At 42.5% G+C, this 111,152-nt stretch overlaps 1 protein-coding gene across 3 annotated transcripts; it reads right to left on the reverse strand.

Annotated features, from left to right (window-relative positions):
- Positions 1–466: 466 nt before the first annotated feature.
- Positions 467–109,751, reverse strand: ankrd27 (ankyrin repeat domain 27 (VPS9 domain)). Of its 3 annotated transcripts, none has more exons than XM_047389885.1 (28): positions 109,295–109,751; positions 103,043–103,165; positions 101,203–101,313; positions 78,613–78,921; positions 78,383–78,442; positions 61,908–61,961; positions 61,654–61,719; positions 60,185–60,261; positions 59,573–59,694; positions 57,623–57,701; positions 49,683–49,815; positions 49,500–49,592; positions 35,689–35,810; positions 27,387–27,469; positions 27,176–27,291; positions 15,942–16,034; positions 15,120–15,317; positions 14,202–14,255; positions 13,348–13,464; positions 13,120–13,164; positions 12,927–13,037; positions 12,648–12,842; positions 8,711–8,830; positions 8,458–8,631; positions 6,630–6,723; positions 6,433–6,511; positions 6,280–6,343; positions 467–1,604 (listed from the first exon to the last, which is right to left on the reverse strand). In XM_047389885.1, the coding sequence occupies exons 2-28, from the start codon at positions 103,142–103,144 to the stop codon at positions 1,425–1,427; spliced, it is 3,051 nt and encodes a 1,016-aa protein (XP_047245841.1). In that variant the 5' UTR covers positions 103,145–103,165; positions 109,295–109,751; the 3' UTR covers positions 467–1,424. The 3 variants fall into 3 exon arrangements, with proteins under 3 accessions (XP_047245841.1, XP_047245832.1, XP_047245850.1); XM_047389876.1 differs by having other exon boundaries at positions 59,567–59,694; XM_047389894.1 differs by lacking the exon at positions 101,203–101,313 and having other exon boundaries at positions 59,567–59,694.
- Positions 109,752–111,152: the final 1,401 nt, after the last annotated feature.

Consider the following 111,152-nt stretch of genomic DNA (forward strand, 5'->3'; position numbering starts at 1 on the left):
GTCTTTAGACAAAAGGTCTGTTTTTGTGTGGTTTCCTAAAAGGGAAAAACACACATGAGTGGGACTAAGGAACAAACACCTGATAATAACTTTATTCTGAGTTTGGCTGCAGAGCTCAACATTAGACAGAAAACAGAAAGTGATTCATACAGTACTCCAGCATAATGTATAATGGCGGCATACAGCTAAGGATAAAGATGGTTTACATGTGAAAACAGATCCTTCCAATACAGAGCTGCTGGATCCCTTAAATAACTCCACCACTATAATCCACCTGCAGACAAACATTTTGTTCAGATCAGCACGTTGGTCACCAGCACTGGCAGCACACGCCTACCAGTCAGAGGCTTCATCTGAACAGGAAATAGTGATTCCCAGCATTCCCAGCAGCGGATATCAACATGTGTGTTTCTGATGTGGGTGGGGGGGGGGTCAATGGAGTGCAACACAAAGTCAAATAATAATATACAATTGAAATAAATTATATTCAAACTTTTGAGCATTTTTCTAACCATTTCTCTCAATCCTGAAAACAAACTAAGAGAAAACTTAATTCGCTGTGGTTTAAGTACATCGAGGTAGGAAGGGATGAAAAGGTGGAATTGGCAAAATGGCCAACGCTACAAGGCTGTTGGATTTCATTCAGCTACACTTTCAGACATTTGAGTGAATCCACAAAAACAGCTGGACATCCTGGATTATTTCATGTTTCATGACAATAAGGTAAAGTGAACAAAGCAGTTCCTGAAATGAACTAGAAACATTCTGTTTCCACAGACAAAGTTACGTCAAGCTGCATATACAAAGTAAACTGAGAGAGGATCAGGCTTGTTAAAGTAGGATGAATTCTACAGTTTGTCTTGAAATTTTCTATATTTCTGTTCCAGTAGCTTTTCTGTATTGATGCAGTAAATAACAGGATCCGAATGGAAACAGGATGAATAATATCGTGTTTGTGGGCAGAACCAGCCTCTGTATCTCCAAGTCTGAAATCTACTGACTGCAGCAGATTAGTATTTGGAGAGTATTACATGTGTGTAAAAAGAAGAATCAGCAAAAGATAGTTATCTAAAAACTGGGACAAATAAAACCAGCTTACATGCTGTGATGTCAGAAATCAATTTCTTTCTCTTCCTGCAGTGTGATGAATATTTAGGCTGTCCAAAGTCTGGTCATGACTGTTTCTAGGCTAGAAAAAAATCCCGGTGGACTCCCACATGGCTCCCTTCAGAGAACAGACGGGACGAATTAGCTGGGGGATTCAGATAAGCAGTGGGGCTGCAGTGAACTATGTAAAGGGGGGGGGGGGGTGCAACAAAGTCTCTGCATGGCCTGGAGTTAGACACATTACATAATGTGTTTTCACATCACCTGGTTGCACAGCACCATCAACCGTTATCAAAATAGAGATGTGTGCTGGGTGGTCAGTCAGTTTCAGAGTGGGGTGGGGGCTCAGCTTGCTTTGGCAAGTGCACCCCACAGTCCAGGGTGTGACCACGAACCAGGGGCCGCTCCTTCTGACGAGACCGAAGACCAAGGCTTCCTAAGTAGCTGTTGATTTCCAAGGTCTCCCCTCGCCTCAGTCTCCTCCGCTCTGGGTTCACCTGAAAAAAATCCACATCCTGTCAAACAAAGAGACTATGGTGTCTCACTTCTTAATCTCAGTGGACAACCTAGAAATAAATAAATAACACATACAAGTTAGATATCTTTGGTAAAGAGGCAAATAAAAGCAATCTGAACAACTATTGCACAATAAAGGATATAAATATTTCTAAAATGACTATTTATGATTAATGCTGTCCATGTTTAAGAGCCTAGCAGCAGATGGAATAAATGATCTGGGTATAGGTCTATAAAAGACAACAAAAGATTACCAACAGAAGAAAGAAAACATCGAAAGATTTTCTTCAAAAGACTAAACACATCTAAACAGCATTGGAGCATTAAAGGAATTCTTTATTGGATCATTTTGATGACTCAGATTTGGATTAATATCAAACCTGAGAATCAAACACAGAGCCAAGGTATCATTGGAAGAATCTCCAAATGCTTTAGTTATAACTTTCACTTTCGGCATGCTCTTATTTCAATCAGTTATTGACTTTGTCTTTGATACATTAGGATCCAGAAAGTTGTCATTATCCTACTCAGCCTCGAAGGAGGAACAGAAGGGCTTAGGCAGCAAAACACAGAGCATCCTTGGGCATACTGGAACTATGTGTTAATTGTTAACAGCAGGGCTGTCATTGATTTTTCCTTGGTTTTTACACCAACTCACTGGATTCAGTTAAAATGACCTAAAAGCATCAAGAAAAGCTGCTCATGTCATTTAAAATAAGATCCAAGGCAGTGAATTCAAATTTGAGCCTGTATCTGGTTCTATAAAAGATCCACTTGGCCCTTTCTTTCAGTGTTTAACCCTTTCTCTCTCCTAGACATAGCTACTGACTGAGCTTCTACTGTGACTAACTCTATGTGCTCTCTTTCATCGTCTAGACTTGAAAACTGGTTCAGAGTTCATCTGCTTAGCTGCCTTTCTCTCCTAGATGGCCTCTAAAAGAGCTACAACCATTAATATTTTACTTTTCTTTCCCATAGAAAGTACTCCTGGATCAGTGTTTTTGTGTTCTTTTTGTGTCTCTGCTCTGTTCTCTTCAACTCCCAGTTTCCTTGGATAGAAAAAACTTTGAATCTGAATAATAAACAATCTGAATGCACTGTTTAATAACTAGGATCAACTGGAATGTATGTGCTTGACTTGAAATCTGTATAATTCGATTGAATTACCTTTATAAAGTACTTTGAGATGAGAATCGGTGCTATATACAGATCGAAGATGGCGCTGACAATGGCAGCCTCGGAGCTTCGCTCTCTCTTTCTTTGTGTATTTTGATATTATGTTTTTCGAGCCACAGTACTGTGGTTTCATTCAGCATAGAGGAACTTCTCAACATCAGAGAGTCCTCTCTTGGGATTTTTTCACCATCATTCATCGATCCGAGGTTCACCGAACTTCTGGCGAGCGGAACTGCGGCACTCTATTGGATATTGCAGCGAAAGCTTCGGAGGGGAAATCATGCTGGTAAAGCTCCGTCAAAGAGGACTTTGCACACCACTGCTTTCAATCCATCTGGCAAATGTCCGCTCTCTAAGTAACAAGATGGACGAGCTGCTTCTTCTCACCTGTAAAAACGGATCAGCGGTTCTCTGCTTTACCGAAACATGGCTGAGTGAAAACATGCTGGACCGAACACTGCTGATGCCGGGCTTCCAGCTGATCAGAACGGATCGCAACGCGGAGCTATAGGGGAAGAAGCGAGGAGGCGGAATCTGCTTTTATATAAATGAAGGTTGGTGCAGAGACATAAAATGCTGGGGAAACATGTAGTCCTGATCTGGAGTCCTTTTCCATAAACTGTAAACCGTTTTATTCACCGAGAGTTTTCTTTGTTTATAATAATTGGCTCATATTTGCCACCGCATGGCTGCACTTCTGCCGCTAAAAAACATCTTGCTGAGCTGATTACAGACGTGGAGAAAAAATACACTGACTTTTTCATCATAATACTGGGAGATTTTAACAGTTCCAACCTCTCCAATGAACTCCCCAAATACAGACAGTATATTAAGTGTCCCACCAGAGACAAAAACACACTGGACCATTGTTACACAGCTTTAAAGGACTCATATCATGCTGTTACCAGGGCTGCTCTGGGTTTTTCAGATCATTATCTAATCCACCTCATCCCGACCTACAGGCAGAGACTAAGAACTTCCAAATCCACGCCTGGCCAACCGTCTGAATGGCTTCTACTGCAGACATGACAGGAAGCCGTTCACTCCTCAATCCATCCCCTCTACATCCCATTCAGGAACAAATTCCTCCCATAAAGCAACCAACCCCCCACCATCAGATCCTCTGCCTGCACTAAAGATCTCAGAGGAAGATGTAAATAGGCTCTTTCAGCGCATGAAAACAAAGAAAGCTGGAGGACCTGATAACGTCTCCCCATCATGCCTGAAAGCCTGTGCAAATTAACTTGCTCTGATCTTCACCCGGATCTTCAACAAATCTCTGGAGAAGTGTGAGGTCCCCTCCTGCTTCAAACGATCCACCATCATCCCGGTGAACAAGAAACCCACCATCCTAGGGTTAAATGAATACAGGCCTGTAACCCTGACGTCTGTGGTCATGAAATCCTTTTAGCGGCTGGTGTTGAAGCACCTGAAAGACATCACAGGCCTCCTGCTGGACCCCCTGCAATTTGCTTACCGAGCAAACAGGTCGGCAGATGATGCTGTTAACTTAGGTCTACACTTCATCCTGCAACACCTCGACCACCCAGGGACGTACGCCAGGATCCTGTTTATAGACTTCAGCTCGGCCTTCAACACCATCAGACCAGACATCCTCCACCAGAAGCTCACCCAGCTCAACGTCCCAGCCTCCACCTGTCAGTGGATCAACAGCTTCCTGACGGACCGACAGCAGCAGGTGAGACTGGGGAGCATCTTCTCCCGATCCAGATCAATAAGTACTGGTGCCCCCCAGGGGTGTGTTCTATCCCCACTCCTCTTCTCTCTGTACACAAATGACTGCACCTCATCGGACTCGTCCGTGAAACTCCTTAAGTTTGCAGACGACACCATTGTCATTGGACTGATCCAGGACGGTGATGAGTCTGCACACAGACAGCAGGTGGATCGGCTGGTACACTGGTGCGGTCAGAACTACCTTGAACTGAACCCACTCAAGACTGAGGAAATGGTGGTGGACTGTCGGAGAACACCACCCTCACCATCCTCAACAACACTGTATCGGCCGTGGACCACTCTGAGGACCTGAGATGGTCTTCACACATAGACACTGTTCAAAAGAAGGCCCAGCAGAGACTGTACTTCCTGAGGCAACTCAAGAAGTTCAACCTTCCACAGGAGCTGCTGGTCATCTTCTACACTGCCATCATCCATCTCAGTGTGGTTCGGCTCATCCACAAAACAGGACAGGTCCAGACTGCAACGAATAATCAGGACTGCAGAGAGAATAATCAGAGCTGACCTTCCCTCCATCCAGGACTTATACAAGTCTAGGGTCAAGAAAAGAGCTGCTAAAATCTCTGCCGACCCCACACACCCTGCACATAAACTGTTTAGAGTTTTACCTTCAGGTGGCGCTACAGAGCACTGTTTACTAAAACCAGCCGCCACAGAGACAGTTTCTTCCCCCAGGCTGTTTCTCTGATGAACATTTAATAGAGAACCAAACAACCTCATACTGAAGTCGCAAATCCACCTTTGTATATATGTATATTTAAGGACATAAAGATATATGCAGAAATATATCTTATAACGCATAAAAAAACCAAATAAAACAAACAAAAAAAAACACCAGAGAGCAAAGTGTACCGGAGTCAAATTCCTTGTTGTATGTACGAACTTGGCAATAAAGCTGATTCTGATGTAAATAAACTCAAATGAACTGAATCTGGTTATCATTTTCTAAATGACACTAACTTTCATTGTTTGCCCTCATGTTTGAGGTGATAGGTGCCTTTTTTTTAAAAACTATGTTAGGTTGCACAAAGACATCATCTCTGTCCAGCAGCTGTTTTCCTGGAACTTAGCTATGGCCCTTCTCATTTCACTGAACACCTCTTTTCTCTTGAACATCTTCTGTAACACAAAGCTGCTTCTTTTTAATTAAGGACAGGTATCAGCACACAGGTCCGCTTGTATTATATATTTGTGTTACCAAAACAACTGCAGGAAATATGCTTTAAAACATATTTTCCTGCCCAGTGTTAGATTTTCATGACTAAAACAAATGCAAAACTAATAGCTACTAAGAAAATGACTGATGGTTGTTGCGTCTAAAAAGGTGAATATTTGCAGCCACGACGCAGAGTGACACTCATGTTTTACACTCCAAAACAAAAAGAAAAAACATTTCTATAACCCTGCTGGCATTAAAACACACAATAGTATCTACAACAGAAGATCAGGTCATACTACAAAGTCCAATAAAGAGCAGCATTAAACAGCCACAGCTAAAAGTTGACATGAATATATTTAGGGAGGTTAAAGGAGTAGAGCATAAAGTAGTCAAGATGTTTTAATATGGTTTAAATTCTCATGTTGGCCTGCTGGAAGTCTAATTTAGCTGTTTCTTTGGTTTACATCTTCAGTTTACTGCCTTATTCTATGAAATAGTACATTAAGTTATTTTATGTTGATCGGTCAACGTAAAGGCTTCTTAAAAGGTGAGTTAGAGTGTACCTGGTTAAGGAATGGTGGACTCCTGGGAGGGGAGCCAAAAGAATGTTTTCTCATGTGCTGCATCCTAAAGCAAAAAGTAAACAGAAACTCTCATGTTTATCCTTGTTGATTTTATTGAACAGTTTAAGGAAAAAGGATGTGTTGGTAGCCCACCTCCCAATAGATTGAGCCAGTTTGTCTTTCCTGCAATTGGAGTTATCCGGCAGCTTCAGGCGCTGTACCAATGAATGAGCTGCAACACAAAGGTGAAAATCTGATCAGGATGAGCAATCCAGAGCTGTAGCAGAATGCTAACAAATCTGAAACTGTGAAATAAACGATCTCAGCAGTCAACAAGTTAATGACGTTACCCAGAGCTCCTTTGGGCACAGAGAGGAGTTTGATTGGTTCAGCCTCAGGGGAAAGTCCAGAAGCTTTCTGCAGAGCTCTCAAGGTTTCAGTGTTCTGTTCAAGAAGAAAACATGAAAGCATGACGGTACTGCTCCTCTATTACTGTTACTGATGTGATGGGAATACACATTTCTAAATGATGGTATTCAGTTATTATTGAAGGAATGAGAGTTAAAATTACAGCAAAGTATTCTGCAACCAAATTTGATATTTACACAGTCACATCTTGACAAGATGATCAAAGATTTTCAATACATTGTTTATGGACCGAATCAATAATTAGACATAACATTTTGGATTACGATTAATTTACAGCAATTTTGACCTTGATTTACTGGAATGTTGTGGCATTGCTTTCATGCCGTAGTTCATCCAACCATACAGGTCCAGATGCAGTTATATTCTAGATAACATATAGCAAAATAAAAACTGCTGCTTTAGACTTTATCCTCTTCTAAAACATGCCGCCATGTTTGGAAACAAAAAACGGGATTTCAGTCAATTAGTTCTATATTCAGAAGTGTTCTCTGTGTCACTTTTTAGGGTCCTGCATTTTAGTGGAAATGCGATTTTCATCTACATGGAGAGATTTTTTCTTAATACCTCACCCTCCAGGCTGAAACAACCATCTGTGAAGTTTATTCTTAAAAGCACTGTTAATCGTACTTTTACTGTTGTTTTCCAGCGTCGTTTGATGACATCACCTGCTCATTCAATATCACGGAGCTTTGCATACCAAAATCTGCACCAGATCCACTCTGCTCTACAATCCACTTATTAGCATTGTGTGCTTAGCAGAACAATAGCTTTGCAGTGCGTTTAGCAAACTGCAAGTGGAGCACTACTCCTATCTCATGTGGAGGTGGGCACAGCATCATGGAGCTTGCACTCCGACAAACATCGTTTTGGTGTTCAAGCCCTATGCCACTGCCTTCAGCTGTTTTCACTTGCTCCCTGCCACCGGCATAACAAACGGGGAAGAGGGAGCGCTACATAGCTTGCAGATCATTATGTGGTGCATTCCCTTGCACAGGGACATCTGATATGAACTCATTTAAACATTAGCTCAGATTGCATATGCATTTACATTCTATGTTCCCATTTTTAATGCTTTTTTTTATTCTGCACGTTAAAGTCACAGCCCTATAAAACAATAAAAACTGTCACAGTTACCTTGATTTTTTGACCATTTTGTATGTTGCATTTCTTCTCATAATATTGTAAGAAACTTTGGCATCTAGGACTTAAACCATTAAGAGTCTCGGGTGCTAATTTGTCTCATTCTTCCTGCATTCTTGTTTAAATGTCCAACAGTACAGGGTAGTTAACTCCAATGTTCTTTGTTAGGGATGGGATAAGGACTGCAGGCAGGGCAGTCCAGTAGTTGTACCCTGTTGATCCTTTGGCATGCCTTTGGAATGTCTGCAGAATGTGGTTTTTCCTTGCCTTGGTAAAAACTGAGCAAAACTCCTTGGAAAAGTTGTGGTCTTAAAGGCAGCAAAATCTACTCGAAACTCAGGTGGTTTCTGTTCTGCATTGATGAAGCCATCACAGAGCCTGGGCTTTGGAACTTTCTGCCAACATCATCCCGGATGCTCTTGTGTTTATTGATTTGGAATCATGATTATCTAAAATGTATCAAAAAATAAATAAATCACCATTCATATGGACCTTAAGAACTTTGTAGCTACTGTAGCTAGTAACTCCATTTCCGTATAATTTATGTGAGGACCTTGAGGGCGTAAAAGTCACCAAAGTGTGTCTTTGTGTGTCTGTGTGAGGTACTACCTTGCCACCAAGCTCATAGGCACAATCCAGCGGCGTCCTCTGCCTCTTGTTTCTGAGGCTGGGCGAGGCGCCAGCCCTCAGCAGCAGTTCAACTAGAGCCTGGTGTCCTCCTCGCACCGCCTCATGGAGAGCCGTATTGCCCTGCAGGTTTACTACATTCACCAATGCTTTACTCTGCACACACATTCATTTTTCATTAGAACTGTGGTGAATGATTTTTTAAGACAGCCTTTCTGTGAGTATGAGAATCTACCTGCAGCAGAGTGCTGGCCATCTCCAAGTTACCACGGAGACACACAAGGATAAGAGGGGTATTTCCATAGTGATCCTTCTTGTTTAGCTTGGCATTACACTCCAGCAACAACATCACAACCTAAAAAAGAAGGTTACTATATTTGACTGAAAATAATCTCAACAGCACTTTTCAAAACAGACAAGCATTAAAACAATGAAACGATAATTCAAAAACAACAAGTGATCACAAAGAGTCAAGTAAAATCAGAAGGGCCCTCAAGTGACACCAGAAGCCTAAAAGTTAAAAATACTTGCATGGATTTCCTACTAAAGGATGGTGCATCCTTAAATATAGAAAACTGCATTCACACAAATTCAGAGGTTATGAAACAGTGTGTGCACTTTTTCTTTGTACATCCTAAAAAATGTGGAATTAAGCACAAATAACAGAACATCAGACACCTCCCCTGACATGCCTTGATTTTTTTGTGCATATGCTATGCATGTGTTATTTCTGTCTCTTGAAACAAAAGAAAAGAAGCTCCATGGAGATGAGCAAAAACACAAACTAAACAAGCAGCTTTATGATAAGAGCAAAATCAGAATTGCATTCATTATTATTACATGAAACGTACCTGGATTATTCACTGTGTTCCTGCAAATGAATGCAGAATTGCACAAGAGAAAAGGTGAGGCTGACGTATTTCAGACATTCTGTACCGGTTTATAGACATGACTACTGTCAACCAAAAGGAACTTAGGGGCTAGAAGAACACTCACAAACCTGCAAATATCAAGGGGCCACTCACTTCAAGCACTAATTGTTAAGGGTGCTGTGAAGGCTGGGTGATTGTTACACATAACATCCATGTGCATCAGGGAATTAATATCAGGACAATTCATTTATTCCCCAGGAAGCCACTCGTTTCTCACCTTGCCAGCTTCTAGTCTGTTCCCAAACCTGCTGCTGATAGGAATAAATTACTTGTACATTGTCCTGCTCACTTTATCACAATGCTGGTTACCCTATCAGTGACCGACAGTCTTCTGACATCACGTTTTCAGCACGGTTGGAACTGCATCCAACCCGATACTAAAAATAGTAAAGGTTCCACGTAACTGATACTAACGGAAAAGCCTAAAAAGCGAGTAGAGCCCGGCTGAATCGCGCTGAGAAGAGACTAGCAGAAAAGGAGCATAAGACATAACACATTTCCATGGTCAGTTTACAACTGACATATGAGTACAAAGTCACATTCTTGTGAGCATACACCATTTTGTATCTGAGGCTCCTCTTTTAAACATATTTAAACATTTTGTAAACATGCTGCCAGGTGTAGTTTACAGCTAAAGCTTGGAAAATGAAAATCTCTTCAGCCTAACAAAAAAAAAAAAGAGTACATAGTGGGGGACAGTGGAGGACTGAGAACATTTCCAGGATTAAAGGACTTATGTTCCAGCATGATCTGGAAAAAATCATTCATATGTTTAATCTTTGTGAATTGATCACTGCAACAGTGTCTTCACAGGTCTGGATAAAAGGTCAGACAAGTTCAGCTGATCCAGAACACTGCTGCCTGGGTTCTCACTAAAACTAAGAAAGTTGAGCACATCACCCAAGTTCCTACCCTGGCTCCCTGTATCTCAGACTTTAAAATACTTTTATTTATAAGTCACTAAATGGCTTAGTGATTTGGGCAATGGGGCAATGCATTTTGTGGTTATGTGCCATGCCCAGGGGCACATCAACGTGTGGCAGAAGGAACCTAGAATCGAGCCCACAATGTTTGGATTGGAAAACAACCACTCTACCCACTGAACCACGTGAATTCCGACTGTCCTCTGAAAAGTAAATGAGGGGATTTGAAAAAAACATTAGAATCTATTTTTCCTGATGCCTATTCAGTAAATAGGGCAAAAACACTCCTCTGCGAGCTCCTAATGTTGAGTCAGTGGAAAGATGAAAGATGGAGAGACACCATGACGGATTGACCAACCGAGACACAGAACAAAGAACCTTTGACCAATTAGGATAACAGTCAAGCTTGATTTAGTTGTTTAAAATTGATAAACACTGTGAGCCAATGCTGACAAACTTTACAGCCAAGAGAACAGACGCAAACTGAAGCAGAGGGTCAACTGGTTCCCAGAAATTCCTCTCTTCTTCTTCCAAATTTTCCAAATTTTCAAGGTTAAGATAAGTAAGATTTTAAAAAATAAGATGATGAGTCAAAAAACTGTAGGTTTACTTTTTTAGAAAAAGAGGGAGGGACAATTCCATCCATCTGTTGTCTTCAGTTTATGTGAGATTGGGTTGCAGGTTGAGGAGGGAAACCCAGACATAGTAGCCACCTTTTGCTTTGATTACTGCTCCGCACACTCTTGGCATTCTGTTGATGAGCTTCAAGAGGTAGTCACCTGAAATGGTTTTCACTTCACAGGTGTGCCCTGTCAGGTTTAATAAGTGGGATTTCAAGCCTTATAAATGGGGTTGGGACCATCAGTTGTGTTGTGCAGGAGGTGGATACAGTACACAGCTGATAGTCCTACTGAATAGACTGTTAGAATTTGTATTATGGCAAGAAAAAAGCAGCTAAATAAAGAAAAACGAGTGGCCATCATTACTTTAAGAAATGAAGGTCAGTCAGTCCGAACAATTGGGAAAACTTTGAAAGTGTCCCCAAGTGCAGTCACAAAAACCATCAAGTGCTACAAAGAAACTGGCTCACATGAGGACCGCCCCAGGAAAGGAAGACCAAGAGTCACCTCTGCTGCGGACGATAAGTTCATCCGAGTCACCAGCCTCAGAAATTGCAGGTTAACAGCAGCTCAGATTAGAGAACAGGTCAATGCCACACAGAGTTCTAGCAGCAGACACATCTCTAGAACAACTGTTAAGAGGAGACTGTGTGAATCAGGCCTTCATGGTAAAATAGCTGCTAGGAAACCACTGCTGAGGACAAGCAACAAGCAGAAGAGACTTGTTTGGGCTAAAGAACACAAGGAATGGACATTAGACCAGTGGAAATCTGTGCTTTGGTCTGATGAGTCCAAGTTTGAGATCTTTGGTTCCAACCACCGTGTCTTTGTGCGGCACAGAAGAGGTGAACGGATGGACTCTACATGCCTGGTTCCCACCGTGAAGCATGGAGGAGGCGGTGTGATGGTGTGGGGGTGCTTTGCTGGTGACACTGTTGGGGATTTACTAAGAATTGAAGGCATACTGAACCAGCATGGCTACCACAGCATCTTGCAGCGGCATGCTATTCCATCCGGTTTGCGTTTAGTTGGACCATCATTTATTTTTCAACAGGATAATGACCTCAAACACACCTCCAGGCTGTGTAAGGGCTATTTGACCAAGAAGGAGAGTGATGGGGTACTGCGCCAGATGACCTGGCCTCCACAGTCACCGGACCTGAACCCAATCGAGATGGTTTGGGGTGAGCTGGACCGCAGAGTGAAGGCAAAAGGGCCAACAAGTGCTAAGCATCTTTGGGAACTCCTTCAAGACTGTTGGAAAACCATTTCAGGTGACTACCTCTTGAAGCTCATCAACAGAATGCCAAGAGTGTGTGGAGCAGTAATCAAAGCAAAAGGTGGCTACTTTGAAGAACCTAGAATATAAGACATATTTTCAGTTGGTTCAGTATATAATTCCACATGTGTTAATTCATAGTTTTGATGCCTTCAGTGTGAAGCTACAATATTCATAGTCATGAAAATAAAGAAAACTCTTTGAATGAGAAGGTGTGTCCAAACTTTTGGTCTTTACTGTACATGTATAAATAGGTAGTCAATTACTACACTTAACCATCCACTGTTTTGAGGCCTATCACTTGATGCTACTAACCATACATTGTGTTTGAGCTGTAGACAAGGCTTCATATCTTATCCATAATCCTTTTCCATTCAGCACATGTGTAAAGGACACGCCCAGCTCCTTCTCTCCCTACCTGAAGATGGCTGTTTTGGCTGGCCAGGTGAAGCGGGGTGGCGTTCTGGCTGGTGCGGACGTTGACATTGGCACCGTGGCGAATCAGCAGTGCTGCAAGAGATGAGTGGCCATGCAGGGCAGCCACATGGAGTGGTGTGAAGCCGTCTTTGTCGCAGCTGTTAACACTGAGTGCTCCAGCCTGCTGCACAGGTAGCTGCAGGACCCCAGAGATGTAATTAAAGAACTTTCTTTCTTCTGACTGGAGAAAAAAACTTAATTTTAACAAAAACTGGCAGACCTTCTGAGTAGGAGCACAGTTTGGACACTGACAGAGCGGATGACAGAGGTGTGACTCAGATCTCAGCTCTCCATCCTCCTCTTCGTCTGTCCACTCCAACAGGTAGCGCATCTGAAACATACGGATGCAACGGTTCACAAACCAACCTTAACAAGAGGAGCCCAGGTGAGCTCATGTTGTTCAACCAACTCACCATCTCCACATCACCATCAGCTACAGCTCGCAGCAATTTCTCTACCTGGCAAACAAGCACACACCAGAAGACAACAAGGATGAAGGTTAAAGTTCACACTGTAGCTCCTACTACTATTACAACTGCCCCTGTGCCAATTAGCACTGCTGCTACCCAGCTGTTAGGATCCCTAAGTTCTGCTTCTGTTCAAACTTTCCAAAAAGGGTTTGGCTGTCTCTGTATGTTCACCTCTCGGTGTTGAACCCGCTCCACCTCATGTTTGGCCACAGAGCTCATAGAAGATGTGCTGGAGACGGAGGAGCGGCGGCTGCTGCAGTCTGAGGCCAGAGGGGAGCAACTCGGAGACTGAGGGGAGAAATGAAGCAATGCAAATAGATTTTGAAGCATATGTGACAAATTCAAAACCTGCCTCAATTAGCCAAAAAAAGTCTGCTTTTGTACCAGATAAAACTTGTGGCACATTTTCTGCTAAGCTTAAGTAACAATGTTGCAAATGAAGAAGAAATGTGAATATAAAAAAGCAATCGATGAAGAAATCTGAAATGGGCTAATGGTTTATCAAACTAATGCTCATATCCTGTGTTTCAAAGATCAACAAATAATTTGCTGTGACAAAATCAATCATGAGAACAACAAGACTGCATGAGCCAATTTATTTGTGTGAAGCTGATTTTGATAATTGTTAACAAATGATGAACACTGAAAAAGGTTTTGAATCAGTTGAATCATGACAATCTTTGTTTTTCTGTTACATTTTATGTGAACACACCTAACAGTTTATCTGTTTTACAAATAAAGTGCAATCATGAAGAAGAGACACTAGTGCAAGTATGAAGCCGAGAAAGGTGAAACAATTATGGTGTTAATAATACTAAGATTGTAGTCATACAGTAAGTCTAACTATAGGTTTTTCATTACTGCTATTAATAAGGTTTTCCAAACCACAGAGGAAAAACAGCTGAACAAGATAACATTCTCTGGAGCGTCTCGAAATTGAAATCTTTACCTGCTTAATTATTAAGGTTGCATTTATTTAAGAACTACTTTTATTAGGGCAAAATGTGAAAATAGTATAGACTCACGTCATTTCTTCTGTGGTGATGGCTGTTTTGTGTCGACTTTAACACCATCAGGATCTGCAGGGAAATAATATGATAACTTATACTAACTAAACTGGGCAAAAAAAACCCAAGCACATATCTAGTTATATTATCCCAGTTAAATAACAAATAGTTTAAATTGATCTATTTTGTTACCTTTTAATAGCCCATTTATATACAACAAACCATAAAAGCTCTAGGATCAAAGAATTTTAGAAGAATATTTATTAGAAAACCAGGTCAGTTTCTGGGCAAAGGCTTTAACAAAGACCGCAATAATCAGAAAACAGGTTGAGAGCATTAAAACAGCTGTAACTGTGAAGAAGTGGGTCATTGAGTTCAGATTAACACCCCACAGATTCCAGATAGATTCCTGGGTAGGCCGTCTGCTTCCATGACCCGGTCATTACAGCATATGCCGGACGCTGGGTCAGTCAAGCCTACAGCTGCTAATGGAAACAGCACCTCTGTCTTCTGTTAAGGCATTATCGTCACACAGTCGCCATGGTTCAGAATAAATAAAAACATTTTTCAATCTAATAAAACTAAAAAAGGAACTCTGCTGTTGTTTTTGGTCCCATGGTGCATTTCCACACACTTTAAATCAATCAGGACTATAATTTCACTGACTCACATATTTGTTTTAAAAAGCCCTCCTAATCGTTAGAACTTACCAATTTGTTATGTTGGTCTCATTCATTTTGTTTTTTTTTTTTTTCTATTTTAGAGAGACAAAGTGTTGTTGCCAACTTCGGAGCTCCTGCACTTGTTTAAAATCTAAGTGATACCTTCAATGTTAAGAATAGTGCATAGTGTTCTCCTCCTACAGTCAAATGTTTCATATGTTCCTCATATTCAGGATGAACAACTGCAGAAAATCAGATTGAGTCTGTGGCTCACCTTAGAGTTGAGTGCACACTGCAGTGGGGACTCTTTGTTCTTGTTCAGGATATGTGTGCTCGCTTCGTTTTCCAGGAGCACCTGGATGATCCCCTCGTATCCCCAGCGGGCTGCTATGTGCAATGCAGTGTCACCTTTATCGTTCTGCAGGTCCAGATGACATGTTTGGACGTCATAGTACACCAAGGCCTTCACACACTGATGCAAAGCAGAGGAAGAACACCTCAGGAAAATCTGTTTCTCTTAAAACTCTCATCAGGTTTACAGCTGCCTATATTTTTAATAAAGTATAAATTCTGGTTTACTGCATGCAGAGAACCTATCTGAAGCCATAGTAGAATTGCAGGGTCTCAGATTTAACCTCATGTTGCATTCACTGTACTTCCAAAAAAATTGGGCTATTTTACATTTATCTTAATTGGCAATTCATCGTACAAATTATAGAGTTCACATAGCAAACTGATGGGCTGATAACGTTATATAAAACAAAGACATGATTTGTTATTCTTATCTTCATAAAATGGGAAATTATTAAAATGTGCTGATAAACCTGTTACAAAGTTTGTGCAGGACTTCTAAACATTTTTGTACATAAGGAGTGTTATTTACAGTCACACTTGGTATTTAATCCACCATGATTAGCTACAGACTAGACCAAAAGTATCCATAACCTGGGTGTTCTGTTTGTATAAGCAGTACAGTGTCTTTTTAAAATTTGATGCAGTTTGTTGCCATGGTGATGGTGAAACTGCCCCTGAAAGAAAACTACATTTCTAAACTGGACGTAAAAATCTTAGGGTAGAAGTCTAATGATTGACATACGTCCTCATGTCCGTACATGCAGGCGAGGTGTAGCGGTGTGTTGCCGTTATTGTCCTGAGCCTCTGTGTTGGCTTTGTAGTGCAGCAGCAGAAGCTAGAAGAGAGATGGACAGCAGACATGGAGAGAGGCACAAAGATGCACACTTGGCACTTAAAAACATGCTCAATGCCACACAAATGAATCTCCTACTTTATTAAAGCCACTCATTCTTTTTCTCATTTAAAATCTGATAGATACTCAATAAGGTTTCTGGAAACTAACCCTAAACAAGTAAATGTTTTATATGAATTCCTAAATCATTGGTAAATAATCACAGAGGTGGGTAGTAACTAGCTACACATTTACTCAGTAACATTAGAAAATAATGAACTTCTAGGAATAGTTTTACTGCATCGTTTTTATTTTATTTTGTTTTTGTGGCACTGCTGGCCGTTAATTTGTAAGTTGACTGACAGGATATGGGGTGGAGAGCAAGAGGGGAAGACATGGAGCAAAGGTCAACCAGCTACAACTCAAACCTGGGACGGCTGCATCAAGGACTGTAGCCTCCATACATGGGTCGCACACTTTACCACTGCGCCACCGCCAGCTTACTTTTTACTTATACTTACACTAATACGAATTTGAAGTAACACTACCTTTACAATTTCTGGATACTCTACCCACCTTCAGTTACTTCACAAAACAAGAAACAAGCACATTTTAACCATCAGACAGTTTATGTTACAGTGAGACTTCTAGGTTTACAAACTTCACTGTTCTTCTGTTATTCTCTGTCTGCTGAGCCTGTTCTGCTATTTGGAGGTCGAGTGAATATCGGTAAATAGTCTATATTGGCATGGAAGTATTTTGAAGTAAAATGAATATTTAACCTACAGTGTGCATTGGCTTCGTCTTGACTATGAGAAGTAATCTACAAATGAAGTTTGAAACTTTATGTTGTAAAAACAAACTGATCTAGAAATGTTTGTTTCCTCTTCCTGAGTTGGTTATTTCGTGATGATGTTAATTACTTGTACAAATTTTTTACTTAATCTTTAAAATACCAGAATTTGGACAGAAGTTTAGCTTTATTTATAAAGTAAATGGACTGAATTTATATAGCGCTTTTCCAGTCATGAAGACCACTCAAAGCGCTTTACACTAGAGCCACATTCACCCAATCGCTCTCACTAACGCTCACACATTCATACACCAATATGCAGATCAGTAGGCAACTTGAGGTTAAGTGCCTTGCCCAGGGGCACATTGACATATGGCAGGAGGAAGCTGGAATCGAACCCACAACCTTCTGATTGCAAGACAACTACTCTTCCTACTGAGCCACAGTCACCTAAAGTTTGTGACACAAAAGAAATAGAAAAACTGTTTTGTTTTTTCAAAAAGATTTCTTTACAGCACTAGTGGCCTTAATTTCTTTTGTTATTTTCTAAAAGCAAGCAGACCAGAAGCGTGGTGGACAGATGGGGTCACTGGGGCTGGGCCTCACAGCCGGGACAGCTACGTCGAGAACTAAAGCCTCTGTATTCGGGCTGCACGCTCAACTGCTACACCAAAGTAAACAGTTTTTAAAAATAAAAAACTGTTTTCACAAAAGTGGAAGACGAGGTTGAATTAGTGCAAACATAAATGGTATCGATTTGGGAACTCTGTTAAATGTTCAACAGTGAGAAGGTTTGGAAGAAGAAACTGTCTCTGTGGCGGCTGGTTTTGCAAACAGAGCTCTGTAGCGTTGACCTGAAGGTAGAAGTCTAAATAGTTTGTCTCCAGGGTGTGTGGGGTCTTAAGAGATGTTAGCTGCCCTTTTCCTGACACTAGACCCGTATAAGGCCTAGACAGAGGAAAAGTCAGCCCCCAATGATTCTCTCTGCAGACCTGATTGTTCATTAGGACTTGTCCTGCTTTGTTTATGAGCCAAAGCACACACTGATGGATAAGCACAAGACAGACTGACTAATGGCAGTGTAGAAGATGACGAGCAGCTCCTGTCCAAGGTTGTACTTCTAGAGTTATCCCAGGAAGTACAGTCTCTGTTGGGCCTTCTTTTAAATAGTGTTTTTGTGTTGACAAAAGGTGGTTTATAAGAACCAGAAGTGATTCACAGTAGGCAAAGTGCTGTTGAGGATGATGAAGGGAGCTAGTGTGGGGGTTGTTCTCCAGAAGTCCACTGTCATCTCCACAGTATGGAGTGGGTGGAGCTCCAGGTTGCTCTGACCGCACCAGTGGACTTCTTACAAACAGACATTCTCACCACAGAAAAAATTCAAATAACATATTATTAAAATGCATTATATTTTTTTAAAAATTTAATTCTTCCAGTTTTCAAGTAATGTTTTTTGCAATTCTTAAAACTGCAAGGATATGGCATCTATATGTTTCCAAATCTTTCCAATCTACTTTTGTGATGTCACCAAAAAGGCAATATGAGGGGCAGATTGGAACTGCATACTCTATGCATAATGATAGGTCAGAGAGCATGTAGATAGTCATCAGGTAAATCTCCCATGCAGTTTAGGCATGTGCTGGCAAGTAAAAAACAAAAACAAAAAAACATTACAAATATCCTTTTTTCTGTGTACTGTGTTCAATAAAGGATTTTGTATTGTATCAGCTGAAGGTTGTCAATTACGGTCATTCTAAAAACATTTATGCATTTTTTTTCTCCAAGAGTTAATATCTATTCCATCATACCTGTGGATAAATCAGCATCCTATTTACTGATAGGAAGAAAGATTGTTATATCTACTTCTAAATGCTTTCTGTAGGTTTTAGAGATTAACTTTGTTTTTTGAAGTTTAAGGAAGCTAGTTATAACTAGAGGACATTTTGTTGTTCATTTATTTAATCTAAAATTTGGATTGGATAATATGTAATAGTTTGTAATATTCAAAGAATTTATTTTTATCAATTTCATATTAATCTTCTAAAACATGAAAGAGTATGCAATCGTTTCTGGCCAAATTGGTCCTCTCCATGATTTAGACCTTTACAGTTTTGTGTTAAAAAGTTAAGAGTCATTTTATTTAGCAGGATGTTTGGGTTGCTCCAAATGGGGGTTCGTCTGCAAAGAAAAATGAAAGACCTTTTCATTTTCAGATATTGCCACCAGGCTATCAGATTTTCTGATGTTGATGCTTTTAAAACAGCCGTGCTGCTCAGTTAAAGGTCTGATAGATGGAGTATCTGAGACTCAGATTTCCTTACATAGCTTTTGTTCAATTTCTATCCATAGACTGATGGATTTTCAAAATCCATTTTAAGATTGATTATAATCTATGTGCCAGGTGATATTTATAAAGATTTGGGCGTTCCAATTCCTCACAGAACCGGGTGAAAATCATCTTTAAGTAAAAATGTGTTAAACCTTTAAAGTTTAACAGATGGTCTTAATGTTTTTTCCATTACCATCATAGATACTAGAGCATGGTCGCTTAAAGGGGACATATCACCCTTTTAAAATTTTCCTTGATACTGAGGCACTTCACACCCCGCCCCCCTCCAGTTCAAAGCGTGTTCCACTCCACTCGGCCATTTTTGTGGTCTGATACCATAGATACATTTATCTAGTGGCGCAGAAACAATACAAAATCAGCAAAACAATGCAAAACTGTTTATGTAATAATACTATTCAAAACACGCTGTATGGATATGTTCTTAAAAAGCTAAATGCAAGCACACAGCACTAACATGAGCAGAAGGCAAAATGCTACTGCTATCAAAACAATGACCAGGATGTCATATCAACATACAATAAATGTATGTCTAAAATAAGTTCATCATCATTTTAGCGTTTTTTGCAGCTTACCGCTTTGCTCTGTCCGTCGTTTCCACAGACAGAAGGAACTGAACTCTTAATCAGATGAAGTCTTTTTGCAAATCCTTCATACTGGCAGAGGTTGCTCAAGAACACATCTTTGAAGTGCTTCAGGCAGACAAAGATGGATTTCCCCACTGATGTGGGAACATTTACATGAAAATAAAATTTAACCGGGCACACGAAGAGGTTTTGATGCTGGGGGATGGTGTAATGAATTGTGTAGGTTAATACATCCAACAACTCAAAGTACAAAACAAAAAGTATTTAAGGGCTAAAAAGTGCATGATATGTCCCTTTTAAGGAAACAGGATGAATTTGTGCCTCATATACATGCTTCATAACAGAGTGGTGTTGCTTAGTTAAATGGGCAGAAGAGAGACTGTGATAAAAGTTGGAGTCATCCAGATTTGGACTATATACATTAGTAAAACAGCTGTCTTTAGGGTTCCAAGCCAGCGGGAGCGAGTGAAGGCCATGCGACTGTGGCTCAGTGAGTTGTCTTGCAATCCGAGGGTTGTGGGTTCGATTCCTGCTTCCTCCTGCCACATGTAGATGTGCCCCTGGGCAAGGTACTTAACCTCAAATTGCCTACCAATCTGCGTATCGTGTATGAATGTGTGCGCATTAGTGAATGCGTCTGGGTGAATGTGAATGTGGCTCTAGAGTAAATGGCTTTGAGTGGTCAGTATGACTGGATAAGTTAAGTCCATTTACCATGTACCACGCCTACTTCTGCCAAACTAGATTTTTTGCTCATGGCGACATAGGCAAAATCAATTTTCAATTAAAACTGCAAGCATCATTGAAGACCCACGCACCTCAGCACAACTCGGCCAGTGCAGCAACCGCGGGAGCCTGGCATCGCCGGGAGCCTGGCACCTACGAGGCCGCCATTCAATTCCAAATGTCGCCTCTAGATGATGCTGTGAGCGTCATGTCATGATCTTCACTCATGCAGAATTCTGGTCTGGCGAGAAGTATTTAAAATTTGGGGGAAATCTGACCTTCCAGATGGAAGCTGCATTCATTTGTTTATTAGTGGGTAGGGCTGAAATTATATCATAAACAGACTGTGGCAACATGTTCAGCATTGATCCCTGATGATGTATACTACATTTGAAGTGGATCCGATGATGTATGAGGGAGATAGAGCACTTGAAATGTCCTAAGGGGCGCTGTTGATCCAAATTCCAATGTAATCCAATAGAGCTGTTTGGGGGCTGACAAAGATCAACCATATTTATTTTAGAGTGTATCGGACCATGCATGTGTAATTTAGAGCCAAACGTATGGCCATGGCATGACATCAGAATTCGCCACGCCATCATAGCCACACCCTCCAGCTAAAGCAGTCAGTAATGGCAACTGTCTTAGACCATCATGTTATCTGTTACTTGGGACAGTTTCACATTGATTAGGTGAAGAACATCAAAAATTGACTCTCTAAAGGAAAACCTGACGCTTCCTGTTCTCAGGGGGCAGGGCTTCGATGATGTCAGCATCTGATCAGTGAATATTGTTCAGGGCCAGAGGCAGATCAATCTCAGAAGGTTTCAGGTCTCTGTTACTTTCCTTGTAGGAGCTATATCAATTTCGTCTTTTATAGCGAGAAGTCATATTTTGAGGCGTGGGCACGCCCACATGCTTTCATGTATCAAAAAGCTTTTGATAACTTTTGATCCCCAGTTCCTTAAGAGTATACTGAGTGATTTTCAAGTCTCTAAGTCAAAAGCTGTAGGAGGAGTTCGCTCAGATATGCGGGCTAGAAAGGGCAAAACCGGGGTCAAAATGGCAACTTCAATCCAAAATGGCCAAATTACTGTGGGGTTTGGACCAACGCTCCGGAGACTTTTTTGTAGGTCCTGAGAAGTTATATATGTGTACAAAATTTCATATTCCTCAGTCAAAGCATGGCTTGGGGCTAATATTTTTTTATTTTCTAAGGGGCGCTGAGGAGAAATTAGGCCACGCCCACCAAATATTTCATCAGATCTCTGTTGGGGACTGGACTAGGATCAATCACATTGAATTTGGTGCAGATCAGATGATGTATGTGGAAATTAGAGCCAAACATATGGCCATGGCGTGACGTCTGACTTCGCAGCGCCGCCATGGCCACGCCATTTTATGAACAGTCAATGTGCTTCAAATGAAGTTAGACCCACTAGTTATCTGTCTTCTGACACAGTTTCAAGTTGATTGGATCAAGAGGGTCAGAGAGGCACCTTTCTAAGTGAAAAAAGTGACTTCCTGTTCTCAGGGAGCTTGGCTTTGATGATTTCATCATTTGACCAGATAGGATTGTTGGTGACCTGAGAGGGATCAATTATACCAGGTTTGATGTATTTCAGCCAATTTATGTGAAAGTTATTGCCGTTCGAAATTTGGGGCGAGAAGGCTAACTTTGAGGCCTGGTCCCGCCCTTTCATCATGCTCAAAAAAAAAAATCACAATTTTGATAACTTTTAATCCCCAATGCCTTAACTACATACTGACCACATTTGAAGCCGAGTTCGTTAAAGTTCTACATGTATGAAAATTGAAAAATGTCCAAAAATGACCCTTTGACCCAAAATGGCCGACTTCCTGTTGGTTTTGGGGCAGACCCCCAAGAGATTTTTTTTCATGATTTGGGGAGATCTCTATGTACCAAATTTCAACTCTCTAGGACTTACCAGTTGGCCTATCTCACTTTAGGGGGCGCTGTAGAGCCGTTTGGCTACGCCCATTTTCAAATCCATTAGAATACAAAAATTTCCAATTGGGGATAACTTTCTGTGAAGTTTGGTGAGTTTTTGAATATGTTAAGGCCTCCAAAAAGCCAATTCATTTCCCAGATGAATAATAATAAACATTTGCATTACAATAGGCCTTCGCAGCGCTTAGCTGCTCGGGCCTAATAAGTCCTCCTACATTTTAAGCTCAGTCAGGGTGAAACTCTGTACATACTATCTACAGAGTCAGCGGGACAAAATGGTATAAAATCATTCTCAAATGTTCAAATGTTGTTAAAGCTACATGCGGACAAAGCTTAATCACGAGCTATCACAGAAGTTGACTATTTCTCTACCACATTTCAAGATGAGAGAATAAGGTGTTGTGCCTATGCATTTAGTTTGATGCACATTCAATCATAGGGGGCGATATAGGCACCAAAAGTTTATATCTCCAGTTCTGTTAAGCCAAACAGCCTGGACTTTTGCACATTACTTAGGCAGACAGTGCATATAATCCCCAATAAATATTGTTTAATTTGGACTGCTTACTTCTGTACAATTAATTTATAAAGATGTATACTAATCAATAATAGCCATTATAAATTCATTTGGATGAAAAAATTGAAGTGTAGTGGCCATTTTTCTATGCCACTCTTTATATTAAAGATGTTCTTGGTGAATATTTGGAGATTTTTCTGACAAATGATGCATTTCATGTGAATTTTTCAATTTTGGCAATTATTACTACCTTAACAGGATAGCCATACAACATTCTACCTCTGATCTTCCCATTAGGTTGGTTGGCATGACTTGGGTGGTCCAATGGTTGAGAGCTTACCTTGTGGTTTGAGTGTTTGGCGGTATGCATCTCCACATTGACTGTTTTTTTATATTTTGTGATTTCCTCACACAAATGCTGAGTTCTAACACTATATTGTGTATTACGTTTTAAAAGTTGCTTCAGCATTAATCCACACACGTTTCAAGTTCAAACCTGCCTCTATAGAAAATTGGTCTGTTTCAAATGGTTGTCCTATGCTGGGTTGGCGGGGCGTCTGAAAAAGATATATGCTAATCAATAATGACAATTGTAAACTAATTTGGATTAAACAAATTCATGTGTGGTGGCTAAGAAACCTTTGGTTGATTCTTCATATTAAAGATGTTCTTGGTAATTATTAGAGATTTTTCTGACAAAATATGCATTTTACGTGAATTTTTAAATTCTGGTCATTTTTACTAATATTATTGAAATGATAGTTAACAATTCTTTAAAAAAATTATAAAAAGTTTTCAATTTAGCTATGGAAATGAACGATTTTGGCTTGAAAAGGTAATTAATTCAGGCACGTGTATAAACACTCAAATTGTTCCTTCTACAATCACAGTCATCTCAGAATATTTTGGGAATTTTATTATGAAATATGGATTTTTGAATTTGAATTCTTAATTCGGGTCATTGTATCCTTGTTTTCAATAAACAACTATTTATTATACATTTATTGAAAAATCGTTACATCCAAGGACATTACAAACAATGCACATTATTGTCAATATAAATGTGGTTAATTGAAAATATTTTGGTAATTTTATAACAATGTATTTTTAAAGGATTTCTTTTTTTTTATTGACCAACTACTGTAGAAACGATGGTTAACCGTTTTTTGGTGGATAAAGCACAACATCCAGGAACTGGAATAAACACTCAAATTGTTCCTTCTACTGTCATGGTCATCTGGGAATATTTTGGGAATTTTATGATGAAACACTGATTTTTAATGAATATTTAAATTTGGGTCTTTATAGGCTTGTATTGTATAAACAATATTTTTCAGCGTTTTTTTTTGTTAGGGGCATTCTAAACAATGCATGTTATTGCAGATATAAATTATGTTAATTTAGAATATGTTGGTAATTTTATGAAATGTTTTTAAGGAATTTATTAAAAATGGCCAAGTACTGTAGAAATGATTCAACCACTCTTGGTGGATAAGGCACTAAATCCAGGGACTTGAATAAACAATCCTATTGTTCCTTCTACAGCCAATTCTTTGCAGGGCTTCAAAGGTGGTCTGGTAGTGCAACATTATTTGTTTTGCAGTCAATTTCATTGAGGTCTTATCTTATTTCATGTACATCAGAATTGCTGGCCTGCAACACCGATTATCCTGTTTGTAAGTGTGTGTGTGTGTGTTTGGGGGGGGGTCTGGCAGGGACACAGCTCAGAATTGACAGTTTTTTTTTTTGTTTTGTGATTTTTAATCACACAATACTGAATTGTAAGACTATTTTGCGGATTACGTTTTAAAGGTTGCTTCAGTATTAATCCACAATCATTGGAGAGGTTTGCACTGTTTAAATCCCCAAGAAAAACAAAAGAGTTTGGATGTTTTTTCTCCATGACTGTTATCAGATCAGTGAGCATTTCTTTAGTCTCTGATGTGCAGGCTGGTGGATGGATGTATACACCAGCAAAAACAAACAAAAAAAACCTTGTTGAATGAAAAGGTTTAGCTTTTGAAAAATGATTCAAAGTGAGGGCTACAGGTCTTCTGTACAATGTGACATCAGTACACCAACCTTCTTTTGTGTAAAAGCAGATTCCACCTCTCCTCTTTAGCTTCCAGAGAGATCCACACTGCAGTCTGCTCAAGACAGCTGAAATACTGGCCGCTGTAGTGAAGTTTAGATGAAACGGATGGCAGCAATTCCATGAGCGTCCAAGTTTTTAGGGTTAGCAATTCATCCATTTTGTTAGCCAGGAAGCGGACTTTAGCCAGGTGGATTGATTGCAAGGGTGTGTGGAGTTCCTGTTGCTAAAGCTGCATGAGTGTGGCTTCCCAATTACCTTGTCTGCGTCTCCGGTAAATCTCATATAGAGCAGCTGTGCCACCAATTAAGATCTCAGTAAACTTGGGGTCTATGAAAAATGGAGAAAACAAATGCCTAGAGAAGACTGTCTAATATTTAGAAGTTCCTCTCAAGTGATAGTGACCAAAGAATGGTGGCAGAGTGCAGAAAAAACACATAGAAACAAGCAAAGTAAAAGAGAGTGAAGCATCAATCCGCCATCTATGATGTCTTTATATGGCTGTCAGTCTGATTACATCATTTTTACAAACTAAATTAGATATTCTAAGCAAAGAGTTACTCGGTATTTGGGTAGACTTTACTTTTTTACCAAACACTTTTTTACTATTACTTGAGTAAAATATTTTGAAACAATGCTACTCTTACTTAACTCCAATTTTTGGCTACTCTTCCCACCACTGAATAATCCTAATAATCTCTTAATGAGGGAGAAAATACAAGGCTAGATACTGAGATTGCCAAAGACTGTAGCTGTATGTGTTGAGTCAGATGTTTAGAAACAAATAATTTCTGGCACATTTTAGGTAACATGTAGTTGAAACAATAGAGAAGAGAGCGTGGTCCATATTGACATGACAGCATCACAGATACTGCAGATTTGTCGGCTGCACATCCATGATGCAAATCTCCTGTTCCACCACATCCCAAAGGTGCTCTATTGGATTGAGATCTGGTGACTGTGGAGGCCATCTGAATACAGTGAAATTGTCATGTTCAAGAAACCAGTCTGAGATGATTCGTGCTTTATGACATGTTGCGTTATCCTGCTGGAAGTAACCATCAGAAGATAGGTACACTGTGGTCATAAAGGGATGGATATGGTCAGCAACAATACTCAGGTAGGTTGTGGCGTTGACACAATGTTCAATTGGTACTAAGGGGCCCAAAGTGGGCCAAGAAAACATCCTCCCACACCATAACACCACCACCAGCAGCCTGAACTTAACTTAAGGCAGGATGGATCCATGGTTCACGTTGACACCAAATTCTGACCCTACCATCCGAATGTCGCAGCAGAAATCGAGACTCATCAGACCAGGCAACATTTTTCCAATCTTCTATAGTCCAATTTTGGTGAGCCTGTACAAATTGTAGCCTCAGTTTCCTGTTCTTAGCTGACAGGAGCAGCACCCGGTGTGGTCTTCTGCTGCTGTAGCAAATCCGCCTCAAGGTTCGACCTGTTGTGTGTTCAGAGATGCTCTTCTGCATGCCTTGGTTGTAACAAGTGTTTGAGTTACTGTTGCCTTTCTATCAGCTCGAACCAGTCTGGCCATTCGCCTGTGACCTCTGGCATCAACAAGGCATTTGCGACCACAGAAGATGGGTACACTGTGTAAACTGGATATTTTCTCTTTTTCGGACCATTCTCTGTAAACCCTAGAGATGGTAGTGCGTGAAAATCCCAGTAGATCAGCAGTTTCTGAAACACTCAGACAGGCCTGTCTGCCACCAACAACCATGCCACGTTCAAAGTCACTTAAATCACCTTTCTTCCCCACTCTGATGCTCGGTTTGAACTGCAGCAGATCTTGACCATGTCTACATGCCTAAATGCATTGAGTTGCTGCCATGTGTTTGGCTAGTTAGAAAGTTGCGTTAACGAGCAGTTGGACAGGTGTACCTAATAAACTGGCCGGTTAGTGTAAAAAAGAGAATGCTTTCTTCAGGAGCCTGGCTTCAGGCTACTGATGCTGACAGCATTTAGGGCATGCGTGTTCTAATGGACATACAGCAGCTGAGAATTATTGTTGAAAACCCCACTGTTATCAACTCCCTGGACAGATCAAAGCAGCACATTTGTGCATATTTGTGTGTGTGTATACACTAACTGAGACCCCTTGGAATCCACGCTGACAGGCAAGGTGCAGCGGTGTGAGAGCATGGTAGTCTGTGGCATTAACTGAAGCTCCTTTATTCACCAGCAGGTCAATCAACTGGGCCTGACCTGAAACATCAAAAACACATATACACATTCACAGGCTGATTTAAAAAAAAAAATTGTTTTAGGTTTGAATGGTCTGTGTTTTAGCAAAGGCTCACCACAGATTGCAGCAGCGTGCAGTGGAGAGTAACCTCTGTCATCTCTGGAGAACGGTGTCACAATGGATAGATCATGCAGACGTCTGAAACACAATGTCACCACTCGGCTAAGTTTAACTCCCTTCACTGTCGACCACATACAAGGCTAAATCTTTACATAGTACCATGACCAGATTACAAATGCAAAATCAAATCACATTTAAAGACATTCTAAGAAAACCCTCTGCTGTGACCACCTATTTAGTCCTCATCAGATACAAAGATTTCAATAGATTATACACATGAAAGAGGTCTTGATCAGAAAGGGTTAATGATGGGGATGTCTCAAGTTTTAGACTGACATCAGATAAGCATTCGTTACGATGAGACCATCAGGGAACTACAATGTCCTGAAGAAAGCATCACACAGCAAAGGAAACCCTTTGTGCACAACATGGGAGATGTCAGATTCTCTCTTAAATTTTATGGATGGCTGCCCGCATGTGTGTCGCTTTCCTAAAGAACACTTGAGATGATTGAGGCAAAGCTCTGATGGTAAACCTTTGGTTATAACATCCATGTACAGACCATATACACCCTTTAATAGATACAGTATTCCCCGGTGGTTGGTACAAAGTTCTGTTTACAAAGCAACAGTGATTTAGGACTCGTTGACCAGCAGTTGTCCAGAGTTTGTGTAGACCTGGATACCTGCGGAGCAACTGTGAAGATTGTGGTCTATGACTTCTCAAGACCCTTCAATACCAACAAGTATGAGCTGCATCAAGAGAAGATGAAGTTGGATCAAGGAATGGTCTCCTGTGTCTTAGACTGTTTCACACAAACCACAGTAGGTTCACCTGCAGAACTAGATCTATAGAAAGATCTTCGGCAGCCCCACAAGAAATGGTCCTGTCCCTGTCATGTTCATGCTCTACACTTTCGACTACCAATAAAATCCAGCCAGCTGATTTGTTCAGAAACTTTTTGAATATTCAGCAGTTGTTGGTTGTATGCAACGAAGATGTAAAACAGATCACTGGAACACCATCAGAAACGTTGTGGACTGGTGCAGCCATTTGCACTTTAAAACCACAAAGACCAGGTAGATGGTTATAGACTTTAACAGGAGGACGTCCATGTCAACCTTCGTGTCATATGATGGAGATGATGTGGAGATTGCCTCTACTCCAGGTACCTGGGAATACAAATGGGCAGTAAAGTCGACTGGACCACTCATGTGGAGATGTCGTACAAGAGTCATAGCTGTGTACTTTCTAAGACGTCTCACATCCCTTAACATTTGTGCACTACAGCTTTGCACAAATGCACCACATCATTTGATGCACCACATCAAACTGTGGTGGCTAGTGCCCTGTTTTTTGGTGTGGTTTACTGGTCGGTGGCAGCCAGCACAACAGAAAAGAACAAGATATTTAAACTGATCGGGGAGGCAAGCTCCATATGCGGGCACCACCAGACAATAGGTGAGACTGCCCTGTAAACTGAACTCTATCATCAATAAGACCTCCCACCTAGGGCTGCATAAAACTAGGAAAAAAAGCAATAATATTTGGGAATGTTGTCTTAATGATATGACTAGCAATAAACAGACACATATTCAAAAAGTATTAATATGTACATGGGTATTCATACATTCTGTTTTGGGTTAATACATAGAAGCTATATTTTAAAAAGTCTATCCAGCTACTGGGAAAATAAAAGTATATGCATTCCAACATCATGTTTAAAATGAAAAAAGTTGCTTCTGTCCTACATATGAAGTGATTTCATTGACAAAACTTATTTGTATTTTCTTAATGACTTCAGAAGTTTGTGGTTTATATTGTGCAGCCCTACTTCCACCCACTTGATGGTTTGATCATATTACAGAGAAGTACCTTCAAGATCACAGGCTGATCCCTCCAAGGTGAAGGACAAAACACTACTGGAACTCATTCCTGCTAGCAGCCATTAGACTCCTCAAAAACAATAATAAGCTGGATATCCCATTCCCTCATTCATCTTTATATATAGTATTACATACTATACTGTGCATAAACAATTGATGGAGCGCATGTCCTCCTTGCACAGCATGTATTATTGTTTCCATATTGTACATGATATTGTTTATTATTATTTTCCGAATGATTATTTCATTCTAAATATCTCTGCTGCTGCTGCTGTAATACAACAGCTTCCTGCATGGATTTAATAAAGTACTTATTTCTGTTTAGTGTCAGAAATATTTCCAGGAGAATGGAGACATAAATCCCATCCTCTGATGTTCCTCTGTGTTGTAATAAAGTCACAAAAAATTAAACATGGGACACATTCAAGAATAACTTATCTGTATTGTTAAACAGAGTTTTCTTTCAACATTTGTTTCAGTATCTCACTACAGGACACCTCCCCAGTGCCTGTCCCCCAGAAGTGGCAGTCTTGACTGGCATACAGAAGTGACTTCTGCTCCTGGAGGAGGGCCTTCCTGCCAGTATAAATGGCCAAAAAAACAGGCAGGTGATCTTCAACACCTACTCTCTATCCCACGAGCATCTCTCAGACAGCTAGTACAGGAATGATAAAGCTAACTTAAATGTTCACAGAGCGAGCTACCAACTTGGTCGCTGGATGCTTCTCAATTACTGTACTGGTCCTTCTCAAAATATTAGCATATTGTGATAAAGTTCATTATTTTCCATAATGTCATGATGAAAATTTAACATTCATATATTTTAGATTCATTGCACACTAACTGAAATATTTCAGGTCTTTTATTGTCTTAATACGGATGATTTTGGCATACAGCTCATAAAAACCCAAAATTCCTATCTCACAAAATTAGCATATCATTAAAAGGGTCTCTAAACGAGCTATGAACCTAATCATCTGAATCAATGAGTTAACTCTAAACACCTGCAAAAGATTCCTGAGGCCTTTAAAACTCCCAGCCTAGTTCATCACTCAAAACCCCAATCATGGGTAAGACTGCCGACCTGACTGCTGTCCAGAAGGCCACTATTGACACCCTCAAGCAAGAGGGTAAGACACAGAAAGAAATTTCTGAACGAATAGGCTGTTCCCAGAGTGCTGTATCAAGGCACCTCAGTGGGAAGTCTGTGGGAAGGAAAAAGTGTGGCAGAAAACGCTGCACAACGAGAAGAGGTGACCAGACCCTGAGGAAGATTGTGGAGAAGGGCCGATTCAGGACCTTGGGTGACCTGCGGAAGCAGTGGACTGAGTCTGGAGTAGAAACATCCAGAGCCACCGTGCACAGGCGTGTGCAGGAAATGGGCTACAGGTGCCGCATTCCCCAGGTCAAGCCACTTTTGAACCAAAAACAGCGGCAGAAGCGCCTGACCTGGGCTACAGAGAAGCAGCACTGGACTGTTGCTCAGTGGTCCAAAGTACTTTTTTCGGATGAAAGCAAATTCTGCATGTCATTCGGAAATCAAGGTGCCAGAGTCTGGAGGAAGACTGGGGAGAAGGAAATGCCAAAATGCCAGAAGTCCAGTGTCGAGTACCCACAGTCAGTGATGGTCTGGGTTGCCGTGTCAGCTGCTGGTGTTGGTCCACTGTGTTTTATCAAGGGCAGTGTCAATGCAGCTAGCTATCAGGAGATTTTGGAGCACTTCATGCTTCAATCTGCTGAAAAGCTTTATGGAGATGAATATTTCATTTTTCAGCACGACCTGGCACCTGCTCACAGTGCCAAAACCACTGGTAAATGGTTTACTGACCATGGTATCACTGTGCTCAATTGGCCTGCCAACTCTCCTGACCTGAACCCCATAGAGAATCTGTGGGATATTGTGAAGAGAACGTTGAGAGACTCAAGACCCAACACTCTGGATGAACTAAAGGCCGCTATCGAAGCATCCTGGGCCTCCATAAGACCTCAGCAGTGCCACAGGCTGATTGCCTCCATGCCGCGCCGCATTGAAGCAGTCATTTCTGCAAAAGGATTCCCAACCAAGTATTGAGTGCATAACTGTACATGATTATTTGAAGGTTGACGTTTTTTGTATTAAAAACACTTTTCTTTTATTGGTCGGATGAAATATGCTAATTCTGTGAGATAGGAATTTTGGGTTTTCATGAGCTGTATGCCAAAATCATCCGTATTAAGACAATAAAAGACCTGAAATATTTCAGTTAGTGTGCAATGAATCTAAAATATATGAATGATAAATTTTCATCATGACATTATGGAAAATAATGAACTTTATCACAATATGCTAATATTTTGAGAAGGACCTGTACTTGACTGTTTTAAGTTTCTCTACCACTGGTCTGTCACCAAACAGCTGCTTTTGCTTTATACTCTTAATGGAGGTTATGAAGTTGTGAAGCTTGGCCTCATACTCACCATTGTTGGAGTCATCCATTTTGGCCACACAGTTTGACATGCGTAGCTCAACAGACATCTCAGCTCTGACGTCACTCGGGATTATAAAACCAGCGGAAAATAAAGTTTCGTTGCCATTTCCCACATGTGTCACGGGACGACGCAACGGAGGCGCATATCTGGAGAGACAAAAGCTCGCAGGCGAACTTTTGATCCACAAGGCCATTCCCGGAAGAGCTTGAAAGCTGGAAATTTGTCTGATACAAGAAGGTCAGAAGATTCATAACCGATCGAAGACCAAGCTGATACTCGCTGCAGGTGAAAAAGCCACAGAGGTTTTATTTCCAAGGAGATGAGTTTCCTCCTTGTTGATTCAGTCGACTAAACGCGGCTCTTCATGTTTTCCCCTTTTGGGAGGATAAGAGGTTTACAGTTTTTTTTTTTTTTCTTGAGTTGATCATGGACGCATGATTCCTACCCCCCCGGTTTTCTTCAGACTTGACCATCCTCAACCAGTGAATAGAAGAAATCAACGTTAGTGTAATTTCATTCGTTTTATAATAAATCGGATAGGTACATTTAGAGGTCTGGGCAGGATAAGGCATAGTTAAGGTGATTTAGAAACACCAGTAGTTAATCCAAGGTATCAACTTGTTGCATGCAATAATGATTGAAGCGTTTTATGCTGAGCTGTGTTTTGATTTGCTGCACAAGCGCTGCTGAATCGTGCGTGTTCATGTTTTGTCCGGCTGATCTCAAATCAGCCAGGGGTTAGAAGTTGGACTTTTAAAAGTTTTTCATTTAAAGCAACTGTGGTCTGTACCTTGTGTTACTGGAGTTTTTCCACTGAGTTCCCACCTCAGAGTTTTATGACTCTTTGTTCGAGATTTGGGGCGATCAGCTGGTAGTGGCTAAAGGGGCGTGGCCCCACCGTTTTATCAGCTGATCACTGCAATCGAGACATCAGCACACCAGGAAGACTTCTCTTTCCATTTAACCCAAATTACACATTTTGTCCATAAAAGATACTCAATGCATATATATTTTTCTTTTATTATCATTGTTAGGTAGTCATTTTTATCCCCTTTGTGTAGAATAGTGCTTGTTAGTTAGGTGAAGGTTTTTGGACCAGAATAATGGTATATCAGAATTATTTGGCTTCAATAAATCTTCATATATTTAATTAAGAGAAGCGTTTGTGTTTATTTCGTGCAAGAGTGAATTATCTGTCAAAACAAGGTCAAAGTTCCCCCACTTTCAGTGAAGCTGTTGAATAACCAGTGACATTTTGTGGTTTTGGTTAATAATTTATCAATTATTAATAATGAATAGCTCATTGTGATTATTAAAGAGCTTTGAGCCCATAATCACAACACCAGAGGACATCTTTGATTTGTATTCGTAAGTAATGATTTTGGTAAAGAAATATTTTCCTGAATTATGATTTTTAATTATAATTTTTGATAAATATTAATTCATGAATAATCATAATACTTACACCATGGACAAGCCTCTGACTAGTACCTGCACATGTGGCAACCTCATAGCTGGGGCAGATACTAATTCTGTCAGTTCTTCATGTCTGAGGTGGAAAATTGCCCAGGAAGTGTTAGCATCACCAGCGAGCTGTGAACACTGTGCATGGCTCTTTCTTAAATCTCGTTGGTGCGGGCCAGTGTGGAAAGCTAAGCTCTTGGAGGTTGATTCTGTGATGGGGTAGCCATTCCCCCGCCACCAGTGCTCACTGGAACCAATAATAATAATAATAATAATAATAATATAATAATACTACATTTAATTTAAAACAGGGAGAATATACAGGGACAATGAGGGAAAGCCCTCTTTAGCTGGGACCGTTTGGGATGGCAACTCGACACTGTCGCGCCATTAACTGACCTGGAGGAAGATTAGGCCATACTCCCAGATTCAGTTAGTTCGGTAGTGCAGAACTTCTACAACATGATGTCTTTGGAAGGGCAGCTGGAAAGTTAGGCATTGAGTGGCCGGAAACCCTCATGGACACAACCACATCTCAGTATGAGAGGAAAAGGCTTCTAAAAGCCAAGTCTTCCACCAGACAGCTGCAGCCGTTTTCTTTCCAGATGGCCTCGTTTTGGAGCAAGAACCCCCGTCCTGGGAGGATCGGGACTGGACTGGACTGGACTGGGATGGCTTTTCATGTGTGCCTCCTATGGTATGTCTGCTGGCAGCTGTGCCCACAATTCATTTCAAAGCTAATTTTTTTCAGTTTGCACTGAACAAAAAAAGATACAAGAAAGAGACAAGAACCAACTCCTCGACACCCATGTGGACCTGAGGGGCTTATTAAGCTCTACCATGGCAGCCATGCAAAAATGCTGCAAGGAGAAAAAGAGAGAAGGTGAAGCTTCAAACTATGTTTGGCCAGAAGAGCGCAGCCTCCTCCCCTTGCGGCATCTTGTTAAACATTAGCTCAGGCAGCGGCTCAATAGTCTACCGCATGCCTAAGAACCAGCCTCAGCCACGATCAGCTAACTGTGACTGTGGTAAACAGAACAAGCTCAAGGTGCATGGGGAAAAAAGCCCTTGGCTCCTAGAGCAAAACCGGGAAACCATGCGAAAAGATGGAGCTGTCCTCGGGGTGAGACAGCAGGCACTGCCAGACATCTGCACCTTCCCAACTGGGAAACCTTCTTTCCCAGTTTGAGTTCTTGAAGCCACATTCATGGCAGCTCAAATGGCCTGCAGAGCCAACGTTTAGAGCCAACTGAAGAGGAGGAAGATCAAACACAAAGAGAACACCGTGGAGCCACAGCTGGGGTCAGAAAGCACAAACCAGTTCTCTAAAATACGATTTTCCCCATTCACAACAAACTCAATAAACTTGTTCTCAGGTGCGCAACCAGGCTGAGCTCCGAGGGTGCTTCCACAACAAGAAAAAACATGAAAAATGTATTTAAAATAACACTCTGCCCTTGAGGTCTGCACATGAGGTCTCAAGTGGAGCTCTCGCTTTACCTTTGGCACAGCTGGCCCTTTCTGTAGAAGAGGAAGCAGGCCAAAAGCTGCCACAGCTGAAAGCTGCAGCAACAAACCAGCTCACTGCCAGTGCGATACAGTGTTTGCACAGAAGCACCTTCCGGCCCACTAGCAAGCAAAAGCCAGCTCTGGTGAAGTGCTTTCATCAGGTTACACACATATAGATTGTATTCCAGGGGATACAGGTTCCAATTTGCAACAGCTCCGCCTCATTTCAAAGGCATAGCGCAGTCATATGCCGGGGAGAAACACACAAGCATCTTGCTGGCAGAAATAATTTCTCTGCAAAACAAAAAAGCCATTAAGCTGGGCCTGCTGGAGCAAAGCAGTCAATTTGAGCCCAATACTCCTTGCTCACCACAAAGTCATAGTTTCTCTGACATGTGCACACACTGGGTATGTGGAAACGCCCCACATTCCCTAACATTAGCACATGGGAACCATCCAAAGGAGGAAGGTTACCCTATGCATCTTGTTAACAGGTTGGGGAGCCACAAACGACAGCATGATTGTAAGGGGCATGTGGACCTCACAAACTGTCAAGCTTCTAGTCATGACACTGGGTCTAAGACATTTTCTGCCCTTTATGAGAGCGCACCATGTTTTGGTCAGAACAGACAACACCGCGGTGGTTGTATATATCAACAGGCAGGGGAGTCTGCTCTTACATCATTTACAAAAGCTGGCACACAGACTGATAATCTGGACCAGTTCGCATATGCTGTTACTGAAAGCCCAAGAACAGCATTTTCCACCATGGGGACCAGGCTTTGGTCCCCACAAGGAGCAGTGGGCCCTCACATCCTAGTACATTTTCAGAAAATTGGCCTCTCCATACAACTACAAAATTAAATATAAATAGAGACGCGCACACACACACACACACACACACACACACACACACACACACACACACACACACACACACACACACACACACACACACAGGATACTGACCCCGACAGGTGGCCATGACAGAGGTCACAGGAACAAAGAGGATGACACATCCTGACATCTTCATCACCTTCACCTTCACTCAGCAGATGTTCCACTTTGGCTTCGTTTCCATTTGCTATGTGCTAAAATACATACAGAAAACATGATCAAACTGAGCCACAAATCCTATGGAGAGCAATGTCCAGAAGATCAGAAGAAATGCATTTATAACAGAACTGTTTTGGTAGAAGGAATACTAACTACAGCACAATAAAACAATTAAAATTCTGGTTTTTCATGGACTTTAGGCTCCTTCACTTCTTTGCTGGAACTGTAACCATACCTTTTAAACTGCAACCACATTTACGGTACGTAAGATTACAGCAAGTTTAGTTATATAGATAAAACATCACACCGTTAAACCCAACCTTATTCATACTCCTGGCAAATTTGGATTAAATACCAGAAACTTTGTTTCTGGTAGGAAATGAGACAGGCATATCTCAAAAGACAACAAAACAAATTCATAAGAAGTGTCAGTCTTGAAAAATATTTTTTTTATCTTTATTGCATTAAACAAATGGCATGTCAAAAATGATCTATACACTTTTCAACAATCAGTGGAAAAATCCTTATAAGCATTACAGAACCCAAATCATTCTTATAAACACTGAAAGGCTTTTTTACATGTTTCAACTGGTATTTTAATAATTCATCTCTGATGAGTCTTTAAGGTTGGAAGCCTTTTTGCCATCACACTAATCTTAGTGCTAAGCTAGCAGCTTCTTTGTTAGCTTAACTGCTAACAGCTAAGGACATGTACTTGTTGCTAAATAATATTTACCCAGAAAGGTTTAGTTTTCAATCCAGTAAATAATGTGTCCCTAACATAATTTTACTAACTTTGATAACTAAGTAAACACCATTAAACCCCATTTCTCCAGAAAGATTTGGCTCTTTCCAAAATATTCTCTTAATAATATTTCTTCAAATATTATTTTAATAAATAAAGGCAGCTAATGAGACACCGTTGAGAAATGGTCATCCAGAAGGTTGGTTTTATTCAGCAGATCATTATTTAAAACATTTGATTAAAATAATATTTTATCTGATCTTGCATTGTGAATGGTTGTCTAAACGTTTGCTGATTATTGCCTAAGTTGGTTCCAAGACTAACTTAACTTCATTTCCAGATTCTTCAAGATAATCCTTGGTTCTCAAACATAAAAAAACATTATGTTGCATCACTCTTTTGGTCATGGTTCTCAATCATCTTTGATCAACTTGTTTATATTGTACATAGCCCATTAGTCTTCCCTATTCTTTAATTCTGCTTGGTAGTTAGTTGGATTGTTTTAGCATAGTAAAGAGTTTGTTGATTGAAATATGTTTGACTTTGAGTTGACTTATTTTTGTTAATAAATTCTTGTATTTTAAGAAATTGTGTGAATTCATTCCATGTGTGTGCAGAGTTTTGCTGTTCAATAATGTCAGAGCTCGTCTCACACCTTTCTATTTTGTCCTAATACCATCGCCTTACTGGGCTGGTATTCACAGGACAACCCTTAACAGACCGAAATATTATTTGATAAAATATTAAAATATTAAAATTAAATAATATTCTCAGATTCATAACCCCAACATTGGCATCCATGGGTGGGCATTATCATGAACAGCTTGCACTGTACATAAATGCGAAGGAATAAACCACAACTGCACATTATTGATGCACCAAGTGATTAGCTTAAAACCAGCTGTCACTGGTCACAATAGGACTCAAAACATCAGAGTTCTAACATCAGATGTCACTGATTATATTTAAGAGAGCATTATAACTCGTGACATTCCAAGAGTTAACAAATTTAGACTTTCGTCAAAATTAATAACTCCAATATCTCCGTGCTAGTAACAATCAACTCTGCTAAATAGGCAAAATTTGAGATGTTCTGACTCAGTCTGGTTTCTTCTGTGTAAGCAATAATTTGAGACTTGGTTTAACTTGTTGCTGCACATCTGTATCTAGAGGCTGTGTTTTGTGTAAGACCACAATCTGAAAGTGAATTAACTTTGCAGTTAATTTTAGTATCTGACCTAATTTTGATGCATGTATCCATTCAGGAACTTTATAGTTTGTTTTATGTTTTGAAAGAACAGGATTTATTGCCAGATTAAATCCCATATTTAATCTAATCACCCTGCCTGCCATAAAGGGGGTTGAACCAAAAGCCAAATTGCAATTATTACCCTTAGGAGGTGTAGCAATTTTCTTTTTCCTTTGCATTTTTAAACAAAATTCCCTTAAAGGTTAAGAATAGTGTCTAATCACTAGTTCTCCCAAAGAAAGGTAAAAAAATTAATGCTAAAATCACAAATATCCCTAAAGAAATGAATAGCATTGTAACTCTTAGAGCATAGTGTTGTCATAAGTCACAGGTTGAATGATCAACTTCTGTGCCCGTTTTACACTCATACAAATGTTACCCCCTCCTTGAACCACCACCTTAACGTGGTGGAGGGGTTTGAGTGCTCAAATGATCCTAGAGGCTATGTTGTCTGGGGCCTAAATGCCCCTGGTAGGGTCTCCCATGGAAAACAGGCTCTAGGTGATGGGTCAGACCAAAGAGTGGTTCAAGAATCCCTCATGAAGAATAAAATATCGAGGCACGTGACGTCGCCCGGTACGGCGGAGCCGGGGTCCCACCCTGGAGCCAGGCCTGGGGTCGGGACTCGTCGGAGAGCGCCTGGTGGCCGGGTTGCTCCTCGCGGGACCCGGCCGGGCCCAGCCCGAACGAGAGACGCGAGGCCATCCCCCAGTGGGCCCACCACTTGCAGGGGGAACCGTGAGGGACCGGTGCAAAGAGGATTGGGTGGCGGACGAAGGTGGAGACCTCAGCGGCCCGATCCCCGGATGCTTAGGCTGGCTCTAGGGACGTGGAATGTCACCTCGCTGGGGGGGAAGGAGCCTGAGCTTGTGCGGGAGGTCGAGAGATATCGACTAGAAATAGTCGGGCTCGCCTCCACGCACAGCGTGGGCTCTGGAACCCATCTCCTTGAGAGGGGTTGGACTCTGTTCTACTCTGGAGTGGCCCACGGGGAGAGGCGGCGGGCTGGTGTGGGTTTGCTTGTTGCCCCCCAGCTCAGGCGTCTCGTGTTGGGGTTTACCCCAGTGGATGAGAGGGTCGTATCCCTGCGCCTTCGGGTTGGGGAGAGGTCTCTGACTATCATTTCAGCCTACGGGCCGAGTGGCAGTGCAGAGTACCCGGCCTTCTTGGCGTCCCTGTCGGGGGTGCTGGATAGTGCCCCTCCTGGGGACTCCATTATTCTGCTGGGGGACTTCAACGCCCACGTGGGGAACGACAGTGACACCTGGAGAGGCGTGACCGGGAGGAATGGCCTCCCCGATCTGAATCCGAGTGGTGTTTTGTTATTGGACGTCTGTGCTAGGCACAGATTATCCATAACGAACACCATGTTCAAACATAAGGGCGTCCATCAGTGGACTTGGCACCAGGACACCCTAGGCAGGAGGTCGATGATCGACTTTGTTGTCGTATCATCAGACCTTCGGCCGCATGTTTTGGACACTCGGGTGAAGAGAGGGGCTGAGCTGTCCACTGATCATCACCTGGTGGTGAGTTGGATCCGCTGGAGGAGGAGAAAGTCGGACAGACTTGGCAGGCCCAAGCGTATAGTGAGGGTCTGCTGGGAACGCCTGGCAGAGCCCTCGGCCAGGGATGTATTCAACTTCCACCTCCGGGAGAGCTTCGACCAGATCCAGGGGGATGTTGGAGACATAGAGTCCGAGTGGACCATGTTCTCCGCATCTATTGTCGATGCTGCTGCTTCGCCAACACTGTTTTTTAGTGGGGGCGGGAGACTGCTGACCTCGACTGAGGACATTATCGGGCGGTGGAAGGAGTACTTCGAGGATCTCCTCAATCCTGCCATCACGCATTCCGTGGTGGAAACAGAGGCTGGGGACTCGGGGTTGAACTCTTTCATCACCCAGGCTGAAGTCACTGAGGTGGTTAAAAAGCTCCGCGGTGGCAGGGCTTTGGGGGTGGATGAGATCCGCCCTGAGTACCTCAAGTCTCTGGATGTTGTAGGGCTGTCATGGTTGACACGTCTCTTCAACATTGCGTGGCGGTCGGGGACAGTGCCTCTGGACTGGCAGACTGGGGTGGTGGTCCCCCTTCATAAGAAGGGGGACCGGAGGGTGTGTTCCAACTACAGGGGGATCACACTCCTCAGCCTCCCTGGTAAGGCCTACGCCAGGGTATTGGAGAGGAGAGTCCAACCGATAGTCGAACCTCGGCTTCAGGAGGAGCAGTGTGGTTTTCGTCCCGGCCGTGGAACACTGGACCAGCTCTATACCCTCTACAGGGTGCTCGAGGGTTCATGGGAGTTTGCCCAACCGGTTCACATGTGTTTTGTGGACCTGGAGAAGGCATTCGACTGTGTCCCTCGTGATGCCCTGTGGGGGGTGCTCCAGGAGTATGGAATCGGGGGCCCTTTACTAGGGGCCATCCGGTCCCTGTACGAGCGGAGCAGGAGTTTGGTCCACATTGCCGGCACTAAGTCGGACCTGTTCCCAGTGCATGTTGGACTCCGGCAGGGCTGCCCTTTGTCACCGGTCCTGTTCATAACTTTTATGGACAGGATTTCTAGACGCAGCCCAGGGCCGGAGGGGGTCGGGTTTGGGGACCAGTGGATTTCGTCTCTTCTTTTTGCAGATGACGTGGTCCTGCTGGCCCCCTCTAGCTAAGACCTACAGCATGCGCTGTGGTGGTTCGCAGTCAAGTGTGAAGCGGCTGGGATGAGGATCAGCTCCTCCAAGTCCGAGGCCATGGTACCCGACCGGAAAAGGGTGGCTTGTCCTCTTCAGGTTGGAGGGGAGTTCCTGCCTCAAGTGGAGGAGTTTAAGTATCTCGGGGTCTTGTTCACGAGTGAGGGAAGAATGGAGCGGGAGATCGACAGACGGATCGGTGCGGCTGCCACAGTAATGGGGGCACTGTGCCGATCCGTTGTGGTGAAGAGAGAGCTGAGCCGAAAAGCAAAGCTCTCAATTTACTGGTCGGTGTACGTTCCTACCCTCACTTATGGCCAGGAACTTTGGGTCATGACCGAAAGAACGAGATCCCGGATACAAGCGGCTGAAATGAGTTTCCTCCGTAGGGTGGCCGGGCACTCCCTTAGAGATAGGGTGAGGAGCTCGGCCATCCGGGAGGGGCTCGGAGTAGAGCCGCTGCTCCTCCACATCGAGAGGAGCCAGTTGAGGTGGCTCGGGCATCTATACCGGATGCCTCCTGGACGCCTTCCTCGGGAGGTGTTCCAGGCACGTCCCACCGGGAGGAGGCCCAGGGGACGGCTCAGGACACGCTGGAGGGACTATGTCTCTCGGCTGGCCTGGGAACGCCTCGGGCTCCCTCTGGAGGAACTGGAGGAGGTGTCTGGAGAGAGGGACGTCTGGGCGTCTCTGTTGAGTCTGCTGCCCCCGCGACCCGGTCCCGGATAAGCGGAAGACAACGAACGAACAAATGTTACCAATATATGTAAAGTCAAATATACATATATAGCTGGACATACATTTGTTAGATGTTGTTGCTTTTAGCTATATTCTCATAACTTTGTTGTTGTTTTGTAGTGTCAGCCAGAATGATGGAATCACACTCCATTATGAATTCAGCAGACGTGGAGATGCAGAAAGTGGTGGTTGATGATCTCATCCGTTTGTCTCCAGATGAGTGGGATGCTTTAAATCAGTTTGACCTTGCCACATATGATGAGAGGATTCAGGAGTTGGTAAACTTCATTAAGTGTCCGACTAGAGATGCTCTGATTTCAGGTGTTCTTTGTCAGCTTACCTTGTTGTATCAGCAGAAATCACAACTGGAAGCTAAATTATATCTTCAGTTACAGACTGACCACCAGATGGCTCTTCGAAGGGAGAATGCTGCAAACCTTGAGCTCTCAAAAGCTGAGGAGAGGAAACTTTGCTAAAGCAAAGTTGGTGGACCTGAAGGCAGATGAGCTCAAGACAGCTTCATCCCAAAGGGGGAAACAGGCCCCCACCTTTCAGGTACCAGATTTGAATTCTCACTCACAGCAGCCACAGCAGGGGGCAGACCCAGACAACAGTCATCCAGCACCTAGGTCAAGATTTGCAAATTGTATTTTGTTTTTATTTACATTTTACAAAATACTCCAACCTCATTGGAATAGGGGTTGTAACATTATAGTATGTAAGACAAAGATGGTCAGTCAGGGGACCTATATGAAGACTTATCATGCCAATAACGAGCACTGGGATATTGCTTCATGCGAGCAAATAAAATAACTTTGAATTGGGAGTGGCTCTCAGTGCAGCGGTAGAGCACGCAACACACGTACAGCAGCCTCAGTCCTCGGCGGGCTGTAACAAGTAACAAGTCCCGGCCCGGTGAGGTTTGCCGCATGTCCTCCGCCTCTCTCCAGCCCATGTCCTGTCTGCCTACTTACAGAAAAACCAAAAAATAAAGGCCACTAGTGTCACGAAACAAAATATTATAATAAATTACCTGACCTGCTTTGTACTAAAGACCTGGGGCCTCACGTAAAAAAAAGAGTGTGCAGCTATCACAAGTTTGCGGTAGGGAATGATTCTGAAACTTGCGCCACACACACAAAAACAAAAAAAATAAATCAAAAACAAAAAAATCAGATGTACGAAACCGTGCGTAGAAATGTCACCGCACACAGTGCGTCCCTCCAGTGTGTCCTGGGCCTCCTGCCGTTGGGATGTATCTGGAACACCTTCCAAGGGAGGCGTCTAGGAGGCATCCGATACAGAAGTCCAAGCCACCTCAACTGACTCCTCTAGATGTGGAGCAGCAGTGGCTCTACTCCAAGTTCCTCCCAGATGGCCAAGCTCCTCACCATATCTCTAAGGAAGTGCCTGGCCACCCTACATAGGAAGCTCATTTTAGCTGCTTGTATCCAGGATCTCGTTCTTTTCATCATGACCCAAAGTTCATGGTCATAGGGGAGAGTAGGGATGTAGACCGACCTGTAAATCAAGAGCTTCGCTTTTCGGCTCAGTTCTCTCTTCACCACAACGGACGGACACATCTGTCAGTCGATCTCCGCTCCATTCTGCTCACACTTGTGAACAAGACCCCGAGATAATGGAACTCCATTTGAGGCAGGAACTCCCCTCCAACCTGAAGAGGGAAAGCCACCCTTTTCCAGTTGAGAACCATGGCCTCAGACTTGGAGGAACTGATCTTCATCCCGGCCGCTTCACACTCAGCTGCGAACCACATCAGTGCATGCTGTAGGTCTTGGCTAGAGGGAACCAGCAGGACGTCATCTGCAAAAAGAAGAGACGAACGCCACTGGTCCCCAAACCAGAACCCCTCTGGCCCTTGGCTGCACCTAGAAATCCTGTCCATGAAAGTTATGAACAGGGCCAGTGACAAAGGGCAGCCCTGCTGGAGTCCAACATGCACCAGAAACAGGTCCAACTTAGTCCCAGCAATGCTGACCAAACGCCTGCTTTACTTGTACAGAGACCGGATGGCCCCTAATAAAGGGCCTCCTACTCCATACTCCAATTCCCTGACATAGGCCTTACCAGCGAGCCTGAGGAGTGCCATCCCCCTGTAGTTGGAACACACCCTGCAGTCTCATTTCTTGTGAATGGGGACCACCACACCGGTCTGTCAGTCCAGAGGCACTGTCCCGGAACACCACGCAATGTTGAAGAGGCGTGTCAGCGACAACAGCCCCACAACATCCAGAGACTTGAGGTATTCAGGGTGGATCTTATACATCCAGGAGGCCTTGCAACCATGGAGCTTTTTAATCACTTCGGTGACTTCAGCCTGGGTGACGAAAGCGTCCAACTCCGAGTCCCCAGGGAAGGCATTACAGCAGGATTCAGGAGATCCTCCAAGTATTCCAAGTACAGACTCTATTCTTAGCAGAATAGAGTCTGAAATAGTACAACAAACCTCAGCAGGGGTAATCAACACATACATAAGTAAAGATTTAGCAAGGGTACGGTGGAATCTTGAGGGTGTGAATATATAAGTCTGAGTGTGTTTGCAAGAATTAGACTGTCAACACTGATAGAAGCACCATTGTCCTTGGGAAGAGAGGTGGATGTTTTATCAATCAGCCGCACAGTCCTATCAGCACACAGCTGGTAGGGGAGTGCTGGGGAAGAGTGTCGTGTTTATATAACATCGAGGAGATATTTTGTCGATAGCCAGTTAGCAGAAGTTGCCAAGGCCACATTGGGGAGTCAGATTTAGAAAAACAATGCATGTTGTGGTTCAGGCAGTTGTGAATTTCCAACTACCTTAAGAGTTTTACTGGTTTGTTTCAATTGCGAATCCAAATAGTCAAATTTCTGGTACTTTCCGCAGATGTCAAGCATACAACTTCTCCAAGATTATATCCTTTAACCTCTGAGTCCAACCGCTGCCAGGCTGCGATTCTGTTCAAGAATCATGTCCAGTTTGCGATTCTGCTCTCTTAACATTCCAGTCTGAGTGTTGATCGCTCTACAGACTCCATCCAACGTCGCAGGCAGCTTTGGAATGCTTTGAACAGCCGCCCATGTTTTGCGAATCACTCCGTAAGCCAGGTAACCACCAACTCCAAAAAGCAGAAATGCTGTTATCAAAAATCCAAATATGTACACATTTTCTATGTCCTCGACCGACATCATAGTCAGGCACAATCTTCCACTGCTGTCAAGAATCCAGTGTGTATGCAGAGAAGAATGTCCGGACAATGTCTAGACAAGAGGGTTCTCCTTTACCCTGTCTTCCCGATGAAAAGAAAAAAATGTATCAATTATGTTGAGAGTCCAGCTGACCAAATCCAAAATGTAAAAGTTTGGAGAATATGCAAAGCGAGGCTCTGAGAAAAATACAGACAAAAAGCAGAAGCTGGGATCAGCAGGGAGGGAGGGAGAGAAAACTCATGTGTCTTCCACCGAGAGCAAGAGAAATAGTGATCGACTGCATTAAACAGCACTGACATCTAAGAGGACAAGTACAGACACAAGTCCATGGTCTGAGGCCATAAGAATTTCATTAGTGACTTTCAGCAGAGCTGTTTCAGTGCTATGATGAGCTCTGAAGCCTGATTGAAACTCTTCAAACAGGTCATTGCTGTGTAAATGCTCACAACTATTTCCTCAAGAATTTTAGATAAGAATGGAAGATTGGATATCGGCCTGTAATTTATAGTCATCTTGATCAAGCGAAGGTTTCTTATATAAATGTTTAATTACAGCTACCTTAAAAGCCTGTGGTACATATCCATTTACTAATCCTTAATAAATGGATTGGTAAATGGAAAAATTGACAAACGTGTTCTGTCTAGCAGTGGCATCTCAATAACCTTTGTTGTCATCAAGTAGTGAAAGTTTGAAAGATAAATTCTTACTCAGATCAGGAAACGCATGTGTCTTCCAACGAGAGCAAGAGAAAAGCGTAAAACATTGCACCGCAAGGTGTTTGTGCATAAGCACACTTTGTACATGAGGCTCCTAGTTTCTAAAGCTAATAATGGATACAACACAATATACAGGTCCTTCTCAAAATATTAGCATATTGTGATAAAGTTCATTATTTTCCATAATGTCATGATGAAAATTTAACATTCATATATTTTAGATTCATTGCACACTAACTGAAATATTTCAGGTCTTTTATTGTCTTAATACGGATGATTTTGGCATACAGCTCATGAAAACCCAAAATTACTATCTCACAAAATTAGCATATCATTAAAAGGGTCTCTAAACGAGCTATGAACCTAATCATCTGAATCAACGAGTTAACTCTAAACACTTGCAAAAGATTCCTGAGGCCTTTAAAACTCCCAGCCTGGTTCATCACTCAAAACCCCAATCATGGGAAAGACTGCTGACCTGACTGCTGTCCAGAAGGCCACTATTGACACCCTCAAGCAAGAGGGTAAGACACAGAAAGAAATTTCTGAACAGATAGGCTGTTCCCAGAGTGCTGTATCAAGGCACCTCAGTGGGAAGTCTGTGGGAAGGAAAAAGTGTGGCAGAAAACGCTGCACAACGAGAAGACGTGACCGGACCCTGAGGAAGATTTTGGAGAAGGGCCGATGGAGTAGAAACATCCAGAGCCACCGTGCACAGGCGTGTGCAGGAAATGGGCTACAGGTGCCGCATTCCCCAGGTCAAGCCACTTTTGAACCAGAAACAGCGGCAGAAGCGCCTGACCTGGGCTACAGACAAGCAGCACTGGACTGTTGCTCAGTGGTCCAAAGTACCTTTTTCGGATGAAAGCAAATTCTGCATGTCATTCGGAAATCAAGGTGCCAGAGTCTGGAGGAAGACTGGGGAGAAGGAAATGCCAAAATGCCAGAAGTCCAGTGTCAAGTACCCACAGTCAGTGATGGTCTGGGGTGCCGTGTCAGCTGCTGGTGTTGGTCCACTGTGTTTTATCAAGGGCAGGGTCAATGCAGCTAGCTATCAGGAGATTTTGGAGCACTTCATGCTACCAGCTGCTGAAAAGCTTTATGGAGATGAAGATTTCATTTTTCAGCGCGACCTGGCACCTGCTCACAGTGCCAAAACCACTGGTAAATGGTTTACTGACCATGGTATCACTGTGCTCAATTGGCCTGCCAACTCTCCTGACCTGAACCCCATAGAGAATCTGTGGGATATTGTGAAGAGAATGTTGAGAGACTCAAGACCCAACACTCTGGATGAGCTAAAGGCCACTATCGAAGCAGCCTGGGCCTCCATAAGACCTCAGCAATGCCACAGGCTGATTGCCTCCATGCCACGCCGCATTGAAGCAGTCATTTCTGCAAAAGGATTCCCGACCAAGTATTGAGTGCATAACTGTACATGATTATTTGAAGCTTGACGTTTTTTGTATTAAAAACACTTTTCTTTTATTGGTCGGATTAAATATGCTAATTTTGTGAGATAGGAATTTTGGGTTTTCATGAGCTGTATGCCAAAATCATCCGTATTAAGACAATAAAAGACCTGAAATATTTCAATTAGTGTGCAATGAATCTAAAATATATGAATGTTCAATTTTCATCATTACATTACGGAAAATAATGAACTTTATCACAATATGCTAATATTTTGAGAAGGACCTGTATACAAGCCTCACATCACTTAAATAATTTACTGTTAACTGGTGGTCCACAGGCCACATTTGACCTTTGAAATACTAAATGATTAAAGATGTTTTGAGCGTAGCTCATAAAGAGTCAATGGTGATTGTACCTGAGCCTGTTAGAAAGTGCTCTATACAGCCATGAGACCACATGTACAGTAGATCAGAGCTTTGAATGACATGGCTGGTTGTTGATGATTGATGATTTCCAGGCTCAGAGCAATTATTGAACTTTCTGGAGAACATGCAAACTCCATGCAGAAAGATCCCCGGCCGGGAGTCAACCTAGGACCTTCTTGCTGCATGGCAACTGTGCTACCAACTGCACCACCATGCCGGCCTATCTCAACGAAAATCCTCATAAAAACATTCCAATGAAAGGCTGGCTGACCAAGTGTGATCCTAAAAATTCAGGAAGCCAGTCTTCATTGAAGCTGTCTGAAAGGGATGTTCGGGTGCTAACTCGGATTGTATCCAAAAAACATAAAACCACGGCTGCCCAAATCACGGCAGAAGTAAACGTGCACCTCACCTCTCCTGTTTCCACCAGAACTGTCCGTCGGGAGCTCCACAGGGTCAATATACACGGCCGGGCTGCTATAGCCAAACCTTTGGTCATTCATGCCAATGCCAAACGTTGGTTTCAATGGTGCAAGGAGCACAAATCTTGGAATCTGGACAATGTGAAACATGTATTGTTCTCTGCTGAGTCCAACTTTACTGTTTTCCCCACATCCGGGAGAGTTATGGTGTGGAGAAGCCCCAAAGAAGCGTACCACCCAGACTGTTGCATGCCCAGAGTGAAGCATGGGGGTGGATCAGTGATGGTTTGGGCTGCCATATCATGGCATTCCCTTGGCCCAATACTTGTGCTAGATGGGCGCGTCACTGCCAAGGACTACCGAACCATTCTTGAGGACCATGTGCATCCAATGGTTCAAACATTGTATCCTGAAGGCGGTGCCGTGTATCAGGATGACAATGCACCAATACACACAGCAAGACTGGTGAAAGATTGGTTTGATGAACATGAAAGTGAAGTTGAACATCTCCCATGGCCTGCACAGTCAACAGATTTAAATATTATTGAGCCACTTTGGGGTGTTTTGGAGGAGCGAGTCAGGAAACGTTTTCCTCCACCAGTATCACGTAGTGACCTGGCCACTATCCTGCAAGAAGAATGGCTTAAAATCCCTCTGACCACTGTGCAGGACTTGTATATGTCATTCCCAAGACGAATTGACGCTGTATTGGCCGCAAAAGGAGGCCCTACACCATACTAATAAGTTATTGTGGTCTAAAACCAGATGTTTCAGTTTCATTGTCCAACCCCTGTAACTCTTTCTTTCTGCTCTTGGTGAAGGACGCTTTTTCTCTGTCTCCCGCACACTCCCACATCTGGCCTGCTTCAGCTCTGTGTCTTGTCTTTCTTTTTGGATCCTCTTTTTGGACATCTTCCAAAATTCTGAGTTATGGATTTGGTAAGCTGGTCTCTCAATGCAACTGATAAAATTTTCTCAGCAAGAAGACAGGACATTTTTCTCTGGATACACGATGGACTCCTGGCAGAAGTGGATTGTGTGTCTGTCAATATTGTCAGTCGAGGATGTCGAAGATGTGTACACAATTGGATGTTTGATAACAGGATTTCTGCTTTTTGGAGTCGGAGGTTACCTGGCATATCAAGAAATTCGGAAAATGTCATCAGCTGTTCTGGCCATTGTAAGGCTGCCTGGCATGTATGATGGGATCTGCAGAGCAATCAACACTCAGACTGAGATGTTACGTGAGCTGAATCGCAGACTGGATGTGATCCTTACAGAGGATCGCAGGCAGGTTGCGGTTCCTGGACTCGGGTGAAATGGGATAAATCTTGAAGAAAGTTGTTCGCTCGGATCTGGCGGAAAGGACCTGGAATTTGGCTGTTTGGATTCACCATTGAGAAGCACCAGCGAGAGTTTCAAGGCGGACGGAAAACTAAGAGTCAGCCTGACTCAAAACAATTGTTGTTATCTGAATCTGGCTCCCCTGCATGGCCTTGGATGGCTGACTATCTTCAACCTCTCCTGGGTGTTATGTAAACATGACGTTCTGCTCCCTCTGCCCCCTCCCTTCCCTGAGGACATGTGTGGACCTGCTTAGAACTGTGTGGCCGGTTGATAAATATTCCATCGTATCATCAAGGACAATTGTCTCTGTGACAGTGCTTCACGGACTTACTTGCACACACTCGCATGCTCAAGATGAACATATGCACCCCTTCACACCACCCTCACCGGATCCCCCTGCATGATGTTGTTTCGTATATATGTTGCTTTTTTTTGCAATCTCAAACTGTATCCTGCTAAGGATACAGTGTGAAATATGATTTTTTTTTCTCCCTCTTCTTACCTAATGTGGCCTCTTTTCTCATCTAGAAAGAGCAGCGCCTATGAGTGGGCAGCAAAGCCTCGGAGACCTGTCCCTCCATGTCTTGTCTTGTGTATGTCTGGATGGGTTGTACTGGAATTCTAATTTCCCCTCGGGTATTTTTGAATTTGAATTGAACTGAATTGATGAGACACTGATTTTAACCATGCCTGATAAGTCTCTGGAGAAAACATGTGTGTTGTAGTTACGAACAAGGTTGCATTCACCTGAACATTTTACACTGCTACAGCTTACCTCAAACAGGCAGTAGATCGGTGAGGCCATGTTTTGAGTAAGCAGACTCATCCTCTCCTTGAATAAAGCTTTGTCGCTAAGCTCACCTGTGACCTGAGAGCAAGAGACAAAAAAAAATTGCTACCCTCTCAGAACTGTCCTACTTCTGCTAAGAACATGTAAGCATTTCTGAGTGTGTCTCACGGAGCATGTGTTCTGCAGCTTCCCCAGGTTGATATACTCCACTGCTGCCTCAAATGTGCTCAGGCAGTAGCTGAGCTCATTTTTGCTGGAGTTACTGAAACAGAAGTTCCTCATGTAGCTCAGGTTGGCCATCCTGAAACACAGAACATAACAATCAACCTGGAAAGCTAGAAAACAGATTATTTAGCAGCTCTCTGTAAATACGACATACAAGTTAAAAATAAACAGTGCCAATTTAGCTTCATAATCAAGAGCTTTGATAATAACTTAAATAAAGTTCCTAACTATAAGCAGATAAATTCCTTCACATATGGAGCTGAAACTGGAACTGAAAGCCCTTTTCAGTTTAATTCAATTCAATATTACCTTATGAATCCCAAAGGGAAATTAAATGTTGTAGCTCATATTATACAGGTAGCCTCAAAGAGCTGTTTTAAATGCTGATGGCTGTGGGCAGAAAGGACCCCCAATAGAGGTCTGTCTTACAGCAGATCTGAAGAAGCTTCTGACTGAAGACTGTTGTTGTACCAGTTTCATGAAGAGGATGCTCAGGGTTCTCCATAATGTTCTTCATTTTATGAGGAATCCTTCTTTGTACAATGATCTGCAGAGGTTCCAGAAGAGTCCCCAGAACAGAGCCAGCCTTTTTTATCAGCTTGTTGAGCTGTTTTAAGTCTCTGGTTCTGATGCTGCTTCCCTAGCATATGATGGCAGAACAGATCACACTCTCCACAACAGACTAACAAAAGATATTTTAAAACCCGTCACTAACATTCACCTATATGGATCAGGTTTAACCAGGACAGAATTAATTGAGGTGTGAGACACTATGGAAGGCTTTGTTCAGACCACCTCCACAGGTGGGACGGGGCCCTTGTGCACTTGTTCTGATTACAATCCATCCTGAAGCACACTTAGGAATGACCAGTGGCCTTTTAGGACTCCCCTTACACAGTAGACATAAACCTCAATGTCTGCCAGTGAAGAATAAATAATTTTATAGACAGTACTGTCACAGACAGCTGTTGAAAAAAATCTATCTATGGGAATAAACTGAAGATGTGACTGGCTAAGGGGCCAAATTAACTCATTGATGGAATAGGCTTCTTTTAGAGCTCATTATACTTACTAAAGTCAGTGAATGACAAAATCTGCCATGTCAGTCACTCAGCAAGAATTTTATGTTGCATGTTTACCTTCTTATACACAGCACTAATGTTAACAGTATACAGGTCCTTCTCAAAATATTAGCATATTGTGATAAAGTTCATTATTTTCCATAATGTCATGATGAAAATTTAACATTCATATATTTTAGATTCATTGCACACTAACTGAAATATTTCAGGTCTTTTATTGTCTTAATACGGATGATTTTGGCATACAGCTCATGAAAACCCAAAATTCCTATCTCACAAAATTAGCATATCATTAAAAGGGTCTCTAAACGAGCTATGAATCTAATCATCTGAATCAACGAGTTAACTCTAAACACCTGCAAAAGATTCCTGAGGCCTTTAAAACTCCCAGCCTGGTTCATCACTCAAAACCCCAATCATGGTTAAGACTGCCGACCTGACTGCTGTCCAGAAGGCCACTATTGACACCCTCAAGCAAGAGGGTAAGACACAGAAAGAAATTTCTGAACGAATAGGCTGTTCCCAGAGTGCTGTATCAAGGCACCTCAGTGGGAAGGAAAAAGTGTGGCAGAAAACGCTGCACAACAAGAAGAGGTGACCGGACCCTGAGGAAGATTGTGGAGAAGGGCCGATTCCAGACCTTGGGGGACCAGCGGAAGCAGTGGACTGAGTCTGGAGTAGAAACATCCAGAGCCACCGTGCACAGGCGTGTGCAGGAAATGGGCTACAGGTGCCGCATTCCCCAGGTCAAGCCACTTTTGAACCAGAAACAGCGGCAGAAGCGCCAGACCTGGGCTACAGAGAAGCAGCACTGGACTGTTGCTCAGTGGTCCAAAGTACTTTTTTCGGATGAAAGCAAATTCTGCATGTCATTCGGACATCAAGGTGCCAGAGTCTGGAGGAAGACTGGGGAGAAGGAAATGCCAAAATGCCAGAAGTCCAGTGTCAAGTACCCACAGTCAGTGATGGTCTGGGGTGCCGTGTCAGCTGCCGGTGTTGGTCCACTGTGTTTTATCAAGGGCAGGGTCAATGCAGCTAGCTATCAGGAGATTTTGGAGCACTTCATGCTTCCATCTGCTGAAAAGCTTTATGGAGATGAAGATTTCATTTTTCAGCACGACCTGGCACCTGCTCACAGTGCCAAAACCACTGGTAAATGGTTTACTGACCATGGTATCACTGTGCTCAATTGGCCTGCCAACTCTCCTGACCTGAACCCCATAGAGAATCTGTGGGATATTGTGAAGAGAATGTTGAGAGACTCAAGACCCAACACTCTGGATGAGCTAAAGGCTGCTATCGAAGCATCCTGGGCCTCCATAAGACCTCAGCAGTGCCACAGGCTGATGGCCTCCATGCCACACCGCATTGAAGCAGTCATTTCTGCCAAAGGATTCCCGACCAAGTATTGAGTGCATAACTGTACATGATTATTTGAAGGTTGACGTTTTTTGTATTAAAAACACTTTTCTTTTATTGGTCGAATGAAATATGCTAATTTTGTGAGATAGGAATTTTGGGTTTTCATGAGCTGTATGCCAAAATCATCCGAATTAAGACAATAAAAGACCTGAAATATTTAAGTTAGTGTGCAATGAATCTAAAATATATGAATGTTAAATTTTCATCATTACATTATGGAAAATAATGAACTTTTTCACAATATGCTAATATTTTGAGAAGGACCTGTAGTTGTGCTAAATAAATCTGATAGCTGCAGCGAGCCAGCAGGTGTTTTACTGTGATGGATTATTTTAATGAAATCTCATATCCAACCTGGCAAGTTACACACCTTATCTCATCCACAGCTTAAACTTATTCACAGGTTTAGAGTAAAGACATCAGCAAAAACTGTGATTCAGGAGATTCTGAACAGTTTTAAGTAATAACAGTTCAAGTGCTTCAAATTTACAGTGCCTTGGGAAAGTACTCGGCCCCTTGGACTGGTCAACCCCTTGCCACATTTCAGGCTTCAAACATAAAGATATAAAATTCTAATTTTTTGTGAAGAATCAACAACAAGTGGGGCACAATCGTGAAGTGGAATGAAATTTATTGGATGTGTCAAACTTTTTTAACAAATAAAAAACTGAAAAGTGGGATGTGCAACATTATTCGGCCCCTTTACTTTCAGTGCAGCAAATTAACACCAGAAGTTCAGTGAGGATCTCTGAATGATCCAATGTTGTCCCAAATGATTGATGATGATAAATAGAATCCACCTGTGTGTAATCAAGTCTCCGTATAAATGCACCTGCTCTGTGATAGTCTCAGGGTTCTGTTCAAAGCGCAGAGAGCATCATGAAGACCAAGGAACACACCAGGCAGGTCCGAGATACTGTTGTGGAGAAGTTTAAAGCCGGATTTGGATACAAAAAGATTTCCCAAGCTTTAAACATCCCAAGGAGCACTGTGCAAGCAATCATATTGAAATGGAAGGAGTATCAGACCACTGCAAATCTACCAAGACCCAGCGGTCCCTCTAAACTTTCATCTCGAACAAGGAGAAGACTGATCAGAGATGCAGCCAAGAGGCCCATGATCACTTTGGATGAACTACAGCTGAGGTGGGAGAGTCTGTCCATAGGACAACAATCAGTCGTACACTGCACAAATCTGGCCTTTATGGTAGAGTGGCAAGAAGAAAGCCATTTCTCAAAGATATCCATAAAAAGTCTCATTTAAAGATTGCCACAAGCCACCTAGGAGACACACCAAACATGTGGAAGAAGGTGCTCTGGTCAGATGAAACCAAAATCGAACTGTTTGGCCACAATGCAAAACGATATGTTTGGCGTAAAAGCAACACAGCTCATCATCCTGAACACACCATCCCCACTGTCAAACATGGTGGTGGCAGCATCATGGTTTGGGCCTGCTTTTCGTCAGCAGGGACAGGGAAGATGTTCAAAATTGATGGGAAGATGGATGGGGCCAAATGCAGGACCATTCTGGAAGAAAACCTGTTGGAGTCTGCAAGAGACCTGAGACTGGGATGGAGATTTATCTTCCAACAAGACATTGATCCAAAACATAAAGCCAAATCTACAATGGAATGGTTCACAAATAAACGTATCCAGGTGTTGGAATGGCCAAGTCAAAGTCCAGACCTGAATCCAATCGAGAATCTGTGGAAAGAGCTGAAGACTGCTGTTCACAAATGCTCTCCATCCAACCTCACTGAGCTCGAGCTGTTTTGCAAGGAAGAATGGGCAAGAATTTCAGTCTCTCGATGTGCAAAACTGATAGAGACATACCCCAAGTGACTTGCAGCTGTAATTGCAGCAAAGGGTGGGGCTACAAAGTATTAACGCAATGGGGCCAAATAATATTGCACGCCCCACTTTTCAGTTTTTTATTTGTTAAACAAGTTTTACATATCCAATAAATTTCATTCCACTTCACGATTGTGTCCCACTTGTTGATTCTTCACAAAAATGTTTTATTTTATATCTTTGTGTTTGAAGCCTGAAATGTAGCAAGAGGTTGACCAGTTCAAGGGGGCCGAGTACTTTCGCAAGGCACTGTAAATGAACTTTACTGAAGCATCAGAGCTGATTGTAGCTCAACTACAGCCTACTGTGTCACATGACAATTCATTCTCATTTCAAGCAGATAACTGCGATCTGATCATTAAGATCAGATCTCATGTTCATCTTTCCTTGTATCTGAATCATTCCGGGCAAATATTAGGCCCTTTTCCACAGGTTCTACTTGGACTGGCTCCTTTTCACACAGCCTGTTTTGTTAGCACTTCCATTTCTGTTTCTTTCGGCCTGGTGCTGGGTTTCTTGGTCCCTATTTAGGAGCAGGTACCATCAGGGCTAATTAGGGTCAAAATGTGATGTGAACAGACTACTGTTCACAGATTCCCCATGGGATAAGGATCAATTACTTTTTTTTTCACAGAGGAAGGGTAGGGAACAGTTTGAAAAACTGTATTAAATAACTACTTAAGTCAGTTATTCACATACAAAATCAACTGTTCGAGCACACATACCTTTCTCCCAAAACACACAAAACAATATCACCATGAAATAGCTCATCCAATAGTCCATGTAGAAAAGAGAAAGTTTCTCCAAAATAAATTCTCCTATGATCTCACCGTGCGTGAGATCTCAAAAACTAGAAAAAATGCATTTCCTCTAAAAATGTAGTGTGAATGCTGTAAGCTGAATTCTTTAACTGTAAACAGGCAGAAACAAGCTAAAGTTGACTGCAGAATGTTTGCTGAAACCAATTAGCAGGAAAACAGAACGCTAAACTCCTCTGTTGAAAGCTGGCAGAAAGAAGCTAAGATTGACAACAGAATGTTGGCTAAAATTCAATTAATTAGCAGATAACAGAGCAGTTAGCAAACAGAAGATTAAGTCGACAGCAGAAAATCGGCAGAAATCTGACAAATTAGCAGAAATAGGAGAAACATTAGCAAAACAAAAACCAAAAAAAAAAAACATAACACTGTCATCTGAACTGCTGAAGTACGAAGACTTTGACCTAAAAAACAGCCAAACATGCTAAAGTTGCCTTAAAACAACTTCTTGTTGAAAACACATAACAGCAATGTATGAGCTAAACTTAGCTAAATGCTAATCCCAGCTAAAATGCTAACAGTGGCATTTTGGCTAACACGCGCATACTGTATAACATTACCTCACTCCATCCAAAATGTTAATTTAGCCTTATAAGTGAAAATTAGCCTAAATGCCAAAGCTAGGTTAAATGCTAAAATTAGCACGTGGAATAACACTAGGATGTTGACTAACATTGATTTATTCCATTCAATATGTTAATTTAGCCCTATAATTGAAAATTATCCTAAATATTAATGTTAGCTTAAATGCTATCACTAGCATGTTGGCTAACATTGACTCATTCCATTAAATATGTCAATTTAGCCTTATAAGCTAAAGTTACCCTAAATGGTAATGTTAGCTTAAATCCTAACATTAAAATGTTATCACTAGCTTGTTGGCTAACATTAAAGTAGTCCATCTATAATGCTTACAACTGCCTATATGCAAAGTTCTATATAATTGCCCTTTAAGATTAATCACTGTTGTCTACGCGTTGGAACAACAATATAAGCTGTTTAAGTACACAAACTGGCTACCATCATGTTGCCTCCTATGAAGATGGTCACATGGTTAATTGTAGGGTTAGGGTTAGACCATAGAAATGAATAGAAGTCAGTGGAAATCAATTCAAACTCCTCAAAAGTCAATAAAACCGGATAGTGTGAGAGAGAGTGAAAATGAGAGCAGAAAGAAAGAGAGAACCATCGATAGCCAGTGTTGTCTAGGAGTTGGAACAGCAGTACATGCTCCTAAACTGACTGTACCTGTGTTCCTCTAGAAAACCCTGAGACGCCTGGTGCCCAAGGCTGTGATTTTGACCGGCCCTGACCGGTGTTTAGAACCAAGCTGCCGAGAACAAACTGGTTAAAGTGCTCTGTGTCTCCTGAGTGTGGCTTTGCATGTGGGTCAAACAACTATCCAAATAGATCGATAGATAGATATCTCACATTTTTGTACATTGTTTCATGAGACAACAATGAAGATATGGCACTTTGACACAGTGTAGTCAGTGTACAGCTTGTATAACAGTGTAAATTGGCTGTCCACTCAAAATAGCACACAACCATTAATCTCTAAACCGCTGGCATAAAAGTGAGTAGATCATTAGGTGAATTCTCCAAATGTACCCAAAGTTTCAATTTTGTGTGGGCACCATTATTTTCTAGCACTGCCCTAACTTTCTTGGGCTTTGAGTTCATTAGAACTTCTCAGGTTGCCACTGGAATCTCCTCCATGACATCACGTAGCTGATGTATGTTAAGAGACCTTGTGCTCCTCCAACTTCTATTTGAGAATGTCCTACATATGCTCAACAGGGTTTAGGTCTGGAGACATGATTCGCCAGTCCAGCACTTTACCCTCAACTTTTTTAACAAGGCAGTTATCATCTTAAAGGAGTGTTTAAGGTCGTTATCATGGTAGAATACTGCCCTGTGGCAGTTTCCGAAGGGAGGAGATTGTGCTCTGCCTTAGTATGTCACAGTTCATCTTGGCATTCATGGTTCCCTCATTGAAATGTAGCTCCCCACAGCCACAGACCATGACACTCACACTACCATGCTTTACTGTTGGCAAGACACACCTGTCCTTGTATTCTTTAACTGGTTACTGCCACACAAACTTAACACTCTTCAACACAGACCGACGCAGTTCATACCCAAAAATGTTTAATAGGCTCCATCAAAGTGATGCAGCAAGACAACCCCCTCAACCACACATAAAGACTTAAAATGTATTTTGATAACAGAGTAGGATGGTGTGCTGTCATGGCAACCTCAGTCAGCTAACCTAAACTCTGTAGACCTTATTGGTATTGAGTGAAATATTTTTAAAAACAAGACAAAATCAAGCCAATGCTTCACATTAAAAATGTTTTCAAAACTTGAGCATTTTAAGGTGAACATAAAGAAGGTCACACATGTGAACTGCTAGATAAAACCTAGTTGTAAATTTCTTGAAACTCTTTGATGCTACAAATGACTAACTTTATAGTCAATTTCTGTCTTTCAGCATACAACTCCAAGACTTGTTAGTGATCCTTTAAAATGTTAAACTTTGGAGCAATCTAAAGACCAGAAAGTAAAAGAACATGTTTTTTTCTGGACGAGTTAACCTGCAGGGTGAGGTCATCCGTAGGAGTGCTTTTACTACCTAAATTTGTTATTTTACTTGTTTAATTTCAACCACAAGGAAAACATTCCCAATGGGTCTTCTCCCGGCTCACCAGTTGGGGATTTCAGTCTTGACCAAAAGGTAAAGGACAACAGAGAGAAGGTCATCTGCACTCACAGCTTCGATGTTCACTGCAGAGAAACAGAAACAAGTCAACAAATCAACCTCCAGACTGTTTTTTATATTCCTGTTTTCCTGACACCGCCAGCTCTACTCCCTATGTTCAAAGCAAATGTTTAAGTTGGGCTCTTGACAAACAATTAGGAGAACATCATGCCATTCTGCACACTAACCGGGAGGCTGCCATGAGCCAAGCCAGGATTTCAAAATAAACTGAACAAACAGATCAGCAGCTAAGACAGTGGGCACTGTGCTGCCAGCTGATCTGATTACAGAGGTCAGTCTGCCTGCTGAGAAAGGTTACAGACTAATTCAGACTGCACACACAATTACTAGGACAGCTTCTTTCAAGAGTCTATTATTCTTGATTACAAATGTAATCAAAGCCGTTTCCTTAAAACAATTTTTAGACCAAAGCACAGAAATATGATTTGTTTAAGCCACACATATCAAATTAATCAGATATTGTCCTATATTTTGGATTAGCGGTTTCTCTAAATGACACGAGAAACCCATAGCAGAAGAGCAGATACACACTCTGTTTTCAAATAGATTCTATGAATGAATGAAACTATTAGGCCCGGCCAACGAAAGCACTGCGAAGGTCTCCTGCAATTCGAATGTTTATCATTATTCTTCCATCAAATTAATTGGCTTTTTTGGAGGCTTTATCATTTTCAAAACCTCACCAAATTTTACACACGTGTCAGTCGTGGAGTAAAATTACGTATTTTAAGGGTTTTGCAAAAGTGCAAAAGTAGAAAAATAGCAAGAGGGTCCAAGTTGGTCTCAAGTACTGAGAGGTTTGGCCGGACGGTGTGGCCGTGGCAGTGTGGCCAAGTCGGTACACATATGTAACCTCTTAGGATCTACATAAAAGTCTCTTGAAGTTATGATCGGCCATCTTCTCTCATTTACACACGTCATATCTGAGTGAACTCCTCCTATAGCCTTTGGCTTATATACTTCAAAAGTTTTTAAAAGCTTTTTGCTGCATTAAAGCATGTGGGCGTGGCTGGAACGCAAATTTCAATGTCTCTATGTTTGCTTATAGTTGGCTGTAAATCACACATGCATGATCCATTTTGCTCCAGAATGAATATGAATGATCTTTGCCAATGTACAAACAGCTCAGTTTGATTAGGCTTTTGCTGCATCAAAGCATGTGTGTGTGGCAAAATAACTGTCATTGAGGGCAATGACAGTCTTGTAATGTTTCAAACTTTATCTAATAACATAATAATAATAAACATTAAGTCTTTATTAATCTTTCCCCACTAAGTAATCACAGATTCCATTGGGAAGGTCGGATTTCCGACAAATCTTGAATGCTTCTCGCCAGAGCTGAACTGAGCCTGCCCGAAACTAATGTCGGGGCTTGCCTATACTACCGCCTGGTGGCTGAGGGCAGAACTGCACAGCAGATTCTCTGCAGGCGATGAGGTGGCGGTGCAGGCTGCCCACTGTCGCCACACAGCCGGAGGAGTGCTGCGATGCAAGGGCTGCGCAACGCTGCTTGCAGCTTTAATATTATTTGAAATTTTAAACAAAATTTTTTATCACTTAGATGTTACATTTTACCAGACACATTCCTGTGTACCACATGCAAACAACTTTGCATCACCTACCATACTGCCTGTACCTAATTTTGATTTAGTATTGCAAATACCATAACATGATTATTTCTGCAAATGTTTTAACCTGATGAGGTATTCCAAAATTGGCAGAGTTGGATTTGTAGGCAGGTTGTTCCAGTATCTGATAAGACTAGATTTGTACTGTTTCAGTGCCGTCTTATTCTAAATAAGTTCCCACATTGATAATTATGCTAACATTAAGCATCTCTGATGGACATCTAAACACACACATGTCCCACATTTACTTGTGTGTCTTGGAGTCTGGGTGGCTGTAAGGAGAACTCGGCGCAGGCAGAGCAGCTTGAGGAGGGGGGAGGTCTGCTGGTTGAGCTGACTCAGCTCTCTCTTTGCCCGAGACAAATTTATACTGGAGGAAAACAATGCAACAGCAGAGAACATAAGGAATCTCAAACAGACTTTCAGTGTGTGAACTGCTTCACGAACACTGAGTGAAACTACTGAATTAAAATCTAGTACATCTTGCAGTCACCAGAAGAACAATGCTGACTGGATTTTAATGCTAGTTACCATGCCCTCCACATATATAGCAACACCAGCAGTAGATATGAAAATCCATAGTTCACTGATTATGTAATAAATATTCTGGGTCATGCATTTCTTCATTCTGTGTAAGCCACAAAGCATTTTAAATTTGCATATCATGTCTGCATATTATGACTTGTTACACAAAATTCACACTAAAACTAAGGTTCATCTGTAGTTTGTAGAAACAGTTTTGGAAATCTAAACAGAGTCAATTAGCATTGCTAACATCTGGCTCTCTGTTCTGAATGTCGTAACTGTGTACGATGCCTTCATTTGAATACTCTTTAGTAGTGACTGAGTGTATAACTGACTTGAACTCTGGTTTGACTCCCAAGTCATTCTGCTGCAGTTCCTGAAGGCTCCTTGTGATTTTGTTGAAAGAAGCATCCTGTTGATGAACAGCGCATCAGAAGGGACTTAAGAGAAGCTTTAAGATGCCAGCATTATAATAAAGTACAAGCATCTTGATTATGAAAAAAATAAAGAACAATGAGGAAATGTCATCACATCATCATCACAAAATTGTACAATATACCTTATATTAATTTCATGTTTCACGAATATCACATGGCCCTATATAAACATGTCACTGTCTCTGAAATAAGTAATAATTTTTATTTTTACAAATTCATGTTGAGGGGTTAGGAATCCTGAATATTCTGTGATGTGGAGGGAGGGCGAAGTGAAAACTGTTCAGGAAATTAATAGAGATTTTTCAGGGGCTCACTTGAAAATTGGATTGAGGGCCTGTACTTGGAAATAGCCACACAAATGTAACTATTGTTTCACTTAGCATATTTTGAATAACATAATAACCCCTTTAATGTACGTATTGTTTTATTTTGATTAATTATAAGTTAGAAAAGTTAGAAAAGGAGCAAAAATAATAGATTTCCAATTTACAACGTTTTAACATTACATCATTATACAATAAAATAACATTACATCAATGTTATAATGTTTAGTTTTCTGCATCCTGTATTTCTTTTGGTATCATTGCCAATTTACTCAGCAGGCTAAAAAATATAAAAAATAGTTTTGCACTTCTTCATTTGAAACAGGTTGCAGTTAGAAAAGAAACATAAGTATGTTTTGGTTCTTTTGTTAAAGATAGAAAATAATGTATGCGGACATTTGCTGTCTACAAGACACAAATGGATATATTACACCACATCTGATGACTTTTCAGCTTCTGAAAGCAGTGCACAATTTCTTATCAAAATATTTTAATCCACAACATTAAATCAGTGCTCCAAAATAACAGTAGGTGCAGGAGTGGGGTAGTATGTGTGTATAGAGATTGTAAATGTATGGCTGTACATTTCCTTTAAGAAGCTAGAGAACAAGCCAAAATTGTAAAACCTTCTTTAAGGAACCCATTCAACGTGGAAGCTTGAAAACATATTGGTTGCTCGCATTAACTGGACCTAACAAACGCAAAATAAGGTATACAACCAGGTAGAAAAAGGAATATGTATGTGTTTCTAATTGAAAATGAAAAGCACAACAAAACAAAAACATATAGCACAGAACTGGAACTAATGTGAGAATAAATATAAGAAATCAGCTGACAGGAAATGGGATATTCGTTCAGAAAGCCAGATGAAAACCAGAGCTAATGAAAAAATGTTCCAGTGAGCTAAAGAGAAGCAGCTGTTCTTTGTCATCTTTATTTGTGGCAGTTCCCCGCACTTACTTAAAAAAATAAAGACTTTTTTCCCAACTGTTAAAGCGTAGGTTTTGTTACACTTGTGAGGATAAGGAGAGAGCTCCCACCTACCTGGCTTGCTTCATAAGTTCCCACAATGTTAAAGATTAAATCATGGATACCATGATGGATATATATCTGAAAAAAAGAGGAAATTAGCATTTGCTTAGAAATACACTACACCTGAGTGAAGGTCAGACCTCAAACACAACTTGTTATTTAATGCTATTAGTCATATAGGATGCATACAAGCCCTACACATTTCTTGTGGGCAGAAACATGCACATCTTCATAAGAAACGACCATACTGATTAAAAAAAGCTTACCCCAACAGCCTGTTTGAGAAGTGTCATCTGAAGCTCCTGCTTTGCCAGAAGTTTCTGTAAACACATAATGGACAGAAAACTAAAAGGATGTATTTCAACATTTCATCTTAACACAATAAGATGCTAAGGATTAGGACTGCTCACTATGACTTTATATCAGACAGAACATGGATAATCTTCGCAGTGTCCTGTAGAAATCTTCTAGGGCATAGAGGAGTCCATATTTCAGGTGGCAAAGTGTGGAGTTCAATTGTTTTGAGCATGCCCAAAACTTCTACAGTAATGTCAGGTGCTCATGTTTGCATCATACCAGGGTCCTGGGGGGAGTGGTGGCAGTACTAATTCTGCATCTATGAAGTGGATCCGACATTCAACACTTAAAGAAGGACTAGCCACACTAGTACCCTCATCCTGCTTCCCCCAACCTGGATTCAACAACGTTTTTGCAACTCTCTTGGTGGCACCTCCGTTATCTGCATCATGCCCAGCAGCTCTCACTTCTCCTCATTCACCTGCAATAGACAATCCCACCAGTATATACTCCCCAGGGCCCTTGCACACAGACATTTATATGCTTTGGGCTCACTAGAGGAGCAGGGCTACCAGCAAAGGAGAAATGTTTACACCTCCATATTGCTTTCAGGAATTGCTGTGCTCGTTGCTGGGGGATCCAAGAAAATGTAGAATTTATTTATTTTTTACAGTACTAGTAGCCTTTATTTATTTATTCTGTTTTGTTTAGGAAAACGGTTGGAGAGAGGGGAAAGACACGCAGCACAGGCCTCTGGGGTCGGGATTCGAACCCAGACAGCTGAAGCCTCCGTATATGGCTCGCACGCTCTACTGCTACACCATGTGCTGCGCCCAAATATAGAATATTTAAAGGTGCAGTTTGACTGGAGTTTGTTCCTGTCAGGTTGTCAAAGAAAAACCCCGGCATCAAATCTAACTATGACTTGTTAAGAATAACCTTGCTTACTATTACTTATAGATGAGCTTTTACACACACATCATAATGATGAAGTATAAATGGTAATGTTTGCACTTTTGTAAGGATAGGATAAGAATCCTAATTGATGCACATCATAGAACAAATGACCTACAGTTTGACATAAGGTTTATTACATTGGTTTTGATTGTGGAACAGTCTGTAACCGGGATGATTACATTGATGCAGCCACACTTAGATTCAGGGTTGGACACCTGCTATTTCACACACTATCAGATAGACAATAGAATGGTGACACATAGTCTACTGATAAACACTGAGGGAGTGTACGTCCCCTGGAAGGGAATACCAGACATAAAAACCATGTGTGACCTTCTTACGGGGCTGTTTCGTCACTTCAATCACTGAGCGGGTTAAGGACAGGAGCCTCAGCGCTGATTGCTGTAACCATTCCTCTGCCTTATTTAGAATTAAAGTGTTGAGAGTATAAAACAGTTTGAGAGTCATTCCTTTAAGACACAATGTTGGAAGCAGTGATGTTGCTTCTGGGTAAAAGGATTCGGGGGAGCTCTGAAAATCTCTGTGCTTATACGTGACAGAAAGAGCAAAGCCAAAAGGATAAGAGACAGTAATAAACAATCAACAAAAGCCATAAACTGTCAGGTACAACCACACATAGAGTTAATATCAACAACTAAGTCATATAAACTGGCTTTACTGAACATTAGATCTCTGTCAGGAAAATCATTTTTAATCAATGACTTCATTACTAACCACGATCTTGATGTTACGTTTTTAACAGAAACATGGTTACATGAATTTAATGAAGCTCCCATTCTGATAGAGGCGACGCCTCCAAACTACAATTTTCTTTGTGAGAGCAGACAGCAAAGAAAAGGTGGAGGGGTGGCCACTTTGTTTAAAGATTTATTAGAGTGTAAAAAAGTATTTCTGGGCAAATTTGACTCTTTTGAATATTTGGCTCTCCGGGTAAAAAAGCCCTGTCCGAACCATGTTCTTGAATATTTACAGGCCTCCTAAGTCCAAAACAAACTTTATCAGTGATTTTAATGAGCTTTTATCTGTGATAGGTGTTGATTATGACTGTTTAATTATTGTGGGAGACTTCAACATCCACATGGACAATCCTGAAGACAGAGGTACAATAGATCTATGTGACACTCTTAGAAATTTTGGTTTGACTCAACATGTTAAACAGCAAGCGCACAAACAGGGACATATTTTGGACTTGATCATCACTAAGGGTCTAAACATTTCCAAGGTGTCTGTAACTGATGTTGCCCTACCTGACCACCTTTCTGTTATTTTTGAAAGCATCATCTGCAATGACTCAGTTTGCCAAAGAGACATGATAAGAAAATGCATCTTTAAGGACAGTGCTGCTGATACCTTTAACTCTCTCTCCACTTTACCCTGTAACAATGTAAATGAGCTGGTAGATAACTTTCATTCTAAAATTTCAGACATCATTGATTCAATTGCTCCAATTAAAGTGAAAGTTGTTTCTGGGAAGAAAATGTGCTCCACCAGTCAGAAGTGAAAAAAAGGAGTGTCAAAAAGCTGAACGCAGGTGGCGAAAGACCAGACTCCAGGCTCACTATATTATCTATAAAGAGAGACTATACAGATATAACCTACAACTGAAAAATGCAAGGAAATCCTTCTTTTCTGAGATCATCAGCAAAAACATTAACAATGCTCGTGCATTATTTGCCACGGTCGACAGGTTAACAAATCCTCCTGTAACTGTAGCATCTGAACTCCACTCTACCAGGGCCTGCAATGAATTTGCTAAATTCTTTACTGAAAAAACCCAAAAGATCAGAGAGGCAGTCAGCACATCCACATCAACTCCAGTACCAATGTCGTCTCCAACTAGAACTGATTTTGATAAAATTTCCCAATTTCACCAAATAAACTGCAAAATCGTAGAAGAAATCATACACCAACTAAGCTCTACCCACAGCTTTCCTTAAGAAAGCTTTGCCTGTAATAACATCTGATTTAACTCAAATAATAAACACGTCCCTTTTGTCAGGTGTTTTCCCCCAGGCCCTAAAAACAGCAATTATCAAACCTCTATTGAAAAACAGCAACTTGGACAAGCTGCTACTACAGAACTACAGGCCTATATCAAACCTCCCCTTCATCAGTAAGATAATTGAAAAAGCTGTGTTTCAGCAGTTAAACAACTTCCTAACAACGACCAACCGCTTCGATGTCTTCCAGTCAGGCCTCCCTGCTCACCACAGTACAGAGACTGCTCTTGTCAAGGTGTTCAATGACATCCGTATAAATGCACAGTGGAAGAAAGACAGTGCTGGTATTATTGGACCTTAGTGCATCATTCGACACTGTTGATCAATCCATTTTATTAGAGCGCCTGGAAAACTGGGTCGGCCTTTCTGGTACAGCACTCAACTGGTTTAAATCCTACTTGAAGGACAGAGACTTTTTTGTGTCAGTAGGTAACTTTACATCAGAGAGCACAAAAATTACATGTGGCGTTCCCCAAGGGTCCATCTTAGGGCCCCTCCTATTCAATATCTACATGCTCCCCCTAACTCAGATTTTAATAAACAACAACGTAAGTTATCATAACTATGCAGACGACACACAGCTATACGTTACGATGTCACCAGGTGACTATGAACCCATTCAAGCGCTGGGTAAATGCTTAGAAGAAATCAATGTATGGATGGGCCTAAATTTTCTTCAGTTGAATCAAAACCAAACTGAAGTAATAATCTTTGGACCAAGGGAAGAGCGTTTAAAAGTTAGCACACAGCTTCAGTTAATACAGCTAGAAACCACCAGTCAGGCTCGAAACCTGGGTGTAGTGATGGACTCAGATCTGAACCTTCAGAGGCACATAAAGACAGTAACTAGGTCGGCCTTCTATCACCTAAAGAACATCTCCAGGATTAAAGGACTAATGTCTCAGCAGGACCTTGAAAAACTAATTCATGCGTTCATCTTTAGTAGAATTGATTACTGCAACAGTGTCTTCACAGGCCTGCCTAAAAAGTTGATCAGACAGCTGCAGTTGATCCAGAACGCTGCTGCCCGCGTCCTCACTAGAACTAAGAAAGTGGAGCACATCACCCCGGTCCTAAAGTCCCTACACTGGCTCCCTGTAGCACAGATAATACTTTAAAATACTTCTGTTAGTCTATGAATCACTGAATGGTTTAGCACCAAAATACATTACTGACTTGTTGTCAGTGTATCAACCACCCAGACCTCTTAGGTCATCTCACTCAAATCTACTCTGCACACCCAAAGCCAGAACTAAAGATGAAGAAGCAGCTTTTAGTTCTTATGCTCCACTAATCTGGAATAAACTGCCAGAAAACTGTAAAAACGCCGAAACCCTAAGTTGTTTTAAATCAAGATTAAAAACGTATTTGTTTAGAGTGGCCTTTGACTGTGCCATTAAACATGATTAGTTGCGTTTTCAGTCCAATTTGCCTTTCATTTTCTTGTCCATCATTCTATTCTCTTTATTTTATTTTATTTTTTTTAACTACCTCTGTTCTTTGATTTTATCATTTGATTTGTTTTCTGTGTCTGTATCTGTGTTTATTTGCTTTGATTGTATTGTAATTGTATGTATAGCACTTTGAGTGTCTCGTTGCTGAAAAGCGCTATATAAATAAACTTACCTTACAAATCTCTGACTCAATGCAATCTGCTGGGTTTCCTTAGACAGAAAAACCTTTTATCCAATTTGAATAAATAACTGAATCTAACTGCACTGTTCAATGGTTAGGATTAATTGGAATGTATGTACCTGACTTTTGTGAAGTGCCTTGAGACAACATGTGTTGTGAATTGGCGCAATATAAATAAACTGAAACTGAATTGAATTGAATCTTGGGCCTCCTTAAGAAGTCCAGGACTACATCCAGGAATATTTTACTTTTTGTCCCTTTCCAGACAGGGACAACAAGGGGGAAGTCTTCCTTATATATATATATATAAAAAGTGTAACATCAACTGGCCAGTGTGAATGTGTGCGAGTCGATAACAGTGAGCTAGCAGAAGTAGCATGGGGGACACATTACACTGACGGACTTTGACTGATATATGTTAGGCTAACAGACACTAGCTCACTGAATAAACGACTGGGAATAAGCTTTGGTGTCTGGGAAATAAAGAAATAAGCTCTCATTTGGACCAGGAAACAGTGCTATACCGCCTGGTTGGCCAAAGCGTATGAGTGTGCGAAGAGAAAATTACTGTGATATCACAAGAAAATGAGTTCCCTGCTTAGCAAGAATGGGAAACAGGGAGGAAGCTATATTAGCTAATATTCCCCACAAAGATGCTTTAACAATTTCAAACAGCTTGAAGGAGCGTTATTGGGTCACAAAATTATCGACGAGCCCCACGGAAAATGGTTAGAAACTGTTTTGAATCATTAAGAGAAACAAAGTGGTTCCACTCTCTAAAGCTGTGCACACTTATTTTAAAACAGGATCCTAAGTTAAAACAAGATGAGGTTGAATACAGCATTGCTGACAATACAGGGTGAAGCAGAGATGTTTTTCAAATTTGGTATTTACAATTTAATCAAACTTTATGTGGCCAATGTCAGTCCATTTCGTCTGTCTGTTTATGTGGAATGAATGACTGTTTCATTCTAATTAAGTTATATTTGGCATGATGAATTTAATTTTTCATTGTTTCCTGATCTGAGTAAGAATTTATCTTTCAAACTTTCACTACTTGATGGCACCAAAGGTTATTGAGATGCCACTGCTAGACAGAACACGTTTGTCAATTTTTTCATTTACCAATATATTTACTAAGGATTAGTAAATGGATATGTACCACAGGCTTTTAAGGTAGCTGTAATTAAACCTTTATATAAGAAACCTTCGCTTGATCAAGATGACTTTATAAATTACAGACCTATATCCAATCTTCCATTCTTATCTAAAATTCTTGAGGAAATAGTTGCTAATCAAACGTGTGAGCATTTACACAGCAATGACCTGTTTGAAGTGTTTCAGTCAGACTTCAGAGCTCATCATAGCACTGAAACAGCTCTGCTGAAAGTCACTAATAAAATTTTTATGGCCTCAGACCATGGACTTGTGTCTGTACTTGTCCTCTTAGATGTCAGTGCTGTTTAATGCAGTCGATCACTATTTCTCTTGCTCTCGGTGGAAGACACATGCGTTTTCTCTTCCTCCCTCCCTGCTGATCCCAGCTTCTGCTTTTTGTCTGTATTTTTCTCAGAGCCTCACTTTGCATATTCTCCAAACTTTTACATTTTGGATTTGGTCAGCTGGACTCTCAACATAATTGATACATTTTTTTATTTTCATTGGGAAGACAGGGTAAAGGAAAACCCTCTTGTCTAGACATTGTCCGGACATTCTTCTCTGCATACACAATGAATTCTTGACAGCAGTGGAAGATTGTGCCTGACTACGATGTCGGTCGAGGACATAGAAAATGTGTACATATTTGGATTTTTGATAATAGGATTTCTGCTTTTTGGAGTTGGTGGTTACCTGGCTTATGGAGTGATTCGCAAAACATGGGCGGCTTTTCAAAGCATTCCAAAGCTGCCTGCGATGTTGGATGGAGTCTGTAGAGCGATCAACACTCAGACTGGAATATTAAGAGAGCAGGATCGCAAGCTAGACACGATTCTTGAACAGAATCGCAGCCTGGCAGTGGTTGGACTCAGAGGTTAAAGGATATAATCTTGGAGAAGTTGTATGCTTGACATCTGCGGAAAGTACCAGAAATTTGGCTATTTGGATTCGCAATTGAAACAAACCAGTAAAACTCTTAAGGTAGTTGGAAATTCACAACTGCCTGAACCACAACATGCATTGTTTTTCTAAATCTGACTCCCCAATGTGGCTATGGCAACCTCTGCTAACTGGCTATCGACAAAATATCTCCTCGATGTTATATAAACACGACACTGATCCCCAGCACTTCCCTACCAGCTGTGTGCTGATAGGACTATGCGGCTGATTGATAAAACCTCCACCTCTCTTCTCAAGGACAATGGTGCTTCTATCAGTGTTGACAGTCTAATTCTTGCAAACACACTTAGACTTATATACAGGTCCTTCTCAAAATATTAGCATATTGTGATAAAGTTAATTATTTTCCATAATGTCATGATGAAAATTTAACATTCATATATTTTAGATTCATTGCACACTAACTGAAATATTTCAGGTCTTTTATTGTCTTAATACGGATGATTTTGGCATACAGCTCATGAAAACCCAAAATTACTATCTCACAAAATTAGCATATTTCATCCGACCAATAACAGAAAAGTGTTTTTAATACAAAAAACGTCAACCTTCAAATAATTATGTACAGTTATGCACTCAATACTTGGTCGGGAATCCTTTGGCAGAAATGACTGCTTCAATGCGGCGTGGCATGGAGGCAATCAACCTGTGGCACTGCTGAGGTCTTATGGAGGCCCAGGATGCTTCGATAGCGGCCTTTAGCTCATCCAGAGTGTTGGGTCTTGAGTCTCTCAACGTTCTCTTCACAATATCCCACAGATTCTCTATGGGGTTCAGGTCAGGAGAGTTGGCAGGCCAATTGAGCACAGTGATACCATGGTCAGTAAACCATTTACCTGTGGTTTTGGCACTGTGAGCAGGTGCCAGGTCGTGCTGAAAAATTACATCTTCATCTCCATAAAGCTTTTCAGCAGATGGAAGCATGAAGTGCTCCAAAATCTCCTGATAGCTAGTTGCATTGACCCTGCACTTGATAAAACACAGTGGACCAACAACAGCAGCTGACACGGCACCCAGACCATCACTGACTGTGGGTACTTGACACTGGACTTTGGCATTTTGGCATTTCCTTCTGGATGTTTCTACTCCAGACTCAGTCCACTGCTTCCGCAGGTCCCCCAAGGTCTGGAATCGGCCCTTCTCCACAATCTTCCTCAGGGTCCGGTCACCTCTTCTCGTTGTGCAGTGTTTTCTGCCACACTTTTTCCTTCCAACAGACTTCCCACTGAGGTGCCTTGATACAGCACTCTGGGAACAGCCTATTCGTTCAGAAATTTCTTTCTGTGTCTTACCCTCTTGCTTGAGGGTGTCAATAGTGGCCTTCTGGACAGCAGTCAGGTCGGCAGTCTTACCCATGATTGGGGTTTTGAATGATGAACCAGGCTGGGAGTTTGAAAGGCCTCAGGAATCTTTTGCAGGTGTTTAGAGTTAACTCGTTGATTCAGATGATTAGGTTCATAGCTCGTTTAGAGACCCTTTTAATGATATGCTAATTTTGTGAGATAGGAATTTTGGGTTTTCATGAGCTGTATGCCAAAATCATCCGTATTAAGACAATAAAATACCTGAAATATTTCAGTTAGTGTGCAATGAATCTAAAATATTTGAATGTTAAATTTTCATCATGACATTATGGAAAATAATGAACTTTATCACAATATGCTAATATTTTGAGAAGGACCTGTATATATTCACACCCTCAAGATTCCACCGTACCCTTGCTAAATCTTTACTTATGTATGTGTTGCTTACCCCTGCTGAGGTTTGTTGTACTATTTCAGACTCTATTCTGCCAGGAATAGAGTCTGAAATATGATTTTGTTTTCCTCCTATCTTACTTTAGCTTTATGTGTGATTTCATTACTTTTCATAGATTTTCAGATTTCTCAGAAGGATTACCAGCAAAAGCCAATTATGATTAGTATTTCATTACTTTTTCATTGATGTTTAGTTTTATCAGAAGGATTACCAGCGAAAACCAATTATTATTAGTAATCTGGACTTTAGCTGCTCTTACACCAATGACCCAGCTTTCTTAATTAAACTACAATGGACTGTTATTACTTAGTTCAACTTCAGTACCAGTAAAAGCAATATATCATTAGCACCTGAAAATGTGGATTAAAGCCGTTTTGTACCAGTGACTCAGCGTCCCTAGTTAGAATTCAGTGGAATGATGAGACTATTAGATTTCCCAGAAGGATTCATAGATTTTTAGATTTCTTAGAAGGATTGTAGTGTCATTTGATTTGTTTTTCTGTGTCTGTATCTGTGTTTATTTTCTTTGTGATTGTATGTACAGCTTTTTGAGTGTCTCGTTACTGAAAAGTGTTATATAAATAAACTTACCTTACCTTATATTCTCTTAGGCTGGAACATGTTGTATGGATCAGGGAAACAGCACTTCGCTGGTTTAAATCTTATTTGTCTGACAAATTTCAGTTTGTTCATAGTTTTAATTTTTCTGCCAGTCTTTGATAAAGAAACTGCTTAGTCAATCACTTAAACTGGATGGCATTAAATTGACCTCCGGAAATAAAGTAAAAGACCTTGGTGTGTTTTTTGACCAGGACATGCCATTTAAATTCCATATTAAAACAGGTTTCTAGGATATCCTTCTTTCATCTCAAGAACATTGCCAGAATTAGAAATATCTTGTCCAGGAGTGACAATGGAAAGGGAGTCCGAAGCCGGCATGTGTTGTGTGTCTTAAGTGTTTGTCTAAATTTCTGTCTCAATATTTGTCTTAAATGTTTGTCTGACTAACCTTTAAACTTTAGAGAAGACTAAATTAAATAATAATAATAATCTTAGGATGGGAAAAAAATTTAAAAATTGGGGTAATGGCTGGTTATGGTGCTCAGATGTTTAATATGAATGAATAACTAAATGATGGTGTGATTGTGGTTTGTCCAGAATATGAAAACACTTATCTAGTGCTGGGGTAGATGTAACTGGGAAGGTCCATAAAGGTCAAATTTAGGTAGATTTAATCACATTATTAACAGACTTGAAAAGTTGTTTGTCCAAAAAACTAGATACCTTTATGGAAAACAATAAGATTGAAATCATCCCTAGCACAAAACAAAGATTATTATGGAAATTAATAGTTTGGACATATCTAACATTGACTAGGGAATAAATGACAATTAATTATCAATTGGCGGGCCTACTATAAATAGAATTCTGGTTAAAGGTGAGAGGATGAAGCTATTAGATATCCATATATCACAGTTGATATTTTCGCCAGGTGGGTGGAGAGAGCTGAAAGCAAAATCAAAGAATAATTGGCTAAAGTTTGTGCTGTTACCAGCATGACATGGCAGGATGCGCTGCCTTGGTAATGTTTTCTATGAGATCATCACCCACTGAGCACATGGGTTTAGCACCACATGAGCTGCTGACAGGAAGAACTGTACATCTAAGCTGGGTTCACAGAGAGGGGAATTGATACGTTACACTCAACAGTTGTAATCTGCTGTGCAGTTTTTGTCTCATAACACACAGGAGACACTGGACAAAGAACCAAGACGAGAATCTGGAACAGATTGCACCTGGGGAGCGGATATACAGAAAGGTGTTCCACAGATCTTGGAAGGACCCAGGTGGATTACACCTTTTACAGTGGTAAGCTCCACCACATACAGTTTGAAGGTTTGGTTGGAAGAGGGACAAACTAAGGGAGAGCCACCCTCTGACAGAAACCTCAGAGAAAAATGAAAGCACCTGAACGTATTTGTGAATGGGTTCTGTTGGAGATCTTTGGACATAGGGGCTTGGGTACTTCAGAAGAGGTAACGTGAGAAAGGAATAAATAATAAAAGTTCCATTTGTTGAGTTTGAAGGAGCGTGTGCCAGTAAATTTGAAAGAAGGTCTCTGCTTTGGAATCTTGTGGTACATAAATCAAAGAGGGAAGAAGGATTTCTAAAGGCTAAATAACCAACAAACAAATGTGTATTTCGGTCCATCAGGAAGAAACTTGTAGAACAACTTGCATGAGGGGTTGAAGGAGTGCTCAACTATAGGTCAATTCGAATAACTTCATGAAGTAAAAGTTATAAATTCCTGTGTGCTTCTGAGTTACTTTTTCATAGAGACTGTTGTTTGCAACTTAGATTGTAAATTAGGTTGATATAAGGCCTTGAATTTTTATTTGTTGTTGGACCTTCTAATCTGTGAAGCCCAGCCGGCAGGCCGAAAACAATGACGTTCATCTTTCGCCGTCTCTAAAAGTAGGTCAAACGCAAAACTTTTTTTTTTTTAAACCCCTTGCAAGATGAGTCTTTAATGTTTCTAAAATGAGTCGCCAACTTAGTTTTTGACAAATACATTAGGTTTTGCAGCAATTTAAAAACACAAGATGCCATTTAAAGATCCACCAGAAGTTGCTGACTAAACCGGGAAAAACACTACATTAAACACACATGTTGTTGCCACCCCCGCCACGGCTGGTATCATTGAAAACTACAAACTCTCCCCTTTCCAAAGGGGTATCATGTGACTTTGTGAGACATTTTCCGGTGACGCAATTTCCGTGCGTAACGCAGGTAGTAAAATCCAGATTCATAGTTGTTTTACGCAGTGTGTTTTACGCACCACTCCAGACAACGTTTGGCGAGTTGTTTTTGACATATCTTTCGGTGGTGATTTTTTTCTTTTGAACGCCAATATTTTTAATGGCACATAAGAGGAAAATGACTGTTTTTGAAGCCTTAGAACAACTTTGGAACAACGATGATGTTGAAATAGAAGAATTATCGGACAGCAGCGAGATTTCTGAAGCGGAGGAAGAAGAGGAATCTTTTCTTATGGACCCAGTTCACGAGCTGTCCATAAGATATACATATATACATATACACATATACACAAACCGACACACAATTTTGTTTGTGTGTCGGTTTTTCTGTGTATAAGGGTAGATGGGATGGGAAAGGATAAACTGGGAATTATTAAGATTTTAGTTAATGAAGGTAGATTATCAATGACATGAGGGTGGATTTATGAATGGGGCACTTTCTTGGGAGCCTTCAGAGCTGGTAGTGTTTTGATAAGCCAAATATGAGGAAATAGTTTGTTTTATTATTTCTGTGTTATCCTCCTTCAACAGGAAACAATGTGATAGAAGGTAGTTTTGGATATGGTCAAAGGATTAATGGATGTTGCTTTAAAGATGTTCACAAATTTCTTTTAGTGAAATGGGGCTAATGTTTTTAAATCATAATTTACAGAAAGGTTTGCGGTTGTCGCAAACCTTCCAATATGCAGCTTATTAACATAGTGTCAGGATCTGGGTGTGTGTGTTTGTGTTTTTTGCTACATGTGTTCATTCTCAGGTGGTGCTGGAGCTCACAGGTGTGCTGGGTGACAGGTGCGACTTGTCCCACTGATTACCATGAAGAGTACTTAAGCAGGAGGCTGCCAGCATTTCAAGGCCAGAGTGTTTTGCCACCAGTGGTACAAACTCGAACCACACTTTAAGTCTATGCTTCGTTCTTCGACTAACTTTGTTTTTGCTCTTCTGCAGATTTTGAAAGCTCAAGCTTTGGATCTATGTTACTGAGTTTCTGACTTCGTTTTTTGGAAGCTATTCTGGATGATCAAGCCTGTCTACACTTTGAGAATTGCATATCCTATCTTCTGTCTTCGCTTGGATTCGCATCAAGCTGGCAGCTTTCCTGCTCTCTACGTCTCCTGAGCCAAGCCACAAGCGTACCCTGTCCACCCTCCAATGTAAGCCACCGCACATCAAACTAATACCTTTGCTCCAAGCTCACACTGGACAGCACCAAGTGAACTCTCTATGGATATTACTGCCTAAGACATGGATCCTGAATCTCATTTCCCCTGGCGACCTGACCACCATTACCCAGTAAGCCAATCTCTGCATCTTGTTAATCATTTATTCTTAGTTTCGTTATCCCTTTCGTTACCTGTACTCATCCATTCTCTTCACTTCTTTCCCTACAGTGAGATTCTTGTCAGTTTTGGTTCCTGTTTATGTTTTTTCAATAAAAAACAGTCTTTATTTTACTTCTCCTGAGTGTTCTCTGTATGTGGGTCACAGCTATTTCGAATTCAATGACACATAGTAGAGATGGCGGGAATGTGTTTTTCTTCTAACATTGACACACTGGGGTCTGCTTGAATGATAATAATTGGAGGTGCTAATTAAGTGGCTGCATAAAATTCCGTTTGTTAGGAGACTAACCCCTTCAGGTAGCTAATCCTGCTGGAGGACGTTTGGAAATGGATGTTGATCTGAGGGGAGGGATGGTAGATGAAGACAATCGACGGTTAGGGTCTACATCACATATGTCAAAGTCAAGGCCCGCGGGCCGAATTAATTATCTACAGGTCCATCTCAAAATATTAGCATATTGTGATAAAGTTCATTATTTTCCATAATGTCATGATGAAAATTTAACATTCATATTTTAGATTCATTGCACACTAACTGAAATATTTCAGGTCTTTTATTGTCTTAATACGAATGATTTTGGCATACAGCTCATGAAAACCCAAAATTCCTATCTCACAAAATTAGCATATCATTAAAAGGGTCTCTAAACGAGCTATGAACCTAATCATCTGAATCAACGAGTTAACTCTAAACACCTGCAAAAGATTCCTGAGGCCTTTAAAACTCCCAGCCTGGTTCACTCAAAACCCCAATCATGGGTAAGGCTGCCGACCTGACTGCTGTCCAGAAGGCCACTATTGACACCCTCAAGCAAGAGGGTAAGACACAGAAAGAAATTTCTGAACGAATAGACTGTTCCCAGAGTACTGTATCAAGGCACCTCAGTGGGAAGTCTGTGGGAAGGAAAAAGTGTGGCAGAAAACGCTGCACAACGAGAAGAGGTGACCGGACCCTGAGGAAGATTGTGGAGAAGGGCCGATTCCAGACCTTGGGGGACCTGCGGAAGCAGTGGACTGAGTCTGGAGTAGAAACATCCAGAGCCACCGTGCACAGGCGTGTGCAGGAAATGGGCTACAGGTGCCGCATTCCCCAGGTCAAGCCACTTTTGAACCAGAAACAGCGGCAGAAGCGCCTGACCTGGGCTACAGAGAAGCAGCACTGGACTGTTGCTCAGTGGTCCAAAGTACTTTTTTCGGATGAAAGCAAATTCTGCATGTCATTCGGAAATCAAGGTGCCAGAAGTCCAGTGTCAAGTACCCACAGTCAGTGATGGTCTGGGGTGCCGTGTCAGCTGCTGGTGTTGGTCCACTGTGTTTTATCAAGGGCAGGATCAATGCAGCTAGCTATCAGGAGATTTTGGAGCACTTCATGCTTCCATCTGCTGAAAAGCTTTATGGAGATGAAGATTTCATTTTTCAGCACGACCTGGCACCTGCTCACAGTGCCAAAACCACTGGTAAATGGTTTACTGACCATGGTATCACTGTGCTCAATTGGCCTGCCAAATCTCCTGACCTGAACCCCATGGAGAATCTGTGGGATATTGTGAAGAGAACGTTGAGAGACTCAAGACCCAACACTCTGGATGAGCTAAAGGCCGCTATCGAAGCATCCTGGGCCTCCATAAGACCTCAGCAGTGCCACAGGCTGATTGCCTCCATGCCACACCGCATTGAAGCAGTCATTTCTGCAAAAAGAATTTTGTGAGATAGGAATTTTGGGTTTTCATGAGCTGTATGCCAAAATCATCCGTATTAAGACAATAAAAGACCTGAAATATTTCAGTTAGTGTGCAATGAATCTAAAATATATGAATGTTAAATTTTCATCATGACATTATGGAAAATAATGAACATTATCACAATATGCTAATATTTTGAGAAGGACCTGTATGGCCCCCTGGATGATATTTAATTACTATTAGAACCGGCCCGCAGGCCACAGCCGTCCGCTGGCGTTTTGCACGCACCAACACTACATTCCCCACAATGCAACGGTAGTCCGCGAAGTCACTGTAGCGCGCACAAGCGGCTTCATTGTTCATCAGCAATCACAGCAGAAATCAACTTTCAGGTACCCCCCTCCTCAAACATGGCTAAATGTAAGGTGGACGCTGAGAACAGGGGCTTTCAAGCCAGGTGGGAGGCAGAGTACATGTTCACGGAGGCAAAAGGCAAACCTGTGTGTCTTCTGTGTGGAGAAAGTTTGGCTGTAATGAAAGAATATAATGCAATATAAAGTTTATAATGCACGCACTTTTATTTATGTATTCATCTTGATATTAAGAAACATACTTTATATTTCAAACCAATTAAATTTTTCGCTGTTTGCCTGTTGAAAATGTTTCCACTTGAGGTTACTGACAGAGCCATAACAAAATATTGCTTTATTCATTTAATTATTAAATAATGTACTCTGTGTTAAGTCTTGGTTCAATAGGCTATGTGCAATCATTTCAATGTTTTAATAAACATTGAACCAGTCTGGCCCTTGGCTTGTAGCAAATTTTGTTTTTTGGCCCTCGGTGTATTTGACTTTGACATCCCTGGTCTACATTAACTGTTTCATACAATGTTAGACAGAATTTTCAACTGTGCTTCAGGCTGTTGTCCTTTCTTTCCTTTCTCCAAATTATGCTTGTATCGCTTTGATGGGGTTAGATTTATCTCCACTAGATCCATCACCTATTTCTAACACCACCAAGAGTTTACCGGAGAGATGGCGTTCCGCCTTGGGGGGAGGTGGAACCACGTGACATCTCCTGGTCGTATATGGTTTAGCACACACTGACAGGGTTGGGTGATTCTTTCACGGACAGGGTTACCTGGTTGAGGGTGTTCCACAGTCTACCTAGTGCCAAGGAAAACTGGTCTAAAGTGGTGAGGTGCCTTAAATGACACCTAAGGACAGGAGCCATCAGCACTGGTCTCTGTAACCATAAATCTTATTCAGAATAAAAGTGTTAAGAGTATAGGGAAAAGGATTCAGGGGAGCTCCGAGGTGTCTAACCGCCAACAGGGTGCGGTAGCTTGGACAGAGTGTTTAAAATAAAAAAAAAAGGCTGTTACAGTTGAGTCTTAGTATAATCAGTTCATATCATCTGGTGCCCCAGCACCCAGCTATTCAGATTTCAGTATGTATGATTTCTTCTGATTGGACATGCCAAAGTATCCTCACAGAACCATTCAGGAGGTTAAAATGTTTTAAACTTGGTATATCCAGCGGGATAATCTGATCAGCAATACAAAGCACTCCACACATAAAACTCCATCACCTGCTTTACCTAGTGTGGTTGATAAGCTGATAGTAATGGTGCTTCCTCCTCCAGAGCAAGGCTGAAACTAATGGTGGAGGCATAGAGGTGGCAGTAGCTTTCTCCTAGTGTGCATTTATCTTGAAGTAAAGGTGAGTAGTGGTTTAGGGCTAGGATATGATGTGATCCTCTGTGTAGGTGATTGGATCATAGTGTTATGGTTGTCCTCACACAGGAACCGGGGGTTGTTTTGTTTTTACTGGAGTCGATGGGGACATTTTACACCAAAATGTTGGAACACAGAACCCCTTTCCTTCCTGAATGCTGTGTTGTCTGAACATTCCCACGTTGTTGTGTAATTCCATTTTCCAATTTCCAATTGTTTGACCACAATCTTTTAAAAGGCAAAGGTAAGAATTTTGGTAAGGCAGATAGTTGGGCTAAATAGGGATCCAACCCATTATTTTTTCCTAAACACAATCACACTCTCAATAAATGTCCACACTGACAGCTGCTGGTACAGGTGTGTTTCTACTCACCAGGTGAGGGTCTCTCAGCAGACACTGAAGAGATTTAGTGTAAAGTCCATTTACAGAGTCCTGATGGGACAAGAAAACACAGAAAGAATGTTCAGAACTTCTTTAATAGGACATCCAGTCCTCTGCTGTGAAAAAGAAGCACGGAAATTAAAAGAATAGTGAAAGTGAAGTCCAAAGAACAAGAATAGAAATTCACATTTAAAGTAAAAAGGTTTTTAACTTTTTCATACAATGTGATGTCGAAGCCCCTTCCTCTCTTGTTCTTTGAAAGCCAGACAGAAGCATTGGATGAACCTGTCAAGTTTGTTTGAGTGACGACCCAGGTAGTCCCTGACATCCTCCAGGCTTCTCAGACAGTAAGTTTGGAGTGGACTGACCTCAGCTAGGCTCAACTCCACCTCCAGGGGTCTGGAGATGCACAGAATGCTGTAGCTTTGCTCCTGATCATTGTAGAAAGTTTCCTCAAACAGGATCGGTATCACAGATGGAATTGAGAAGCCAGATCCCAGCAGGACCTGCCTGTCCTGGATTTTAACTTCCTGCAACACAACAAATGCATCAGGTCAAAAGCATTATACATTACAAAACCAAAACAAAGCTTCACTTTTCTGTCAATAACAGCTGCTGCTCTGACATGTCAAGAGTTAGGGTTATGCAAATGTTGTAGCATTTTTATTTTTCCAAATTGGTGTTGGTGTTAAACGGGGGAGAGCCTCTTCTAAGCTGGCTAAAAAAAACCAACAATAAAAAGATTTCCGTTTCAACTGTCAGAGAGCCACTCTGACACAATATTGGTACATCACATCCTCCCCCAGCTGTACTCCTGGTGTAGCAATAAAATCAGCCTGGTAAAAAAAACTCCATCTAGCCTGTATAGTACCAGAATATAAAATAATCTAGTTTTCTCTGGAAAGTTTTGAAATTAGTTTAATATAGGCAGTACGGTGACGCAGTTGGTAGCACTGTTGCCTTACAGAAATTCTCCTCGTGCATGTATGGGTTCTCACACAGGCTTCCTCCCACAGTCCAAAAACATGTCTTTTAGGTTAATTGGTCTCTCTAAAGTGCCCTTAGGTGTGAATGAGTGTGTGGTTGTTTGTCCTGTATTTCTCTGTGTTGCTGTGATGTACTTGCAACCTGCCCAGGGTGTACCCTGCCTCTCGCCTGTAGACAGCTGGAAATAGGGACCAGCTCCCCCAAGACCCACTATGGAAGAAGCAGTATACAAAATGAATGAATGAATGAATGAACGAATGAATGAATGAATGAAGGCCAATATATTATTAACATTTATTATTATTATTATTTAAGTGCGTTCCGACCCAAGGCGAATGACGCACCAGGAGCCAGCGATTTACATGTTAACCCTATGTAAAGGTGCAACAGCAGCGAAGTGAGGTGAAGGACAGAAAGGATGCGATGCGAACAGTTTGATTATAGCGAATAGAGCGAAGCGAGAGCAAAGCAAATCCCCCGATGGACATGCAGCAAATTTAGCTGGAGTTGAAAAATCTGAACTTTTCTATCAAGTTGCGTTATATCTAAAGCCCTCTATTTAGAACGGATGTCATACAAGTATGAAACTCACAGCAGTTGCTCAGGGTACATACAGGGGTTGGACAATGAAACTGAAACACCTGTCATTTTAGTGTGGGAGGTTTCATGGCTAAATTGGACCAGCCTGGTAGCCAGTCTTCATTAATTGCACATTGCACCAGTAAGAGCAGAGTGTGAAGGTTCAATTAGCAGGGTGAGAGCACAGTTTTGCTCATGTATCAAGAGCCACGGTATCCAGGGTAATGTCAGCATATCACCAAGAAGGATGAACCACATCCAACAGGATTAACTATGGACGCAAGAGGAAGCTGTCTGAAAGGGATGTTCGGGTGCTAACCCGGATTGTATCCAAAAAACATAAAACCACGGCTGCCCAAATCACGGCAGACCTAAATGTGCACCTCAACTCTCCTGTTTCCACCAGAACTGTCCGTCGGGAGCTCCACAGGGTCAATATACACGGCTGGGCTGCTATAGCCAAACCTTTGGTCACTCATGCCAATGCCAAACGTTGGTTTCAATGGTGCAAGAAGCGCAAATCTTGGGCTGTGGACAATGTGAAACATGTATTGTTCTCTGATGAGTCCACCTTTACTGTTTTCCTCACAACCGAGAGTTACGGTGTGGAGAAGCCCCAAAGAAGTGTACCACGCAGACTGTTGCATGCCCAGAGTGAAGCATGGTGGTGGGGCAGTGATGGTTTGGGCTGCCATATCATGGCATTCCCTTGGCCCAATACTTGTGCTAGATGGGCGCGTCACTGTCAAGGACTACCAAACTATTCTTGAGGACCATGTGCATCCAATGGTTCAAACATTGTATCCTGAAGGCGGTGCCGTGTATCAGGATGACAATGCACCAATACACACAGCAAGACTGGTGAAAGATTGGTTTGATTAACATGTAAGTGAAGTTGAACATCTCCCATGGCCTGCACAGTCACCAGATCTAAATATTATTGAGCCACTTTGGGGTGTTTTGGAGGAGCGAGTCAGGAAACGTTTTCCTCCACCAGTATCACGTAGTGACCTGGCCACTATCCTGCAAGAAGAATGGCTTAAAATCCCTCTGACCGCTGTGCAGGACTTGTATATGTCATTCCCAAGACGAATTGACGCTGTATTGGCCGCAAAAGGAGGCCCTACACCATACTAATAAATTATTGTGGTCTAAAACCAGGTGTTTCAGTTTCATTGTCCAACCCCTGTATATGTTCATATAGGAAATTATATTTTATTCATAAGTATTTCATTTTCAGATGCATATGTCAGCAAGCCTGATTTCTAGGTTGCCGATCAGCCGTTATTACATAATTATTCAATACACTACCATGCTACATGCTGTTGTCATATGAGCTCTTGCCTGGTATATTTTGCCAGTCCTCATACATATGTTCGCCTGTGCGACGTGAAGCCACGTCTCCGTGCTTCACGGAGACGTGGCTGTGTGGATTAATACCGGACTCTGCGCTGCAGCTGGCAGGATTCCAGCTCTACAGAGCGGACAGAGACACGGAACTCTCCGGCAAAGCGAAAGGTGGAGGAATCTGTTTTTACCTCAACAGTGGTTGGTGCAACGACGTGACAGTGATTCAGCAGCACTGTTCTCCAGACCTGGAAGCCTTCATCTTAAACTGTAAGCCTTTCTATTCCCCCCGTGAGTTCGCTTCATTCATCCTGGTCGGTGTTTACATCCCGCCGCAAGCTAACGTGCAGGTCGCACAGCGCATGCTCGCCGACCAGATACTGAGTGTGGAGCGGACCAACCCGGACTCCTTAGTTATCGTCGTTGGCGACTTTAACAAAGGTAATCTCACCCACGAACTCCCCAAATACAGACAGTTTATAAAATGTCCGACCAGAGAGGACAACATTCTGGATCACTGTTACACCACCATCAGAGACGCTTATCACGCCGTCCCACGTGCTGCACTGGGCCAATCCGACCACATCATGGTCCACCTGATTCCTGCATACAGGCAGAAACTAAAGCTCTGCAAACCTGTTGTGAGGACGACAAGGAAGTGGAGCAGTGAGGCTGTGGAGAATCTCCAGGCGTGTTTAGGCTGTACAGACTGGGATGTGTTCAGGACTACTACCAACAGTCTGGACGAGTATACAGAGGCTGTGACTTCCTACATCAGCTTCTGTGAGGACAGCTGTGTACCATCATGCACTAGGGTGAGTTACAACAACGACAAACCCTGGTTCACAGCCAAACTCAGAAGGTTAAGACTGGATAAGGAAAAGGCCTTCAGGAGTGGGGACAAAGACATATACAGAGAGGCAAAGTACAAGTTTGGCAAGGCAGTGAAAGAGGCCAAACGACTGTACTCTGAGAAGCTCCAAAACCAGTTCTCAGCCAACGACTCTGCGTCTGTCTGGAAAGGGCTCAAGCAAATCACCAACTACAAGCCGAAAGCCCCCCACTCCATCAACGACCGACGCCTCGCCAACGACCTGAACGAGTTCTACTGCCGCTTTGAAAGACAAAGGGACAGTCCTGCAACCATCTCCCACGACGCCCCCCAACAGCTGCAGCCACAATCCACCACCCCCATCTCTCCAACCTCAAGAGGGGCCTTGGCACCTCCAACCCCCACCCTGAAGTTCCCCCCCACCAGCCCCCTACCCACGCCGAGGACGGCTCTTTCCATCCAGGAGAGGGACGTCAACAAACTCTTCAGGAGACAGAACCCCCGGAAAGCTGCTGGTCCGGATTCTGTCTCACCAGCCAGCCTGAAGCACTGCGCTGATCAGCTGTCTCCAGTCTTCACAGACATTTTTAACACCTCACTGGAGACATGTCATGTGCCAGCCTGCTTCAAGTCCTCCACCATCGTCCCTGTTCCCAAGAAGCCAAGGACCACAGGGCTTAATGACTTCAGACCCGTCGCCCTGACCTCTGTGGTGATGAAGTCCTTTGAGCGCCTTGTGCTCTCACACCTAAAAGACATCACCGACCCCCTCCTTGACCCCCTGCAGTTTGCCTACAGAGCCAACAGGTCTGTAGATGATGCAGTCAACCTAGCCCTTCACTTCATCCTCCGGCACCTGGACTCCACAGGAACCTACGCCAGGATCCTGTTTGTGGATTTCAGCTCTGCCTTCAACACCATCGTCCCAGTTCTGCTACAGGAGAAGCTCTCCCAGCTGAGTGTGCCCGACTCCACCTGCAGGTGGATCACTGACTTCCTGTCTGACAGGAAGCAGCGCGTGAGGCTGGGGAAGCACGTCTCTGACTCCCTGACCATCAGCACCGGTTCCCCCCAAGGCTGTGTTCTCTCTCCTCTGCTCTTCTCCCTGTACACCAACAGCTGCACCTCCAGTCACCAGTCTGTCAAGCTTCTGAAGTTTGCGGACGACACCACCCTGATCGGACTAATCTCTGATGGTGACGAGTCCGCGTACAGATGGGAGGTGGACCATCTGTTGGACTGGTGCAGCCAGAACAACCTTGAGCTCAACGCTCTAAAAACAGTGGAGATGGTTGTGGACTTCAGGCAGAACCCAGCCCCACCTGCCCCCATCACCCTCTGTGACTCCACAATTGACACTGTGGAATCTTTCCGCTTCCTGGGAACCATCATCTCCCAGGATCTCAAGTGGGAGCCAAACATCAGCTCCCTCATCAAGAAAGCCCAGCAGAGGATGTTCTTCCTGCGGCAGCTGAAACAATTCAACCTGCCAAAGACTATGATGGTGCACTTCTACACAGCCATCATTGAGTCCATCCTCACCTCCTCCATCACCATCTGGTACGCCGCTGCTACAGCCAAGGATAAGGGCAGGTTGCAGCGTGTCATTCGGTCTGCTGAGAAGGTGATTGGCTGCAGTCTACTGTCGCTCCAGGAACTGTACACCTCCAGGACCCTGAAGCGGGCAGGGAAGATTCTGGCTGATCCCTCCCACCCCGGTCACAGACTCTTTGAGACTCTCCCCTCTGGCAGGAGGCTGCGGTCCATCCGGACCAAAACCTCACGCCACAAGAACAGTTTTTTCCCATCTGCCACCAGCCTGGTTAACAAAGCCCGGAAACCACCCTGACACTGTCCCTTTCCCCCACACCCCCCCTTTTTTTGCTGACAGGACACTTGTAACTTGTAACTCTATGTGTTACATTAACGCTCAGCTTGGACTCCTGCTTTACTTGCACTGCTTTACTTGCACAATGATCACCTGCACTGTTGTATTGCTCTTGCATCTTATACTGCTCTATATTTACTCTCACTCACTTAAAACTGTGCACATATATTTATATTATATTGTAGATATGTTTATACTGTTTAATTTGTACTGTATTGCACCGACTACGCCAAAACAAATTCCTTGTATGTCCAAAAACGTACTTGGCAATAAAGCTTTTCTGATTCTGATTCTGATTCTGATTATATTTAGAAGATGTGGACAGTACAATTTGGCTGTTTATTTATTGAGCTGAAATTTATTTACTCACTGAAAACCGATGAACCGGCGTTCTGCAGAGGGGATGCAGTACCTGTAGTTGGTGTCCCAGAGGCTGATTCGTCGCCCAACGCAGGGCAGCAGGTCCTCAAACTGGGTCCTGGACAGACGGAAGTACCACTGAACGCGACCGTGATCCAGATGCTGCTCTTGGGGTAGGTAATGTTACTCTAGTAAACCCAGGACATCAACACTGGTGGCGTTGTTCGGGTTTCCAAAAATAAAGCACCGTGACCAGCTCCATGTTTAGTTGAAACCGGCAAGCAGCAGATAGAAGCTCCTCCTATTTGATAACTTCACACAAGGGAGTACGTCAAGATGGCTGCATCAAGGTGTAGCAGCTCGACAGCTGCTACTGCTTCTTCCTTCCAAAAAACATCTAGGAAGCCGCCTGACAATTCTGCTCTACCTGGACATGGGAACATAAAGTCTTTCTTTCCAAAAAACACCAAAGTTCAACATCTACTTTGTACACTGAATGTATTGTTGTACGTATAGGCAATCATCAGCATGCAAATGTTTGGTAGCTGGCTGAACGCGTGGGAATGCACAGCTCCGTTTCCTATGGATGAATACGCTACACCAATGTCACATGCCATTGGAGTCAGTCAGTTCTGTTTAATCATGTTTTGGATCAAGGAAAAGCGGTTGTCCTGTGCACACATCGTCAGTGTGGACAGAGGACGCCGCTGACACATAATACATCAAAACGGGGAAGTGTAATTTTTTCCTGCATTTTTCTCTTACTTTGTGGAGACGTACAAGTAAACCCCGGACCCGTAGCTCCACTGAAACAACATCAGGTAGGCATCGCTGTGCCACCATCATCACCTGATGCCTTTTAACCAGGAATGCAAGGTAACATTAAGACAAAGAGTTTGGCCAAATCACAAACAAATTCATCCTTCCTGCAATCTGCAACCGCTCTACAGGCTATCGTGACTCTAAAACAAAAAGAGACAAAATAATTTCAAACGGTAAATCACACCCGCGTCCTGTGGCATCCTAATACCAAACCGAAGGGGATCTTCAGAGGACACATAAACATACGGATCAGTCATATCTAAGACTTAACAAATTGAGCATTTATTAACAGACTCAAATCTGGACTATCTTTGACTCACAGAAACATGGCTACATCCCACAACTCCGTTATCTGTATATAAAATATATAGACGTGATAGAAGGAGGGGAGGGGTTTGATATATGTGAAAGAGAATATCCAGGGGGCTGCACGGTGGCGCAGTTGGTAGCAATGTTGCCTTGCAGCAAGAAGGTCCAGCAAGGTTCGATTCCCAGCTGGGGGTCTTTCTGCATGGAGTTTGCATGTTCTCCCCGTGCATGCGTGGGTTCTCACCGGGTACTCCGGCTTCCTCCCACAGTCCAAAGACATGCCTGTTAGGTTAATTGGTCACTCTAAATTGCCCTTTGGTGTATGAATGAGTGTGTACATGGTTGTTTGTGTGTTGCCCTGCGATGGACTGGCGACCTGTCCAGGGTGTACCCTGCCTCTCGCCCATAGACTGCTGGAGATAGGCACCAGCTCCCCCGCGACCCACTATGGAATAAGCGGTAGAAAATGACTGAATATCCAAAGTAATGAAATTGATACAAAAAACGATGTATTAGAATGTGTAGGAGTGTGCCCGACTCCACCTGTAGGTGGATAACTGACTTCCTGTCTGACAGGAAGCAGCACGTGAGGCTGGGGAAGCACGTCTCTGACTCCCTGACCATCAGCACCGGTTCCCCCCAAGGCTGTGTTCTCTCTCCTCTGCTCTTCTCCCTGTACACCAACAGCTGCACCTCCAGTCACCAGTCTGTCAAGCTTCTGAAGTTTGCGGACGACACCACCCTGATCGGACTCATCTCTGATGGTGACGAGTCCGCGTACAGATGGGAGGTGGACCATCTGTTGGACTGGTGCAGCCAGAACAACCTTGAGCTCAACGCTCTAAAAACAGTGGAGATGGTTGTGGACTTCAGGCAGAACCCAGCCCCACCTGCCCCCATCACCCTCTGTGACTCCACAATTGACACTGTGGAATCTTTCCGCTTCCTGGGAACCATCATCTCCCAGGATCTCAAGTGGGAGCCAAACATCAGCTCCCTCATCAAGAAAGCCCAGCAGAGGATGTTCTTCCTGCGGCAGCTGAAACAATTCAACCTGCCAAAGACTATGATGGTGCACTTCTACACAGCCATCATTGAGTCCATCCTCACCTCCTCCATCACCATCTGGTACGCCGCTGCTACAGCCAAGGATAAGGGCAGGTTGCAGCGTGTCATTCGGTCTGCTGAGAAGGTGATTGGCTGCAGTCTACTGTCGCTCCAGGAACTGTACACCTCCAGGACCCTGAAGCGGGCAGGGAAGATTCTGGCTGATCCCTCCCACCCCGGTCACAGACTCTTTGAGACTCTCCCCTCTGGCAGGAGGCTGCGGTCCATCCGGACCAAAACCTCACGCCACAAGAACAGTTTTTTCCCATCTGCCATTCTGAAATTACACTTTCTCGTGAAATGTCATTTGTTGTAATTGCTATCTATCGTCCCCCAACGCCACAAATACATTTTATTCAGTTATTTAAAATGCTTAAAATGTTTCAAGGAAAAGAGGTCTTACTTATGGGCGATTTTAACGTAAATTGGCTTGACAAAATGCGCGAGAAAATTCTTGATGACATTATGAAATCACAACAAATGAGAAATAATAAATCAACCAACCAGAATAACAAAATCTACTCAAACACTTATAGACCTTGTCTTTACAAACAAACCAGAAAGAATTGGGAAAACATATAATTTAGTAACAGGATTATCCGACCATAATTTCACACTAATTGCAAGAAAGTTAAATAAAAACAGACCAAAATCAACCAAAAAAAGAACCAAGAGATATTTATCTCTAAGAAGGATATATCTCTATTGGAAAATGACATACAGCAAATTAACTGGAATAAAATAACAGAAAATCAATCACGTGAACAAGCCTGCAATGATCTAATATCAGTCTTAAAAAATATTTTATTAAAGTATAAAAAGACAAAAAAAATAAAACTTAAAAAACAGAGTTTGCCACAGTTTAATGCTGGACTCTGGGAATTAATGAAGAAAAGAGATGCCTCACTAAAAAAGTTTATCAAAACCAGATTAACAACCAATTATTCAATATATCATAGTTTGAGAAATAAGGTCATAACATTGCTTAGAAAAACAAAGGCAAACTTTTTCCTCAAATTAATTAATGCAAAAGGAAATAGTAAATTTTTATGGAAAAATATTGATAAACTACTTAGAAAAGAGAAAAACAACAGCCATGACATACAGCTCAAAATAAATGACAATATTGAAAATGATACTGAAATTTTAGCAATATATTTTAATGAATATTTTATTAATTCTGTTGAGAGGCTGGCCCAGTCGTTCCCAACACATTGCTCTTCCCGCTCATTATTCTGTGATACATCAACCTTTAGTCTGACACCTGTTAACGACGCAAAGGTGGAAAAGATTATTGGGCAACTTAATAATAGCAAAGCTAAAGACACTGCATAGGTTGGATAGTGTGTTTCGAAAAACCCATGCAGAAAGTCTGATCCCAGTCCTGACAAAAATAATAAATTGGTCCCTTAGAGATGGTATATTTCCTGGCGTTGTTATACCTGTATACAAGTCCGGAGACAAACGAGAGGTTAATAACTATTGGCCCATTACTATCCTCCCAACCATCTCCAAAGTCGACGAAAAGGTTGTGGCAGAGCAACTAATCCAACATCTTGAAACCAATGCTTATTTAAATCCTTTGCAATTTGGTTTTAGGAAAAAATATTCAACAGAGACCGCTTGTTCCTACTTCCTCGAAGAACTTAAATCAAACTTAGACCAAGGAAAGTAGTGGGAGCGGTCTTCCTAGACTTACAAAAGGCTTTTGATACGTCGTTCGTTCGTCGTCTTCCGCTTATCCAGGACCGGGTCGCGGGGGCAGCAGACTCAGCAGAGACGCCCAGACGTCCATCTCTCCAGACACCTCCTCCAGCTCCTCCAGGGGGAGCCCAAGGCGTTCCCAGGCCAGCCGAGAGACATAGTCCCTCCAGCGTGTCCTGGGCCGTCCCCTGGGCCTCCTCCCGGTGGGACGTGCCTGGAACACCTCCCGAGGAAGGCGTCCAGGAGGCATCCGGTATAGATGCCCGAGCCACCTCAACTGGCTCCTCTCGATGTGGAGGAGCAGCGGCTCTACTCCGAGCTCCTCCCGGATGGCAGAGCTCCTCACCCTATCTCTAAGGGAGTGCCCAGCCACCCTACGGAGGAAGCTCATTTCAGCCGCTTGTATCCGTGATCTCGTTCTTTCGGTCATGACCCAAAGTTCATGGCCATAGGTGAGGGTAGGAACGTAGACCGACCAGTAAATTGAGAGCTTTGCTTTTCGGCTCAGCTCTCTCTTCACCACAATGGACCGGCACAGCGCCCCCATTACTGTGGCAGCCGCACCGATCCGTCTGTCGATCTCCCGCTCCATTCTTCCCTCACTCGTGAACAAGACCCCGAGATACTTAAACTCTTCCACTTGAGGCAGGAACTCCCCTCCAACCTGAAGAGGACAAGCCACCCTTTTCCGGTCGAGTACCATGGCCTCGGACTTGGAGGAGCTGATCCTCATCCCAGCCGCTTCACACTCGGCTGCGAACCGCCACAGCGCATGCTGTAGGTCTTGGCTAGAGGGGGCCAGCAGGACCACGTCATCCGCAAAAAGAAGAGACGAAATCCACTGGTCCCCAAACCAGACCCCCTCCGGCCCTTGGCTGCGTCTAGAAATCCTGTCCATAAAAGTTATGAACAGGACCGGCGACAAAGGGCAGCCCTGCCGGAGTCCAACATGCACTGGGAACAGGTCCGACTTAGTGCCGGCAATGCGGACCAAACTCCTGCTCCGCTCGTACAGGGACCGGATGGCCCCTAATAAAGGGCCCCCGATTCCATACTCCTGGAGCACCCCCCACAGGGCATCACGAGGGACACAGTCGAATGCCTTCTCCAGGTCCACAAAACACATGTGAACCGGTTGGGCAAACTCCCATGAACCCTCGAGCACCCTGTAGAGGGTATAGAGCTGGTCCAGTGTTCCACGGCTGGGACGAAAACCACACTGTTCCTCCTGAAGCCGAGGTTCGACTATCGGTCGGACTCTCCTCTCCAATACCCTGGCGTAGGCCTTACCAGGGAGGCTGAGGAGTGTGATCCCCCTGTAGTTGGAACACACCCTCCGGTCCCCCTTCTTATAAAGGGGGACCACCACCCCAGTCTGCCAGTCCAGAGGCACTGTCCCCGACCGCCACGCAATGTTGAAGAGGCGTGTCAACCATGACAGCCCTACAACATCCAGACACTTGAGGTACTCAGGGCGGATCTCATCCACCCCCGAAGCCTTGCCACCGCGGAGCTTTTTAACCACCTCGGTGACTTCAGCCTGGGTGATGAAAGAATCCAACCCCGAGTCCCCAGCCTCTGTTTCCACCACGGAATGCGTGATGGCAGGATTGAGGAGATCCTCGAAGTACTCCTTCCACCGCCCGATAATGTCCTCAGTCGAGGTCAGCAGTCTCCCGCCCCCACTATAAACAGTGTTGGCAAAGCACTGCTTCCCCCTCCTGAGGTGCCGGACGGTTTGCCAGAATCGCTTCGAGGCCAACCGGTAGTCCTTCTCCATGGCCTCACCGAACTCTTCCCAGGCCCGAGTTTTTGCCTCTGCCACAGCCCGGGCCGCAGCACGCTTGGCCTCACGGTACCCGTTAGCCGCCTCAGGAGTCCCACAAGCCAACCACAGCCGATAGGACTCCTTCTTCAGCTTAACAGCATCCCTTACTGCCGGTGTCCACCACCGGGTTCTGGGATTGCCGCCACGACAGGCACCGCAGAGCTTACGGCCGCAGCTATGGGCAGCAGCATTGACAATAGATGCAGAGAACATGGTCCACTCGGACTCTATGTCTCCAACATCCCCCGGGATCTGGTCGAAGCTCTCCCGGAGGTGGGAGTTGAATACATCCCTGGCCGAGGGCTCCGCCAGGCGTTCCCAGCAGACCCTCACTATGCGCTTGGGCCTGCCGAGTCTGTCCGGCTTTCTCCTCCTCCAGCGGATCCAACTCACCACCAGGTGATGATCAGTGGACAGCTCAGCCCCTCTCTTCACCCGAGTGTCCAAAACATGCGGCCGAAGGTCTGATGATACGACAACAAAGTCGATCATCGACCTCCTGCCTAGGGTGTCCTGGTGCCAAGTGCACTGATGGACACCCTTATGTTTGAACATGGTGTTCGTTATGGACAATCCGTGACTAGCACAGAAGTCCAATAACAAAACACCACTCGGATTCAGATCGGGGAGGCCATTCCTCCCGATCACGCCTCTCCAGGTGTCACTGTCGTTCCCCACGTGGGTGTTGAAGTCCCCCAGCAGAATAATGGAGTCCCCGGGAGGGGCACTATCCAGCACCCCCGACAGGGACGCCAAGAAGGCAGGGTACTCTGCACTACCACTCGGCCCGTAGGCTGAAATGATAGTCAGAGACCTCTCCCCAACCCGAAGGCGCAGGGATACAACCCTCTCATCCACTGGGGTAAACCCCAACACGAGACGGCTGAGCTGGGGGGCAACAAGCAAACCCACAACAGCCCGCCGCCTCTCCCCGTGGGCCACTCCAGAGTAGAAGAGAGTCCAACCCGTCTCAAGGAGATGGGTTCCAGAGCCCACGCTGTGCGTGGAGGCGAGCCCGACTATTTCTAGTCGATATCTCTCGACCTCCCGCACAAGCTCAGGCTCCTTCCCCCCCAGCGAGGTGACATTCCACGTCCCTAGAGCCAGCCTAAGCATCCGGGGATCGAGCCGTTGAGGTCTCCACCTTCGTCCGCCACCCAATCCTCTTTGCACCGGTCCCTCACGGTTCCCCCTGCAGGTGGTGGGCCCACTGGGGGATGGCCTCGCGTCTCTCGTTGGGGCTTGGCCCGGCCGGGTCCCGCGAGGAGCAACCCGGCCACCAGGCGCTCTCCGACGAGTCCCGACCCCAGGCCTGGCTCCAGGGTGGGACCCCGGCTCCGCCGTACCGGGCGACGTCACGTGCCTCGATATTGTGTTCTTCATGAGGGGTTCTTGAACCATTCTTTGTCTGACCCATCACCTAGAACCTGTTTGCCATGGGACACCCTACCAGGGGCATTTAGGCCCCAGACAACATAGCCTCTAGGATCATTTGAGCACTCAAACCCCTCCACCACGTTAAGGTGACGGCTTTTGATACTGTTTCTCAAAATATTTTATTAAGCAAACTATCAAACTATGGACTGTCCAACCAGACAATAAAATGGATAACATCATACCTGAGTGGCAGAAAATAACGTGTTCGAGTAAATCACGCACTGTCCAGCCTTAAAAATTCCACCATGGGAGTCCCACGGGGCTCTGTATTAGGGCAACTGTTTTTTAGTTTATACATCAACAATCTGCCCTTGGTATGTGACATCAACACCGTCATGTATGCGGACAACACTGTTCTGTTCACTCATAACAAAAATATACGTGAAGTGGCTGAAAGATTAACAGGGGAATTGAAAAAAGTTTCGGACTGGCTAAAAGGTTGTCGTCTCACCTTAAATGTAGAAAAGAATGTTGCAATGTATTTTACAAATAGACATAAATCTTTAGATTATCCAGACATTTATATAAATGGGGAAAAAATAATAAATGTTAACAGCTTCACTTATTTAGGTGTCACTCTGGATCAAACCTTGACTTTTAAAAATCATGTAAACAAATTGTGCAACTCTTTAAAATTTACTCTGGCAAATTTTAGGTTCATCCGAGGATCCCTTACCATCTGAATTCAATTTCCATGATTTTTTCCCGTATTCTGTATTGTGTGACTAGCTGGTCGCAGGCATGCAAAACAGTGTTAAAGCCTCTTCAATCAACCTTCAAAAGTGCAATAAAAATTCATGAAAAGAAATGTAGACAGTATCACCACTGTCATATTCTTTCAAAATACAATTTAAATTTTGATAACCTTATTATGCATGCAAACATTTGCTTACTTTTAAAAATTGTTCATGGTATTAGTGCTCTTCCTCTAAGCAGGTATGTCACACTGAACTCAGAAAAAACAACTAGAGTAACAAGGGCGACCTCTAGAGGAGAGTGCAGCATTCCAAAATGTAAGACAGCTTTTGCTAAATCTGCCTTCTCTGTTCTTGCCATGAATCAGTGGAATTAATTACCAACTGAGATTATAACATGTACAAGTTTCTCAATGTTTGCACTTTTAACAAAAAATGGCTTATCAAAGCAGGTCTGCACTCATTAGTGATGAATGTGTGTAAATTGAAGTATAGTTGGTTCTTTTGAAAAGTATGTGAGTGTGCGAAAGTGTATGTGTGGTAGGTATGTTTATTGTATAGGTGCAAGCGTGTGATAGAGAAATGATAAATCCCTGGAAGTCTTTAATAACTGGTGTAACTGAGGGGTGAGGTTTGTTACGATTGTGTATGAGTAACATCAACCTGTCAAGGGACTACAGGTGGAAATTAGCATCTTTTACTATAACCCGGCACCATGCATATTTCCTATTTTTAGGTCAATGTATTGTTGTGCACTGTCCCTGTACAAATAAAAATAAAAAAAACAATCAATCAATCAATCAAACAATCAATGACGCGGTGAAGAGAGGGGAGCGAGAGGAACCTTATCCTCAAACTGGGTCCTGGATAGACGGAAGTACCACCGAACACGACCATGATCCAGATGCTGCTCCTGGGGTAGGTAGTGTTACTCTGGTAAACCCGAGGACATCAACACTGGTGGCGTTGTTCGGCTTTCCAAAAATAAAGCACCGTGACCAGCTCCATGTTGAGTTGAAACTGGCAAGCAGCAGATAGAAGCTCTTCCTATTTGATGACGTGGTGAGGAGAGGGGAGCGAGAGGAGCCTTGTTGCCCATTGGCCACACAACTTGTTGGCAACATGTCTGTTGAGCAACAGCTCTCGAATGAGGTGAATAATTTGCTGAAATCGTGGTAATTCAAACGCACGTTTAGGGTTCCAAGCCCGCGGGAATGAGCAAAGACCATGCAAGGCCTGGAGCAGGGAACCCTATTGTTTTTGCTTCATTTTTTCATTATTAGGCCCAAGCAGCTAATAATTAGGCCCGAGCAGCTAAGCGCTGCAAAGGCCTATTGTAATTATAATGGTTAGTACTACAATTCCTTTCCAAAAAGAAGCACCAGTTTGGAGGCCTAAACATATTCAAAAACTCACCAATCCTCAGTGAAAATTGTCCCCCTAGTGAAGTTTTAGTATTTTAATGGCATTTAAAATGGGCGTTACCAAACCTCTTTGTCACGCCCCCAAAAGTGAGACTGGCCAAACCGTAAGTTGTAGAGATTTGAAACTTGGCACACTGATAGAACTCATCAATTCAAGAAAAAACAAGTCTCTTGGGGGTATGCCCTAAAACGCACAGGAAGTCGGCCATTTTGGATCAAAGGCGAATTTTTGGCCGTTTCTCACTTTTAAGCTATCAGCTTCATATTTGGTCAATACACAGTTAAGGCATGGAGGATTAAAAGTTATCAAAATTGTGTCCATGTTTTGGGGGCATGGCCAGGGCACAAACTTGGCATTGGTGCCTAAAGTGAAAAAACACAATAACTTTCCCAAAGAAACATCAAATCACACTAGAGTTGGCATGAAGGAGGACCTTTGGGTTCCCGACAATCCTATGTGGTCAAATGGTGACATCATCTGAGCCCCGCCATCTCAGACCAGGAAGTCACTTTTTTCACTGGGAAAGGTCGCAATCTGGCTGTCTACACTCAATCCACTACAAACTGTGTCAGATGACTAATAACTAGTGGGTCTAACTTCGTTTGAAGCACAGTGACTTCATAAAAAGGTGCGGCCGTGGTGGCGTGGCGAAGTTTGATGTCATGGCCATACGTTTGGCTCCAGTTTCCACATGTATCATAGGATCTGCACCAAATTCAATATGACTGATCCTAATCCAGTCCACAAAAGAGATCTAATGAGATATTTTTTAGGCGTGGCCTAATTATTCCAGAGAATAAAAAAAATCAGCCCCAAGTCATGCTTTGATCGAGGCTTATGAAATTTTGTACACATATGTAACTTCTACAAGACCTTCTACAGGACCTACAAAAATATGCCTCTAGGAACATTGGTCCAAACCCTAACGGTAGTCAGCCATTTTAGATTGAAGTTGCAATTTTGACCCCGGTTTTGCTGTTTCTAGTCCGCATATCTGAACGAACTCCTACAACTTTTGTCTTACGACACTTCAAAATCACTCTGTATACTCTTAAGGCACAGGGGATCAAAAGTTATCAAAAGCATTTTGCTGCATGAAAGTGAGTGGGCGTGGCCAAGCCTCAAAATATGACTTCTCGCCATAAAAGATGAAATTGATGTATCTCCTACAAGGAAAGTCACAGAGACATGGCACCTTGTGAGATTGATCTGCCTCTGGCCCCGAACAATATTGGCTGATCAAATACTGACATCATCTAAGCCACACCCCCTGAGAACAGTAAGTCTCCCGTTTTCCTTTTGATGGTCCATATTTGGTGTCCTTCACCTAATCAATGTGAAACTGCCCCAAGTGACAGATAACATGAGGGTCTAAGACAATCTCTAGTACTGACTGGTTTGGCTGGACAGTATGGCTTTGTGGGAAATTCTGATGTCACACCACGGCCATACGTTTGGCTCTAAATTACACATGCATGGTCCGATTCACTCCAAAATATATAAGGTTGATTTTTGTCAGCCCCCAAACAGGTCTATTGGATTACATTGGAATTTGGATCAACTGCGCCCTCTAGCACATTTCAAGTGCTCTATCTCCCTCATACATCATCGGATCCACTTCAAATGTACTACGAATCATCATGGATTAATGGCTAACATGTTGCCACAGTCAAATGATGACATGATTTTAGCCACGCCCACTAAAAATCAAGTGAGTGCAGCTTTCATCTGGAAGGTCGGATTCCCCCCAAATTTTGAACACTTCCGCCACAAAAGAACTCTGCATCACCGAAGATCATATGACATGTCGCTCACAGTGGCGACGTGTGGAATCGAGTGGCGGCAATTTCAGTGCCGATGCCAGGCTCCCGCGGTTGCTGCACAGGCCGAGTTGTGCTGAGCTGTGTTGGGACTCCAGCCATGGGGACAACATAAGAACTTTTCTGGAACTATCAAAATAAATCGCATTAACCTACCTCCAGCATAGCCAGAAACGGGGTAACAGCAGACTTCCCCTGACGTCACTGTCCGAATAAAAACCCTGCTTTTGTAACAAACGGACCTCTTCCACGCAGGTCCCCAGCGGAGATGGACGGAGGGACACAGCGCGCTAATGTCTCTTTGCAGGCAAACAGACATAACTCTTCAAACTGGATCCAAGAGTGTCATACGATCACGCGATGATATGCACTAAGTAGGAATGAATTGTTGTTTGTGTATGTGGTATTCTTTCATGAACGGGTGTAATTAAGGTACAAACAAGCGTGGCTTGACTTTTCTCTCTGAGGTCTACAGAAGCAAACTGTGTTCCAGAGAGTTCCCAGCAGAGACCCTGTCTCTACGATGACAAGTGGAGCAGATTTCCCGGTCTGAAGAAAGGACAACGGGACCGCATCAGCGTGGTTACAGCTGTAATGTGCAGTTCTGCCGGCCAACAGAACGAGCCACCCTACCCCACAGCTACAGAGTTTAGCTGCAATTAACCCTTTGTTCACTGTGGATGCTTCCTACAATTTTGTTGCCCAGACAACTTTTCCTCAGAATGGTTCATGTAAGAGGTTGTGTTTTGGGTAGAGAGAAGTAGTTTAGAGTGAAATAAGCTAAACATTTTTTGTTTTATGATATTTGGTTTTGTTTATGTTGAAAACTCAGCCATCTTAGTGCTAGCAGATTATCTGCTCAGCACATGTGCTCAGTTTGTGTTCTGTGTTTGTGTCTTTTTTTAAGTTAAGACAAAATTTATTTAAAGGGTGATTTTAAACACAGTGGATCGGCCATAACGCGGTGTCCACACTTATGCATTTTAACCCTTTTATTAATGGTATTTTAAAGTTTTAGTCCTTGATTGTGATAAGCTATAAGCTTTTTTTGTTAGCTTAAACCGCTAACCGCTAAGAACACGTGCTTGCCTGCTAAGATCATTTACACAAAAAGGTTGTTAGTTTTCAATCCAGTAAAATAATATTTCCCTAAATATTTTTTTACTAAACTTGATAACTAAGTAAACACAATTAAGCCCATTCCTCAAAGATTTGGTTCTTATTGAAAATAATATTTCTTTAAATATTTTAATAAATAAAGGCAGCTAATTTAACATCGTTGAGAATTGGTCATCCAGAAGGTTGGTTTTATTCAGAAAATCAATCTTTAAAATATTATTTTCTTAAAATAATATTTTATCTGATCTTGCATTGTGAATGGTTGTCTAAAGGTATACCAATTATTGCCTAAGTTAGTCCCAAAACTAACTTAACTTCATTCCCAGATTCTTCAAGATAATCCTTGATTCTTAAACATAAATATTGCATGGTAATGTTGCATCACTCTTTTGGTCATGGTTTTCAACCATATCAACTTGTTTATATTGTACATAGCCCATTAGTCTTCATTATTCTTCATTATTCCCAGTTCTGCTACAGGAGAAGCTCTCCCAGCTGAGTGTGCCCGACTCCACCTGCAGGTGGATCACTGACTTCCTGTCTGACAGGAAGCAGCGCGTGAGGCTGGGGAAGCATGTCTCTGACTCCCTGACCATCAGCACCGGTTCCCCCCAAGGCTGTGTTCTCTCTCCTCTGCTCTTCTCCCTGTACACCAACAGCTGCACCTCCAGTCACCAGTCTGTCAAGCTTCTGAAGTTTGCAGACGACACTACCCTGATCGGACTCATCTCTGATGGTGACGAGTCTGCGTACAGATGGGAGGTGGACCATCTGTTGGACTGGTGCAGCCAGAACAACCTTGAGCTCAACGCTCTAAAAACAGTGGAGATGGTTGTGGACTTCAGGCAGAACCCAGCCCCACCTGCCCCCATTACCCTCTGTGACTCCACAATTGACACTGTGGAATCTTTCCGCTTCCTGGGAACCATCATCTCCCAGGATCTCAAGTGGGAGCCAAACATCAGCTCCCTCATCAAGAAAGCCCAGCAGAGGATGTTCTTCCTGCGGCAGCTGAAGAAATTCAACCTGCCAAAGACTATGATGGTGCACTTCTACACAGCCATCATTGAGTCCATCCTCACCTCCTCCATCACCATCTGGTACGCCGCTGCTACAGCCAAGGAATAAGGGCAGGCTGCAGCGTGTCATTCGGTCTGCTGAGAAGGTGGTTGGCTGCAGTCTACTGTCGCTCCAGGAACTGTACACCTCCGGGACCCTGAAGCGGGCAGGGAAGATTCTGGCTGATCCCTCCCACCCCGGTCACAGACTCTTTGAGATTCTCCCCTCTGGAACAGTTTTTTCCCATCTGCCACCAGCCTGGTTAACAAAGCCCGGAAACCACACTGACACCCCCCCTTTTTTTTTTTTTTTTTTGCTGACAGGACACTTGTAAACTGTACCTCTATGCGTTACATTAACGCTCAGCTTGGACTCCTGCTTTACTTGCACTGCCATACTTGCACAATGATCATCTGCACTGTTGTATTGCTCTTGCATCTTATACTGCTCTATATTTACTCTCACTCACTTAAAACTGTGCACATATATTTATATTATATTGTAGATATGTTTATACTTTTTAATTTGTATTGTATTGCACTGACTACGCCAAAACAAATTCCTTGTATGTCCAAAAACGTACTTGGCAATAAAGCTTTTCTGATTCTGATTCTGATTTTCATCCTGCTTGGTAGTTTAGTTGGATTGTTTTAGCATAGTAAAGAGTTTGTTGATTGAAATGTTTGACTTGAGTTGACTTATTTTCATTAATAAAAAAAGAGTTTTGCTGTTCAACAATGTCAGAGCTTGGCTCATCCCTTTCAATTCTGTCCTAATACCACCGCATTATTGGGCTGGTATTCACAGGACAACCCTTAACAGACTGAAATATTATTTGATAAAATATTAAATAATATATTAATATTCATAATTACAACAGCTGCGAGGGCCTGCAATGCTGCTTGCTGTTTTAATTTTTATTATTAGTCAGGTATCAAATGAATTGCCTTTTTGGCGGCTTTTGGGTTTTCATGAGCTGTATGCCAAAATCATCCGTATTAAGACAATAAAAGACCTGAAATATTTCAGTTAGTGTGCAATGAATCTAAAATATATGAATGTTAAATTTTCATCATGACATTATGGAAAATAATGAACTTTATCACAATATGCTAATATTTTGAGAAGGACCTGTACAGAGAGGCGAAGTACAAGTTTGGCAAGGCAGTGAAAGAGGCCAAACGACTGTACTCTGAGAAGCTCCAAAACCAGTTCTCAGCCAACGACTCTGCGTCTGTCTGGGAGGGCTCAGGCAGATCACCAACGACAAGCCGAAAGCCCCCACTCCATCAACGGCCGACGCCTCGCCAACGACCTGAACGAGTTCTACTGCCGCTTTGAAAGACAAAGGGACAGTCCTGAAACCATCCCCCACGACAACCCCCAACAGCTGCAGCCACAATCCACCACCCCCACCTCAAGAGGGGCCTTGGCACCTCCAACCCCCACCAGTGCCCTACACACACCGGGGATGGCTCTTTCCATCCATGAGAGGGACGTCAACCGACTCTTCAGGAGACAGAATCCCCGGAAAGCTGCTGGACTTCACGGATTCTGTCTCACCAGCCAGCCTGAAGCACTGCGCTGATCAGCTGTCTCCAGTCTTCACAGACATTTTTAACACCTCACTGGAGACATGTCATGTGCCAGCCTGCTTCAAGTCCTTCACCATCGTCCCTGTTCCCAAGAAGCCAAGGACCACAGGGCTTAATGACTTCAGACCCATCGCTCTGACCTCTGTGGTGATGAAGTCCTTTGAGTGCCTAAAAGACATCACCGACCCCCTCCTGGACCCCCTGCAATTTGCCTACAGAGACAACAGGTCTGTAGACGATGCAGTCAACATAGCCCTTCAATTCATCCTCCGGCACCTGGACTCCACAGGAACCTACGCCAGGATCCTGTTTGTGGATTTCAGCTCTGCCTTCAACACCATCGTCCCAGCTCTGCTCCAGGAGAAGCTCTCCCAGCTGAGTGTGCCCGACTCCACCTGCAGGTGGATCACTGACTTCCTGTCTGACAGGAAGCAGCGCGTGAGGCTGGGGAAGCACGTCTCCCCTGACCATCAGCACCGGTTCCCCCCCTGTACACCAACAGCTGCACCTCGAGTCACCAGTCTGTCAAGCTTCTGAAGTTTGCGGATGACACCACTCTGATCGGACTCATCTCTGATGGTGACGAGTCCGCGTACAGATGTTATAAAGTTATAAAGCACGAGAAATTTATATAGACAAAATGGCTAAATTGATTTGCATAACATTTTGTACATTCCTTATGGATACCACCTAGAGACTATGTTATCAATATGGTAATGATTGGCTAAAGTGGGTGTGGCTTATGTGTAAAAATGATCCGTGGACCTTTCACTTATAAAAAAATTCCCCAAAAATCACTCGTGGTACCTTGAAAGCTTCCGTTCTCTGCATAATCCTGAAAAGTACCTATTCTAGCTAAAGTTCTATCTCAAAGCACATCACTACAATGTATGACATTTGGTAATAAAGACAGCGGCTGCATCTCCAGTGCTGTTAACCCAAACACCGTGGAACTTTGCACACTACTTAAGTAGACAATGGCTATAATCACCAAGAAACATTGCTCAGTATGGACTGCCCACTTGTGTACAAATAATTTATAAAGATATGTGCGTATCCATCATGGTGTTTATAAATTTTGATGAAATAAAGGGTAGCGCTGAAAAGGTTCAGGCATATTCTTCATATTGAAGATGTTCTTGGTGAATATTTAGAGATTCTTTTGAAAAACCAAGGATTGTTTTGTGAATTTTTCCATTTTGGTCATTATTACTAATATCATTGAAAGGATAATTAACAATTATTTTTAAAACAATCATTAAAATTAGGGATATGATAAACAATGTATATTTTTTTGTTGAAAAACTATTACATCTAGGGACATTCTATACAATGCATATTATTGCCATCATAGACATAGTTAATAGATAACATTTAGAAAATTATGAGGCATAGTGATTTTATGACATTCCCATAAATGCTCTGTTCACTCTCAAACTGGAAATTAATATTGTCCTTTTGAAAACATATTTAGTCTAAGAACATGGGACTTTTATATCGTACTTCTGTCTTGAAATGCTTCTTTTAGCAACAGGGCTAGGGGCGGACATGATGGGAAGGGCTTGGAACCCATTCATAATAGCTTGCAGTTCTTGTTTTATTTATATCTGTCTTAAACTGTCTGTCACGGTAAAAATAAATTACACCCTTGGTTCAAATTCTAGGGTTTAATACAGAAATTATTTGGTGTTGACAAGTGTTGAGAACAAGACGCCACAGGTTCCACTTATCATAAATAACCGAACAAACATACGTCCAAAATGAAAAAGCATGTGACAAATAAATTCAAAAATCCAATAGATGTACAAAATATATAAAACCCTAGGATAATCTTCATTTTTGTTTTCCGAGAGACTATATGCATAAAGTTTGATAGAGTAATACAAGAGATAACAGACCTTTCCATTCACAGTCTTATATCCTTCCTCCACAGGCTGTAGGACATAGCTGTCAAAGTGAGAGTCCGAGTAGCTGCTGACATTCAAACTTCCACAACACGGAACAAGAACCTACAGGTTTTTAAATGAAGCAAGAGAAAGAAAATGGTTGTCAAACTCTATATAGAATTAAACTGAGCTCTCCAGATATTATTTTATTTAAATGTTTCTTACTCGGTTATTTTCAGTGCTCTACGATTACTATTGTAGGAACTACATGATTAAACTCAAGAGTTTAAATGATGTAAAAATGTGATGCCATGACTTTTTTCAGTTTCACTGTGTAGAGTTGATGATAATTCAATTCCAGTCAGTTTTATTTATATAGAACCAATTCACAACACATTTCGTCTCAAGACACTTTACAAAGTTAATTCAATTGAATCATACAGATTTCAAGGGTTAGGGTTACCCTAACCCTAACACTCGGGTTCATACATTCCAATTAAGATATTTTCCGCACTAGTGGCCTTTTTATTTATTTATTTTTTGACCGTAGGCAGGCAAGAAAGAGGGGTAGAGAGAGGGGGAGACATTCGGCAAATGTTGCCGGGTCCGGGACTCAAACCCGGGACGGCCGCTTCAAGGACTGTAGCCTCCGTATATGGTCGCGCGCTTAACCCCTACACCATCAGCGCTGCGCCCATACATTCCAATTAATCCTAACCATTGAACAGTGCAGTCTGCGTCAGTTTATTATTGAAAGTGGTTAAGAGTTTTTCTATCTAAGGATACCCAGCAGATTGCCTCGAGTCAGTGACTTGCAGCATTCACTCCTCCTGGATGAGCATGTAGAGACAGTGGACAGTCACTTGCATTGACTTTGCAGCAATCCCTCATACTGAGCATGCATGTAGCGACAGTGGAGAGGAAAAACTCCCTTTTAACAGGAAGAAACCTCCAGCAAAACCAGGCTCAGTGTGAGCAGCCATCTGCCACGACCGACTGGGGGTTATAGGGATTAAGATCAACTTTACAAACTGGGTTAATGAGCACAGAGAGCTTGATTCATCTACGCTTTATTGTGGTCACTAAAAGTATGGTTTTCGAGCAAAGAATACTGAGCAGACATAAAATCAACTACTACTATCAGATCTTACTGAGAAACCCACATTTTATCTTTTAAAATGGTGGATGTGGCTGGTAGGTCTCCCTGGAGGAGCCAATCTGAGTAACAAGTGGCTATGTCACAGTGAAGTTTAAATGTGTACAAATATTCAAACATACATATCCTAAACATACAACCATCCTTCCAAAACAACAGTACTTAGCCATCAGCTACTGCAACAGAAGAATCTGTAGTTGTAAATCTGTAAATAATTCTCAATTCCCGACTGGCACTGGATTAAAGCTTACTGCAGCTTAAACTGTAAAATACAAATAATAATAGTACATTTAATTTATAATGCACTTTACATGTAAATCTCAAAGTGCTACAAAGTGACAATAAAAAATTAACCAACATTTAAAAATATAACATATAAACATAAACAATTTAAAGTTAATATGTCAATCATAAAATCCTGAAAGCAAAAATGTTTTAAGTTCTTTTTTAAAAGACTTGATAGTCTGCGGTACAGGTATTCCAAAAGCTCATTCCGTAAGTGGGGGGCGACTGAGGAAAACACCCTGCCCATCAATATTAATTTTATTTGGGGAGCATGGAGACGGAAAGAGCCAGTAGACCGAAGGGTGCATCCTCTGGTGTGCATGGATAGTAGTTTTTTTGAGGTAGTCAAAGATCTACTATCTATACTGGGAACATAACATTTTAGAAAAAAAAAAACAGTGTGTGACTCACGATGCCATGAAAGTCTGCCACACGACTGCTGAGGTCAGGCCTCTGCTTCTCCAAGGCCAAGTAAAATGGATTCTTTAGGATGTTCTCATCATACACAGCCATAAGGAGCGGACGGTCTGGGTCCTACACAAGAAATCGACAATACAGAATGCAAATTAAAAAGACTGAAATAAGCTTTAAAGCTTGGTGTTTGTAGACAGAGGAGCCCAACAGGGAGAAATGTAAGTTTTGGTTTGCTGATAAAAGTTTAGACAAAATACAGACATCCTTCATAGGATACTGCAGAAGATGTCACATAAACACATAACAATGACTCTTCCTATAGGTTTACAGCATCAAATGATAAGATGTTGAGTTTAAGAAAAAACTGAACATTTTTTTTTGTTAAATTTATGTTAAAATCTTAACATAAAAATGACATATCAAATAAGTGATGTCGAAGCAAATGAAAGCTTTTTTTTTTAAACAGTGCTTTTCAGAGCTGGTTAAGTTAGTTACAAAATATGAAAAAGGAAATTACCTACCAGCTTTGGCTATAATGTAGCTTATTACTCTCTGTGTGTGAATATGTGTGTATAAATGGGTGGATGACTGGTTGTAGTGTAAAGTGCTTTGAGATCCTTGGATTTGATAAAGCGCTATACGAGTGCAGGCCATTTACCACATTGTTACACTACCACTACTAAACTGCACCCTTGACACAGGGCTCCAGCCTAATTCCAAACCCAACATCTGAATGCTGCACATGAAATAAAGACTAATCAGACCAGGTAACTTCACTCCAAACTGTAATTGACCAAGTTTGATGAGCCTGTGCAAACTATAGCTTCAGTTTTCTGTTTTAGCATAGAGAACAGGTTTAGCCTAAACCGGCTCATATATATATATACACACATACGGGGGTTGGACAATGAAACTGAAACACCTGGTTTTAGACCACAATAATTTATTAGTATGGTGTAGGGCCTCCTTTTGCAGCCAATACAGTGTCAATTCATCTTGGGAATGACATATACAAGTCCTGCAAAGTGGTCAGAGGGATTTTAAGCCATTCTTCTTGCAGGATAGTGGCCAGGTCACTATGTGATACTGGTGGAGGAAAACGTTTCCTGACTCGCTCCTCCAAAACACCCCAAAGAGGCTCAATAATATTTAGATCTGGTGACTGTGCAGGCCATGGGAGATGTTCAACTTCACTTTCATGTTCATCAGACCAATCTTTCACCAGTCTTGCTGTGTGTATTGGTGCATTGTCATCCTGAAACACGGCACCACCTTCAGGATACAATGTTTGAACCATTGGATGCACATGGTCCTCAAGAATGGTTCGGTAGTCCTTAGCAGTGACGCACCCATCTAGCACAAGTATTGGGCCAAGGGAATGCCATGATATGGCAGCCCAAACCATCACTGATCCACCCCCATGCTTCACTCTGGGCATGCAACAGTCTGGGTGGTACGCTTATTTGGGGCTTCTCTACACCGTAACTCTCCCGGATGTGGGGAAAACAGTAAAGATGGACTCATCAGAGAACAATACATGTTTCACATTGTCCACAGCCCAAGATTTGCACTCCTTGCACCATTGAAACCAACGTTTGGCATTGGCATGAGTGACCAAAGGTTTGGCTATAGCAGCCCGGCCGTGTATATTGACCCTGTGGAGCTCCTGACGGACAGTTCTGGTGGAAACAGGAGAGTCGAGGTGCACATTTAATTCTGCCGTGATTTGGGCAGCCATGGTTTTATGTTTTTTGGATACAATCCGGGTTAGCACCCGAACATCCCTTTCAGACAGCTTCCTCTTGTGTCCACAGTTGATCCTGTTGGATGTGGTTCGTCCTTCTTGGTGGTATGCTGACATTACCCTGGATACCGTGGCTTTTGATACATCACAAAGACTTGCTGTCTTGGTCACAGATGCGCCAGCAAGACGTGCACCAACAATTTGTCCTCTTTTGAACTCTGGTATGTCCCCCATAATGTTGTGTGCATTTCAATATTTTGAGCAAAACTGTGCTCTTACCCTGCTAATTGAACCTTCACACTCTGCTCTTACTGGTGCAATGTGCAATCAATGAAGACTGGCTACCAGGCTTGTCCAATTTAGCCATAAAACCTCCCACACTAAAATGACAGGTGTTTCAGTTTCATTGTCCAACCCCTGTAAATATTATTGAGCCACTTTGGGGTGTTTTGGAGGAGCGAGTCAGGAAACGTTTTCCTCCACTAGTATCACGTAGTGACCTGGCCACTATCCTGCAAGAAGAATGGCTTAAAATCCCTCTGACCACTGTGCAGGACTTGTATATGTCATTCCCAAGACGAATTGATGCTGTATTGGCCGCAAAAGGAGGCCCTACACCATACTAATAAATTATTGTGGTCTAAAACCAGGTGTTTCAGTTTCATTGTCCAACCCCTGTATGTCGAGCTGTCAGGAATGTTACTGTGGCCCTTAAACTTTTACCATACAGCAGAGCTGCCCATGATGTTAATCGCAAACTTTCAGGGAAGTCACATTGTCCTCCTTAGCAGAGTGGTGTCATGCAGTATAATTCTGTTTTATGTTATCATCATCAGACACAAATAGCTTAGGTTTGTTTTAATTCTATTTTTAAAAAGAGCTTTACGACAGGAGCCGCCAGCACCCCCCTGGCATCGCAATGTTTTATGCACAACTTGGCATGTACAAAAGGGATGTCGAGGAGGGAGCGGTTTTTTTTGTTTGTTTTTTCAGAGGTCGTACTGACTTGCTGGCACATGATGATGCATGGCTTATCAGCCGGTTTAGATTGCCCGCAGCAATCATCTTGGAGCTCAGCACGGAACTGGCCTCAGTGGTACAGAGAGAAACCAGGAAGAACCGTGTGTCACTGGTGCCTGTTCAAATTCTCACTACACTGCAGTCCCTTCAACCAGAACTTTTCAGAGGGAGCTGACTGACAGGTCGGGAATTAAACGGCCATCCCTGAGCTGGGCCATGCCATCCTTATGGGACAGCCTCATCCGTATGTTGCTCAGATCTAGAAAGTTCCCCTAAACTGTAGCTCTCATTTGCAGCGAGGAGCCCATTTGTTAATGTCATCAGAGCTATCGACTGCCCTCATACTGCTATAAGGGCCCCGTCTGGAAGTGAATATGCTTTTGTGAATAAAAAGCATTTCCATTTAATATACAGGTCCTTCTCAAATTATCAGCATATTGTGATAAAGTTCATTATTTTCCATAATATCATGATGAAAATTTAACATTCATATATTTTAGATTCATTGCACACTAACTGAAATATTTCAGGTCTTTTATTGTTTTAATACAGATGATTTTGGCATACAGCTCATGAAAACCCAAAATTCCTATCTCACAAAATTAGCATATTTCATCCAACCAATAAAAGAAAAGTGTTTTTAATACAAAAAACGTCAACCTTCAAATAATCATGTACAGTTATGCACTCAATACTTGGTCAGGAATCCTTTGGCAGAAATGACTGCTTCAATGCGGCGTGGCATGGAGGCAATCAGCCTGTGGCACTGCTGAGGTCTTATGGAGGCCCAGGATGCTTCGATAGCGGCCTTTAGCTCATCCAGAGTGTTGGGTCTTGAGTCTCTCAACGTTCTCTTCACAATATCCCACAGATTCTCTATGGGTTTCAGGTCAGGAGAGTTGGCAGGCCAATTGAGCACAGTGATACCATGGTCTGTAAACCATTTACCAGTGGTTTTGGCACTGTGAGCAGGTGCCAGGTCGTGCTGAAAAATGAAATATTCATCTCCATAAAGCTTTTCAGCAGATGGAAGCATAAAGTGCTCCAAAATCTCCTGATAGCTAGCTACATTGACCCTGCCCTTGATAAAACACAGTGGACCAACACCAGCAGCTGACACGGCACCCCAGACCATCACTGACTGTGGGTACTTGACACTGGACTTCTGGCATTTTGGCATTTCCTTCTCCCCAGTCTTCCTCCAGACTCTGGCACCTTGATTTCCGAATGACATGCAGAATTTGCTTTCATCCGAAAAAAGTACTTTGGACCACTGAGCAACAGTCCAGTGCTGCTTCTCTGTAGCCCAGGTCAGGCGCTTCTGCCGCTGTTTCTGGTTCAAAAGTGGCTTGACCTGGGGAATGCGGCACCTGTAGCCCATTTCCTGCACACGCCTGTGCACGGTGGCTCTGGATGTTTCTACTCCAGACTCAGTCCACTGCTTCTGCAGGTCCCCCAAGGTCTGGAATCGGCCCTTCTCCACAATCTTCCTCAGGGTCCGGTCACCTCTTCTCGTTGTGCAGCGTTTTCTGCCACACTTTTTCCTTCCCACAGACTTCCCACTGAGGTGCCTTGATACAGCACTCTGGGAACAGCCTTTTCGTTCAGAAATTTCTTTCTGTGTCTTACCCTCTTGCTTGAGGGTGTCAATAGTGGCCTTCTGGACAGCAGTCAGGTCGGCAGTCTTACCCATGATTGGGGTTTTGAGTGATGAACCAGGCTGGGAGTTTTAAAGGCCTCAGGAATCTTTTGCAGGTGTTTAGAGTTAACTCGTTAATTCAGATGATTAGGTTCATAGCTCGTTTAGAGACCCTTTTAATGATATGCTAATTATGTGAGATAGGAATTTTGGGTTTTCATGAGCTGTATGCCAAAATCATCCGTATTAAGACAATAAAAGACCTGAAATATTTCAGTTAGTGTGCAATGAATCTAAAATATATGAATGTTAAATTTTCATCATGACATTATGGAAAATAATGAACTTTATCACAATATGCTAATATTTTGAGAAGGACCTGTAAGTGTAACTTATTTGTGATGCACAAATGTGTCTCACTAATGCAGTGGCACTTTGGCTTCCTCAACTCATTAATTCCTTTAAGCCATAATTATTATTAAAATTATTCTAGTTATAATAGTGTTGGAAACAAACCTCAAGCAGGCTCTGGACTTCTAGTTCATTTACTTTATGTGACGCCTTGAATCTTTTTATATAGGAAACATATTCACGTCATCACAATGATGAGCACTGAGCTATGATGAGCTCAATGCAGCAGCTAGACAGTGCCTTTTTATTTTCAGTCAGGTTTGAGTCGCTGATGTCATCCAAAAGGTTGTTGGTTTGCTGTAATTCACAAAAATACCTTAAGATGTGTAGGTCTCTCTGTGACTGCCACAGCACCGTTGCCAAGGTTATTTTGACATGTTGTGGGTGTCTTCTGGCCATTTATAATACTTTGCATATGTATTTATGGGTGGGGGCCGGGTGGTTCAAGCACTGCGTGCACTTGTGCCCAATTCACTGCAATCAGGATATAACCTGATTTAAGTATATTTATTTTGTCCTGATTTGATGCCATGTCCCTTTTGTGCCTGTTAGGTTATAACTGGAAAGGCAGGCATTTATTATGAACACACACAAACGTCTTTTTTTTTTTAAAGATTGCCAGCATAACACGGAAGTGCCATTACTACCTGCCAGTGCCACGAATTGAGCTCGCTGTCTCTCACTTTTGGATGCGTCTCTCTGTCAACACACCTGAATCACATGATTGGTTATTAGCAGGACTCTGTAGAACCTGGGTTCATGAGGAAGTGATTCCGTTCTTTGATCCTGGTGTGTGTGACTTGGAACACATCAAAAAGTTGCGGGACTCCGGCCCTCGAGGACTGGGTGTGAAACCCCTATACTAATTGGGTTGGGTCAAACATCACGGAAACAATAGAGTGGGCAGATAAATGAACATTTCGCAGTAGCACTACCTCTATTTTCTTTTCTTTCAGCACCTGGGAGTAAATCTGGATTCTTAGCTTTTACCTACACATAACCTGCATCTGTTTAGTCACTACACAGCAGTCAGGTGTCAAAAGCAGTTCAACAACGTCCGCCGGAAAACAACTTTATAACGGGAGCATGGCAACCAAACAAAGCGATAAAGGACGTTTCGACTGTATTTCCTAGATCAACCCCAACCTGTAGCACTGGTGCGTTTTAGTTTGATCTGAAATATGAACCTAAGCCTTGCTTTGAGAACCATTAATGACACAAAGAGAAAATTCAACTGATGTGAATCAGTTTAGTTGTGTCTTATTCAGGAGCCATCACAGCCAGCTAAACACAACATTAAATCACCTCAACCAGAAAACAGCTTGTTAGCATTAGCTTTGCTCCACTGTTAGCCTCTTAACACGCTAGCATAAAACTAGTAATCCCAGCGTGAAAGGCCAAGCAGGAAGGCGGATTCTGATGTGAGCGTGTTTACCTGCAGTGATGAAGTCCCTCAGGTCAGCCACACGTCGGCATGTTGGAGCAAAAGTCACACGACTGCCTCACAGGACCCGCGACCACCTGACTGCTAAACAGCTGCCGATCTCAGGCTGCTTCCTTCGGACCGAAGACCTCGGAAAGGAACCAAAACCCAGCACATAAAGCTGTCAGAGCCTTTTAGATAAGTGTGTTCAAAATAATTCAGCTCATCTACTTGTCTAACGAACCGACAGACCATGGAAAAACCACACACAGTATACACTTGTACGCAGCAGTTTGATCAGCCGGGCTTGCCTGTGTTACACTTTGACTAATGCGGACACACCGATTACACAAATGTTTATAGTGACCTCTACTGGTCACACGATGCAGCCTGTCGGTGAAAATCTGCGCAAAAACAAAAAAACGCAGATTGATTATTGATTATTTCCTGTTTTGCTGTGTAAGCTGACTTGCATTGGATGCACCACTGATAAACCCACTGAAATAAAACTATAATGTAAAATTAAAAGTCCTCATCAAGCCCAGCCAGCAACATACCGCAGAACCTCTGACACAGAGACTGTATATGACAGAAAAAAGTAGACCTACTTTTGAACTGACCCTATTGAGTTTTTTTACTAGCCATGGTTAAAAATCTGTTACCAAAATAATTTCATGGTAAGTATTCAGAGTTGCATAACCATCGATGTAAAACAATTGGCAAATTATTCATTTAATGACCAGTCTGTTTTGTTATTAAACACATGAACATATATTTTATGTAGTAAATTCTAAATGTTTGCTTTCAGCATTTCGGGCTATACAGATGTTTAAGTGAGTCTGCAGTGAGCTTATCTTTGAGTCCAGGTGATACAATACAGATGTGTGGTTTGTGAACAGGAAAAAATCGTTTTTCCGTGTGTTTAGGTGGGCTAGCTGAGGTTAAACAGAAAATACAGAATGTGGAGGAAATGGGTAGGGATTTGTAAGTACTTCTGCCTCAGCTTTGCATCCCTTCCCATTCACTGCGTTGTTGGATTTTTTGTGGCGAGTATATTGATTGCATTTTAGGGAGTCAAGAGCATGTCATCAGGAATAACTGCCCACCTGTTATGTAAATATCAGATGGTTTACAAAAGGTAGCCCAACTTTTATTCTAGGCCCTTTTCCAAAGTCTGTTTCAGAATCAGTTCAACAAGACAACAGTTATTGTGTGTGCTACGGTTGATATCCACTGCTGCCTGACAAGGGAGTTAGAAGTTTGTTCTGCAGCTTTTGTTCCTCTGTGAAACAGCTCCTAGTATGTGAGTCTTTCTTCATTTTAACAATCAACTTTGCTTTTTCTAGAGTTATGTGTCCTCTCTGTGGACTTTTCAAGCATAATGAAATACAAAAGTATTTTAGTGACAGCTAATTTTTCTCAAATTGGTGAAAAAAAGTGTCTAGTGGTCAACTGTATCCTGGTGCCTTGCACTGATCTCTGGATGAAAACCAATGTAATTCCACACTAGGGTTTGCTATACGAATATACTCATTGTCCCCCTGTCTATCCATTAAAGTGTTTAATACATGTTTACCAACAATTTAATTTTAGGTAGTTTATTATGTTATGTCTTATGTTTTTTTTGTTGTTGTTTTTTTAATGAATTTTCAAACAAGATACAATAGAATAACAAGCATGAGAACTGACAGTACAAGTATACGTACACATACATATAAAAGCCCACATACATACAAATAATAAACTAAAATGACACACATGAAAAAAACTAAATTCACACTCGTAAATCCTACCATTAAGCCTGTTTTTTCCTTTCTCTTCCCCCTTCTTTCCTTCCCTTTTTTTACTTTCCCTTCTTCTCTTTCCTTAT

This window comes from Girardinichthys multiradiatus, chromosome 2 (assembly GCF_021462225.1).
Source record: "Girardinichthys multiradiatus isolate DD_20200921_A chromosome 2, DD_fGirMul_XY1, whole genome shotgun sequence".
Lineage (NCBI taxonomy): Eukaryota > Metazoa > Chordata > Actinopteri > Cyprinodontiformes > Goodeidae > Girardinichthys > Girardinichthys multiradiatus.

What these genes read in the sequence shown, in the direction of transcription:
- ankrd27 (XM_047389876.1), bottom strand. Translation starts at nt 103,144, where the DNA reads ATGGCTGTGTATGATGAGAACATCCTAAAGAATCCATTTTACTTGGCC. An exon ending in CGATCTACTGCCTGTTTGAG is followed by an intron (nt 35,811 to 49,499) that starts GTAAGCTGTAGC and finishes TATGTATTTTAG; the next exon opens with CACATAGCAAATGGAAACGA. An exon ending in GTCCACCATTCCTTAACCAG is followed by an intron (nt 1,605 to 6,279) that starts GTACACTCTAAC and finishes GATTTTTTTCAG; the next exon opens with GTGAACCCAGAGCGGAGGAG.